Source organism: Arvicola amphibius, chromosome 5, assembly GCF_903992535.2.
Source record: "Arvicola amphibius chromosome 5, mArvAmp1.2, whole genome shotgun sequence".
Lineage (NCBI taxonomy): Eukaryota > Metazoa > Chordata > Mammalia > Rodentia > Cricetidae > Arvicola > Arvicola amphibius.
In genome coordinates this window covers 120176-253205 of record NC_052051.1, presented here as the reverse complement: position 1 = coordinate 253205, position 133030 = coordinate 120176, and the positions used below count along the sequence as shown (strand labels likewise).

General features: G+C 42.5%; 4 protein-coding genes across 16 annotated transcripts; 3 read left to right on the top strand and 1 right to left on the bottom strand.

Moving 5' to 3' along the window:
• The first annotated feature begins 21167 nt into the window (after window positions 1-21167).
• Myt1 (myelin transcription factor 1) lies at window positions 21168-63396 on the top strand. Of its 2 annotated transcripts, XM_038330562.1 has the most exons (22): window positions 21168-21263; window positions 29848-29902; window positions 31114-31144; window positions 34665-34727; window positions 35434-35681; window positions 36802-37689; window positions 39138-39272; window positions 39730-39820; window positions 40872-40985; window positions 42818-43032; window positions 44212-44336; window positions 45004-45276; window positions 47711-47865; window positions 49031-49093; window positions 49218-49286; window positions 53016-53078; window positions 53498-53581; window positions 57626-57847; window positions 59476-59567; window positions 60290-60393; window positions 62757-62900; window positions 63256-63396. In XM_038330562.1, exons 2-22 carry the CDS (start codon window positions 29848-29850, stop codon window positions 63394-63396), a joined length of 3375 nt encoding a protein of 1124 aa, XP_038186490.1. In that variant the 5' UTR covers window positions 21168-21263. The 2 variants fall into 2 exon arrangements, with proteins under 2 accessions (XP_038186490.1, XP_038186489.1); XM_038330561.1 differs by lacking the exons at window positions 21168-21263; window positions 40872-40985.
• A 9981-nt stretch (window positions 63397-73377) lies between these two features.
• On the top strand, window positions 73378-91436 carry Pcmtd2 (protein-L-isoaspartate (D-aspartate) O-methyltransferase domain containing 2). Of its 2 annotated transcripts, none has more exons than XM_038330489.2 (6): window positions 73378-73489; window positions 78208-78522; window positions 80009-80111; window positions 81685-81856; window positions 85539-85662; window positions 88842-91436. In XM_038330489.2, the coding sequence occupies exons 2-6, from the start codon at window positions 78216-78218 to the stop codon at window positions 89213-89215; spliced, it is 1080 nt and encodes a 359-aa protein (XP_038186417.1). In that variant the 5' UTR covers window positions 73378-73489; window positions 78208-78215; the 3' UTR covers window positions 89216-91436. The 2 variants fall into 2 exon arrangements, with proteins under 2 accessions (XP_038186417.1, XP_038186418.1); XM_038330490.1 differs by having other exon boundaries at window positions 85535-85662; window positions 88842-89096.
• A 3143-nt stretch (window positions 91437-94579) lies between these two features.
• Window positions 94580-111131, top strand: LOC119814462 (DNA-directed RNA polymerase III subunit RPC10). 2 transcript variants are annotated; one of them, XR_005285412.1, is made up of 4 exons: window positions 94580-94760; window positions 96520-96607; window positions 98647-98886; window positions 110498-111131. XR_005285412.1 is itself a non-coding variant. In XM_038330209.1 (3 exons), the coding sequence occupies exons 1-3, from the start codon at window positions 94650-94652 to the stop codon at window positions 98772-98774; spliced, it is 327 nt and encodes a 108-aa protein (XP_038186137.1). In that variant the 5' UTR covers window positions 94580-94649; the 3' UTR covers window positions 98775-98957. The 2 variants fall into 2 exon arrangements, 1 of the variants encoding a protein (XP_038186137.1); XM_038330209.1 differs by lacking the exon at window positions 110498-111131 and having other exon boundaries at window positions 98647-98957.
• LOC119814461 (zinc finger protein 514-like) lies at window positions 99200-126316 on the bottom strand. Of its 10 annotated transcripts, XR_005285405.2 has the most exons (6): window positions 126206-126220; window positions 121346-121394; window positions 116637-116736; window positions 107302-107428; window positions 103833-103982; window positions 99200-101325 (listed from the first exon to the last, which is right to left on the bottom strand). XR_005285405.2 is itself a non-coding variant. In XM_038330207.2 (5 exons), the coding sequence occupies exons 1-5, from the start codon at window positions 126206-126208 to the stop codon at window positions 101238-101240; spliced, it is 366 nt and encodes a 121-aa protein (XP_038186135.1). In that variant the 5' UTR covers window positions 126209-126316; the 3' UTR covers window positions 99200-101237. The 10 variants fall into 10 exon arrangements, 1 of the variants encoding a protein (XP_038186135.1); XR_005285403.2 differs by lacking the exon at window positions 121346-121394 and having other exon boundaries at window positions 116637-116763; window positions 126206-126313; XR_005285404.2 differs by lacking the exon at window positions 121346-121394 and having other exon boundaries at window positions 126206-126310.
• Window positions 126317-133030: the final 6714 nt, after the last annotated feature.

Sequence of the window (133030 nt, the reverse complement as noted above, 5' to 3'; positions counted from 1 at the left end):
AGGGAAGGCAGATGTTGTAGCTGGCCAGAGTCCAGAGTAAAGCTGGGGTAACAGCTGCTGTCAACAACCAGAGCTGTGTTTTAAACATAGGACTGTGACCTGGGCAAATAAAGGCTCCTAAACTCTCTTGGGCATACAGGCTGTCTAGTGGGATATGACATAGTGTTGGCAAGTAATGCTCACCTTCAGCTGCTGTGCTTGAGAGCCTCCTAAGTCAGCCAATTTTCAGAGTTATGGTTGATTTGTCTTGGCAATTCAAAACATACCCAAGTTTTCAGCCTGGAGTCTATTAAAAGGAAGCAGCACCCCAGAAGTGTCTCCTTGATTTCTACCAATGTCCTCCAGGGTAGGTGTTCCAGTCAGGTGGAGCAAATGGGACTAGATAACTCAGGCATGAGGGATCATGGTGCAGGAGGGGCTGCTGGGCTAGGGAATCTTAGAGATGGGAAGGGGGAAAGTGGCTGTGGTTATTTGTAATGAAGCAGTGGCGACATGTTCTGGCCCTGTATATTGGTCCGTGGCCTTCCTTTGATTCATAAGGAATCTGATTTACAGAAGCATTGATAACCTGTTCAAGATCACTTCATCTAAGAAGATATGAAACCATGGCTAGGGGCAGACAGAAGGAGGCGGTCTGACTGTCCATTGCAGCACCGGTAGCCACCACTTCCCCTACTCCCAATTCAAGCTCTGCTTCAAGTCCCTATTAGCCATCAGCTGCTTCTGCTCCCCACTCTCCCCAATTTTACTTTTGCTCCTCACTCCCTTTCTGTTCCCTATACCCCTAATTCTGATTCCTCCATGCTCTCTATTCTCCCCTTGGCCCTACTTCTCCTTCTATTATCCTTCCTGGCACTTCAGCATGCTTCGGGACTCCTCCTCACTCACTCTCTTCTCTGAGCAACACGACATACCTTTGTTTACAGACCCATCCCTCCTCTAGGCTTAGACCTGCAGCCTATGCATAGTTTGTCATCATCCCACTGTGAGTAACAGACATTTAGACATCCATAGAAAGCCATAAATTTCTGCCATGTTAAATCCATGGCACCACCCAGATCCCATGTGGCCTTATCTTAACCTTAGTACCCTAGAGCCCCTGTCATCTTGGCCCCTTGCCCTGAGCATCCACCAACTTGAGTGGGATCATTACCTCCTGCCTCCCTAAACCACTCCTGACTGTCCATTGCCTGCCCATTTTCCTTTACTTTGGATGTGGGCATTAAGTTTGCTTGAGGTTCCAGGGTGTGAGGGGCAGGCTCAGTCTGCTTCTGCCTCCAGAGCTCTCTTGCTTCACCCTCATTATAGACAGTGTCCCTGAATAGAAGTGACCAGATTGGTCTTAGCCGTAAGCTAGGAGAGAATGCTTAGGGATGTCACTCTGGTGTCTCCCTGGGTAGTTGCTTCCTCAGTGTTGGGGAGCCTAGAGAGTACCGGTTGTGTACTAGAGAGCCCGAGTGGATCATTCCAATGTGGGATATTCTGTACACAGGGTAACGTAGAGGACTCATTCCTGAAAAGGCCTGCTCTTCTTCCCACTTTCTGACTTGTTCTCTCTAGGCTGCAGGCTTGATCTAGTCTGACAGCCCAATTCTAGCCACATCTCCTCCCTGGCTGTTGGTCTTTAGTATAGGGAGGGGCTATCTTTGCCTCTCCTACTCCCCTGCTCTGGCCCTGCAGGCGGGGTCCATTGTCTGGGCCTGAAGCCCATTGTGTGTGGAAGGGCGCCTCATTGGCAGGCAGCCGGCATCAATTTGTGATTATGTGCTCTCTCTCTTGATTGGTTGGTTGTGGTCTGTGCTCCCAGGGTCCTGGGACACAGAAGTTTGTGCAGCAACTTTTTCCAGCATGAAGTGACTTGTATCCAGGCTCCAGAGAAGAGGTTCATCCATCTGGCCAGGATGACACTCTGCGGGAGCTTCCTGGGTGCGTACCATCCCCAGTCCCTTGTACCCCTTTCCAGGTTGTTCATAGTTCTGCCAGGATGCCCTGCCAGTCCTCAGTGCTCTTTTCTGGGCAGCTGAGAAAGTGATAGACATGCAGTCCTCTTGAATGCCAGCCAGGGACCCTGGGGACATCTTGGGTAGCTTTCAGCAGAAGTGCTGACAGCACAGACCCCTGTGAAAGCCACACAGCTTACCCATGGTTGGAAGTGGGGTGAATGGTGGGTAGAGGGCCTTCTTTTACTTAAGTTTCTCTTTAGGTCTGCTGGCTGGCCAAATGAGGGAGAGGTATTAGCAGCCCAGGAGGTGGGAAAGTGGTGGTGGAGTGTGACTTCTTACGTCTTTGTGAGTGGTGACATCTATACCTGTCTTCTTGTGTTTTCTTCTGCTAGGCACATCCTAATCGTACTCACGATTTCAGTGCATGAGTGAGTGTGTGTGTGTGTGTGTGTGTGTGTGTGTGAGTCTCATAAACTGGTTGTCAAATGTTTGTGAGTGTGAGACAAGCACACAAAGTCAGCCTGGAGTATGGGTAAAGTGGCTCCCAGTTTTGTTTGCTCCATCTGCCAGGGCCTGCCTGGGGCAGCGCCCCCCAGCCCTCAGCTGTTCTATACAATATTAATGCTGACCATCTCGGCTGCACACACAACGCCCTAATTGTCGCCGGCAGCATTAAGGCAGGCGCCCATCTGCGGGAAGCTTTCAGAAGGAAACAAGAAAACCTCACCCCCAGCTGGTCTCTGGAGAAGGTGGTGCCAATTACAGATGCAGAAAGTTTAGAACAAAATTACTTGAAAGAGTTTTTATGAAGCAAATGAACTGACACTTGGAATGTCTGTGTGCAGATTTGCACAAGTAATTACACCTTATTTGAAATGATCCTACCAGTTAAGCAACAATTAAGTCTGCTCTCCCGGTGCACACAAAGCACTTTCCGAGTGAGCCTGCAGCGGTCACAGTTTAGCTTTTTGAATCTCCTCTTTTCTTCCTGGGAGAAGTCCATGGACATACCAACCAGTAGAAAATGTTTACCTGTCGATCTTCCCAAACTTAAGAAGGCACGTGCAACCTGCCTGCAGACTTTTATGAAATAAAGTTTAAGGTGCAGTGTGCGATTGAAAAAAAAAATGTTTCAGGATTCTTAAAATTTCTGACAAAATTTAACCCTATGTAACGAAGAAAAGGTTTTAGATTATATCTTGATGTTGTCACGAGCAGGAACGGTTTGCGTTAGGAGCAGATTTTTGGAATTGCTTAGTAGCACTGGCCACCGGGGATCTAGTGCGTACACCAACCAGGCTTTGGCGAGGGAACAAAGGACTGCTCCGTGGGTGGGGGGGGTGGGGGCGCTGTCCAGAGTGCTGATCAGCCTGCGGCACGCCTCCACCTTCATTCAGTTTATTTTAGGGCCGAAAAAAAGGTAATCAAACCCAAGACTTGGCGAAATTCTCCACGTTGCTTCTTTTCTTGGACTAACCCCCCCCAATACCTTGTTCTTCCAACACTGTCAGACAAAGATCTTGAACCTTTACTCCTCAAAACAACTTGAAAACCCTCTACAACTCTAACTTACCAGCTGGACTGCCAGCCCTGAGCTCTGACTGGCTACTGATCTGAGATTTCCTTGCATATTCAAAGTACAGACCCAGGCAGCGTCTGGAGCATATTCTACTCTACTGAGCTAAAACCCTTGAAACTTATGGCTGCTCAAAGGGATAGGTGATGTTAACAAACCGAGGTTTGTGCAAAAACACTTTCTATTCCCTCAGAAAATAATGAAGCTCCACAAGGACTTTTTGTTGCACACATTGGCTTCCTCTTTTGTCTTCTCTGTTTTGTGTTGTTTCTTAAGTTTGACTATCACATATCTGAATTAAATGGCTTTGCTGGAGTCTTCAATACTACTGGGTAGTAAGGTTAATTCAACATGGGCCCTCCCTTCTATCCCACCTTCCCCTTGGAACAATGGCACGTAGTGCCACCCTGAGCCTGTATTCTGCCGATAAGACTTTAATAGAATTTCTGAATGCCAAAGGTTTGGGATGTAAAATATCCGGCTCTGACAGCGTGTTCAGAGGAGATAGAGGTGGCTTTTCAGGCTCTCAGCTGAATGTGTCCTTTTATGCTAATGGGTATGAGTTCATGAAAAAATAGGAAAATGGTAGGCAATCACTGTAGAAGTCTCAAATGTTCTCCCTGGGCTAATAAATATTTCATCTTGTTTGACCACTGCGGGCTTTCATTTGTTTCCTTTTTGCTTGATCTAAAGAGATGCCCTGCATGCATTTTGTATTTTATTTGTATATAAAAGAAATAACATATTTACTTGACTTTTGGAATGAAGCTCTCTGGTTTGTGTATAATACATAGAGAATGAACTACATGTTAAAACGGATTGTTCATAAAAGAGAGGCTTCTGCTAACATTCCCCAAGGTCCTTACAACCTGCTGTCCTTGAGAAAGCTAATATTCTTACTCTATCTTATTCACACTTCTGGTGCCCCAAGCCTATCTACGATAATCAAGCAGATCACTGTGTTCCTGCACAACTTGCCAGGAAACAATATTTGTTTTCTATTAAAACCTGAAAAAACTTCTGATCTGTGCATGTACTGTTTTCTAGTTGTAGTGGTGGCATCTTCTCAGGGTCTTAATCTAGTTTTTATTCTTGTGTTTACCAGTGCAATTTCCAACACTGTGTTTCTGATTTATCAGTGCAAGGAAGAGTTTGGGGGAACAAACAAGAGCACCCTGGATGTCTCTTGAGGTTGCTCCTGTCTTCATCCCCAAATGTGAGAAAAACTAAGAACTGACAGATTAGGAAGTTGACAGGCCATTTGTATTCTTAGGGTGTGTATTCCAGAGGCTTCTCTTTTTGGTGATTTAGGATAGCTCCATGCAGAGAGTAAATTTATATTTTTAGGGTGAGGATAGCAGTGCTTAGGGATTTCTTAGTGTTCTCTGGGAGATCTTTAGAATGTAAAACATTGAAACAAAAAGGGAAAGTGCAACAGTAGAAAGATACATTTTCTGCTCTGTTCCTTGTTGGTATACTTTACTTTGTAAAATCTTTGGCCTTTGGTATCATTCATAAAAAAAAAAATCCACCTAAGTTCCTGGTACTCCTGTATGCAGATGAGCCCATGTAACACTCTTAGTTTATTTGAGAAATAAATTCTGCTATCTGGTTTTTTTTTTTTTATGATGGGAGGTTGTATTCTTAACTACCAATAAATATTGTAAAGCACTTTCGCCAGAGCCATGCTAACCCAGGGCATCTGTCATTCCGGTCGCTGCTATTAGGAATTATTGGACTGAACCACTGGCAGAGAAAGAAGAGGGGAGTGAACATGGTAGGCATAATGCTTCATGATCTTTTGTGTGTTTTACATTTGAGAAAACCCAGTCTTGTTGTATACTGATTATAGATTTATTTAAGCAGATATGGGCACCTTCTATTGGTGAGGCTCAGAACAGTGTACAAAAAAATCTACTGGTGTGGAACACCTCTCACCTTCAATTTGGCAGATCCATCTTTCTGATGTTATACTGTAAATTTATTTCACCTCAGAGAGTAAACAGATATATTGGAGCCCCAAGGGTTCATGGGTAGCGTATTTACAAAGGAGCCTCCTCCGCCAGCCCGTGCCACCGCTGCTAATGAGAGCGGTCATTAAGTAAATGAGACATCGCCTTTAGCTGGCTTAGGAGTTCGCACACTGAGGGGAGAAGATATTTAATTGAAACCCACACACAGGCTTCCCCACACGTGACTGCGGTGAGGGAGGCAGCTGCCTTCCCCTCCCCCGTCCTCCCCCCACACCCCCCCATGTAAATTTCATGATTGCTTTCCGTGATGTCATTTTGAAAGAGGACAGACAATAGCTGTGGGGAAAGGTAAGTCAATGTTATGTTCTTTCGCTGACAAAGGCAGATACTCAGGGTTTAGCTTTTCCCCTTGGACAGAGACGGGGAGGGTTAGAGCAGAGAGGATTTCTAAGAAGGCTCTCTTTGCAGAAAAAGCAGGTTGGGGGATGTCTTTTTAAACTGTTCTGAAGGACAGGGCTTTCTTCTCCCGGTCTGCCTGAGCTCTGTGTTCCTCCTCTTTCTCTGTCCTTCCTGCATTTCTGAGATTCTCATGGACATGTATGTCATACAGAAAAGGCATTAGGGAAGGAGGACGTTGTGGATCAAGACAAGAAACTTTATCTGTATTTCTGGAAAAGGAACACAGATGTGCCTGGGCCATAGGACCCAGAAGCTCTGTGTCCAGGAAAGATGCTGACCCAATAAGCAGATCTATCTGAAGCAGAGACTTGGAGCTCGGCTGTTTCTTGTGGGACACACACCCCAGGTACCCAGCAGAGATGATCCTGGGAGCATTTTGTCTTCCTGTCACGTACTTCCAAACTTTAGGAGCAATGAGCAGGATACATGTGTCTGTGGGATCCATGAGTAGCATTTAGTGTTACTGTTCTTCTCAGTTCTTCCTTATGTGTATTTGTTTGTTTGGGGTATATGATTGTTTGTGGTGCCAATGTAACTGGATTTTCATATGTAAAAACAGGAAGTCAGTTTGAGCTTTGAACACAGTGATGGCATTATACACAAGTGTGCTTTGGAAGTGTGGACTTAGTTCTGTTCACGAGATTTATATTCTTTATGAATCAGGAAAATAAACAAGTATAGGGAAGTTTGTATGTGGCTGTTCATTGCCTGCTCCTTTCAGTCACAGAGGCTTTCTTGTCCAACATCACCTTTGAACCATTGTCTGGCAAAGTTGGTTGTTTAATTTCTGAAAAAAAGCTTCTGAGAAGTGGCTTAAAGATTACATATGTTTGGTCTTTCATCAAATTGTGTAGCTGTAACAACAACAACAACAACAACAACAATAATAATAATAAACAATAATGACTGTAATGATTTTAATTGTCCTTTTGAGGGAGGGAAAGGATGAATTTTATCCCAATGTCTTAAAAAAGAAATCTTAGTCCTGAGGCTATCTCTGAGGTTAGTGGTCAAACAGGAAGGTGTTGAGGCAAACTTGAGAGGGGAATATTTTTAATTGACTCTAAGGGGATGTGCTGGTTCCTGAGGGGCCAATAGTGTGGGGGACTCCCCTCAGCCTCAGGTTCCTTGCCACTAGGATTTCTTCCTATTGGCTTTTGACTGTGACTGTCACCTTAGTTCCTATGGCTGTGCTAACTAACAATAAACAAAAGAGTGGAGAGCCAAGATTAGTGTTATACACCCAGTGGGATGCTGCTGTCAGCCGAGGCATGACCCTACCCCTCCTCAAGTCGTGTTCCTTGTGAAGAAGAGGGCAGGTTGAGACAGTTTGCCTTAAAAAAGAAAGAAGTAACTTCATGGAATTTTTTGTCAGAGGGAAGGCTACCTGATTCCCGGGCACTTTGGTGGTGCTGGACTTCAAGGAATTTGTTGAACCAGAAGGTGGAGCAATAATATCCTTCAAGAGTTCAAGAATATGTAAGCCTTTTCATCCTGGATCAACATGCTTTTTATAATCTTTGGAGTATAGAACCTAAATTTAGTCCTAGGAGTTACTCCAGGACAGGAAACTGCTTCTGACTGAAGAGCAACTAAGGGTATTGCCTGTAGGCCTTGGGGTAACCCCAGATCTTGTGCTATTGTCTTAAACTCTCAGGGGCTGCATGAGAAGACCTTTCTCACTTTTAGAGCTGCAAAGTTTTCCTGCGTTGATATTGTGGCATCTTCTGTTTGAACACTTGTGAATGTTCATGGGTGTCATGAAGGACTGGCAGGGCGTGCTGTCATGGAAATGTAGGATTGACTGCTGTGGACCACTGGTTTGCACCAAGCTGGTGGCGGGGTTGATCTGGTGTTGCCTGGATCTCTCACTGCCTTTATCTGGAAGCTCGATCCTCCTGTATTCCTTGTTAGCAAATATGCAGGTGACGGTAAGGGTGAGATTGTATGTGTGAGCATGTGGCACGAGGTAGAGGAGGCCAAAGCCAGCCATGCAGAAAGACTGACTCAGAACTCAGCAGGTCACATCTGGCATGGCCGCCCAGCAGTAGCGGGACTGCTTGAAATGCTGGTTTTTATTTCCCAGCCCTGGGTGAGCACAATAGGCAAGGTGCCTAAAAAACGGTCATAGTGCCAGGAAGCTATTAGGCCTCCAATAGCTGCTCACTGGAAGCAAGAAGATTGTTAGAGAATGAGCCCTTCCTGTATAAACTCATGTGAAGGGCACTTCTGCTTTAGAAAAATAGGTTGTTTATAATAGAGCAGTCCTACTGCCTGGGCTAGAGGTAGGGGGTGGGTTCAAGAGCAGCGGGGACAACTTGGTCCACGGTGACTCCGAGTGGCTTGAGGGCAGGGAGTTGAGAGTGGCAGAGGAGGCTGTGTCTGTTGGTCCTGACTCACGGGTACTCAGGTATATTGTGCTCTGTTAGAATAATATTGCAGAGCCTTTGTTGTTGGTTTTTCTCTATGGAGCCCTGAGGAGATCCTTCTTTCTTCTCTCTGTTGCTGGAAACCTTCTTGTCTTAGGACTGCTTTCCTGCTTTTCACTGAACTATTCACAAATAATCAAAAGTTCATTGGTTACATATATAATTTTAACTGGAATTTTGTGATCTAAGTTGATAGGAAAAACATTTTTGGGGGGGCAAAATTTAGAAGGTTTTTGAAGGGAAGATTTAGTTCAGAGGAAGAACACTTGCCTACCGAGCATAATGTTCTGGGTTTGGTGCCCAGCTCAGGGGTGAGGGAAGCCAAGAGACTAAAGGGTTAGGGGTGTGGCTCAATTGTGAATGCTTGTCCAGTTCATATGAAGTCCTGTGTTTGATCCTCAGTACTGCGTAAACTGGGTATGGTGGCATACACCTGTGATCCTCGCACTTGGGAACTAGAAACAGGAAAATCAGAAGTTCATGGCCATCCTTGACTTTATAGTAAATTTGAGTATAGGCTATATGAGACACTGTTTCAAAAGAGGAAAAACATAGGAAAAAAAGAAAAAAAATGCTGACTTTCTGAAAGGAAGAGAGTAGCTGCTGTTGCTATGCATCCAGACTTTTTGCTTTCTGAAGACTCCACAGAATGTTCATTGCTCAGTGGAGAGCAGGTAGAAGGTGCTGTGAGAGTCACTTTAGGTTCTTGAATATTTTGTGTTCTCTACAGATGCTAAATTTCCCCCAAATACCACTTAGAAACCCAAACAAAACTGTATGAGAGGAGTTTTCACTTGAATTAAAATGTTTGATTTCAGTCTTCTGCCAAGCTAGTGTTCTTAGAACCCACTCGATGCAGTTTTAACTCTCCTCTCCTCTTAGTTAATGCCTTTAGGAGTGAGTGTGCTTTTCTTTTTCTTCCTTCCTTCCTTCCTTCCTTCCTTCCTTCCTTCCTTCCTTCCTTCCTCCCTTGGACTGTGAAAATCTGATTATTTAATTTTTTTATTTTTAAAACAATCTTATCTTACATACCAATCCCAGTTCCTTCTCCCTCCTGCCTTCCCACCCCATCCCCATCCACTTCTCAGAGAGGGTGAAGCCTCCCATGTGGAGTCAACAAAATCTGTCACATCACTTGAGGCCCTCCCTCCCTGTATGTAGAGTGTGCTTTTCTTTTAAGGAGACCAACTTCATTTATTGCTTCATCTTTTTTTTTATTTAGAAAAATTAATGCTATTTTAATAAGAAGTAATGAATACAACCCAGAAGACATTTTATTTTTTATTTTATTTACTATTATATTTTTAATGTTTTATGTGTATGGATGTTTTTCCTACTACATTCATGTCTAGTCTGGGAGTCCAGAAGGATGCATCAGATCCTCTAGTCCTGGAGCTACAGACAGTTGTGAGCTGCCATATGGGTACAGGGAATTAAATCCCGGTCTTCTAGAGGAACAACCAGTGCTCTTATCTGCTGAGCCATCTCTCCAGCTCCTTATTTTTGGTTTGGTAAAACATGGTCTCTCTATGTATCCCTAACCTGACCTGGAAATCACTATGTAGACACCTTGAACTCACAGAGATTTGTCTACCTACCTCTGCCTCCTGAGTGCTGGGATTAAAGGCATACACCACCACGCCTGGCCCAGAAGACATTTTAATCTTTAGCCAGAACATCTGCTTGGTCTGTATTAGGTTCTCTTTTAGAAAGAAGAGAATTTGTCAGATATAGTGTTGGGGTCTTATGACACCCCTGATTTTCTGAGAGCCTCTGTCCAGTAGCTTGTCTTATCCTCAGGAATATGTTTTTGTGAACAGGCAATGAAGAGCTAGGTTTGGGTTTGTATAGCTGCATCCAGGGAGAATTGGGTCTAGGTGGGACTGTGGCCTGGGAACATTGCCTGTGCCAGGAGAGCGCAGGTAGACAGGTTCGTGAGGGGTTGCTGTGAATATGCAGAGGCTACCTAGGGTCCCATTGAGCAAGATGGTTGGGCAGGTGGGAATGATGTCATATGATCCAGATGTGTGGAGAAGGAATGTGGGTGCTATGTAGTTTGAGCTGTTGTCAGGTTGATTGTGTGCCTGGCCCTAGCATGGTGGTATTTAGTACTGTTTAGAATGGATATGAACCCAAATCGGTATTGAACAATGGTTAGAGCTCAACTTTTCCTATAGAACCCCTGAAGATTTTGGGAGCTGTGAGTTAGTGCAGAGGTCTATGATTTGGGGGCCTGGTAACTTATTGTTAACCCTCATACTGGACATCATTCTTTCTGCCAGTCAGTTGCTTAAGAGACAAGGCTTATAGAAGGTTTAACATATTGTGTTTTCTCCAAAACTTTCTGTTGGCATCTATATTGAGCACTGTGTATATGGTGTGGAAAATGAGTACTCACTTTTCATAATGCTAAGCCTGAAAATTTGCAGTGGGCTCTTGCTGAATAGAGATGTAATTTTAGGGCACGATAGTAAGGTTATGGGTAGGATGTAGCTGTCTGGGCTTGTACTTCTTTAGCCAAATTTGAATTTGAGTAGGGGTCTTAGAATTAAAGGAACTGGGATGGAAGGAAGAAAATGGGGCTATTTTAAAAGCTATCATCTCCCAGGTATTCAAGACAAGGGAGAGAAGAGATAGAGTCTGCTCCTTTCTGAGCTAGACTGCTTTATCAGGAGAGTTTCTGGAATTCATGGGTAACAATACCAGTATAGATACAGCTGTCTATTTGGTCTTAGCACTGGTATATCCTCTGAGATATCGCTAGTACGTGTAATTCTGAACTCAACCTCTTCTGTCCTGTAGAGAAGAGCAGGGCCTGTACTTGGCCTCAGAGTTCATATAGCAAGTCCATTTTTTGCTCGGTTTGAAAAGGTGTTTCTGGTCACGACTCAGTGAGGCCAGCTATTAGCCTGGCCATCTACCACCTGCTTTCCTAACGTAACCAACTCTTCAGGGGAAACTGCAGGTATTATCCCTGGAGTTCACAGGTGGGCCTGGCCTGAACAAGGTGTCAATCAGGAATGAGCCCTGAAGTGACTCTGAACAAATTGGTTGTGCTTATTTCTTTCTCCTAGCATCTTCTTTAGCCCATTTCTGCTGCTTTAGCGGCTTTTGGGAACCACTTCTTTCTAGAATCTCTACCTTTACTGTTCTGGGTGGGTTTTGCATGGTGACTGTTGTTGTCCCAAGAGCATCTTGAGTTCTCCCCATCCCAGTGCAGGCTAGGGCTGAGTGTGGAGTTCCACTTGGGACTGAATGGGTCAGAGTAGTCCTACTGGTGTCTAGACACTTTGTTGGGGCTGAGACCTGGCCATGTGGCAGTGCCACTATCGCAGCTACTGATGGGTAAAAGCAATGTGACGCTGTGTATTTGGGATACTGCTGCCTGGGTTGGACATCTTTTTTCTCTGCTGGCAGCCTCTGTGACAGGCCGCCTGAAGAGCCAGTCCTGTGATTTGGTTTGAAAAGTCATTATTACTGCAGAGCAGTTTAGCTGCTGTTTTTGCAGCACTGGTAAGGTTAAAAGAAATAATGATAATAATATAAGAAAGACTCAACCATAGTAACTGCCTGCAACATGCTATTTGCATTTTTAAGGAAACACTTCTTTGAGGCGGCCTGGGTGAAAGGTCACTATTTGCATATAAATGAAAAAGAAAGTGTGTGATGTTGGAAGTTACATCTGTATTATTTTCTCAGCAGTGAGCTGCTGTTGGAAAGATTAGGGACATGGCTTGCATTTGGCTTTTATTGAAAAGAGAAAGTACCAGAGAGACCAGAGAGGCTGATTTAGAAGCAAAATAATGAGAGAAATGTGCAAAGCTATAGAATTCCCAACTCCCCTACCCCCACCTCTCTCTTCTCTCATTTTCACCTAAACTCAGCCAAAGGAGGTCTGTCCGCTCCACACAGCAAGTCTTCGCTCTACTCTTTCCATTCTAGAGAGAGAGAGAGAGAGAGAGAGAGAGAGAGAGAGAGAGAAGAAAAAATCAGAAAGAAAAGAGCAAACCCTACATGGGTTTCCCTCTCAGCCCTGTTTTTCCCCCTAAAAGCTATTTTGTCCCTGAATCTGCCCACTCCTACCTACCAAGGCTAGGACTAGAAACACCTATTGTAACTATATTCTCCCAGCGTTGGAAGGGTTGGGAGGAGGAAAGGGTTGCAGTTTTGGAGCTTCAGGGACTCCAGCAGGGATGGCAGGGAGACAAGGGTCCAAAAGGTTTTGTATGGGTGGAATCCCCAGTTTCTAGGATCCTACCCTTCCCTTCACTTTTAGGCTGCCATACTTTCTGGTCTAGGGATGATTTCTGGATTTTCACTAGGCCAGAAGCAGAGTTCCAAGCAGCAATTCAAAAAAGATTTTAAATTTTTTCAAATTTTGAAGGAGTTGGGCCTGTGCAGCAGATCTGTGAGTTGGAGGTCAATGTATTGGGTGGGGGTGGGAGGGGAAGGGCAAAGAAGAACCTCCTTAGAGGGCAGGTGCTTAGGGGTTGGGTTGTACCTAAAGACCCCCTCTTGGTTTGCTTCAATCTTACCTTTTCACGGAGGACTCTACTGATCCTGGTAATTTAAATTATTTTTCTTATCCATGTTATTTAAAATTTTGTTTGTTTTTGGAAACAGTTTCAAACCCACAGAAACGTTTCAAGTAGAGAACAAAACCCTTTCTTCTGACCCCTTTGAGAGTATGCTGCTAGGGATGCTGGCAGGTGTATCTTTCAGGGAAGACCCCTTTTACCTTTGCTGGCTTAGTTTTCAGACCCTTGAGGGGTGTGCTGGATCCTAGTGTCTTATCTTGGTCAGTCTGAAATAGGAATGACTTCCACACTAGGTGAAGAGCACTGAAGAATGCCCTTCAATTTAGGGTTGTTGACATTGGCTGTGATTGAACTTAGGTTACATAGGAAGAACACCAAAGTGAAATTTCTCTCTCTTTGCCGTTCTCGTATTCCTTGTTCTGACATGCCAGTTTTTCACTCATTCAGATGTACCATTCCAGTGTGTTCCCAATGCCACTCTTTTCCTTCTTCAATTAATTAGTCTTTAGAAGGAAATATTTAGACATTGTGGAGGCATCCTCTTCCTTTAGACTGTCACTTCATTTTTTTGTCTTTTTGTTTTTAAAGTTTTATTATTTTATATATTTTATGAATATGAGTGTTTTATCTGTATGCACCTTTGCACACTAGGAGAGGGCACCAGATCCTATGGGATTATAGTTATAGATGGTTGTGAACAAACATGTGAGTTATGGGAGTTGAACTCAGGATGTCTGGAAGAGCAACCAGTGCTCTTAACTACTAACCCACCTCTTCAGCCACCTATCCAGACCCCTCAGTTTGTTATTTTTTTAAGGATATCTGTATAATTTCATTAGTCTTCCTTTGATGTACAGGTCATTCCTGATTGGCCAGTGTATGCTCCTTACCTCCCCACTGTTTTCCTTGTTCTCTTTTCTTGCTCCATGCCAAGAATATTATGCTAGAGATTAGAGGCTAGCCTGTGGCCCCAGAATTGGGTTCATCTTAGTAGCACACGGTAAAATGTTAGGGTTAGGTCATTGTCTCTAGGGACTTGTCTTCCTAGTCCCCAGGGAGTTGTTTCCAAGAGTCTACAATGAGCTGTGGCTGGCTTTGTGGCCTTTATATTATTTTGCTTGATTTTTCCTTCTTTTTTTTCTTGGCTTTGCCTTAACCCTGGACAGTAGCAAGGAGAAGAAGATGAAGGTTTGAGATAAAAGGTAGGAAGTTTTTCATGTTTAGAATAGCAAGGTATAAGCTTATACCTAATTGTAGGGCTCAGCTAGCTGCCCAGTCTTGCTCTGCAGAACAATTTAAGAATGGCTTGGGATTCTACCTCTTCAGGCAGGGGACTATAGAGGTAGCCTACAAGTTGCTGGTATGCCTTCAAGACCTGGAACTCACACACCTATGGAAGGAAGATTATCTCTTCTGGACAGTTCCTAATTGTCACAATGTTATTTTATTTAAAAAAAGATTTATTTATTTTTATTTTATGTATAAGTTTGTATGTATGTGTCTCATGTACATGTCTGGTGCCTGCAGGCCAGAAGAGGATTTTGGACCCACCTGGAACAGGAGTTAGGGATGACTATGAGTTTCCATATGGGCACTGGGAACAGAACCTGGGTCCTTTGCAAGATCAACAAGTGATCTTAACCACTGAAATGTCTTTCCAGCACACAGAATATTATTTTTTGATGTAAACATCCATTCGACAACTCTATTGAAGAGAATCTAGAATCTTCTCTCTAGGCAGCCTCATACTGAAGTTTGAGTCTTTATCTTTTATTTCACTCTGTAAGATGCTGGCATGCGTTCTTTTCATATCTTTTATTCTCAGAGGTTTGGGGGCACACAAAACTCTGTAAATGGTGTCTTCCTCTCTGACTATGTAGAAAGTCAGTGTTTATGAACCTGTCTCCTGTTGTGGGTCTACCTCTGAGATTGTTCATGTGTGTGCAAGTCCTGCATGGCACTCTTGTAAGCACCACTGACTTTTTTAAGTGTAATAAAAGCAATTTTATTGAAATATATTGTTATTTTTGTTTTTCAAGACAGGGTTTCTTTGTGTTGTTCTGACTGTCCTGGAACTTACTCTGTAGACCAGGCCGAACTCAGATGTGGAGATCTGCCTCCCTCTGCCTCCTGAGGGCAGGGATCAAAGGCGTGTGCCATCATGTTGGCTTGAAATACAATTTTCATGTAACTTCAGTTCACTTATTACTTATTTAAGGCAGTGATATTAACATATTTATAGTGTTGTGCATCCATCAATCACCACAATCTAATTTTATAGCACTTTTATTATTCCAAAGAGAAACCTTTTACCATAAACAGTTATTCCTGTTTGCATCTCTCCTTTTAGTCCAAGGCAACTACGGGTCTATTTTCTTAATCTAAAGACTTGCCTGTTCTGCACATATGATTTGTGTGTGTGTGTGTGTGTGTGTGTGTGTGTCTGACTTCTTTTACTGATCATTTTTTGAAGATTTGCCCACATGTAGAGTATATGAGCACACTATTATTTTTTATTGACAAATGCCATGTGTTCATGTTTTGCATTATTCATGCCTCTTGGGTAGATATTCTGTTTGTCACTGTTTTGTTGCTGTGAGGAGACACCATGAGGGCTGGGGAGATGGCTCAGTGGTTAAGGGCATTGCCTGCTCTTCCAAAGGTCCTGAGTTCAGTTCCCAGGAACCACATGGTGGCTCGCAACCATCTGTAAAGAGGTCTGGTGCCCTCTTCTGGCCTTCAGACATGCACACAGACAGAATATTGTATGCATAATAAATAAATAAATAAATATTTTTTTTTTTTAAAAAGAGACACCATGATCAAGGCAACTCTTAGGAAAGAAAGCATTTAATTTGGGGCTTGCTTGCAGGTTTAGGAGTTAAGCCCATTATCATTATGGTAAGGAGTAAGGTGACCCACGGCAGACACTGGAGTAGTAGCTGAGAGCTAAATCCCGATCTGTAGGCAAAGAGGGAGGGCCTAGGCCGGTTTTGGGCTTTTGAAACCTCAAAGCCCAACCCCATGACACATTTCCTTCAACAATGCCTTATCTCTTAATCTTTCCAGTCACTCCCTGGTGACTAAGCATTCAAACATATGAGCCTATAGTGGCTATTCTTACTCAAACCACCACAGAAAATCTAGGAACAGAACTGTCACGTGTCAGGTGGTAACTACATTTTACATCTTTATAATTGGGGCTGGAGAGCTGGTGGGGTGATTCAGAGCACTTGTTACTCTTGCAAAGGACCTGGGTTAGGCTCCTAGAACCCACATGGTAGTCCACAGCCATTCCTAACACAAGTTCCAGAAAATCTGACGCTCTCTTCTGAACTCTGTGGGCACCAGGCATGTACAAGGTGCACAGACATACATGCAGGTAAAACACGCATACACATAAAAAAATCTTAAAAAATAAACACCTTAAAGTTGCCAGAATGTTTTCAAAGTGACTGCTATTTTACATTTCCATCAGCAACAATGGAGATTCTAGTCTTACAGATCATAACTTGTACTTGTTTGGTTTTAAATTTGTTCTAACCATCTTAGTGGGAGTGAAGTGATACTCTCACAGTTGATCTGCGTTTAACTCATGACAAGATGTTGAGGTCCATTGTAATAATGCATGTTATCCATTAATATATTGTCTTTGGAGAAATGTCTTTTAAAATTCTTTGAATTTTTAAGTGATTCATTTGTCTTATTTAAGAGTTGTAAGAGTTTTTTATTCTCAGCATAAATCCTTTATCAAACATGAGATTTGCAGGTATCTTCTTGTAGTCTAGGAAAATTTCATTGACAATAATATTTGAAGACAAATGTTTTAAGCATTGATGAAACCTGTCTTAGTAAATTTTTATTTTTGTGATAAAACAACATGACCAAAAGCAGCTTGAGAAGCAAAGGGTTTGTTCCATCTTACAGCTCTTCATGTTACATCACATCACTGACAGAAGTCAGGGCAGAAACCAGACAGGAACCAGGAGGCAAGAACTGAAACAGAGGCCATGGAAGAGTGCCACTTACTGCCTTGCTCTCCATGGTTTGTTCAGTTTGCTTTTCTGTACATCCCAGGACCACCTGCCCAGAAGTGGCCCCATCCACAATGGACTGGGCCCTTCTACATCAATCACTAATTAAGAAGATGCTCCACAGGTTGCCTACAGGTTAGTCTTATGGAGGCATCCTCTCAGTTGTGGTTCCCTCCTCTCAGATAACACTAACAAACAAAACTAGCCAGGAAAAAGTCTAATATATCTCAATTAAAATTTTGTTTATTTTTATTTTATATGCATGAATGTTTTGTCTGCATGTATCTGTGTAGCTGGTGCATGCAGTGCTTTCAGAGGCCAGAAGAGGACCTTAGATCCTCTGGAACTGGAGTTACATACAGATAATTGTTAACTGCCATGTGGACATGGGCAATGGAACCCAGATGCTTTGTAAGAATACCAAGCAATCTTAATCCCTGAGCCATCTCTCCAGACCTATACTTTTTTTTTTTATTTTGAGATTTGGTTTTCCTTTGTAGCCCAGATGACCTTGAACTTGTGATTCTTCTGTCTCGGCCTTCATAGTCTTGGGATATAAGTATGTGCCACCATGCATGGCTTTGGTTTATTACTTTAGTGTTGTATGCAATAAATAAATAGTTGTCTAATCCAAAGTCAAGAGGGTTTTCTCTTAGGGTTTCTAAAACTTTAGTCTTTTAAGTAGACCTGTGACATATTGTGAGCTGCAGCTATTTTTCAGTGTATGAGGTCTGGCTTCATTCTTTTGGATGCTATTAGTCTTGGTACATTTGTTAAAAAGACTTTTCTTTCCACTAAACTATTCAAGTGCCACTGTTGAATATCTACTGATAAAAATGTAAAGTTTACTTTTTTACCTTTGAGTCTATCTCACTTATCTACATGTTTATTCTGTGGGGATACTATATTATCTTGTTAATTCTAGTCTTATGGTAAGTTTTGAAGCAGGGAAGTGTGAGGTCTCCAACTTTGTTCTTTAAAAATGTGTTTTGGTTATTCTATATTTCTTAAATTACCATGTGGATTTTATATTCATTTTGTCAATTTTTACAAACAAACTAACAAAAACAAACATACATAAAATACATTTGGAGAGATCAGAAGCAGTCCTAGTGAGATTCAGAAGGCTTTGGTCACATGCGCAACAGTGAATTTTTTGGAAAGGGTGGGAAGGGGAAAGAAAAGGGTTCTGAGGTCTGCCTGGGAGACCAGGAGAGGCTGACTATGCATGCAGGAGCACCACACGCCTTTGGAGGCACACAATCTCTGGGAAGGCTGTGACAGGAAGAAGAGAGAAGTGTTTTACATGTTCTCCTGCCTCAGCCTGATGAGGAGTGGAAAAAAGGTTTGATGCTTTAGAGGAATCGGCGGCATCCACAGTCAGATGGGTTGATGTGCTCAGCTGGGAGCCAAGCTCTCCAATAGGAGATGAGAGGGCCAAAGAGGTTTCCTTAAAGAGAGGATTTCCTTAGAAGGTTCCCCCAGTGAATCTGTTGTGGTCCCCAGAGGAACAAGTTCACAGGTGACTTGTCTTGAGTCAAGGTGGTCCAGGAAAAATTAAGGAGGTTCTGTCTTCCCTAAGGTTGTACAGTGGGTACCAGGGTCCAAAACAGAGACAGGAACCAGCAGGCCAGTTGTTGAGCTCTTCCCAGTGCTGCTCCCAGGCCTGGGTCTACAACTGAACACAAGGATGTGGGCCTATCATCCAGAGGACAATGGCTATGTTTGAGTTCTCACCTTCTCCTCACTTGTATCTGATATCTTCGTCTTGTGAAGGATAACTGCCATCCCTGTGGCTCAGGCTAAGTAGGCCCCGGTTGCTTTGCTGAGTTTATTTATTTCACAGAGTCCTGTAACTGTGGACCTAGGACCTTTGTTGGACAAACACAGAGGGTCATGGTCAGTATTGAGGGTTCAAGGGCTTCAACAGAGATTACAATGAACACCCTACCCTGGCTGCAGGGTGTTGTTTTCTCAGCAGTGTATTCTCTGTAGTGAGGAGCTGCGGGCCACTTCCCGCCACCCGGCTCCTGGCCACCTGGCTAGCTTATGCCCCGAAATAACAACACACAAATTGTATTCTTTTAAACACTGCCTGGCCCATTAGTTTCAGCCTCTTACTGGCTAATTCTCTCTTGCTTTAACCCATATTTAGTAATCTGTGTAGCACCACAAGGTGGTGGCTTACAGGGAAAGATTCAGCATGTCTGACCTGGTGGCTGGCTTCATGGCTTCTGTCCCAGAGAGGAGAGGCAGGGCAATTTTCTGAGCCATCTACCTCACTTCCTTCTTCCTGTTCTGTCTACTCCACCCACCTAAGGGCTGGCCTATTAATTGGGCCAAGGCAGTTTCTTTATTAACGAATGAAATCAACACAAACCAAAGGCTGTCCACATCATTTCCCCTTTTTCTGTTTAAACAAAAAAAGAAGGCTTTAACTTTAACATAGCAAAATTACATATAACAAAACAGTTATCAAATAAGAATTACAGTTACAATATTTATATCTACTTTATCTTTTATCATAACTAAGGAAAACTATAACTATCTATCTATTCTTCAACTCCATCAAAGACTCCAGAAGGACACAATATTACCTAGGTGAACAAGAAGTAAGCTACTTCCAAAACTCTAGAAATGACAGAGACATCTTGTTGCCTGGACAGTCACCCAAAGTTCTTTTGTACTGTTGGGGCATCCATCTTTGGCCTACAGGCCCATAGTATCCAGCAGACTTTTCCATGAAGCAGGAAATTTCAAAGGCAGTTCAGTCACTATCTGCTGTGTCCTGAAGAATGTCTCGTAGACTCTTTCATGAGTTAGTTAGATTTTCTAGATATATAGAGATATATTTCAGTTAGATAGGCATTCCCAATATCTTTCAAAGACTACAGAATATGGTATTTAATGTTTTAATAACTTAGGACTTTTCATGACAATGAGACATGTCTGCTCCTGGCAGCACCAAGCTACTTCAAGAGGAAGATGGGCATCAAAGAGGCTCCTTATGGAGTTTGATAGCCATTTGGGCAGGAAACTGCTCTTGCCTGGACTGTTGCAGAAACTGGACACAAAGAACCTGCAGAGAGAGGACTGCTGAACTTGCCTAAAGATGACATGATTCTTTGGGATTCCTGACTCATGAAAGAGTCCTGAAGGGAACCTGTACTCTTTAAGGGGATGAAGCTATTTACAAGGAAGAAGAGGATGCTCTGGTTAAGACAGTGTTACTAGGGCCAAGAGGTAGAATTCTGGATGAAAACAGCTTTGGGTATGCACCCTCCAAAATATGGGATAATGATGGGGGATATAATGTTTATAATAACGTACTTGATCTGCCTTTAGCAAAATTTAAACATAATTCCAAGGAGAAGGAGATGAGTGTAGAAATATTCATTTCCTGTTTTTATTGTTGGTTACTAATGACCTTCCTTTGAAACTCTGCAGCATAGAAAGCAGGTTGTCATGGAGACAGGGAATGACGTTCAGGGAATAGGTACACAATACATTCTTTGTCATGTCCAGCTGATGTGTTCAGCTTCTGCTTAGATGTGTGAATTTATAAGAATTATGAGAATTAAATAATAACTATAGTCCTTGCCTTGGAGAGAAATAAAAACCAAGAGAAAAGACACCAAAAACAAGCAATGAGGGCTGATGGGGCCCAGGGCTCATTGTGAGTGGTAGTGTTATCAGAGCTGATCAGGCCCACTGGATGGACTTCACTTTCCTCAGTCAGCATACTCTTGAGAAGTTGAATGGTATAATGTGTGTTTATTAAGCAAATGAATCTGAGTTGCACATTCTTTTGGGATAATAATGGATGCAATTATGGTTGAGTAATTACTCATTCATTGATCATCTAATTTTCAAAATTCCTCAATGCCAGCTTTTTTTTTCAAGGTAGGTCTCATATGAGTTACACTAGTGCCCTTGCTTGAAATAGCCATGTATATGGATGTCTACACTTGGTTACATATGTGTAAAGTAGCCACCAGAGGTGAGGCTATGGTGTAGAACCTCTGCTTTCAGAGCATTTCACCCCAGAACAACCATAAGCCATTAATTTGTCTGTCGGACAGATTTCAGAGACTGTATAAATGCTATGTTAAAAAGTATCTTTCATTTTTTCTCTTTCTCTTCTTGAGTCTGCCTGGCTGATATTTGTCAGAGTTCCCTTTTCTGAACCTCTGTTCTTTTAAACCCTCAGAAAATGAGTTCCGGGGCAAACTTCTGACCCAGAGGTGGACACAGGAAGACAAGACCAGCAGCTGCAGAACTGAGAAACATTTCCTGTGCAGATACAGCAAAGTAAGAGCTTGGCCATGGGACCAGGACCACCTGGTCAGTTTTTTAGTTAGACTAAAAAGAATGACTGAATAAATAAAATTTCTTGTGATGGTAGATCCCCACACCTTTCAGTCATCTCCCCAACTTTAGAGTTCATACTTGGGCTCAGTCATGTATTTTGGCACCTGTTATTCATTTTCCCTGTTTGGCCCAGGTGAGATCAGAGTCTGGTAGTGAATTCTGATGCAGGGGTCTATGAGGTCTGCTGACATTTTATTTTATCTTCATAAATGTAGAAGATGATGCCCCTTTCCTAATGCCTGCCCAGAAAGCATGATAAATGTGACTGCTTCCCAGGGACACTCCTGAGCTTGGGGATAGTGCATACATTTATGATCATGGTTTTGGTTACCAACCTCCTAATTCTACAGCTTCCCACTGACTTGCTTTGTCTGAGACCAGCTCTCCAGAGCAGGTGGCATCAGAGCTGGGAGTCAAGGTAGAGAGAAGCATGGGGCATCCATACCTGGAGGTCAGATGCTAACCTCTTTGAAAAAATATATTTTAGAGGTACTTATTTTATGTCTATGAAGGTTTTGCCTGCATGTAGGCATGTATACCATGTGCATGCCTGGTATTTGCAGAGGTTAGAAGAGGGCATTAGATCCCCTAGAAATGGAGTTACAGATGGTTGGGAGCTACTCAGTGAGTGCTGGAAACTGAACCTGGGTCCTCTGCAAGAGCAAAAAGTACTATTAACTACCTTTCTAGTGTCTAGATATCAACTTCCATTTTATTTTATTTTATTTTTTATGTTTTTGAGTATTTTATCCTGCATGCATATATATATGTACATCATGTGCATACCTGGTACCATGGATCCCCTGAAACAGATAGTTGTAACCCACAACTGCCATGTGGGTGCTGGAATTAAACCTGGGTCCTCTAGAGGAGCAACCAGTACTCTTAACTACTAAGCCATTTTTCCAGTCCCCAGATGTCAACTTCTTATCTGCCATGTTGAGGTTTTGCATTGAGTGTCTCAACCAACACCTAGGCATGACAGATATAGTTCAGGTGAAGGGGCGTGGTCGATCGGCAGTTATGATTAACCAGACTAGCTTTAATATATAATATTCAGCTTTAATAAAGGAAAGAAAAGGGAACTTACAAAAGCCAAGGTTCCAGCAAGGAGTGCAGGAAAACAAAGAAAAGGCGGACCGCACACCTGCAAGATTTTATAAGTAAATTTTAGCCTAAGGAGGACACGCCTTACAAACAAGGTGATTGGCTGGGTTTCCCCTTCATCTCCCCCTTTTGTCTAAATAAGACAGAACCAAACCAAATACAACTATATACAATAGGAACAAATAATAAATATAAAATTACAAACAATAAACAATATTAAGCAAGAAACATATAACAAAAGTTTTACTAATCATTCTATAATGTGGAGGGTAACTACAATTATCTAATCTTCAACCCCATCAAAGATCTGAGAAGGGAAGTAATATTACTTAAGCAACCAGGAAGTGCAAATGAGAAACTTCCAAAATGTGCAACAGATGACAGAGACAACTGACTACCTGGGCAATCACCCAAAGTCTCGTTTTGCAATGTTGAGGCAACCAACTTTGGCTAAGGCCTAACACAACTGAATAACATTTTTCAAAGGCAAGGAACCTTTTGTAGTACTATCCTACCTTGTCTTGGCAAGATAAGACAATCCTGTTTTATCCTTTTATGGATATTCTGTATCTTTGTCAGTAGTCGAGGTATTGGCTTTTCTTTGCCCAAAGGCCAGTTCTGCCAAGAAGAGAAGCTCCCAGTGGAGTGTCTTTGGTGCTCAACGTTCTCTTGGGAGTAGAGCGGTGTTGCCAGAGTGATTGTGTCTCATAAGTACAAAACTCTAGGTTAGATTAAAGGCCATTTTCTACAGCTCTTCAAAGAGGTCGAAGATTATACTATCTATATTAAATATAATCTCTATGTACCTAAAAAATTGAATATCCTAAATATAAATAAGACAAACATATATGACTATTGATATATAATTCTTGATACCTATCTAACTTGGAGACATAAACATTGAAGAGAATAAACAACTGTGCAATAAATGAGGACAATGATCTCCAAATATAAACAATGTCATTACATAAATAATATCAGAGGTAGAAATGTACATTGCAATATGGTAAATATCTCAATATAAGAATTGTTTTAAACAGAGGTAGAAGCATACTCTCATACAACAAAAAGAGGTAGAAGCATACTCACATACAATGTTCAATATGCAAGAATCAACACCAATGCAATTTTCTAAAAACAATAATTCACAATACCAAACATCCCATCAAACCAGTTAATCCCCCCCTTTTTTTTCAATAAACATCCTTGAGTCCATATAATACCTACCTCAGTTAGTAGAGCATGGGACTCTTAATCCCAGGGTCATGGTTTCGAGCCCCACCTTGGGTGCCAAAACGAAGGGGCATGATCAATCGGCAGTTATGATTAACCAGACTAGCTTAATATATAATATTAAGCTTTAATAAAGGAAAGAAAAGGGAACTTACAAAAGCCAAGGTTCCAGTGAGGAGTGCAGGAAAACAAAGAGCAGGCGGGCCGCACACCTGCAAGATTTTATAACTAAATTTTAGCCTAAGGGGGACATGCCTTACAGACAAGGTGATTGGCTGGGCTTCCCCTTCATCCAGGTACAGATACCAAAGGCTATGCAGTTCAAGGCAGGATAGCATCTGAGGGCGCTTGTATTTTACAGTTAGAATATACTACTTTTCCTTTGTGTCTGGTGGTGGAAATAGGCATTTTAAAAGGTCTTTTATAGTCACTTTGCTAAGTACTCCCACTAATTTTGGTTTTGTCGTAAGTGTGTTGAAGACCCGTATTAAATATGTATCTTTTCTCTATATTTAATTGTGACATTTTGTCTGTTCTGGATCTTTTATATCGTTGGTGTCTTAAATATTATGGAAAATATTATTTATCTCATCTTACTTCACTCTACTCTAGCCCAAAGGACTCCCCTAGTGACACAGGTGTCGGATCATGTGACCATGCAACTGGCCTGACCTAGGCTCTGAACAAAGTAGTTTCAGTGATTGCTCGGTCAGAGTAGGGTAGGAGAACTCTGGTTTCCCCACAGCCCAGGCACAACACGCTCAGAGGGTTTGAGCCTGCCATAAACTGCATGTGACTGTTCAAAATGCAGGTGCTGGTAATGGGCTTGGGACTGACACTCCTGCCCTCAGCAGCACTAAGGCTTCAAACTGTATCACCCTTGCTTTGGACACATCTTTGTGAGCTCAAGGCCAGTCAGGCAGAAGTACACAGTGAGCTCCAAGATAGCCATTACAGGGTGAGACTCTGTCTCAAAAAGAAAGAAATAACAACAACAAATTAAAATGAGGAATAGGCCAGTAGAGGAGGGAGAATGAAGAAGGGATGATGGCCCAGAACTGAGGAGACTAAAGGGGCAGCTGGGGCTATGATCTAAGATGGCATGTGAGTTAAAACGAGGAACCAACTGGGAGGACCAAGGAGTGGCCCACATAGTAAGACCAGTGGTGTGCTCACCCTGAGTTCAGCATACTTCAGGACCATGTAGGGCTGTCAGAGAAGGCCTGTATTGGCATGTTAGAGGATACCATGTGTTGGTATATTAGGCACAGATGGTGATCCTTGAACTACTTCTGAATCTGAGAGCAAAACCTGTGGTCTCAAGGCACACACTACTTAGTAGACAGCTATGGAACAAGGGGCTCTGGTAAGGACAATTTAAAAGAAGTACCTTCAGTGAGGGAGGTGACTCTCCTTTCTAGCTGTCTGACTTGATGTTGTTGTATTATACCCTGGAGAGATACAAGTTCCATTTATAACTAGGTACTATGATGACTCTTAGTGGGATACAGGTGTTTTGGCACATGGTTTAGTCACAGATATTCAGATAAGACAAAAAAGAATATATATTATGCGTCTAAGGAACATCTGCATTGTTCTGTGGCTGTGAGCTGACGTGGAGGCTTAGAACTCGTATATAAAGGGGCGGGCAAATATGATGAGGGCAGTAAATGGGATCTGGACTCTGAGGGTCCCTACTGGAGTTTTTATGGAGGAGGAGTAAGACTAATGCTTGAAGGATGTTTATAAATCCCAAGCGGGGTGCCCCTTCCCTGCCCCAGTGGTGGATCCAGATTTGGGCCTGCACAGGGAACATTACTATCAGGGAATAAGACAGTATCCCTTTTGGCTGGAGAGTAAAAAACAAAGCAAACCACTGTATTTTATTTTACCCTCAATGGAGTGAATAAGATACTGCCAAGTGAAGCAGGATGTGAGATGGCCAATTTATGCTACCTTTTAACCCCGTATCTGCTCCAGTCCCTTTATCTGGGCAGGGATGAAGCAAACATTCTCTGCCAGGGCTCCAGAAGAAGTATGTTGTACAAAAACCTTAGTCCTTTATTTTATTTTTAAGTCCACATGATGGACTTAAAAAGTGTCCTAAGTCTGTTTTTATTTTTCAGCTTATCAGAACATATTTCTTTTCCTGATATAGGGTTTCACTAAGTAGCCTTGGCTGGCCTGGAACTTGCTATGTAGACCAGACTAGTCTTGAACTCACAGAAATCTACCTGCTTTCTTCCTCTCTTTAATTCTTCTGGGATGCCACCCACTCCTTGCTAGAGTACATTTTAAGTAAAATAAAGCACTAAAATATCTTCTCCCAGTCCAGGGCTAGAATGAATTGTCCATGGTGTCAAGAGGCCCAGAATCTCCTACCAAGGCTCAGCAGCTGTCTGTTCAACTTTCTCTGACATACCCCTCCTCCACCAGCACCAGCTTCTAAGAAAGTTTTGACTGCCCCACATATTCACTTTTTCTTCCATCTGCCCTTGTGTGTCCTGGGCAGCTTTCTGTAGGAGACAGTGAATGACCTCGCATTTGTAAAGGAAGAAACTCTCCTCAGCATGAGGTAGGGACCTTTTGGGAGATAAGCTAGTTAAGAACAGAGAGATGTGATTGGTGGTCAGACAGATGGCAGACGTCTGACCATTGAATTTGAGTTGGCTATCCAAAGGTGCTCGTGGTTTCTGGGGTTAACTCACTCCAACCCTGAGGTGTTGTCCTGGACATTCTTAGGTATTCGCATGTCAGCTCACTGTCCCTGTCCCTGCTCAGGCTCTCAGGGCTCAGCAGCTCCCTCATCTTTGTGTTCACCCCTGTACATCCTCAGCACCTTCCTAGAATTGTATGCAAACCTCCTTTAGCTGGGTCACCTTCATCTAGGGTTAGATTTCAGCACGTATTTTGCCCTTGGATATCAGTGTGAAAAGGCAAGGTGTGGGTAGGGAGACCTGGAGGGTGTGGACAGCTGTCCTCAGAGGTCAAAGTGAAGGTTAACAAAAAGTAATTGGCTTAGAGAATCCCTGAACATCTAGAAATCTAAACTATATTTATTATTTTCTCTTCCCTCCTTTTCTTCTTCTTCTTCTTCTTCTTCTTCTTCTTCTTCTTCTTCTTCTTCTTCTTCTTCTTCTTCTTCTTCTTCTTCTTCTTCTTCTTCTTCTTCTTCTTCTTCTTCTTCTTCTTCTTGCTTCTCCTTCTCCTTCTCCTCTTCCTCCTTCTCCTCCTTTTCTTCTTTTTGAGACAAGGTCTCATTATATAGCCCTGGATAGCCTTGGAATTGCTATATAGACCAGGCTGGCCTTGAACTCACAGAGCTCTGCCTGTCTCTCCCTCTCCAGTGCTGGAATTAAAACTGTATGCCTTCATACCTGGTCCCAAGATTTCTTCTTAAAGACCAAATATTTGTTGTTGTTTTAGCTGTGTTGAGTTCTGAGTTTATTCCTCAGACAACCAGAACAGAGCCAGGAGTAATCTGTAGGTTTGGAGGCTGCTTGCTGCATTTGCTATTTTGGTACTTGACTTTGAAAAGGTTCAACATAGGGAGCTCAGTTTGGCAACTGAGTATGAAAAGGGGCTAGTCATTGTGTTTAAAAAGAACTCGCATGACCGGTTTTGCCTTTATTAAAGTGATACAGAACAGATCAAAACAAAAAACACCCTCCAGTGAGACTGCTTTTAAGAATAGTACCAAGCAATCAAGTTTAGTGCCTGGACGGTGACACAGTTCTCTCAGGCTAATGTAATAGCTATGACTGAATACAATGTGTTTGCATTTGGAAATTATTTTCTCCAATTTTCCTATACAAGGCAAAACTAATAAAATGTCAGAACTAAGATGTAGTATATCAGCAGTATGAAATTGATGTTAGAGAAACAGAGCAGATGTTGCTTGTGGAAAAGATACTAGGTTTCACAGTGTGGCAAGATTATCTATCTCAACAAAGGGACCCTTTTACCCTCAAAGCAAGAGTCCATTGAGTCATGTGTGGGTTGTGCAAAAACAGGAGGTACTGTTTGTTTGTGTCTGGAAGAAATAAATTTTTTTTTTTAAAAAAAAATAAAGCATGGGAAAATGAGAAGCACCTCACTACCTTCATATCAGTGATTTGCCCCCATAGGCAGGGACCATCCCTGTATGGAGCAGGCAGGAGGTCTAGGGATCTGCTGCCAGGCCAAATATCAGTGAGTCTGGGCAGTGCTGGACACAGTGCTTCCCTGAGCATGATAGCCTAATGGGTAAGGGTAAGCCTCTAGGTAAGAGGTTTGTCTTCTGCAGTGCTTTGTAAATGAAAGCATGTGAATTTCCCACATATTTTGCCAGATGCCTCTACAGCAGCTACCACTGTCAGTTTCAAAAATGAGAGGACAATCATCCCTTGGCATTGCATTCACAAGTCATCCAGAGTCTGTAAACACATTCTCATCATATTAAAGAGCTTGGATTTCTCTCCTACAAGTTCAGGAGTTTCCCTCCTAAAATCGAAACTATACACACTGAAGAGAACTTCTTATACATTGAATATTTGATGCATGTAAATTGCAAAGAGAAGGTGCTCAGGACAATGAATGCCACAGCTGTTAGCTTCATCAATGGGAGCTCACAGTTTGCAAGCAATGCCCATTACACATCCCTGTAACCCTCTCTATTCTTTGCTCTTTGAATAATTTATCCGCAGGAAATCCAAATTGCCAAGGCATACTTTAATCTAGCAGAATGCCTGCCAATTTCCTTGGGAAAACTGACACAAAAAGCTATAGATTACATTTCAGCTGAACACAGGCACGGGGCAATCAGATGCATTGTGTGCCCTGCCTCAGAAGGCATTGTGCACAGGCTCAGTGCAATCGACATTTGAGGGCTCATACATGTAATGTTGTCCCTTTGACACCTGCTCCTCTCTTTACTTTAAATGTAAGCAATTGGTCCATAGGGAACCTCTGCTTTAAAAATAGAAATTAAAGAAATTGTTTCTGTTCTATGGGAAGACTATAATAAACACATGACTTATAGCATTGTGCTCCACAGCCTGGAGCTGACAGGTTGCATAAATTACCCTGGTTTTAATTTTTATTCTTGTGACTTTCATCTGCCAACTGAGAAATTCTATTTTCTTTCTTTCTAGTTGGTAAGGTAGAGGTTTGTCTTTTGCTATTCCCTTCCTTCTGCACTCCCATTGTATGTATCTCATTCACTTGCTTCCCCCTTTTCTAAACCTCACACAGAGTTTTGTTGTCCTGGTGCTATCTATGGTCTGGGACGGATATTGATTTCCCTTTTATCTTTCCTGACCGTGGGGACAGGTAGAGAAGCCTGGACGGGCCACTCTTCTGCTTGGGTGCACACCTGCCCCTCCCAGTCCTGCTGTCTGTGAGAAGATTGTTTCCCAAATCACAGAGCTTGCCAGTATTTTATCTGTTCTTTCAGATTTGTTATGGTGACACAGATGAGGATTCACCTGGGGATCCTCATCCTCAGTATGATCTATCTATGGCTGTCACCTTCATAGTGACTCTTCTCTAGTTTTCTCAAAGGACCATGTTGTGGGAAGCAGCCCTATAGAGGCTTCTCTAGGCGAGTGAGGGTTTTAATGAACTTGGAAGTCCTTAGCAGGCCAGAGGATGTGTGGACTAGTGTTGCTCAGGCTACCAGTATCTACCCATATGACCCTAGTATATTAGGAACATGAAAACCTATGCCCAGTAAGAAGGAAATGTCCATAAAAGCCAGGCCCTGTACTATGCTAATTTCACCCAGTTCTGTCTCCAGAAGTTGACTCTATGATTGGCAACATGCTCTGTACCTCAATACTTGCCTGACAAGGTGAGCAGTGGATGTTACTCCCTGTGCCAGGAGCCCCTTGTATTACAAAAAAGCTATATACACAAGGCTGTGGCTTTTGTGGGCAGATAGAAACCTGAAACAGTGTGGATGGAATACTATGAGGTACTAGGATATATGGATGAAATATCATTAAGCCTGATGGTCTCTACCCAGAAGAACCACCAACATTATCCCAACTTGCTTCTTTTGGTCCCTTTCTTGTCATTCACAGATAATCTTCCTGCCATCATCAAAGCTTGAGTCAGAAAACGGCCAGATGTCCCTGATGGTTCTAGACATGGCAGGTGCCGGCTCTGGCTGCTTCTTAACATTGTGGTTGTTTTTTCTTTGCAGATGAGCTTAGAAAGTGATGACAAGCGAGCCCGCACACGGTCCAAGACCCTCCGAGGTAAGTGCCAACTCAGTCTGGCCTGGTCCCCATCCTTGGCAGCTGCCCTCTCTGAAACTGTTGATATCATTGTACAACAGTTTTCTTCAGTAGTGCACATCCCACCATAAATGCTCAGCTTCCTGGTGGCCTTTGGTCCACTCTGGGCACCTGGGACTTTAGGGCTCTTCAGCTGTTTCCGGTGCAGTATTTAAGGGTTTTCTGAAGTCCCTTTCAGTGCATACAGACTTTCCTCAGGCACAAATGTGAGGACAAGTACAGTTCTATGGGAGTGGGAATAGCAGAGTTTAGTCAGGAGCCTGCTTAGTTTGGAAAGGAAAGGCCTCTGGTCTTTGATCAGTATCCTCTTCCCCAGAGATCACTATTGGTGCTATTGGGGATTTGAAGGCTGTTGGGTGGACTTGACAGTGGGTGGAGGGGAGGGCCAAGGACTTGTTTATTCTATTAAGACTGAGCCTTGTCAGGTGGCGGTGGCGCATACCTTAATCCCGGCACTTGGGAGGTAGAGGCAGAGGCAGGATCTCTGTGAGTTCAAGGTCAGCCAGGTCTTCAAAGCAAGTTCCAGGACATCAAGAGCTGTTACACAGAGAAACCCTGCCTTCAAAAAAGCTGAAACAAGCCAAAACAGACAAACAAATAAACAAACAACAACAACAAAAGAGACTGAGCCTTGCTGTTTGGTCATCCTCCCAACCCCAACTCTCTCAATTGGAACTTCCTGTTGAGCCCAACAGGATTATATCACAGAGTATCCAGAATCTTTGAGTATATAGAGCTGCCTATTCTGTTTGGATCCATGCACATCTTGTAGCTAGTGCCCATCATTGTGGCCAGCCATGTTTCTAATGGTCCTGGTCTTTATCCAACTTGATCTGGTAGTTAAAATATCCTGCTAGAAACTGACATCTATCTTCAATTAAAGAGCGATAACACCCTGGGCCCGAGGGTAGAGAGACAGAGAGATTATCAGGTCTTCTCTGATTGTGTGTGTGTGTGTGTGTGTGTGTGTGTGTGTGTGTAGGGGTCCTAGAGCAAGCACTTTGCTGAGGGGGCAGCTCTTTCCACTGACCTCAGGGCATCTTCTTGTAGGTCAGAAAAGTGTGGGCATCTTGTCCTTGGGAAGATCTCAGTTTTTCAATCAGTTTATATGTTTAGAAAAACATGCTTCTAAAAATCTCTTACATATGTGCATTTCTGTTTCTCTTACCCAGGACCCCCAGAAACTACAGGGGCAGACCTCAGGTAAGAAAGTAGTTCTGTGTGCAAGAGCATTACACACCACCTGCTGGCATGTAACCTTGGAGTTGTTATAAATTTTCCCACAAACTCCTGTTTTCTCTGAGGAAACAGCTTCTCTCTGTGATATATCTTGTTATCTGCATCCAGCTGTGCTCTTCTTCAGCTCCACCTTGGACCTACCATAGGTGACCCTCACACTGTTCTCCACTAGAATTTTGACTATCAACATGGTCCTCAAAACCAGCAACAAGGTGCTTTTGCTGATTTTTGCAGACAGTGTCATTTATTTATCTACATGTTTGCTGTCCACAGTGCCATGTGAGGATGATCTACAGTATGAATGGCTTACATTGGTTGATGGCATACAGGCTGTGGCAGCAACATTTTATTTTTTGAGACAGAGTCTCATTATGTAGTCCTCGATGGCCTGAAGCTTGAGGTATAGATCAGGATTGCCTCAAACTTACAAAAATAGGTTTGCCTGTGTTTCCCAGTACTGTGATTAAATGTGTGTGACACAATTTCTGGATATGGGAGTGTTTATATCTTAGTAGTACATATTATTTTCCTTATCCAAGGGCCTGTTCACCAGGACAGCATAGTTCTAATCTGATAAGCAGATAAGTCTTCTGTTTGGGTGGGAGCTCATTCTGTGGAGTGTCAGACTAGAGACTGTGTCTCACAAAGGTCTTGCTGTTATGGTTTGAGAGAAAAACTCGTTTGAATGCAGTCCTGTATGAGGATGTATCTATGCCTCTTTGGCTCAGAATTCCTAAGCTTTCAGCACTCCCATCCCTGGCCTACCCCATAGTTTAGGCAGAATTCCTAGAAGGACATTTGTTCTCTGGGAGGCTTAAGGATGGTTGTTATGAGGTTTTCTGAGGAACTTGGACTAGAATGAACAAGATCCAGAGAGGTCTCTTTCCCTCTATAAGTTTTCCTGTGTCCTGAATTTAACACTAGTTCTTAGGATAAGAACTATATTTAATGGTTTTCCGTCAGCATTCTTGGAGGAAATGACATATATCCCAGCTTGTATTTTTGTGGAGTCCAGCATCCATTACAGGGCATCATAGAGGTTCTCCTGAGGAGGGAGTTGGAAGAGGGCTGGGATCAATATCTTAGAGACAGATCAGTGGGCTTGTTAGGGTTGCACTGATGTACCCTGTAACTCAACCTTTATTTATGTGGGGACCTTCCTCTTTGAACCAGTTCTTGCCCAGAGGACAGGTGAGTATAAGACTCCTAACCCTCATGGTTGGGGAGGGAGTCAATTCCTTTAAAAGGGGAGTAGTTAGAGCATGGTGCTCCAATCTGGGATTTAGATTGTCTCCAAAATTGGGTTCCTAGATGTCTGTGACTTGTGTTTGGACCCTTTAGAGCTGCATCTAAAATACCTATTGAAAGGTAGCCATCAGTCAGCCCTTGGCTCCTCACCTTTTCCATCTCCTTGTGTCTCTGATCCTGGCTTTATTTACATAGGATCCAAGACCAGACTTTGGGGTTTAGGGACTTTGCCTTTGAGTGCTTATGAGCATACACAAGCATCTATGTCTGCCTATGAACTGGACGATTGCCTAAGAGCACTGTGAGCCCTCACTACTGTGTAAGCACACATGGCATTAAGTATCAGAGGAAGGATCACTTTGACTTTAGCTTTTCTCCTACTGTGTAGAGGACTCAGGAGGCCTGGAGTCCTTATCAATAACTTAACTTTTGCTCAGCCTTAGGAGTTAAAATGCATTAGTAGAGGATAGTGTACATGAATCCTCAGTGTGCTCTAAGTACTCATCCGTGCTCATAGATGGTCAAAGATTCTCACATATTCTTATAAAGGGGCATTAATGCTAATGTATACTCCTGGGTGCTCTTGCATGCTCACAGATTACCCTGGGAGGCTCAAGACTGATGTATGCTTCCATTACAGTGTTTGGAGGTCCTGGCTGGATCTCATTTGCTTGATGTTTCCTGTTTCTATGCCTAAGGAGTTTCTAGTTCTGTCTAGATGGCCTTGCCAGCTTCATGTACTTGGGCTCAGAGCTGGGTGGGAAGGTGCAGGCCCACCTGGTTGGGGACCTTTTCTGTACTATTCTGAGTTGGTTACCAGAGTACCTTAGAGCAAGTGGGACAGGGACAGTTCCAGTGTCTCACAGGCCTACACAGCAGCTCTTGCCTAATTACCTGTTTAACTAAGTGATTAATTGCCTAATTGGGACCTCAGCTTCAAATCCCAGCACAAGAAATTGTTTGTGAAAATTCTTAAAGATAGTTATTAAGAAAGCAAAAGTAAAGATGAGCTGGTTTTTACAATAGGTTGGTCAGGTGCAGCAATAATTTCCCATCTGGAAAATAAAATACCTTCTGCTTTTTCCTCCTGGAAACTATCAGGGCCATCCAGACAGAGGTGGATACCCTTCCATAGGTTCCAAGAGCCACTCCCTATCTGCCTCCTTTTGAAGACTTTGGGAAGATGTGCCATATTTTAGGAGAACCAACACTGATTCTAGATAAGAACTCTGGTCCACAATAGCAATTCTGTTAGAAATGTGTAGTCTCCACTTTGGGACAGGCTTTGCTCTCCCACAAAGGGCTGAGGTCTTAAACATTCCCCCACATGGCCTCACAGACCATCTTGCTGGTCTACAGTACCATGAATTAGTAGCGGCTTCTTGTACCCACAGAACTCTGAGCTGTGGTGGACCCTCACCTCTCCTACCACATGGGGTATTTGCCCCTACAGCTGTTCTAACCTGACTATTGCTGTGGGCCTCTTGGCTGGGTTGTGTGGTCTGTGTTAATGCTCATGTTTAGAAGTTTTCACTGGCTTGGTAATGTGGATGGCTGGAGGTGAGGAACTCCAGAGTTCTTACTTCTGTCCTCTTGTACTTACCATTCTGGAATGGGGCAGGGCCTGTCCTTCTCAGTACAGACAACAAGTTTTCTACCACGTAGGATGGGCATCTATTAGAACATTTCCCCCCCCCCCCCGACTTCCTTTCCTATGTGGAGACAAAGACCTACACCAGGCAGTGAATACTAGAGCAGGGTCACTCCTACAAGTTGTGGTTCTGCTTTGGGCCACACAGTCTCCTTTCTCACTGGTAGCCCCAGTCCTGCTTGGTAAAAAGGAAATACAAACTATAGGTCTGGATGCCAAGGTATGAGCACCAGTGATGAACATGGAGAAGTCCAAATTCCATGCTGTGAACTTGGGCCAGACAAGCCATGAGAGAGGGGTACTTGTATCCCAAGTCTCCTGAATGCCAGTGAAAGTTGGTGGAATGTCTACGATGGGAAAATGAACTCAGCCAATAGATACTTGAATCTTATATGTACAAATCTTTAATTAAACACATTCATAAAGTTCTAACTAACTATTCATTTGTTCAAGTGGGCTGAGTTATTTCATTAATTTTTACTAAACTGCCATCTTGAGATGAACCATTTGGAGAGCCTTTCTTGCTCTTCAGGGTGAGACCCAGGTTTTAATACCTAAGGTGATCTCTCCTACTTTTCCCTCCAGCTGTCCTACCCCAGGATGTACTGGTTCAGGACATGTTCGGGGAAAGTACTCCAGACATCGAAGGTAAGAGATCCACCAGTAGCCTCAAAGGTCCCCAGGAAGGAGGTTTGGGGTTCTCTTTCCAAATCTGGGTTCTTTTGTGGATTAAAAACTTTCTGTTTTGTCTGTGACTGCTGAGGCCAGGCTGATCTGACCCTTCTAAGCTCTAGTGTCCTCCCCCTGGTCTGTGTTCCTGTGGTGCCTTCACTGAGGTGAGCCTGGCCAGGAGTGTGCCATGAGGGGTGGTAGATTACCTGTCCTTGGCACCTTTGTTTTTCCAGAGGGTCTATTTCAGGACTTGGGTATATCTGTATGGCAGAGCTGAAAGCAGGACTTGTGCACATAAGAGAGATAGCATAAGCAACATCTGTCAGTATAGCCATTCCCTGTGATCAGCTAGGTTTCCAAGGGAACATTCGAGGTGGGTAGAAGTGTGGAGGGCTGAAGGTGGAAGCTTGGGGGTACGTGTGGAATGGTGGTTTAGTCTAAGGAATGGAATAGAGAGTAGCAGTCTAGGCCAGTGGGGCCTAAGTCCTCATTTCATTTGTGGACTTGGCTCACTGTAATATAATTTAAAACACAAACACTTTATTAGATGTAAAAATTTATATACATTAGCATTTGAGGCTTCCATATGAGAATGGCTATAGAAAGAGGGACCCTTAGAATGTTTCCCTGAATGTCTCAGGGAACTGGCCTGGCTCTTGGCATCACCAATTTTCTCTTTCAGCTTACAGAGTTGCCCTCTGGCCAAGAAGAGAAAACTGGAGGATGCTGAGGCTGAGCACCTGGTATCCAAAAGGAAGTCACACCCTCTGAGGCTGGCTCTGGATGAAGGCTACCGAATGGACAGTGATGGCAGTGAGGATGCCGAGGTGAAGGACGCCTCTGTTTCGGATGAATCAGAAGGACCCCTGGAGGAGGCGGAGGCTGAGATGTCAGGACAGGAGGAGATTCATCACCCCCAGCCAGCTGAAGGTACTATGTTGCTGCTCTTTCTCTTTTGAATAAAGGCTGCTTAGTGTGGCCCTGGAGAATTGCAGCCTGAGGCGGGAGGGGGTAGGGGGAGCTCAACTCAGTGCAGAAAGCTGTCTTGAGAACAAGGAATGTCTTGTCCTGACATGTGCAGCTTCCTGGAAAAGGGGCCTGCCCAGGATGGGTGTGTGGGTGTGGGGCAGTGTGGTGTGTGTGAACACTGTGAGCAGGGGAGAGAGGGGAAGGTGGATCTGGCACTCCCATGAACTCTCAAAAGTTTAATTCTGAGGCATGTCTCCTTGTGTGTGAGAAATAAAGACAGATAATACATGCTGTGTCTCTGTCTGTGAGAGGCTCTTAGACAGAGCCCACACTGCCTGGCCCCTGAGAGCTGACTGACTGGGTTAGATTTAGTTTGGATTTGCAAGGGCAGGTACTAAGGAAATACTTCAGCTTAAGATAAATCAGGCCTCTGAAGGTGGTTTCTCTTAGAAGCCAAGAGAGCAAAGGAGGCAGCCGAGGGTCCTGTGTCTTTCCAAGCTGCTAGAACCAATTGTCTTTGAACCACTGATACAGAGTATTACCATATTTTTGAAGCAATCCATGGTAAGCCCTCATTGGCTTCCTTTTTGGGACTCAAGTGAGTGCATGGCTCATGGAATCAAATGAGTTTGTGTTCCAGGCAGAAAAGACCCCAGCATACCTGCTTCTTGGGATACTATATGACAGTGCTGGCTCTTATTGTTGCTAAGAATGCTGGTTCACGAGTTCCACAGGACCAGCATGTAGAGATCTGTTACTATGTCCAAAAGATTTAAATTCATTTCCTTTAAAAATATGAGATTTTTCAATTAGGAAATGACTTTTCATCTGATTTAACTCTTTAAGTTCCATTATATAAAATGAAGATCTATCTGATTTAAGAAAATAAATGATAGAAGAGGAACATGAATTAAAAAATATCAAAATAATCTTAAGCTAAATTGATTCTCCATTATTTTTGGATCCAGGTGGAAGGCTGGCAGGTGGGATAGGTGGAAGGATAGCTAGTGTTGGGAGCAGAAACCTGGAAACATCCCCCATGCTCCCTTCTGGCCCTCATGGTGTTTCTTAATTTATGCAGGAAAAAGCCTCATCAAATCCCATTTTGGATCCAACACCACAAGCAGCTCTTCTGGCTTCTCCAAAGGAAGCTACAGCAGCTACCAGGGAATCATCGCAACTTCCCTTCTAAATCTGGGCCGAATTGCTGAAGAGACCCTTGTGCAGGAGGATTCAGTCCCAGTAGCTAAGTTGGGCCCCACTGTTGTTCATCAGCTTCAGGATGAGGCTGCAATGGGGGCCAGCAATGATGAAGCTGAAAAGGACCTCTTTATACAGCCAGAGGATGTGGAAGAGGTCATTGAAGTCACCAGTGAACGTTCCCAAGAGCCATGCCCCCAGTCTCTGGAGGATATGGTTAGTGAAGAGTCAAACAAGCAGAAAGTTGTCCTAGGTCATGAGGAGGAGGGAGAGGATGATGAGGAGGATGAAGAAGAGGAGGAGGAGGAAGAGGAGGAAGGAGAAGAGGTAGAGGAGGAAGAGGAAGAGGAAGAAGAGGAGGAAGAAGAGGAGGAGGAAGAGGAAGAGGAAGAAGCAACTCCAAATGTGATCTTTGGGGAAAACACTCCCCCTACCTCTGCCCAGAAGTCTTCCCCTGAATTCCGAGGCCCAGAGCTATCCAGTCCCAAGCCTGAGTATTCAGTCATTGTGGAGGTCCGTTCTGATGATGACAAGGATGACGACTCACATTCCCAGAAGTCAGCAGTCACAGATGAATCAGAGATGTATGACATGATGACCCGTGGGAATCTGGGCCTTCTGGAGCAGGCCATTGCCCTGAAGGCTGAGCAGGTGCATGCTGTCTGTGAGCCAGGCTGCCTGCCTGCTGAGCAGGGCCATCTGGGCCCAGGAGAGCCAGGGAAGGTGGCAAAGCCCCTGGATGTGGTGAGGAAGAGCTGCTACAGCAAAGGTAGGCTAAAGTCCCCTGCTCTGATCACCTGTCCTGTCATCCCATTACAAGGGACACAACCTTGACTGAGGGTGAAGATGAAGGCTGGGGAGAAACATAGCTTGAAGCCCTTGTAGGCTAGGGTGGGTGGAAAATTGAAAAATATTTGAGGGCAAATAACCTCAGAACTTGGGTCAAAGATTGAGGATATGGGCTTATACTGTTTCATGTATGGTGACCTGGAGAGACACATGAGCTGAGATGCACGGGAGGTGCTAAATGAGAGAGAGAAAGGAAGGCAGGAGGGCTGATAACCCAACTACTGTGCCACTTAGCCATAATCCTGCCACTCTGATTGTCCAGTGATAGAACCTGATACTTGATGACTTCAAACCTTGAAAGCTGTTGCTTGAAGCCATATTTGATCATCCTGATCACGTTCTCCATGGAGTTAGGACCTTCAAGCTGACTTGAGACACATCTCCCCTGTTCCTCTGAGGTCACAGCCTGTTGCTAGTTCTGCACTGTATTTGGATTTCTCTCTAAAGTCTGGATTTAGGGGCAGAATCACCTAGCTTCACTGAGTAGTTGATGTTTAGGAGAGGGTAGTCAGGCTGAGCTAGTGGAAGTGATTTTGTCTGGATTGATATAAAGGAGAGGCTGGAACCTGAAGTCAGATCTAAGGATGGACTTTGAACAAGTGATATAGCATAGTTACCAGATCTGTAGGGTAGGATGGCCATGTGCTTCTTGCTACCTACTTATCTCAAGTGCCTCCTTGGCCCAGAGCAGGTGTGTGGAGCTTCTCCCCAGGCACTTTTAGACTACGGAAATATACACATGTCGACATGTGGAGAAATAGACATTAAAATTGTTGGAGTAAGACAGGTATTGGGTGCAGAGTTATGTCCCTCGGGATATCATCACTTCCCTGGATTGGTAGAAACATGACTTCCTACCCATTTGAACTTGGAGAGACTGAGCAGGCCTTCTTTCTTCTGCTGGATTTCTGAGCTTGGTTCTGGCATCTATCAAAAGGATACTTCTCTGAGACATCATGAGGACCCTCCATTTCCTTCTGATCTCCACACTTAGTAGCCAACACAGGCCTGTAGGGGTGAGGTTGGCAGCTGAAATCTGGAGTTTAAATTTCTGATCAGATATTTATTAGCGATACAGCTTTGGATAATTTGTGACCTGTGTCATCTTCATCTTGTCAAGCCTCAAGTAGTCCTTTTCTCTGGGGTGTTGATAGATACTTTACCTTCAAGGCTTACACAGGGCCTACACTCCAGCTATTGTCTCTCCTGCTATATGGGGTGGGAAGGACACTTTTGGAACAGTTTTTCTAGCACTACCTCCCTGTCAGCCTCTGTCTTTCTTCAATCAGTAAAAGGGGAGACAGGAATTGTCCCTACCTCTCCTTTTCCAGTTTCTTGGCTTTGCATAATATGTCCTATGTGTTTTAGATCCTTCCAGGGTGGAGAAGCGTGAGATCAAGTGTCCGACACCTGGCTGTGATGGCACTGGGCATGTTACTGGGTTGTATCCTCATCACCGTAGCCTGTCTGGCTGTCCCCACAAGGACAGAATCCCTCCAGAGAGTGAGTAGCTCCATGCAGAGTTATCCCAAGGATTAAAGCTCAGGGTCCTGTGATATAAGACAGGGGACAGTCTGCTCAAATGTTCACCTTCAGATACCAGCCTGACTCAGAAGACTAAATAAATACATCCTGTGGGAGGGATTGTCGGTATTGCTTGAGCTGGGAAGGGGGAGGCTTAGGATTAGGATGTGGATGTCTGTCCTTATTCTTAGGCTGGAAGTAGAATTTATGAAAATTAAGTTCAGAGTTGTGGATCAGAAATTAGAGTCTAGTTTCTTCTATGGGAGGCAGGGTCCAAGCGGGAAGGGCATGCTTGACTGCGTTTTATTAGGCTCAGAGTGCTATGTCTCCCTGTTTACACAGCTGCAGTCTTTGTACAGAACCTCTGCATCTTCCTTGAGCTGTTCTCTATTACAGTCATGCCTGCTCTCATTTGTTCTCCCTGGTTCTCTTACAGTCTTGGCCATGCATGAAAATGTGCTGAAGTGCCCCACGCCTGGCTGCACGGGCCAAGGCCATGTGAACAGCAACCGCAATACCCACAGAAGGTAGTGGATTGAGCTGGGACATGGTAGGGAATTAGAGATGGGCCCGCAGCATATGTCCCTGCCTGGGCCTCAAGCCCTTGTCTGGGAAGGGCTCTCCCTGCTTTGGCAGGTGGCCATTCACTTGTGTTGCTGCAAGTGCCCTGCGGATGGAGGTGATCCTATGAGAAGTCTGATACTGTTGTGATGAGAGAAAGTGGAGACCATGTCTTGCCCATTTTCAGAAAACCTCTGCATACTAGCTCTTGCTCATGGGTGAAAGGAAAAGCTTGAACATCAATAGGAATGTCAGTGCCCAGAGTTATTTTGAGGGAGTGGTGAGATCAGGTGGATGCGGGGCTTCCAGACTACTGTCCAGATCTATCTGTTGTCTTGTCTTATTCAGGGGGGGACTAGCCATGCCACACCAAGAGTGTTTTCAGGCTTGGTAAAGTCTGTCTGGGCCCAAGCAGTTATGTACTTAGTTGGGAGGAATACCTGGGCTTTAGAGGTCACTTTGTTGGAAAAAAGTCTGTTCCTTAGAGATGTGCTGGCTCAGAAGCTGGTAGCTGAGCTCACAGTAGATCCTGGGGAGGGTGAGCATACATACTCCAGGGCAGTACCTAGGTTGTGGTCTGAGTATAGCCTTTGGCTTCCCTGAGATACCCTACAGAATATGTAGGCATGATTCTAGAATCCAGTCCAGGCACTGGAAAGAGCAGAGGACAGAGATGAGGAAGAAGAGGGAGAAGAAGGAGAAGAGGGCTACATTTGTCACATATGCATGTAGAGGAATCCTTTGCCTACAGTTTGTGGAACTTTAGGGTATATTTCATTTTCTGTGAATTATCCCAAAAGAAATGGCCCGAGAAGTTTGTCCTTTGTGGGTTCAGGACAGATCTGGACAGATAATCTGTCCTGTAGAAATGACAGGTGTGTTACTGGCTCTGGGCTTTATGTGCCTAGAGATCTTATATCTGAATGGTGTTGCTTCCAGAATCACATATTTGGCAACCTGGCACAAGCATGTCTTGGAGGAAAAAGGCTCAGATGTCTCTCCTTTTCCTTCCTCTAGTTTGTCTGGGTGTCCCATTGCTGCTGCTGAAAAATTAGCCAAATCTCATGAGAAGCAGCAACTGCAGACAGGAGATCCTCCCAAAAATAACTCCAATTCAGATCGGATCCTCAGGTGGGTGAGATAAGCTACTAAACTGAAGGAGTGTCAGCAGGGACTTCAATGTTAGGGCTTTGTGGTATGTGTGTGCCTCTTGGCTCACAGGGCACATCTTTTGCACTTAAAGAGCCTTGTTCAAGGTGCAAACAGCTGCCTGACCTTAGCTATTCTAAGACAGCTGATATAGTCAGTGAAATTATTCAGGGTTAGTATGTGAAGATAGCAGAGTGCACCAGTTGAGGGCCTCACTATAGGGGGAGCACCTAGTTGTCCTTATGTCTCCCCACTTCAGAATGGATCCTATCCTAGGACAGGGGGAAGGAGGGCACAGGACTTGCTCCCCTGAGTGCTGCCTCCTGTGGGTACTAAGCATCTGAGACAACAGCAGACATTGGTGCATGTAGGTGTGTGCATGTCTTTATATATGTACACCCGTATGAAAAAGTTTACACATGGATTCAAATGCATGTGTGTGCATGCTATCATTAGGTGCCTCCTGAGAGAGCAATCAGAACAAATCTGCTTAGTGACTCTCCATATAGTTAACCTTGGAAATAAGGTTACAAATAAGGCCAGAGGCTTGGGGTCATGTCCAAGACACCATTCCTGGATTGCTTGTCTTCAGAGACTTCTTTGAAATCAACTATAGTCCCCTGCTGGGGCTGGAGGCTCATTGGAGTCACTGAGAGTACACTGTTATCTTTGGTCCTCACTAGCAAGATACACAACTCTCCATTTTCCTTAAAATGTAGAACTCACAACTCCTTCTTTCTGTTCTATGTTTTTCTTTTCATACATAGTGTGGGAGACAGGACCATGTACTCAGCAAAGCCTGACTTGGTACTATTACCACCTTGCAGGACCCCTGACCACAGGCTTCCTTCTTGGCTGCTTTCCTTGGCAGTGCCATGCCCTGGTCATTCCCTGGCCCATTTCTGAGGGACCTTCAGTCACAAACCACAGCTTAGTGGGGATAGGGACTTACTTTCCTACTTTGTGGAGTATCTGTGTCCCATCCATAGACACCTTTGACATGGTAGGTTCAAGGTAGCATAGGTGTCTATCTTATTTGTTCTTCCTTCCAGTTTCTTGCCAGTTGCCAGCTAATCCTTTCCCCAAAGAGTGACACCAATGTAGAGGTCAAATTAAATGTCTCCTTGCTGGTATCAGATGGTCTTGCTCTTGCAACTTCACCAAGAGTTGCTGAGCCCAGTGTCCAGCCTAGGATTCACTCCCCAACAGGGCCCGTCCCACCAGTGCTCCAGTGTGATCACCACAGGAACATAAGAGTGGTCTTACAGTGTCAACCTGCTGGCTCTCTCCTTATGCCACATTTAAGTGTTTGAGGTCCTCACCGTCATTCCCAAGTACCACAGATCACTGGAGTCATTGCTTATTTTCTACAGGAACAAGGAGAGATAGGGCACTTGCTGGAGCTCTCTTCCCCCTTCCATTTCTCCTCCATTCTAAGCTTCCTGTTCAGAAACTCACTTATTGTGTGGTTGAGCTCTTGGAACCTGTTCTTTTACAGTTTGAGGAAAGTTTAGACTTGCTACTTTGGCATACTGTTAGCATGAAAACACTATTTCTTTTGGGTTCTATTGTTTCCTCCTTGTAGGCAATTATTAACACTGATTATAAGCCTAATTCTGGGGCCCTTTACCCTGGGAGGCAGAATTCTAGCCAAAAATTAGGGGCAGGGTGTTGGGTGTGTGTGTCTCCCTGTGTTTTCCTTATCACCTGGCTGCATGAAGTCCTGGCTTGGGCACTGGAGGGTGGGGGGAGAGGTGGCATGGGGTCTCTGGGTCTCAACCTCACAGGCTCTGCATCTCTGTCTCACACTGCAGGCCCATGTGCTTTGTGAAGCAGCTTGAGGTTCCTCCTTATGGGAGCTACCGACCCAATGTGGCTCCCGCCACGCCCAGGGCCAACTTGGCCAAGGAGCTGGAGAAGTTCTCCAAAGTCACCTTTGACTACGCAAGTTTTGATGCTCAGGTTTTTGGCAAACGTATGCTTGCCCCAAAGATTCAGACCAACGAAACCTCACCCAAAGCCTTCCAATGTAAGTTGAGGAGAATTGTTTAATGTCTCTCCTCTCACATTACTCCTGAGTGGGGGAGGAATTCTCTTGGGAGTTCGGAGGGACAGGGTGTGGGCCTGAGCCCTCACCACTTCTTTACCTGCCCCAATGGGCCAGTTGTGGCATCCTTAGGGCCTGCATCTTACTTATCCATGTTTACAATGAACCTTTATGTGTTTCCTAATTATTTATGAAGAAAATCATGGGTCTGTTATGGGCGTGTGTGGCCGGAGGCTTGAGAATTACTTCACTAATGTGATCTGCCCTAGGGTGTCCACTTCCAGCAATACCTCTAAGGAGGGCCCAACAGAATAGGGTGGTAATGTGACAAGAGGCTTCTTGGTTTCCTGAATAGGGACCATCTTACTGGAAATGGTATTGTCTGTGACATTAGCCACACATTTCAAGGTCAGTTATATTGGAAAAAGTAGTTTCTGGCAATATTCTAGAACAATCATCCCTGCCTTTTCTTGCCACTTACCTCACTTCTTTGTGGTTAACCTTGGAAATGCATGAAAGATAGAAAAGTACCCTGTGCCCTAGAGGGATCCTGACTTTTCCCAGTTGATCTTGTCAAATCCACAGACAGCAGGAACAAGTTTCCAAGTTATTGGGATTATAGTTTTTAGGGTTAGTGGCCCTTGGGATGCGTTTTTTCTAGACTCCAGCAGACTGCTGGCCATGCTCAAGTGTCTCAAAGCACATTCACTTGCTTAGAAGCTGTGATGGCATTGCTGGGGAGGGGCTCAAAATGAGTTTTCCACTTGTCTGAATCTTTCTGGAAATACCAGTGATTTCTTGGTTACTCACAATATCACTTCTGAGAATGATTTTAAAGCTACAGCATAATGTATTATTAAGAAAGATAATACTATACCTTCATTTATGGTATCCTACTTATGCCTTGTTGCTTTATTAAGGTAGCAAAAATTATTAAGAACATAAAGTCACCAAAAGTGTAGCAACAGCTTATGATATGATGGGACAAATTGTCCGTGTGTGTGGTATTACAAATATGTATCCTATCTACAGAATTATTTAGCCTCTAAGTATTTGTTGATGGACAAGATATTTGCTTGTTTGAAATTACCAAGTCTGTTGAGTATATTTCTAGAATTTTATTATTTCTGCCCAAACTTTCTTTTATCATATCTTCTCTAGGCTTCGATTACTCTCATGATGCTGAGGCTGCACACATGGCTGCCACTGCCATTCTGAACCTCTCCACTCGATGCTGGGAGATGCCAGAGAACCTCAGCACAAAGCCACAGGACCTCCCCAGCAAGGTGAGCATACCATTCTGAAGTCCTTAGGGTAGAGAAGAATAGGCAGAGTTTATACTGAGAAATTTACAGCAAGGAAGAGGCTGGTGCCAAGGGCAATGGGAACTAGTTGATGTTTATTTTAAAATATTATGCACGTATGTGTGTGCTGTTGTGAGCTGCTTCATATAGGTGCTGGGAATTGAACTAAACCTGGTTCTCTGCAAAAGTAATACATGCTTTTAATCACTGATACATCTCTCTATCCCTTAGTTGGTATTTTTTATTATCTTTATCATGGCTCAGATAATCCAAGAGAGTAGATGAGTGACCATGGAAAGAGTTGGAGTGCTATGCAACTCAAGGTCAGGCTAATGCCATGTTCCCGTGTTCTCTTCCGGAAGCTGGTAGAAACTGACATATCTTGGAGTAAGGGACCTGTTCTCACTCAAGCTTGTGGTGGTTTCAAGGGGTTGACTTCTTTTTTTTTTTTTTTTTTCGAGACAGGATTTCTCTGCAGCTTTAGAGCCTGTCCTGGAGCTAGGGGGTTGACTTCTTAATCTGCAGAGGAGAGTGGGACTGTAGGGCTTCTTCACGTGAAGTGACGATGTGGTTCTTTCCTCTCAGCAGATCACATTCTTAGGAAGGGGCTCAGTTCGCCAACCCATATTCTTAACCTTCGTATTTACAGGCTGTGGACATTGAGGTAGATGAAAATGGAACTCTGGACTTGAGCATGCATAAACATCGCAAGCGGGAAAGCAACACTTTTCCCAGCAGTGGCAGCTGCGGTAGCAGCCCTGGTGTCAAGTCTCCTGATGTCTCTCAGCGCCAGAGCACTACCAGTGCCCCCAGCAGCTCCATGACCTCACCCCAGTCCAGCCAGGCATCCCGCCAGGATGAGTGGGACCGTCCTCTAGACTACACCAAACCCAGTCGCCTTCGAGAGGAAGAGCCTGAGGAGGTTGGTGCCAGGGCCCTGTGTGTAGCCTGAGTGTAGGCTTGCAGTTGCTTTCAGGGTTACTGTGAACACTGTTTTTTTTCCTAGATATTTTTTCCTTGTGAGGTTCACATAGAGACCCCTAGGTCTGTCTCTTTTCACACAGGATTCTTCATCTGCAGAGCATCTGAAATTCAGGTTACAGTCTCCACCAAAGGTTTCACCTGCATTGTTCAGTCTTGTTCCATAAAGAGGGTGGGTTGTCTCACCTCTGTAGAATTTAGTGGCTAGCAACAATGTAGACTTTACAAAGAGGAGAGGGATGTCTCATATTTCTTGGAGATGATTTGGGAAAATATTGTTTCCTTCATTTTGTGAGCTTTTCCTCAAAAGCTAAGCTCTGGTCTCCCCAGGCTGCATTGCTTCACTTCCCCAGCATATCCCATCCAACACAGTCGCTGTCCAGAGTTATTTGATGCCTGGTTCCGTGGACTAGGGCAGTGAGGAATTCCTGACACAGGGCATTGGGCATGGGAGTCCTTGTGGTGGGCAATGGCCTGAATCCCCAAGAGCATGACTGACTGGTGAGACAGGCAGTAACTTGAATCAGAGTCTAAGTTGGAGTATTCCCTTTCCTATTGTTCTACACCTGAGTATAAAATGTGTGGTCTAAGGTGTGAGTTTCTCCACCCTACTAGGATGCTTCCTAAGAAACACTCTGGACAAACAGTGTGAGATAAGCAATCTCCACTTTCTGGAGGGACTATCTGGAGGGAGTAGGACCATATAACTCTAGGATGTTGGTGAGGTAGTCTCCTCCTGCCCCTGGCGATCTACTTGCCTGTAAGTTAGTCCCCATTTCAAACCCTTTCCACCTTGGGTATAACTCAGGATTGCTCCATTTTGGGTGAGATAGACTGGGCTCCTGGTCTAGGTAACAAGATATAGTTAACAGCCCCCTTGGGTCTCACTAATGGAGTCCTGCAGTGAGCACTTACGGTAGGGAAGTACACATCTATCTGCCTCTGTGGAAACCAAATCATTCTTGCACTAGACAGGAGCCCTAGTATAAGCAGGGGTGCCCTCTATGTAGTATCTTCATTGTCTTCTCTCTTTCTTGGGCCTATATCTTTGCAAGATTCATGCTTTATGTCCAGGGTTAAGTTGTTCCATGGTCTGCTAAACATGACTTCTCAGCTTCTTTATTAGGTTGTGGGTTGGTGGATGTCTTGGTACCCCTACCTGCCTTTTCCTTAGCTCTAGTTCAGCTCTGGTCTTTTTATTATATCAGCATATCCTCTTGAAACATCATTGTCTTCCCTGGAATGAGATGCCATTTGTAGTGGGATCTCCGAGGTCCTAAGATCCACCTGTTGAGGCCTGTCCCATACCCCATGGGCAGCCTTTGCCAACTGTTCACAAACCCTTCCTCTCCCAACCTTTCCTAGTCATATTTAACCCCCAAAAGCTCTTAGGGTAGGCCTTCCCATCCCCCTCCCTCTGCCCTGGATTCCTTACTTAGACCCTCCTCCTTACTTCAGTCCTGCCCAATGGCTCACCAATTTTGATAGCAACTGTCCTGATATCATGGGTACTCTGAGCCCCTTTTCTCCAGGGCCTCTACTTCCTGGCATCACTGACCTTGAAGACTTGTCTTAAGTGTGTCCTTCTGGGGACCTTTGTCCAGTTGCTCAGGCAAACAAATCACTATCTTAGAGCTTTGTTTAGTGACAAGAATCATAATAGCTACTGCAGGTTGGCTTCCCAGAGCTGCTTTGTGGACTGTGGTTTCACAGGTTTTGCTTATTTGAGGGTTGCCTCATTTTAGATATAGTGCCTGAATAGCCTGTTAAAATCTATAGTAAGATGGTACATTCCTAGAATGTAAAATCTGGTGTACTTGTTTTGCTAAAAGCAGTTATTCTAAGGCTGTAGGACCCCTGACTTTCAATGGAAGAGTTGTTGTTTCTAACTCCCTGTGCCACACCCATGAGGCTTCGGGTAGTCAGAAGATACCCACAGACCCACAGTTGAATTAGTGGTGTTTGTCAAGTGTCTGATCTGGCCAAGGCCATCAGAGCGATCACAAGCTTATTATGATTATCATTAAGCTACGAGTATGTTATCTAGCTCAGCTTTGGGATACATCAGCAACCCTATTTAGTGCTTGCTGATAGTTGAGCTTTAAAAATACTGCATTCAGGTGTTCATTCAGTGGTAATTTGGCGGAGGTTGACCCAAATCAAGTGTCCTGGCCTTCCTAGTGTGATCTTCTGTCTTGAAGTAGGTAGGTTTTCCTCCCTCTTTCATAAGGCAAAACATTTTATGGATACTACTGAAGGGTACCTCTTTGTTGCCCACTGTGTTGGACATCTGGCTTCCTTGCCAGTTGTTAAAATATTCCCTGCTGGTTTGTTTTTGTTTTTTTTGTTTTTTTTTTTTGTTTTTGTTTTTTCAGTCAGAGCCAGCAGCACATTCTTTTGCTTCTTCTGAAGCAGATGATCAGGAGGTGTCAGAAGAGAACTTTGAGGAGCGGAAGTACCCAGGGGAAGTCACCCTGACCAACTTTAAGCTGAAATTTCTTTCCAAGGACATAAAGAAGGAGCTTCTCACGTAAGTGCTACTTTGGTAGATTGCCTTCCCAGGAATCTTGGGAAAGCAGGTCTGGTCCCAGAACTCAGCAACCACCTAGTTCCGGGTAGTTCACAGTGTCGTGTTTTCTGTCAGCTCTGCCATGAGCTGACTATGAACATGAACCTCTAAAAGCAATTAAGAATCAGGAAGCTCCTCTGGTCCAGCCCACAATACAGAACAGAATAGGGCAAGATGAGGATTGTAGTCACAGGCTGAGAGGTTCATAAACACCAGCTCTTAGCTCTGACTGCTGCTGGACCTCAGACTGGAACAAGCAGAACTTTTTTAAAAAATAGGGAAAGCTGCAGAGAAACCCTGTCTCGAAAAACCAAAAAAAAAAAAAAAAATTATTTATTTATTTATTTATTATGTATACAATACTCTGTCTGTGTGTATGTCTGCAGGCCAGAAGAGGGCACCAGACCCCATTACAGATGGTTGTGAGCCACCATGTGGTTGCTGGGAATTGAACTCAGGACCTTTGGAAGAGCAGGCAATGCTCTTAACCTCTGAGCCATCTCTCCAGCCCCCCAAGCAGAACTTTTTAATTAATCTCTAATGCCACATGTCCTTAAAAGACTATGAAGGGTTGGGGGAGGGTTGAAGGGGAGGGGAGAGGCAGGGAGGGAAGCAGAGAAAAAATGTAGAGCTCAATAAAAATCAATAAAAAAAGACTATGAAATGTTATGCCTAGAACTTTTTCCACTAGTGATCTAACCCTTACCTGTGCTCATAGCTAGTTTTATGGAGGATATAGGGATCCTCCTCTCCTTAAACTGCACCCCACTAGTTTCTTCCTACCTTGGTATCTGACCTTTCCAGAGTGGCTGGATCTATGTTTTCACTCTCAGAGAAGAGTGTGCTGTTTAGGAGCTGGAGAAGGGAGGAGTGCCCCCCCCCACATGTTCATGAGTACACATTTGTACACACAGCATGCATATGTAAACACAGCACTCCTGCTTCAGAGGCATCCTTACCTCAAGTTCCCTTTCCTTCTTGAGTTAAGTCGTATAGGAGAAATTTCCAGTCCCAGAGTGAGGGCTGTGATCTGAGGATGTCCACCTGCCTTTAGTTGACTTGTTCTGGGGGAAGGCCTGCAGGTATGTATGGCCCTCTGTTCTGATGCTCTTTTTCCTTTGTCCAGCTGTCCCACCCCTGGCTGTGATGGCAGTGGTCATATCACCGGGAACTATGCCTCCCATCGCAGGTTCGTGCCCTGCTCCTCTGGCCTGACTCCAGTGCTCTGTGTGTGTGTGTGGGGGGGTGTCTTTCTCCTCATCTCCTTTGCTCCTCTCTATGGCTCACCCCATATCCCATCTCTTCTCTTTCAGCCTCTCTGGTTGCCCTCTTGCTGACAAGAGCCTCAGAAACCTCATGGCTGCCCACTCTGCTGACCTCAAGTATGTTTGCGCTCACTGACTGCCTATTTCTTGGGCAGCTCCCTGGCTTTGCTCTCTCTTTAATGAGGCTCCTACCAAGTCAGCCTTCTCTCAGATACCATCCCAGGCTGGTCCTGCTTTCCTGGGATGGGGAAGAGGAGCAGGGCTTGAAAGGGATGACTCTGCTTGGCTGGGCTGTTGTCCTTGCCCCTGTGACCCTGCTTTGAGCAATCTGACCTCTAAGCACTGTCCATCTCTCTCACTTGCCGGGCCAGAGCTCCTGTGCACTCCCGAGAACTCTGACAGGGCTGCCGGGCCTGCTTTTCCTACTACCATTCTAAATACCGAGAAAAGCTGGAACTTAACTGTGCCTTAGTGGCTACAGGCTACGGGCTCTTGTCAAAAAAAAGCTATCACTAAAAGTGCCAGAGAATGCTCCTTGCTTTCCTTCTCCCCATGCCTTGGCTGCTCTGTTTCTCCCTGGTGCCCTGCCAGCCCTACTCAATGTTCTTGCCTTCTCTTTGCTGTCTCTCCATGCTTCTGTGCCTCTCTGCCTTAACACTTAGGCAGAGCAGGTTCTGTGGAAACCCACAACTGTCAATTTGCCTGATAGTCCTCAGAAGTGAGGAGCAGTACCCAGAGGTTTCCAGGCATCTGTTTTCTTGGAGCTGGAGCTGGGGCGTCCATTGTTTTTGGTTTTCATTTTCTCTGTTGACCTGTGACATTATAGCCTTCATGACCCTGAGCTGTGATTACCTTGTCCAGGAGACCAGAGCTGAGGAGAAACCTTGATACTGGGAGATACTGTCCTGTTCTTCTGTTCCTCACAGCAGGACCAGCCCCCCCCCCCACAAGTCCTTTTGGATAGGTGTTCCGAATCCAGGCCAAGACCCACTGCGTCTGTTTGGGGAACAGACAGGTGATGGATACTGGAGCTAGAATGCTGACAGCAAAAGGGACTTGCGCTGATTTATGCTAGGACAGAAATTCTTGGGTTTTTAGTACCCACTCTGTGTTTCACTCGAACTAGCTCCATTCCTTCTGTTAGTGAATGTCATGTTCATACCTTGTAGACTCACATACTTTCTCATTTACGTACAACACTGTAGTCTAGTCCTGAAACTCAGAGTTGGAGGAGTCCTGTAGGCTCAGTGAACACCTCCCCACACTTTTTTTTATTATCTTTGTATTTATTATATTTGTATTCTTACCTACCCTCACACGCATTTTTATATCCAATTCTGCTTCGTTTTCCAATTATGATTAGGGTTCATGGATTTCTAACACAGGGCCTAGAGAACTCTCTGTTTCAGGATCACCGAACATTGTACTGAGGGCTAACAGGAGGAGACTTGACCGATCCAGCCCTGGGAGGCTCTGCACCATAAATCTGTGAAAAACTTCAACACAAACCTTCTGTGGGCACAGCAGAGGAAAGTCTCCTTGCATGGGTGGGCGTCTCAGGTGTCCCCACTGCCTCCAAAGCTTTTATTGTCTCAGAGCTCTTTCTGGGTCCATTGCCTCATGGCTCAAGACTCCAGGAGACTCTTAGAAGAAGGTGACCATGACCTATCCCACAATTCCTGATACCCCAGTGTTCCTGGGATCCTTGTCCTGTCTGGGTGGCCATCAGGCTGGCCAAAACAGTGCAAATGGAGTTCTTTTTGTGGCCTCCGTATATATGGAAAAACAAAGACATGCTCGGGCATGTTCTCTGTTTTTAAACAAGTTCCAGGGTCATTTACTCTCCTTCTCTGTATGAACAGGGGCTGCCTTGAGCTTCTCAGTTCACATGGTAGGAGTATACATATACATATACATATACATATACATATACATATACGTACTACCCTACACTGTGGAGGCATGTCAGGCTATAGTGAGGGTGGACAACACCTCTGCAGCATAGGAATGAGGCACCGAGGGAGATCTGAGATGTCACCAATCATTACTTAGGTGTAGATTGTTCCTTTGTTCCTTCTTTACAAGCAAGACAGAAGCAGATGATAGACAGGGTGAAGGCAGTTCTAGCTCTTGTGACAGCTTCCATAACGAGCATATGGAAAATACCTAGTCCTCTTACCTCATGGACACTGTCCTCTTTGAGCATAACTTACAGGAAAGCCATCAAATAACACATTAGCAAGGAATACAGAGCATTCTCCTGTGTGCTAGGCACTTGCCTGTTCTCTGGGAGCCATAGACCCTCTCAAGACTCACTGGTGATATTAGGTATATCTGCATCTTACCCTGATGCCACTCATAACTCAGAGGCCTGGGTTGCTATGTGGTCACTGGGTGACCACTGCTTTTTGTTCTAAACCTCTGCTGGATACTTCCTTGATATGAAGACAAGGAGCAGGAGCCCTGGTCCTCAGACTGGGCTTTTTCCCACTAAAAGGAGAAAGAAACTATTTTCATTTCCCTGTACTTGTACTTATGGAAAGGAGGGCCACCATGGTGGTAATGTAGCAGCTATACCATTATATGGCCTCATGAAGACTAGAGAAAGATTTGGGTGGGTCAACTGCCTGATCACCAAAGAAGCACTGTGAGGGACACAAAAGTCTGGGCAGACACACAGAGGAAGATCTGAGGGGTCAGAAAAAAAAAAATCACAAGAACTGGTGTCAGCTGTTCCATCCTCTGGAATGCCAGACTCCTAGCTTTTGTCCTTCTTATAAAAAATACTACGTTCCAAAGGTCAGACACTGGGGACAGAAAGTTAGACACTTTCCAAGGCTAGGGTGCCATAGAGCAGCACTTTGGATAACCAACACCAAATGCTGTTTCCCACAAGATGGCACTGTAATTAGGAGCAAGATGCAAAGCAGCAGAGCTATGGGTCCACCTCCAAATCAACCCCATTCAATCAGCACCTGCTGTCTATTTCCATTTGGGAGAAAATAACTCAAGAAGAGTTCATCATGTTCATAATATTAAAGTTTATGGAATAACTTTATGGAATATGTTCATGAATTTTGTATTTCATGTTTCTGATTTTACCCTTGCTGGGGTCCATCAACCTATAAAAGTCACTGGCTGAGTTCTACATTCACCACGCAGGAATCAGTGGCCATACAGTGGGTACTCATGGGTACCTCTCTCAGTTCTTATGATTAGACCTAAAGCTTAGATGTGTTCTGGATAACCAGATGTGACTGGAACCCAATAGAAGTCTAAGCTGGGAGCCCACAACCTCCTTTGGATGCAATGAACACAACAGACGGTACCCAGTGCCCTGTCTTGGTGTCCGATGTAAAGCTGATCTCATTCAGCTACATTTCTCTTGACTTCCTGGGCTCCACTAGGAGTGGCTGGGCTTCATACTGAGTCTGTGATATGACCTTATTGATACTGAAAACCTGTTGAACGTTGGGGCGGCTGACCAATCCCTTGTCTGGGGGCGTGGCCGCTCCAGGGGCAAAACATACCTTTAAAAGAACTGGGTTTGGGTAGGTCCCTCCCTTCTTCTGCTTGGTTCTCTGCTCTTCGCTGGAACCTTGGCTCTGTAAGTGTACCCCACTTGCTCTCTTTATTAAAGCTGATTTATTCGAACAAGGCTATTTTTGGTTATTTCCAATCTCCGCCGACAGCCATGCTTCAGTTGCTGGCAATGGCAGGCTAAGGTATGTGGTGTTCTTTTGCAAAGAGGTGCAAAATTGGGGGATGGTTGTTTGATTTTGAGAGCTGAGTCCAAAGAGGCAAATATCTTTATGGGCTCTGGTCTCATCTTATGTTTCTCTGCAGGTGCCCCACACCTGGCTGCGATGGCTCTGGCCACATAACAGGGAACTATGCCTCACACCGGAGGTGAGTGGGGCCAAGGGTAGTGATGAAGGTTCTGACTTAGACAAAGTTCTAATGTTCTAAATAAGATATTAAAGTTGCCAGCAACTAGAGTCCACTTGCATCTCTTTTGATTTGTTGGTGCTTCCAGAATTGTTCAGGTATCCATATGCAGTAAAATCAAAAGTCAAAGTATCAGATTAGAGGCTCCTGAAGATGTTTCCCACTTCTGATGGTTCTGTTGCCTTGTTTGAAGGTCGTGTATGAGCCAACTCTGTTCCATAAGAAGGCATAACTGACGAGTCAGCTGACTGATTGATCCTTTCTTCCCTCCTTCCCACCCCCACAGGGGGCCACAGAACTTGAGGGAGTAGCGTGAGGCAGACAGTGAGGGAGCTGCTGTTCTGGGACTGAGGTGGCATATTTTCCTCTTTCAAAACCAGTTTGTCAGGCTGCCCACGTGCCAAGAAGAGTGGACTCAAGGTGGCGCCTACCAAGGATGACAAGGAGGACCCCGAGTTGATGAAGTATGTAGGTTTATACTGGCTCCTTCATTGTTTTAAAAAAAATCGAGGGTTTTTTTGTATGTTATAACTAAACAACAAAAAAATCAAAATAATGCCTTTTGAATACAAATCTGGGACCCCAGAATTTGGGAGGTTAGAAGCAGGATCATTGAGTTTAAGCCTTCCTGAGCTACTTAATAAGAACCTGTCTCAAAACCAAAACAAAATGAAACAACTTATTCTAGACTTTTCCTTATATCTGGCCATTAAATTGATTGATGATAATATTCATTTTTACAGAAGAACTGGAACCTGACACATTGTTTCCTGGATATTGAACCCAGAGCATGTTATCTGGGTTCAGGTCAGAGGTATTTTGGTGGGATTTTGGGAAGTTAAGTGCCCTACTGCCCTGACGTGGTTCTGGGATCCCCTATATTTTGTCTGACAAGAAGGCTCAGGTGTTTTAGAGGGCACTACATTAGGAAGATATTGTATCTTTGAATATCATGGGTTTGATCACCAGCATATCTGTCTAAAGCAGTGGTTCTCAACCTTCCTAATGCCTTGACCCTTTAAATATACAGTTCTTCATGTTGTGGTGATACCAAATCACAAAATTATTTTTGTTACTACTTCATAACTATAATTTTGCTACTGTTATTAATTATAATGCAAATCTCTGTGTTTTCTGATGGTCTTAGGAAAATCTTGTGGGTCATTCAAATCACAGGTTGAGAGCCCTTTGTCTAGAGCTAGTTAAGCAGAGAGTCTGGAGGAGCTAAAACTGGAAACTGGACCCAGCATAGGGACTAAAGAGGATATACTTGGTCTTTATTTTCAGGGAAGGTTGTTCAGGGAAGTAAACACTCATAGCTAGTATTTTGACCTTAGCTTGTGCTAAAGTATGGTCTATCTGATGCTGGGGGAGTTTTGTTTTTTGAGACAGGGTTTCTTTGTGGAGCCTTGGTTGTCCTGGAACTAACTCTGTAGACCAGGCTAGCCTCGAACTCACAGACATATGCCTGCCTCTGCCTCCCAAGTGCTGGGATTAAAGTGTAAGCCACCACCGTTTACCTAGGGTAATTTTTTAAAAAGTAGTTTTTTAAAAGCTGGGCCACTTTTAATCCTAGTACTTTGAAAGCAGAGACAGCAGATTTCTGTCATTTCAAGTCTAGCCTGGCCTGGTCTTCAGTGGGGGGAACAGAAAATAGATCATAGCAATGTGCTATTACCTTACCAGGGGTTCCAGAAAGTTCCCACATCTTTTGTGGTTCTTTTTTCTTTTTCTTTTATTTTTTTAAAATTTATTTATTATGTATTCAACATTTTGTCTGCATGCATGCCTGCATTCCAGAAGAGGGCATCAGATCTTATTATAGATGGTTGTGAGCCACCATGTTGTTGCTGGGAATTGAGCTCAGGACCTCTGGAAAAACAGTCAGTGCTCTCAACCTCTGAGCCATCTCTCCAGCCACCAAGATTTATTTAGTTTATGTATATGAAAGGTTTGTCTGCATATCTGTTTGCATATCAGAAGAGATCACCTAAGACTACAGTTATAGATGGTTGGGAGCAACCATATGGGTGCTGGGAATTGAACTTGGGACCTCTGAAAGAACAGCCAGTGCTCTTAACCACTGAGCCATCTCTCTGGCTCTTGTTTTTGTGTGGGTCTTAAGTGATACAAGTCCCTGAAGCAAAAATACAGTTGACTACTTCTATTCTCCTGTGGCAAGGTGGCCGGGGGTGGGGAATGATATGTCTTCTGGAGGCTTATGGACAAGTGCTTACCATCTGTGATGCAGTCTGTGGGTGCTTGTATCATTGTAAGAGTATTCTTCCTGTAGAGAGCAAGTTTCCTGCAGTACTCACCTGCAGGTGGGGGTATGCAATGTCACAGGCTCAAACAGGGGTGAGTCCCTAACCAATTTACCCAGGATATGGGAGTTTCAGAACTGACCATTAGTAAAGCGAACAGAGGGTTCTCCCAGGAGGTAAACAGTGGAAATGATGGCTCTGGTTTGGGGAGGTTGATCAGGATTTAGGTGCCTATTGAGGCTAGACCCAGTGGGTTTTCAAGAAGCAGTCCTTCCCTGACTATGTTGTTTGCTGAGCCAACAACAGCCAGACACTCACTCAGCAGAAACAACTTGACTGGAATCACTTTTCTTCTCAGAGCTTGTTCAAGCTGTGGTCAAAATCTAGTTGGACACAGAAGAGAAGCTTACACAGTATTACATCATTCAGAAGGGGTTGCCATCACCAACTGTTTTATTTAGTCTAATAAACTTTATATTTGGGTGTTAAATCAACAATGCAAAACACATGCTGGTTAAATCTTGGTGTGAAAAAATTATTTTTCTTCTTGAGAATCCAGGAATTTGCTTGGGATTATATGGATACCTTTATCAAGCATATCAGCAAGGACCCTGTGGGATGTGATACAGTTGGTGAATTTGAAAATGATTAAGGTTAAAATCGGTATTTTTCAAATTAGCTGGGGAAATAGTTTTCCTCTTTCTAAAGTACTGTCAAGTTTGCGTTTTAAAAACAAAAATTCTGCAACTAGGAAGAGACTGTGATCTTGATATTATGTAGACTAGATATCATGCAGCACTTACAGAATGGATTTCCTAACGTCATTATGACAAGAATGGGGTTCCTGCAAGTATTTACATTGTATAGAGCCTCCTCTCACTCAATAAAATATGTATAACTGACCATCATCTTTAAACAAGTGCACACTAAAGCAGAAACTTTAATGAATATAATAAGTCCTACAGAAGGATGGGATTTTGTTAGCAGGTATGAGTTGTAGTTTTGCAAGGGTTGTGGTAGAATTCCCATTCTTAATGGGTCATATAAGCACTGGTTGAGACTAAGTCATATCAACACTTTGAAGTCATAGAAGCCAACAGAAGTCTAGTGTGGAGGTCAGGTGTTGGTGCTTCCCTCACTCTATTTACCACTCCTGGAGGTCCATGTTGCCCCACCAACCCAGCGTCTGACAGTTATTCCTCTGTTCTGTGCTATCTTGGATCCATGTCTCATGTCACAGCACACATGACTTCTGTGCCCCACCGTGCGTTCTGGGAAAGATAAGCTTATCCGAAGATCATGGAAGCCTGTTAGCTCATGCTCTATTCATGTCCCAATGTGACGTCAAAGTCAATTATTTTTGAAGATTTGACACCATGGTTAAGAGAAAGGAATCATTCCTGAATACTGCTTACGCATGAGATTCCAGTGAACAGTAATGACTCCTCCTTGCAAGGGGGTTAGTAGTTTTTCAAGTGGTTAGGAAATGTCACCTGTCTGAAATGGCTGAAGAACCTATTTCAGCTGGGTATTCCAGTTTGTAATATTGAGGACTCAGTAGGGGTTCTATCCCAACCCTAAGATTGGCTGTCTTTGCATCCAGATTTGAGGAGCTAGACAATTGAATGTGAGCTATCTAGAGCCCGTGTGTGTGTGTGTGTGTGTGTGTGTGTGTGTGTGTGTACTCTTGGTGTGTCCTTATTTTAGGCTGCAGGCTGAGATCAACTTGTACTTGTGTACATTCTATGTTGTCTGAGGTCTACGTGGGCTGGAGGAGCAAGAAGGGAAGGAGAGGCAAGAGAGAGGGCCCTGGAAAAGATGGATAGGAAACTATCTCCAAGGGCTTCCTGGAGATGAGGTAGGGTACCACTTTGCTGCCGTTGCCTTGCTACTCTCTGACTGGGCATTGTACCCTATGCTCCAGGAACAGGATACAGTAGGAGACTATCTGGCAGCAGGAGACTGCTTCTGGTCCTCTGTCTTCCTGAAGATGTCCTGCCCTGACTTCTTTGTATCCAAAGAGAACTCTGTAAGGAAGGGCAACAGTATCCTTGGGCCATAAGTATTTTCCAGGTGCTTAGCATATAGTGAACATGTGACGAATGATGACTTAACAGTGTTTCATTTGTTGAAGAGGACTGAAAGTTTTTAGATTGAAAATCTTGTTCTGGGCACTGGGTTGAAGGATTTGAGAACCCTGCAAAGCCAGGTCCCCTGTGATCACCTCAGTCTTTCTGTGTCTAGGTGCCCAGTTCCAGGCTGTGTGGGGCTCGGCCATATCAGTGGCAAATATGCCTCTCACAGGAGTGCTTCTGGCTGCCCGCTGGCTGCTCGGAGGCAGAAAGAGGGTACTCTCAATGGTTCATCTTTCTCCTGGAAGTCGCTGAAGAATGAGGGCCCTACTTGCCCAACCCCAGGCTGTGACGGCTCTGGCCATGCAAATGGCAGTTTCCTCACCCACCGAAGGTACCTGACCCACATGTCAGCAATCAGGGACATAACCCCTGGGTAGGGGAAGCAATCCAGTACTCAGTGGGACCAGCAGTTCTGCAAGGGAAAGTAAGACCCAAGTAGCTGAATGAGAGAAGTCATGGAAGCTGTTGGTACCAGATGGTGTTTGTTTTGCTTTCAGAATGTGTTTGTTCTAATAAGTATTCCTCTGTGCATTAATGTTTATTGTCCCTATGAGCAGTGCTATGTTACACACGGAGACCATAATGAATAGACTCCTATCTCTGCTCATATTTGACTTCTCATCTCCTATACCTTGTGTCCTGGCCCTTACATTGGGACCTGTTTTATTGGGGTGGGAGGGAAGGCTTGCTTTGCAAGGGACCTGGTAGCTAACCCTCTTCTTGCCCAGACAGTGCGCATTCTGTCCACAATACCTATCATGGCTGAGTTGGCTTTGCTTCACCAGACCCCCTTCTACTCTGTTCTAAGAAGTTACTAGCCTTACCCAGTAACCGTTGTCTGGAGTGAAAACCAGTACCTACTCCCTTCTTTTTTCTCTCCCTTTCTTCTTTTTTCTTCCTTCTCTCCATTATTTCTTATTCCACCTACAGAGTCAGTTAATGCATCCATTCAACAAAAACATTTACAGAGAGTCCACCTAACATCAAGGAGTAGAGACAGAGAAGAAAACAAAAGAACACCAACCCTTTGCATTTTTGAGTGTGTTTTGGGTAGGGTGAATGGTAATCAGGGTTCAGGGGGAAACAGCAGAGTAGCGGGCAAAAAAGTACTCTGAAGAAAAAAAACAGAAAATTACTCTCCCTGAGATGTATGTAGAACAAGCCCTCAGACACCTGGAACTGGAGGGAGCCTGGAACACCTCCTTGGTGAGGTGACAAAGGAAAGGAGGCATAACTTTGTGAACAAGTATCTAGCCAATTGCCTCTGAGAGTGAGGCACCTACTTGGGAGCACATAAAAAAGGGGGTCTCATTTAGGCAGCTAGGATGGCCACAGCATATAGACCATAAGGAAAATGACAAGAAGGCCAAAGAAGAGGCTGCAAGAGCCTGGGCCATGTGGGCCCAGCCGAACTCTGTGCTCCATTTTGATTTATGATGTGGATGAAATCATTGCAAAAACATGAAGTAATGTGTGATAATCCACATGCTTTTATATGTTTTTCTGTTTGAATAGCTATATTCAAGGAATCATCTGTGAATGCTGGTACAACCATATCCTGAAAGATCTCTCAGGGGGGTGCTGACTCTGAAGACCCCTCTCAGAGTTCAGTGCTACAGAGTGACAGCAAGTAGGGGCATGCAGGCCTCAACCCTTGTCCAGAGAGGAATAACACCTGGAGGCAGCAATGCCCTGGTTCCTTTACAACCTATGGAGAGCCATGACTGTGCCAAACAGGAAGAGATCTGAGGGGGCACCTTCCTGGGCCCCTTTCCTGGAGTGCAGCCTTGCTCACCAGGCAGGGAAGGCAGCTGAGGTAAAGCAGTGCCACCATAGGGAGGCATCCAGTGTCATCTAGGAGAGGTAGAATATGCTTGGTGTGGCCCTAATGTAGGATCCTGGACCTGCTTATGCACTATGTCCCTGAACTGGTCAGTGATGTGTAACTTCTGTTTCTAGTTTGTCTGGCTGTCCCAGAGCAACCTTTGCTGGAAAGAAAGGAAAACTCTCAGGTGATGAGATTCTCAGCCCAAAGTTCAAGACAAGTGATGGTGAGGATGCCTTTCTGGGATGTCCCTTCTTATAATTCTCTCTGTACTGTGGAAAGGGTATGGGATGCTGAGCTCCCCTGAGAATGATCCATGGTAGAGATAGTTCTTTCCCTGAGCCAACTGGCCTATTAACTTAGCCCTGAAGTTCTCAATGCCTGGGCCCAGGACTTCTGGTTTCACTTGATGGTCATGTTCACTCTGATCTTGGGTTTTGTGACTGTATGGATCAGAATCTGATAGGAGGGCACCAAAAGCCATGCCCATGAGTTTGTGGACAGCGTGGCTCCTCCAATTTAGGCAAGGGGATTCTCTTTGAATACATCTACCTTTGGTCATGCCACTTAATGTCTCATAAGAGACCATTGCATTCTGCAAAGGTTAAGTCTTGAGGAAAATAATACTGTTCTCAGTTTCCAAGATTTCCCAGTATCTATGCCCAAGAGCTAACTTCTGCATAAAGACACCCCCTTGTCTCCAAAGCAGCAGTTGAACAGAGCTGCATCTGGTTTTCTCCTTCCTTCCTTCCTTCCTTCCTTCCTTCCTTCCTTCCTTCCTTCCTTTCTTTCTTTTTTTCTTTCTTTCTTCCTTTCTTTCCCTTTCTTTCTTTCTTTCTTTCTTTCTTTCTTTCTTTCTTTCTTTCTTTCTTTCTCTCTCTCTCTCCCTCCCTCCCTCCCTCCCTCCCTCCCCCCCTTTCTCTCTTTCTTTCATTTATTTTTTGACAGTGCTGGAGAATGATGAGGAGATCAAGCAGCTAAATCAGGAGATACGAGACCTGAATGAGTCCAATTCGGAGATGGAGGCTGCCATGGTACAGCTGCAGTCCCAGGTAGGTGGAACACCTCTACTTGACTCTTCCCTGTCATCCAGAACCAGCCTGTAGGTTGCTGTTTCCATCAATATCACTGGTGATGAACTGATGGAAGCCAAGCTCACAGCACATAGTGCACTGGTTAGCTGCCCACTCATTGCATTGCTTGGGAGTCTTACTTCTAGGTGGCTAGTGTTAGTCATTGTCTTGGATCATTCCACTGGCAAGAGCAATCTGTTAATGTTCTGACTTTGCTAGTACTGGTTGTCCAGTTCATGTTTCCAGTCTCATTAGCACTAGCAGATCCTCTGTTCTGTTCTTGCCTGGACCCGCAGAGCCACACACCAGTGGCAGGGCTTGCCTATCCCCACCTAAAGAGCTCCTTGCTTTCCTCAATAGAATTTTGGTTCGATTAGAACCTTTCCACTTCCTTGTTCTTGGAGGAAAGCTTTTAGTGTTGAGTGCTGGTGAGCATGGCTGTTGCTTGGTAACAGGGTACTGCTGGCTGCTCAGTGGGTCTAGGGCAGAGCTGGTGTTATGTGAGTGTCCCCTAATGTGTGGAGAGAGAAAGGACAGGAAATGTACACAGAACACATCAAGGGCAGAAAGACAAACAGGAAAACAGCAGGCCCTTTTCTGGAGGCAGCAGTCATGATATATTCCATTCCACATGTCTTGATCTAGTTTCTCCATGGGCTAATGCCATTTTGAGAGCTTGTGTATATATAGCACCAATCATGGAGTCAGGAAGAGCTTGTACTATATGTCCTATACATAATGATGTGCTCTCCCCCAGGATCACTGGACGTGACAACGGCAGGGAAAGAGTCTTTTCTCTGGGACCATCACTGTTTTCTACCTATGTCTTTGGATGAGATACGGTATAGTGTAGGTCATCTCTCAGAGTCCCCAGAGCCTTCATCCTGTGATAGCACATCTTATTCTCTATTTGCCAAAACCCCTGTTTTTAGACTTATTTTGTTAAAGATTTAATTTTTGTTTTTAGTTGCATACATTTGATATGTCTGTATACGGGTTTGTGCACATTTGTGCCTTGCCCAGATGAGAGCTTTGAATCCCCAGGAGCTGAAGTTATAAGAGATTATGAACTGCTTGATATGGGTGCTGGGAACTGAATCTGGATCCTCTCCAAGAGCAATACATACTCTTAACTTCCGAGTCATCTCTCCAGCTCTTTAAATTTTTATTTATTTATTTATTTATTTATTTATTTATTTATTTATTTATTTGTGTGTGTGCATGTGTATGTGTGTGTGAGTGTGTGTGTGTAAATGCCTAGGGAGGTCAGAGATAACAGATATCCCTGGAACTAGTTACAGACAGTATTGAGTCACATTATATAGGTGCCAGGATCCAAACTCAGGTCCTCTGAAAGAGTAGTAGCACTCTTTAGCTACTTAGCATCTCTCTTGCCTCAAAACTCATTTTTAAAGAGCCTGGTGTGTTGGTACTTAGCTACATAGAAGGTTGAAGCAGGAGGACTGTTTGAGCTCATAGATTTAAGAGCAGCCTGGACAATACAGAAAGATGACACCACCTTTAAACTACAAAAAAAGCCTATCTTTGAAAGACTGATTACTTCTTTTTACTGGCATTTCTTTGGAATTTTTAACTTTCAATTTCAGTGGAATGGCTAAAAGGAAAGGAGTAAGTCTCTGGAACTAACCTTAGTCCCACTGGCAGAGTAGAGCCCTCAGCCTTGCTCACTGTCCCTGTCTTCCCATGAGTTCAGTCTTTTATTCCTTGAAGACATACAGTTAAAGTTGGGGCTGTCTTTTAACACTAGGAAACCCAGAAATAATCCTATGTAAGTTCACTGCCAGGGTGTGAATGATGGAGAAATTTGTCTATATAAAGCCTGAAGATGTGCCTGGAGCCTAGGCAGTCAGCTCACTGGTCTTTTGTGGGAGGAAAAGACTCAGAGGTAGGGGCAACCTAACACCCAGAAGTTGAATGCAATTATTCTTATCATACAAAAACAAACAGAAAGCCTGACAAAGTAAGAGCACAGCTGGAATGGGCAGAGATTGAGTTCAGGGTGCCTTGGAATCTGTGTTTTTCACCCCACCACTAGGAGGGACAAGGCAGAGAAAGCCAGATGTAGTCTTAGATCATACTTGGCATACCAGCTCCTTTCTCTGTTGGACAGAGACTACTTCCAGAGGACCTTTTCTCTCTCCTTTTAGGGATCAGGGCTCTACCATCTCTTTCCCTGGATGGGGTACCTCACAGCGAGCAGGACCAAGCCTCTTTCCCACTAATGAGCTTTATCTTTTCCCAGAATATTGTGAGGCATGGCCAGTGGTTTCACAGCAATCCAGGGCCAAGGGAAGGTAGTATTTTCTATGTCTCTGCAACAGATCTCTTCCATGGAGAAGAACTTGAAGAACATTGAGGAGGAGAACAAGCTCATTGAGGAGCAGAATGAGGCCCTATTTCTGGAATTGTCCGGGCTGAGCCAGGCCCTCATCCAAAGTCTTGCCAATATCCGCCTTCCACACATGGTAGGCAGCAAATCACCTGTGGGTATTACAGATGAGCTGGCAGCTACCCTAGGGACAGTTCAAGGGTAGGAAAAGTGGGTATACCTCACTGCTCTGTTTATGAGTCCTGAGGGAAGGATCCTGTGGGAATAGTGCCATCCCCTTGGTAGTGTTCTCAGTGCTCTGGTAGGGTAGGTGTAGGTCCTGAGTAGCTCGTGAATTGGGGTATAAAGGGGTTTCAATGATGGTGAGTCTTGTTGTTATGATTTTTGGTTTTGGCAGGGGTGTATTAGACCTGGGATTGAGGCTTTCCAACTAGTTTCTACTATGTGGGGTCCACTCTAGTAAGGCCTGCTAACCTGGTTCTATTCTCTAGGAGCCAATATGTGAACAGAATTTTGACGCCTATGTGAACACCCTCACTGACATGTACTCCAATCAGGATTGCTACCAGAACCCGGAGAACAAAGGCCTTCTGGAAACGATCAAGCAAGCTGTGAGGGGCATTCAGGTTTAGGCTGCACTGCGCAGAGGAGTCTCCGCTCTGCTCCTCACAGTGGGACTTCTGACTTATAGCTACTTCTAACTGGCACCGCCTGGGTGAAGCCTTGGGCAGCTTACCCAAAGGGGAGCCTGGAAATCAGTGTCTCCTATGATGTCCTCATTAGGCCCAGGCATGAAGACCTCTCTACATGGATGTCTGGTGACACTGAAGTATTACAAAGTGATTTATTTTTGCTTTTTGAAAGAAATCTGAAGAGCAGCTCAAAGTCTCCAGTGGAAGCTCATGGACAAGGTTCTCAGGGAAGTTTTGGAGTTTGCAGCCACAGTATTCCATTGTCTGTCGAGATGGGGAGGGCAACCATGGACTTGGTGGGTGTTAGTCTCAGCAGGAGGGCATGCCTAGGCTTCTGGAAATGCTCACTGAGGCCCATGTGGCAAGTATGTTTTGTGTTTTCATTTAACTCAGCTTTGTGTTAAAGGTGCACAATGATCTGCTTCAGAGGTGAATCTAGGGACAGGCCTTCCAGATGGCAGTCTACACAATTGATGGGCATCATAGAAAGTCAGCTGAAGGTATTTTTCACTTGGAGGCCCTGAAAATCAGCCACTTGCCTGGGAAGCAGATGCCTGTAAACCATGTAGACCAGCTTCCTCCTGGCTCCAGTCTTTAAACCCCTGGCCTGGGCTCTAAGTCCAGGACCACTGGGCCAGGCCTCTTCTATCTGTATTTCCACCCAGGTGCTAGACCAACCATTGTTATCTTTTCCTGTGTAGGCTTGCTCTCTGTATCCAAGGCGACTAAAGTGGGGACAGTATGATCAGAGGTTAATTGCTAATGGGAGACCACCAAGATTTCACTTCTTTTTAGATCCATTCAAGATGTGAAAAGGGTAACTTTTAATTTAATGTGTTTAAAAACACAATGTTCTTACTGTGTAAATAGAGTCCAAGTCAATTGTGACTGCAATTCCAAATTAGTATTTAAAAGTAGAGAAATTGCACTTCCTGGAAGACACTGAAAGTAGCTAGTTTATTCTGTAAATTATTTAATTTTGTCATGATATAAGTATTTATATTCATACCCTCTTATGTTAAATGTTTGGTATTTATTATTTTTATTTATTAATTTTATACTATTTCAACTAGACTACACACTTGGGCACCATAAGAGTTACATAAGTTAAATCAAAACAAAAACATTTATTTGACTATAAGATAGGCCACAAAGAATCTTGATATAACTCCTAGTTATAATTTTGATGCAACTGAGTTATTTTATATATATTTTGTTATTTATTCTTTTAATAATGGAATTTTTTAAAAAAAAGTATTTTGTAACTGAGGAATTTTGATAATTTGGGTTTTTCTCCCCATTGGTCCAGCAGAGAGAAAGGTGTTCTGGTTTTCTTTTTACCTTTGAGTTCCTTTTGTCAGGCCAATAACAGCAAATGGAATTCTGTATTTATTATTATTTACGTGTAGTGCAGATGTGTGTGTTCTGGTGTTTCTTGTGTTGCATTTGTGGAGGTTCTTATGGATGATTCATGTTGCTGTGAGGGAGTGCTGGCCATGATCAGTTCTAGGTAGCTGCCTGGACTCACTGGCCAAGCTGCCCAGGACTTTGATACCCCAATACTGTGACCCTCCTTCCTCAGGAAACACGTTGGACCCACAGTACTTCGTGGTGTGTTTGGAGGGTGATTTCTAATAAAAGTCTCACTGTGCATAGGTGCTATGGTCTGTGAGGAGGCTGCTACTCTGCTCCTTGTGCTTCAGGGAGGGCTTTGTGGGTGGTCATGGTAAGAAGGCTCTTTTTAAGTCTTTCTATGGTACTAATGTGAATCAGCCAACACTTCTGCTGAACCTGCCTTCCCCGAAGTGTGGTTCTTCAAGGTCTAACTCACTGTATCTTACCTTTTCCCACAAGCCAGGCATGTCCAAATCATGGTCCCCCCCCCCCCAGAAGTTTTCTATTATATTGAGGAAGAAACAGTCATCCTGTCTGAGTTGCTAGATTAGAGGTGTGCAGTGTCCCTGTGCTTCCACACCGTCTTTCTTAGCCATGAGTGGATGAGAGCTTAGACATTCTGGAGGGAGGCAGAGGTAAGAACTGAGTTAGAAGGTGGAGGAAGAGAGCTCTATGATGACCTCAGAGCTATTAGATCTATCCATTCCTGAACACAGTCTACTCTTGGACTTCCTGTATGTGAGGCAATGGGTTCCTTTTATTTGTTTTAGCTCATGTGTTTTGACTTTTTTTGCCCTTCAGAGTCATTTTTCCACTGTTGCACTTCGGTGACAGGTGGATTTCTAGTTTTCCCAAGTTCAGATTTCCATTTAAGGCAAGTCAGATTCAACCAGACCTCTCTAGGAATGTTGCCTAGAGGTCTTATGACAGATAGGCAGAACCCATCTTCCCTGACAAATTCTTAGAAACTCTAGGATTTATTTCCAGCTTCTGTTCCAGTCAGGTAAGGCCCTAGGTGCTGGGGCCATACATCAGTGGACCATGCAGAATCTGCATAACTGTGAGGAAGAATTCCTGGGGATTTCTTTTGCCAAGGCTATACCATGGATAGTAGTGGTCTGGAGTTGCAACCCTTCATGTGGACATAGGTGTTATGGCATGGGCCAGGGTGTGGACAAGCAGAGCATCTCTGATGCAAACTGAGCTCATCCTAGGTTCTGAAAACTGGGGACAGTAATGGTCATTGATGGAGTAAAAAATGAGAGAGTGTTGCCAGAACTCCGACATGGCTGCCCACAGAGGTAAGTAGCTGAGACTAGAACCATGGAAGAATGAGATGCCATAGCAGGAACGGCCCACATCTGCCCTCATGTGAGAATGACAACCTTGTGTTTGGGTCATTATCCCTGTTCTATCATTGCCCACAATTTTCTTCCTTTTGATTTTGAAGGATTGTTTAGCCTGTCACACACCATTGAAAAACTGCATGTCAGGGGAACTGCCCACCCCATTATCCAACCTAGAACCTCTTCTTAATCATACACAGCATAAACAACTGGCCCAGGAAACACAAAAGGTTTACTTAAAGAACTTCCAAATAATTCCAAAGAGCTGGAATGCCAAAAATCACCACCAAGGTGTGTAAAAGCAGTTTGTGAAGGACAAGAGTTCATCCTTAGTGAGTTTTGTTAAGATCTTATGACACATCTATCTGTTTTTGGTCTTTTTGGATCTTTCAAGCACTATATATAACTAAGAACACAATGTAGGGGGTGGAAGACTCCAGAGTTACTATCACAGCTGTAGTGGGTATGAGTGCATGGGTCACAGAGGACTTTAGAAGTAGGAGACTTGTGAACAACTGAGGAAAGAACAGTACCTAGTCTCAGACTCTAAATAGAGTCATGGTCTGTCTGATGCACAACTATCTTTAGCAGCAGCTCCAGCCCAGGGCCGATCAGTTGGCTGCCATGATAGTATGATCAAATTTTCCTTTGACTTCCCTAAGATGGGTGGTTGTTAAGACTTCTAATGGAGGCCATGTTTGAGATCTGGCTAGTGGTTTGTCATACAGGGAGTTCTTAGAAAGGGAAATCCTAGGGAAGAGAACTCTTTCTTTTTAAAGAGGTTCAAGTGTTTGGAGAATTGTTTTGATCCTATAGATCTTTTGGAGTTTTCCACACCCTGTTCTTCTAGTTCCAGGATTTGGGAGGAACTGGGAGCCTCACTTTGGGGCTCCCAATCCTTTGTGTCTTCTAGATTAAAGTGCTCAGCTTTGGACACTGCAATATTCTGGTATCTTGATGGTTAAGCCCACTGGACTCAGCATGCCTGGACCTGGACAGGGTTCTACAGGGCAAACAGTTCTTCCAACCTCAGGAATGTGGGACCATGGGTATTTCCAGGGTGTTAAAAAGATGCACAACCCCACAGTTGGTAGTGGCACACTTGGAGGACACTGTCTCTTGCTTAGAGGGACTGACCAGTCCACTAGTCTGCTGGGTGCTGGGAGGGAGATGTCTTGAAGTCACAGCAGATGTCCTCTAGAATTCATTTTGGTGATTTCTTCCCATAGTGAAGCCTTTCCTCCCAACATGTAAATATCCTCTTACCCTTTCAAGAGAATAAATGTTTAGTTTCTCTAGGGGGGAGGAATCTTTCTGCAGTTGTGGTTGGGGCCTGGGGGTCTGCAACTTCTAAAAACATTTGCCAATATCATCTTTCTTTGAACACTTGCACATCTCTGGAAGAGCCTAGTGCTGCCAGTTCTTGGAGTGGGGGATTTAAAGGCTAGATTGTGTTGGTTCTGAGCTTCCTATACCATGGCTAGAATTCAGCATTTTGAGCCATTTGACTCCCATTGAAAAGTTTTCTGGCCTCTGAATACATTATTGCCTCTTCTCCCACATCCCCATCCCTGAAAAATTGTGCCCTAAAATTGTTATTTAAGCTGGGTGATAATGGCATATGCCTTTAATTCAAGCACTTGGGAGGCAGAGGCAGGTGAATTTCAGGCCAACTTGATCTGTAGAATGAGTTCTAGGGCAAACAAACAAAGCTGTTAGTATGAGTTTTGAGAGGGACTGGAAAAAGCACATTTGAACATCTGCACTCTCTGACTCTCCAACTGGGTGCTGTGCTCAAGGACACCAGCAGGAGACTGCTCCCTACACAGAGAGAAATCATCTCAGTATGAGATCAGCACCTGCATGACTGACTGGAGCCTCAGGCTTAGGAGAACTTGCCAATTAACAACTCATAAGTGTCCCATTGAGGGCCGATATAGCACAGGAGTTAAAGGGTTCCTAGTAATTGTGGGCCTTATAATGAAGATGGAGTCTACTACACGGGGGTTTCAATCTCCATGTGCTTCCCTTTGCTATGCCTAAAAGGAGGTAGAGTATGGACTTTGTCAATAAGAGCTTCAGAATAAGTTAAAGATAGTAGAACCCATAGGACCCCTTATTCATGATTGTGGATGTCTCAGCCAGTCCGAGGCTGCTAACTTGACAAAGCCGTGCTCCAGGCTGTCCTTCCTGGATTCTTTTGTAGTCCCTGTCACAACTGCTTTCTCTGTGTCTGTAATAAGCAGACAAGCCAGAGTGCTGACTTATCTGAAGCCTGACTGCTCTTTCTTCCCCACCCATACCCTAGCTGCCCTTTAACGCTGCTCCTTGGGGGCTTCCCTCAGCCCACATTTGGGCCTTCTCCTCATCCCTGTGGTTGATGTCTGCAGCTGAGTGGAGAACTCAATATATCTCCCAAGGCTACCTATCTCAGTTCTGACACCTTTTGGAGTTCTATTTGGATATTTCATATCCCCAGTGACTAGAGCAGCCCACTAGCTGCTCCAAGTCTGAACCTCCCTGGACTCAACAAGTCACCTGTTTATCAGCTCCTAATCCCCACCCATTAAAGATCTCATGGCCACATCAGAGTTGCCAAAATGGATCATCACTGTGTCTCCTTGAAACACCTATCTAGTAGCATTGCTATCTATATTGCCAACCATCAAATGGTCCCAAAGAGAGCAACTGTATAGAGGGGAGGAAGAATGGATAGTTATTTGGGCCCTTCGTTAGGCAACACATGAACATGTGTACTAGGGTATGAGCTGTGCCCTGCACACATTGTGGACAGAGTAACCCTCTCCCTATAACAGTTATGATAGTTGGTCAAAGTATCTATTTGTGATGGTTTGGGCTTCTGAAGGCTGGCTGTAGTTGTAGCCCTGCAAACCATTGCAGGTCTCAAAGGATATACCCAGAACCCACAAAGTTGAGCATGTAGTACAACTGCACTCCCTATGAAGTCACTCCAGAACACCCATTAACGTCAAGATAAGAGGCTTTACAGTGGCAGTGGAGTGGGGCATGTGTAGCCTTGCTTTCTTTACAAGAGTCCAGGAAGAAAAGACTGAGCGGGATAGTGTTACTCAAAGACCTGGCTGTTACCCATAGGTGTCCACTGTGGGACTCATCTATTGCTGCCACTTCTCCTAACTTTGCTGGGGCTACTGTTTCCAGCAGAGCTTTTTACTTCCAGGGACCCTCCTCTTGAGTTTCTCTCTTGAGTTCATAAGAGACAATGAGGAGTGAATACTGACAGAGGCTGGTTCAGGAGAAGCAGAATCTTGAGCTGACAGTATCAGTAATGCCAGAGACCTTGGGTTCCACCTACTAAAAGTGTCCCTCCTCAGGGTAGTTCCACCCAGGAGTTTTTGTAGATGGCGTTTGTAAGGGCCCCATGTCAGCAGGGTTTCAGGTATGAACATATAGTCCTTATATAGGCCCAGCCATGATGACACCAAACTGATACTTTCAGACATTTCCCAGGGCCCATGTAAGACTAATTATTAGAAAAAAAATAGTTTTAGGATGAGAAATTATTTTGAAGTCCTTTCTTTCACAACCATTCCACACATATATTTCTAGATATGCATCTTCATGTAGTAGCTGTGTAGTGAACAGCAGAGAGACTTTGGTACCTGTCTGAAGACTTCATTTCATTTAAAGAAACAAAACAAAACAAAAACCGAGGAAGAAATGCCTTCCTTCTTCCCTCCAATTCAGTTGTACAATGGTGACACCTTGTGGCAGATTTTGTGTCTTGTTATATTTCTGGTCCCAGCTTTGACTCTCCCTAGTAAGATTCTTAGGATTCTGCTACCTACCTCCAGGGTGGCACCGATAAAGCCAAGCAATATTTGATGCAAGTAGGTAAGCATCCAGAGGACAAAACACTAAGCCTAAGGCAAAAGAACTCAGAAGAGACATCAGAAGGGTGGGTAGGCAAGAAGCTGAGGACAGAGGGGCTGCCACAGGGATGAGACTTTAGGCAGTATGAGGCATATCACCTATTGGGTTTCCTGTAGTCAGCACCAAAACTGCCTCCCCGTTACCAAGTACTGAGAAGGGCAAAACCATACAGATACTGACTGATGTTCAGATACAGAACACCTCAATAGCAGGGTTTCTGGTTGTGAAATTCCCATTGAATCAAAACCGTTTACCAATATTGTAATTGCTAAAGCAATACTTGATCATTATAAAAAAAACACAACAGAGAGAAGTAAGTAAGAAGTAGTATCCCTAGCTAGTTCTGAGTTGCAAGAAAAGAACTGTCTCTCAAATTTAACCCTGGGGTTCCTATATCTGTCCTTTTTTGTGTACATCTTTAGTTTCATCTGGATCAGTGGGTTTCATGCCTGAAAAAAAACTTTATTTCACGTTTTATAGATCTGCTATGAGTTCTTTTTATGTTTTTAAATGAGTTTTCTATTCTAACAGGTATATATTTATATATTATGAGATTTTAGGTATCTAGAAATTTTCTAATTAAAAAACAATAAATTTCAAATTTGAGAGTTTTATATTTGTAGATAATTTCAGCAGAAAATAGTTTCATGGACCTCCACCTTCTGCACAGATTCTTTTGATCTTAATAGCTTACATTATTATACGATGTTAAAATTGATATCAATATATATTACTATGAACTAAAGCCTATAGTTTACCCTAAGTTTCACACTTGAGACTGAACATTATGTGTTTTTTATGGTGCTGGGGTCTTGATTAAGTTAGGTAAGTACTTGCCCTACCACTGAGATGTATCCATAACCTCCTGGGTTTTAACAAATGTTAATTACATGTTCCTACTATTATAATACAGCATCATTCACAGTCCTAAAAGTCTTTCACGCTCTACCCTGTCCCTTGCCATCACTGAACTTTGTAGTATTTCTACAATTTCTACTTTTTCACAGTGTCATATCATTGGGATCCTACAATACATAATATAGCTTTCCATAAGCATTTCTTTCATTTAGAAGTAAGTACTTGGGTGTTGGACATACAGCTCAGTTGATAAAGTGCCTGCCATGTAAACATGAGGACCTCAGGTCAGATTTCCCAGAATTCACATAGAAAGTTGGGCATGGTACAGAGCTGGAAATCGGAGACAGGAGGATCCCTGGGACTTGTTAGGTTATGCTCCACGTTTAGGGGGAAACACTTCACTTGTCTCAAAAAATAAGGTAGAGAGAAATAAAATAAGACATTAGACATTGATCTATTGTCTCTACATGTATGTAAACATATGCTCATGTGTACCTATTTACATATATGTTGACACACAAAGCACATATACATGAAAACACCAAGCACATACACACACACACACACACACACACACCAAATTATAAAAAAATATTTGGTTGCTTCCAACGTTTGGGGATTACACATGAGGCTGTTATACTTCCTACATATTGTTTTTTGTGTATAGTGGTAAATATCTAGGAACTCAAATGCTGATTTTTTTAGTCTTATGTAGCCTTGAATAGTCTTATATAGTTCTAGCTAGTCTTCAAATTATTACATAGCCAAAGTATAACCTTGAACTCCTGATCCTCCTTTCTCTACCACCAAGCGCTGGGATTACAGTTGTATGCCATCACATAAGACTTTGTTTAGTTCATTAAGAAACTGTCAAAGTATTCTCCAAAGTTGCTTTATTATTGTTCATTCCCACCAGCAATGAAGGAGATGTGCTGTTGCTCTATGTCTTCACCAGCAGCTGGTGAATTTAAGTTTTATAAATTTTGGCTTTTCTAATAGGCATGTATTGATATCACATTATTTTATAAGCCTGCAATTACAGAATTACACATGATGTTAAGCATCTATTCATAATGCTCATTTGTCATCTCTATATTTTCTTTGCTGAAGCATATGTTCATAGTTTTCACCTATTTCTATTTGTGCTGTTTGTTTTCTTATTGTTGATTTTTAAGGATTCTTTAAAATCCTTTATCAGACATGTTTTGAGACTACTGTTTTTCAGTCTGTCTTATCTTCTTATTCTCTTAACAGTATATTTTACATAGAAATGATACCAGTTTTTAAAATATTTATTTTACTTTTAAGTGTGCGTGTATGTGTGTGCACACCTTACTGCAGCTGATGGCAGAGGCCAGATGCATTGGATCCCTGTTGAAGTGGTGTTACAAGCTGACTTGGGTAATGGGAGCCAAAGTAGGTGAGATCTGTTTCTATTAGCTTTATATGTGAATGTGTAATAATTCCAGCATCTTTTGTTGAAAAGACCATTCTTTCTCCATTGAATTGTGCTTGTTCTTTTATCAAGGGTGAATTTACTATATTTGTGTGGGTCTATCCTGGGCTTTGTATTTGATACCATTAATTTACCTGGTCCCCATATGACATTTGATTACTGTAATTTTAATAGTAAGTCATGAAACCAGATGGTGTCTGGTCTATGCTTTTGTTCTTTTCCCTTATTATTGTGTTATCTATTTTGGAACTTTTGTCTTTCTACACAAACTTTAAATAGTATAATCATTTATTTTTCATTCGTAATACAACCCACGACAGGTTGAGTGACTCTCTTACAGATGCTGACTTAAAAATCCACGCTCCTTCTGTCTTGACGCCACTTTCTTCAACATGTGCCCTCCAAGCTGTGCAGAGGAGGTGCGCAATCATGATGATACAGAACAGGTTTCTGCTTCTCACTCAAAACTGGAACAAGCCTCAGAACAATCTTGACAGGTAGCCCTCAAGGGTCACTTAGACTGTGGTCTATTTTGTCTATTTCTCTGAAGTGGTCAGGAGAACTGCTCAAGGATTGCAAAGTGCAAGTGTGCAGATGGCCTTCCCTTTGGCTCGGTGGTCTGGCAGCAGCAGGGCCGACAGTCATTTGTGTTGTAATGCCTGCAGACATGGGCACCCAATCTATCACTGTTTCTTTACTCCGGCCTTTTCTGCTGTGGGGGAGGTGTCCTTGAGTAGTCATAGCAGACAAAAGAGTCCCCACCGCCAACACGCCCGCATCCCCTCATATCACTAGGCCGGGGGCCTACTCTGAGACTACGTAGTAGCCACTGACTCAGGGACCCACTAAGGCATTCAAACCAGGATGTGAGAAAAAGCCGGGTTCTGGGGCAGCGCTGTTACCCCTTTAAGAGCTCCTCCAACTGCACATGCTCAGTTCCGCTATAGCGCGCGCAGGCGCAGAGGCAGCAGCGGATGTTTACAGCGGCCGAGGTTGGTGCGAAAGCGAACGAGGCGTCCAAAGAACTGCTGTGGGAGTCTAAACCCGAGAGCCGCTAAGCGCCGAGGTAGAGCTGTTGCTGCCCCTCGGCCCTTCCCTCTGTACTGGTTCTCCACCTCTGGTTACCGGTCCACTAGCGTCCGCGTCTCTTAGCATCTTCTGAGAGTTTCTAGCCCCAGCGCCTGCCTCCCCCGCCCCCATCTCCCTCCCAGCACCCCCCCCACACCAAATCTTCCTCCAGCGCCTCCCCTCCAGCGTATCCCCCCTCCCACTGCCTGTTGCTAACTCTAGGATATGTTTGCTCTAGATCTACAGCCTATTTCTGATTAAGTAGAAAACGTTTGCAATTAGCTCAAGGGCAAGTCGGGCATTGACAAGGTTTGAAACAAATTCCACCTTGGATGATTATTTGAAAGAAGGCAGAGTGTCCTGCAGAGGAGAAAAGAATAGACCCGTCTGGGGAAAGGTCTAAAATAGCTGGAGAAAATTTGCAGGGGCCTGGTTCCTTTGTTTGGTTTTTATTAGGCCTGTGCCTCAGTCACCAACTCAGTCATCTGCCTGCACTGTTGTTCTCTGTTCTCGTTAGTGAAGACATGGCTAAAGTAGGCTCCATTCCGGTGTTTGTAGGCTGTCTTTGTAGAACGAGGTGTTTAAAGAGGCGCAGCACTGATTGTATCTAGAGAGAATTGAAGTGGGCCCTCTGAAGTGGTGGGGTTTGGCCTCTCCCTTGGCCCTGGCTTTTCTCCATCCTCCACTGAGACCTTTCTGGTGGTTCCAAAGATTTTTTATGCATAAAACAGTAGGAATTGTCCCCAGTCTGTTCAAGCTTTCATTCACAATCAGACAGCAAATCGTATGCACTTAATGCATACCCTCCATGAGTTCTGGTTTTCAAGGTAAGAAGCCTCAGTTATTCCCATCATTCTCTTGGCAGGGTGATGGTTTGGGTCTCATTTGCCCAGCAAGATATCCGCTTAAGAAATGACATCCTGCTAGGTGGTGGTGGTGCACGCCTTTAATCCCAGTACTGGGGTGGGGAGCAGCAGTGGCACAGAGGCAGGTGGATCTCTGTGAGTTTGAGGCCAGCCTGGTCTACAGAGCGAGTTCCAGGACAGCCAAGGCTACACTGAGAAACCCTGTCTTAAAAAACAAAACAAAAAACAAAAACAAACAAAAGAAGTGACACAGAACCCCCTTAGTCCACCTTCTCTTGTATTGTGAATATCCATTTTGACTCCTTCTGTGCTGCTGCTGATCAATGTTTTCCGGTTTTTCTGTTCTGTTGGCCTGCGCTAATCGCTTCTGAGTAAGAAGCATTACAGCAAGTTGTAAAGTATGTAGTGTAGTGAAGGAAGGACAGCCTCCTAAAAATGATTCTTTACTTTCAATAAGAGTCAATGTATTGCATTCTGTTGCAACAATACTATTTGGTTTGGTGAGGGTGCGTCAAAGTTGTGGGGTTTTTTTTTTTTTTTTGACATTGATGCTTCCATGCAAAGCAACTTTAGATTGTCAGACATCAGACTCTATCATTGTTTACCTGCTCCCCAACAATAGTGACAGATAGGGCTACCTTGGTGTCCTGTGTAGTCTAGAGAATTATCTGATCTGGAACATGGTCTACAATAGCTCCAGACAGCTTTCTGTTTTAAATGAGTAAATTTAGTAAGTATTTAGCAAGCAAAAGTAAGAGAAGTAGTGAGTGGTGATAGAAGTAGAAGATAAATAGCAAAACATCATCAGATTTAGTACTCACATTTAGTAGAGATGACTCAAGTAGCCATTGGGGGAACAAACAAAAGATAATGGCAGAAATCATCTGGAAAAGTCCTAATTGAAGCAGCCATTTAGAATTCTTGATTGAGAGACCCAGGTGAGACTTTCCAGTTTTTTTGGTTTTTTGTTTTTAAAAAGAATAGCAAGAAGCAGATAACATTATCAAGTTGGGCACTACAGTCATCTAGTAGAAATTGACTGGAGAAGTTGAAGCAGTCATCTGAATTCTCAATCCAACTTTCACTCTGTGGGTGAGGTTTCCATGGCTGAATTTCTGGCTTCCTGTTCCTACTGAGGTGTTTTTATACCATCTGATAAACAATAGTCTTGGAAATGGTTAACATTTTAGTCATTCTTAAGGACAGTATTTTATTCCTGGGCTGTTTTGCTCTTTCTTTCCTCCATTCATAGAATTAGGTGCCCACCCAGCCCCAGAAAAGGGTATTTTGGAGAACATTTGGAGACCACTGGAAACAAATATGCTAGAGTTGGTACGAGAGAGACCTTGCTTTCATCATCCACTTTCAACAAGCTTAAACAGCACAGAACAGTTTACCAGTATAATGTGCATTATACTTGATTATGAAAACATTAACAAGAAATTAACAAAGAATGTTGTTCTCTTGTGAGTCTTTAACATCTGTACCCCTTGATGTGCACAAAACAAAATCCTTTAGCCAAACAGTGCTGGGTTTCACCACACTCCTCTTATACCAGCTAGCTTACTCCACCTTTAGATGTTTAGTGCAGTGCTGACCGGATGGGTACTGTTAGAAAGATGGCTGCTGTTCTTACTGAAATTGTTTGTTATTATTTGTTTGTTTTTTGTTTTTTTGAGACAGTTTCTCTGTAACTTTGGAGTCTGTCCTAGAACTCACTCTGTATACCAGACTGGTCTCGAACTTAGAGAGATTCACCTGTCTCTGCCTCCCAAGTGCTGGGATTAAAGGCATGCACCACCACTGCCTGGCAAAATTCTGTTCTTTTAATATGGAATAAGCTTTCATGTGAGGAAAAATTCAGTGAGATAAACATCTAGTACTAAATTAAACATATCTAACATGGTTTGTGGTACCTGCTAGAAACTGTTAAATATTGGAACTGTGACAGAGTGACTTACTCTGGGTGAAGAGGATGGCTTTCTTGATTCAGTAGGCTATGTGGTTTTTAAAGGTTCTTTCCTAGATTGGCTTGTAAGCATATAAATACGTTACTCTATTTTCAACTGGTGTCCCAATTTTAAGGTGACCCTGTTAGATTGATAGTGTAGCAGTAGAACTAAGTGACTTATCCAAGATTAAGCCCAGCCGTATTAGCATTAAGGACTAGTTACAACTGGGGGAAAGGTCTCCGAATCTACTTTAGAAGTAGATGAAATTTCAATAGTTGAATCATGATTTGAAAAATTTTATTTGTCTTGATTATGAAGGTGAAATATTTTGTCATAAAATAGAAACAAATATGTATGAAGACATAGTTTTTCACCTGTTTTAAGATGTCAGAGTGGTATCTTTTCATTCCTAGGCTTAGTTTTCCAAGCAGTGCTGTTACCAGTTGTGCACATGGATGTGTATAGTGGTTGTCTAATGTTCCAGAAAAAAGACTGAGAGGGGAGAGGGACCATAGTAGTTTTGTTGTTAGTGAGGTTCTTTTTTTTTTCTTTTCCTTTTTCTAGATAGGGCTTCTCTGTGTAGCCTTGGCTGTCCTGGAACTCATTGTTGGCCAGGCTGGCCTCAAACTCACAGAGCTCCTCCTGTCTCTGCCTCTTGAGTGATGTGATTAAAGGCATATGCAACCACCTGGTCTGAGACAGGTTCTTATGTGTCCATGCTGGCCTGGACCTCACTGAAGATGACCTTGAACTCCTGAACAGGAGGCTGTTTTGGTTCAGAAAGTCTACAGATCTTCCTGTGACTCCATAGTCTTCAGCAGTTTATACCAGTATCACCACCTTGTAAGAAATAAAGTCATTAGTTTGGAAAAGTCACCCAAGGTCAGTATAAAACTGGGGAGGATATTATTTTTCTACGAAGAAAAAGACTTCTTCAGGGTAAAAAATATTCTCTGTGCACTTACCAGGGCATATTGTTTTTTAGTAGTTGGACCTAAAAGGAATGCTTTCTTCAGCAAGACTCTGTGGGAAAAGATAAGAGGTATATTTCTTAGAGGCGAGGGGAAGCTGTGTTAGGGATGTAGGACACAGTGCTGGCAGGGACGACTTCTACTACTAAACTTTAGCCTTGAAACTGATTTTATGTTTGTTACAATAAGGTATTTGTCACAGTGTGTTCTATTTGGAAAGAAAGTTTTGTGGATATTTTTACCTACAATTTAAACATCAGAGTAACCAAGTCAGGTTGAATGGATTGCTTGTTGTGGATGAGTTTGTGTGTACGTTGAGATGTAATGTCCTAGTTAGCATTGGGATACCATCAAATTTGAATTTCAGGATGGCTCAAAGGGTAAAGGCACCCTAGGATCCCTAGGGATCACTCCTGCAAATTGTTCTCTGACCTCCACTTGTGTTTTTGTGGTGCACATAGACTACTATACATACCCTCCAAATAATAAATGTAAATTTTTTTTAAAAAATTGAGTCAGTCAAACATCAAATGGCTTATTTGCTTTTGACTTAACTTTCTAGTGGTACTAGAATTTTTTTCCTAATTAAAAAGTATGGTGTGTGTGGGCTCACACATGCCATTGTGTGGATGAGGAGATCAGAGGACAACCCAGTGGTGTTGGATTCTTTCATCTTTATGCAGGTTCTGAGGAATGAACTAATGTTATTGGCTCTGTGTCAAGTGCTTTACCCACTGAACCATTCCTTTGGCCCTGTAATCCCCACTCCCAATACCAGCATCCTTGGAGGGTGAAGCAGTTATTGACCAAAGATACTTCTGTCTTTATTACATTCAGAATTCAATATTTGGAAATAACATGTGTTTAGAGGTTTTATTGTTTTGCTCTTGACTTTAATGTAGATAGTTATTAACATTTTCATTGTAGCCTTGGACATGGGCGGTGCTGTGAGTGCCGGCGAGGACAACGATGAGCTCATTGACAACTTGAAGGAAGCCCAGTACATCCGGACGGACTTAGTAGAGCAGGCTTTCCGAGCTATCGATCGAGCAGATTATTACCTTGAAGAATTTAAAGAAAATGCATACAAAGACTTGGCATGGAAGCATGGAAACATTCATCTCTCAGCCCCTTGCATCTACTCAGAGGTGATGGAGGCTCTGGATCTGCAGCCTGGGCTCTCATTTCTCAATTTGGGCAGTGGTACTGGCTACCTCAGCTCCATGGTGGGCCTCATTCTAGGTGAGTGTGGATATAGAACTTGAGTCCCCTCTGCATTAGAACAATGTGTATCATTTGAGATAGAAAATGCAGTAGGCTGGTTGCATCCCCTGGTGAAGACCATGAACTTCTTATCAGTTGCCTGAAGCTTAGCTACTAGGTGGTGGATGACTGAATGAGTTGTAAGGGGGGGGGGGTCCATTTCTCTGTCTCCTCTTACCTGTGCTGCTGCATTCTGCTTGAATGATGGAAAACAGCAAAAGTGTATAAATCTTGACTTTATGTGATTTCTTAATTTAATCTAATCATTCTTTTCCTCTTTTTTCCACTGTCATTAAAATCCTTTGGTAGTTGAAATTCATTGTAGCTATTTCTGTTTAGTTTGCTACTAAAGGAGTAATAAGTTTATGTATTTTTAAGGCATTTTCAGAGATGGAAGGGATTTCTTAGGAGTCATTTAGGCTGTATTCTCTACAAGTTATAGAATGTATGTATGAATATGGCCATTTCTGATATTATTATCAGGATTATCAACCAAAGAGCTATTGAATTCCTGCCTTGTGTAAAATATATATTGGGGCAAAGACTTCAGATGTTGCTTGTTTTTCTTCTCAATTGAAATGATTTTTAATCTTAATTTGTCTTTGATTGAGATGTAGTTTCCATGTTTTAAGAAAAGTACACAGGCCCAGATTACTTATCATTCCTGTGACTTGCTTGATTTTACCTGAAAAATTTTACCTTGACTAAGGTAGTGTTTTTTTGCTGGGGGGGAATAGATAATAAAGCCACATGGATTAGAAATGCTAATGAAAAGATCCTGGGGAGCTTAGGAGATGCTGTAGAACCATGAACACTTGAGTTTAAATCCCCAGAATACATAAAAAGCCAAGTGCAATGGTGTGTGCCTGTAATCTTAGTGCTGTGAAACAGAGAGAGGCTCTAGGGTCTTATTGGCCAGCCAGTTGAGTGGGAATCTGTCTCAAACAGTAACTTTGGGAGTGGAGATACCTGATGTTGATCTCTGTGCTATGGATACACACACAGAGTGAGCCTTAATGCCTATGAAGAGAGTAAGTCTGGAGACACTGCCACTCGATACCACCAGTATGTGGTGTGATGTGAGATGATGTGAGTGATGTGAGATATAGATAAAGCCTAATATAAGTTTTATTTGTAAATATAGATTTCTTCTTAAATTTGTCAGTAAAATTTCTTCTTCTCTTGCTTTTTTTTCAATTTGCAAATTTTTAAAAATTGTTCTTTTAATGTTTGAAAAGTCCAGACATCAAAGCAAATACTGTGTTAATAAATAGAAACTACACTATACATTTACAGACTCCCTTGAGTGGTTTAGAGCCACAATGTGCTGAGACCTTAAAACCTCGTGAATTTCTGTAATTATACATTACATAATTATCTGTGTTATAATTAGTAAAGTACAGAAAACAAATGAACAAGGGTTCTTTTCCTATTCTAAGAGCTTTGTTATTCTCAATATTTTCAGGTCCTTTTGGTGTGAACCATGGGGTGGAGCTTCATTCAGATGTGACTGAGTATGCCAAGCAGAAATTGGATGTCTTCATCAGAACAAGTGATAGTTTTGACAAGTATGGTCAGATACAACCCATTGGTTCAACTAAGGGTGTTAATGATAGAAAAAAACCTGTTTAATATGCATTAGTCAGTAAACATAAAGTATGGTGAGATGATCCCAGGTTTTATGTGTATTTACCCTAGTTACTGTACTATTTTAATATTCTCTAGTCTTAAGGGCCTTATGGTTTTTATTTTATTTTATTTCTTCGTTTTTTTGAGACAAAGTATCCTTACATAGTCCTGGCTATCTTGGAACTCACTACGTAGACCAGGCTGGCCTTAAATTTACATAAACCCACCTGCCTCTGTCTCTTGAGTTCTGGGATTAAAGGCATGTACCACCACACCTGGGCAGCTTTTTGTTTGTTTGTTTTTTTGTTTTTTGAGACATGGTTTTTCTGTTTTACAGCTCTGACTACACTGGAACTCAGACCAGGCTGGTTTCGGATTTACAGAGATCCTCCTGCCTCTGCCTCCCAAGTGCTGGGATTAACGGTGTGGGCCACCATCTCCCAGCCAGCTTTGTGTTTTATGACTTATGACACTTTATATTAATTTTTCATCAGTATAGTAAGCAAAGAAAACAAAAACTTTATTCAGTTTTTATGTTCCAGTATAGAAAACTTTTATCACCTAATTGTTTCTGCAATAGAATAGTTATGTTTGTTTTTGAACAGTTTATGTAAGTAGCTCTTGGTGTTTAAAACATGCACTAAAGTTCTTAAAGAATGGGAGTTTCAGAGAATAAAAAGTGCTTTTTTTGCTGGTAGTTGTGGACAGAGGCAGGCAGATCTTTGTGAGTTTGAGCAAGTTGGTCTACATGTCAGTTTCTAGGCTAGACAGTAGAGAGTGCCTGTCCAAAAAGAGAAAGTGCTCTTTAAAACCTCCTGTTGGGGTTGGCAAAATGTCTCTGGGTAGGTAATGGAACTTGCTGCCCAGAGTGATGATCTGAATTTGATCTCTGGGAACCACCTGTTGTAAGGAGAACTGACTTCTACAAGTTGTCCTCTGAAGTTTTCATGCATGCATGCGGTACATGTGTGCACACGCACACACACACACACACAAATAATCAAAATTTTGTAAAATCTCCAGTTGCTTGTCATGCAACTGAATGTGGTGCTGCACATTGTAGAAACAGTGTAAACTGGTGGCTGGTGTTGCTTTATATTTAGATTATGTTGGAACACTCACTTTCATTTTATTTTGTTTGTAATTTCTTTTTTTTTATATTTATTTATTATGTATACAGTATTCTGTCTGTGTGCATGACTGCAGGCCAGAAGAGGGCACCAGACCCCATTACAGATGGTTGTGAGCCACCATGTGGTTGCTGGGAATTGAACTCAGGACCTTTGGAAGAGCAGGCAATGCTCTTAGCCACTGAGCCATCTCTCCAGCCCCTTTGTTTGTAATTTCTAAGGATCTATTTATATAGTAATATAGCTTCTAGCTCCTGGATCCAGAAAATGTTTCCTTGTTCTGTGATTTTGTAATTAAAACATAACCTATGGTAAGCACAAGTTTGTTTTATGCACTTGTTGCAATGACACACATAGTTACGGAAAACTTCTTTCTTTGCAGATTTGACTTCTGTGAACCTTTGTTTGTAACTGGCAATTGCCTAGAGATTGCTCCAGATTGTTGTCAGTATGATCGTGTGTATTGTGGAGCAGGTGTGCAGAAAGAACACGAAGAGTACATGAAGAATCTTCTTAAAGTTGGAGGGATCCTTGTCATGCCCTTGGAAGAGAAGGTCAGGTTCTCTACACAGCTGATGTTGTGTATACTCTCCTTCACAGTCAGTTTATCTGTACTCCTTTTGCAGTAGCTTCTGCCGTTCCAAACCCTAGGTGCTATGTCTGAACCTTCCCTTACCTCCTTTTTCTCTTAGATTTGTTCTTTGTTCTTTTTTCCTTCCCGCCTCTTCTTCCTTCTCTTCATCTTCACCCTAGCTCCCTTTGTTGTTTTTGTTGTCTTATAATGGTCTACTTGCTCAATACTTGATGGAAAGTATTTTACACGTATTTCCCTTTTCCAAAATTTTCTTGTATAGATTGTCTTGTAACTTACAATGCTTTACTTAAAAGAGGTCATGAATGCAATTTTAAGTCATTTAATTTTGAATCTATATCATTTTGGTATTTAAAAGTTGCATTTGGTTGATGCATGTCTTAGGTGTGTGTTTATGTTTATGTGTTTATGTTTATGTGTGTGGCCACGTATATCTGCCAGTGTGCAGGTATGCATGTCATGTGCATGTGGAGGCCAGAGAATTGACATCTGGTATCTTCTTTGATTGCTTTCCACCTTATGTATGAAGGCAGGATTTCTCACTTCAACTCAGAGTTCACCAGTTTGCCTAATCTAGCTAGCCAGCTTGCTCTGTCTCCACCTTCTGACTGTTGGGATTACAGGTGAACCACATCATCTGCCTAATGTTTAATTGAGTGCTGGGGGTTGGAACTCTGGTTCTCCTGTTTGCATGTCAAACACTTTACCAACTGAGCTATTTTCCTAGCTCAGTTTTCCTAGCTATTTTCCTTCTTATTTTCTAATCTATTGGTTTTCTTTTTCATATTTTCTTTATAACTGATTTATTCGGCAGAGTAGATTATTGGTATCATAGTGTTTCCTTCACTCTGGACTTTTTAGTCCATAGATGCATGTTCTTCTGTCCTTTGTATTTTCTACCTATTGGTAATTGTATCTAGAGGCTTGGTAGAGTTTACCTTTGTCATATTTTGATGGAAGAGAACAAAAGAATATAAACCATGTATTAAAAATAGACATTTGCCCTCAGTATGCAAAGGATTCATTCTGAGATCACTTTCTTCCACTCATGATGACAAAATATGGAGATGCCTCAGATCCTTTTATAAAATCATGTAGTATGATAGTGGCATATGACCTGCACACATCCTCCTGTGTGCTTCAGAATCCCTCTAGATTACTTGATAGAGTATCAGTACTATATAAATAGTTATTGTGTTCCTTAGGGAATAATGACAAGCAGAAAATCTGTACATGTTCAGTAGTACACAATTATTTCTGAATATTTTTAGTATATAGTTGCTTGGATGTTAAAAACCTTGGATCTCGAGGATAAGTTCTACTAATATGTAGGCACAAGCAGCTTCTCTGTTTACTCATCCTTGTAGAATGATAGTAGCCTGATCCATTGTTTCATTAAGAACTATAGAATAATACATTTAAATTCCTTCATTTTTTCTGTATTTAGGTGCTGGTTAACTTTGATAAAGAGAAAACTGCTTATTACTGATTTGGTCCCCCTGAAGTATACATTATGTAAGACATACAGGATAAATTTTGGTTCTTAATGTTTGCTTATTAATTTTCTAAGTAATTTGGCTTTTTTATCAAAGGGAGGTGACTAATAAGGCTTTGTTTGTCTTTTAGTATCACTAATTTTGATTGAGATCATTTTAGCTCTAGTTAAGTTGAAAAGGATGGGCGTCCTCATACTATCTCCATCTGTTCATCTAGATTATGAAATACAGGCTTATAGTTTTATTTAAGGTCTTACATATCATTCATGTGTTATGTTTAAATGTTTGATGTTCATTCTAGTTAGAAACTATCCTTTAAAAAGAAAGTTTCTGGGTAGTTGGGTGGTGGTGGTGCATGCCTTTTATCAGGTGGAACTCTGAGTTGGAGGCCAGCCTGGTCTATAGAGTGAGTTCCAGGATAGCCAGGACAATACAAAAAACAAAAACAAAAACAAACAAAAAAACCTCTGTCTTAAACAAAACAAACAAACAAAACAAAACAAAATCTAGGTGATGAAGAGATGGCCCAGCGGTTAAGAACATACTGTTCTTATAAAGAAACTGAGCTCATGAAGGTCTGTAACTCCAGCTTTAGGGATTCTGATGATCTGTACTGGACTCTGAGAGCACTGGCACTCATGCACAGACTCATGCACACACACACACACACACACACACACACGCACGCACGCTTTTTTAATCTTCAAAACTTTCTGAAAGAATGTTTTTGCTGTTATCCCTGAATATGATTTTTTTTTAAGATTTATTAATTTATTATGTATACAACATTCCTCTCCATGTATGCCCGCACGCCGGAGGAGGGCGCCAGATCTCATTACAGATGGTTGTGAGCCACCATGTGGTTGCTGGGAACTGAACTCATGACCTCTGGAAGAGCAGCCAGTGCTCTTAACCACTGAGCCATCTCTCCAGCCCCCCGAATATGATTAATCTTTAGATATTTTCCTAGATATTGTGCTGCTTAATCCTTTTAGAGAATCTTAATTGTGGATGATTTTCTGAGTTAGATGTTTTTAGAAAAGATAAGCATATAAACTTATAAGTTCTATGAGTTACTAGGCTACTTACAGACTGTCCTAGTCATGTTAAACAAATGTGACTTTGTTGTTAAATTGGATTCTTTGGTACTAATCGTATAATAAAGTGTTTTGATGGTCTACATTGCTATGTATCCACTAACATATCCCACTGCACCTCTGAAGTGCTGTTAATGAGAGTAAGGACAATTGCTTAGGTATCCAGAATGACACATTTATGTTGAAGAAAGTCACATCAACATGGTGGTAGTGTCTGGCCTCTCCTGCTCCCTTCCTGTTACAAGTGCAGATGGCTTGCACCTTCGATGTTTTGTGCCTTAGATGCCATTGTAGCTGTATTCCTGAAAGCAGCACACTGTAAGCAGAGACTGTACCTTTATAATCACACAGAAACTATATTAATTATAACACTTTTTGGACAGTAGCTTAGGTGTATTCCTAGCTAGCTCTTACATCTTGAATTAACCCATTCCTATTCATGTATGTATCACCATGAGACTGTAGCCTACCCATAAGGTTCTGGTGTCTGTCTCCTATATGGTGTCTCCTTGACTCTGCCTACTCTCTTTTTATACCTCTGTTTGGATATCCTGCCTGGCTTTACTCTGCTAAGCCATTGGTCAAAACAGCTTTATTCATTATCCAGTAAAAGCAACACATACACATAAGGACATCCCATATCAGCACACAGAATTCATGGTTCTTTATGGTTGAAATATTGTGGCTATTGTACATCTTTGGTTATTTTTACTGAGGACAGACCCTTCCCATCATCCCCATCACTCTTTTGAAGAACCCTAGAAAATTGTTTGGTAAGAATTTTTCTTCCTTATCTCATTCTCTTCCAGCCCTTTAACTGGCTTATCATTTGTATTTCTTGTAAACAGAAGGTAGGTTAAGGAGCTTGAGTGTGTTCATGCTAAGCATTTGCATAATAATATATTCCTGTTAGTTGTAATTCATATCACATTAGGTGTTATATAGACAGGCTATTTCATATTTAGATTTCATATATTGAAACAATTATACTTAAATGTAAGTTGTCTAGTAGCCAAATCCTTTGGATATTCTTGTTTTGTCTTTGAGATAGTTGACCAAGATAACACGCACAGGCCCCTCTGCTTGGGAAACAAAAAAGATACTGGCTGTTTCCTTCGCCCCTCTGGTCCAGCCCTGCCGTTCGGAGTCAGGACAACCCAGACTTGTTCAGCTACGTGAGTATAAGCATCTGCCTGTCTTTTATGTCTGATTAAAATCAGAATAGAAAAAAAGGACAAAAAAAACCCTTTGATATTAAAGAGTGTTAACCTCCGTTATTGCAGCCCACAAATTATACAAGATACTTTAGGCATTTAAAGTCTCTCCACTTAACCCATCTTAGATGATTTTAGTCTTCTTTTAAATCTATACAGTGTTGTTGCTGATCATGCTTTTGAAAGTAGCAGATTCACAAAAGAGCTAATTTTGCCATGTGGGAATCTCAGGTAGTTTGCTTTGCCCACTGGGAATGTGTAGTGGCACCTGCACACAGTTTTCTCTTCCTCACAGTACCTGTCTCATGCTACTTTAAGCAATATGTATGAGGAGCCTGTTCTACTGTGTGACTGGGAAATTTGGTGTAGCCTCATATGCTCTAAACCTTTGTGTTTTTATCTCCAAGATGTAGACTCAGAATGGAGCTTAAATAGGGTGATATTCATCCTGATGTTTTATATTTTAAACAGCTCTCCCAAAAATAGGATTTCAAAGTTTTGAAGATTTAGGATTTCCAAGTGAAGACTATTCATCATGCTTTCTGATCACTGAAAACATTTAGAAAATGTGTGTGTGTGTGTGTACAAGAAAGAGAGGGAGAAAAATATAATAGAAATGTGAATAATTATAGATTGAAAACAAATACATTTTGGTGAATTTTTTACAAAACATTTCAATTTGTAATAGTCATTTAACAAATTGTCCTACTTTGTGTGTCATATGAAATTCAGTTAACAGTGAAACATACCAAGGAGTTTATAAGGACTAGGGAAGGCATGTACAATATGTTGTTATGTTGTGCTTGATTTTGAGGGTGAGAAGGAATTCCCTTAAGAGAGGAGGAGTAAGAGGAGAACCAGGGCAATAGAGACACACACTCTGTGGTGTAGTCGTGGGATGTGTTGGGAAAACTTGACTTATGTGTAGTTTGGATTTTAGTTCATTGTATGGCTGTGGAGAGCCTCACATGTTATTGAAGATGCTGCACATGCCATCATTTGGAGGGTGAATTTGTCAGACTAGTGCTCTGAAATTTTATTCTTTCAACAAATGTGGCCTATGATCTTCTGGCATAGTGGCTGGATTTGGTGGAAGACTAGGACTCATGAGAACATTTAGAAGACTTTGAAGATGTGGTTAGAAATGAGTGTTTCTGTATGAGGACTTGTCAAGCCTGGATATGTGTTGCCTTCTGAGATGCTCCCTGTGAATGTTTAGTGATAAACATTCATGAATTTGGTTAGCATTAACCAAAGTTAGGTACGGTATTTGCAATTTCTGTCTTCCCAGATTTTCCTAGATCACTGATTTTTATGAGACCAAGGAACTAAGAGAAACCATATAGCAAAGCCAGTCCACAATGATACCGAACAACGTGGACATGCACTGCCTGGAGCATCCTCCTAAGTGGCCTGTATGCAGGTTGGAGGCAGGCATCAGGTAGGAAGTTGATGGGGTTTTCCCCATCAGGCAAGAGACAAAGATTGAGACTACACCAACCTCGGCAGGAAGGGTTCTGGGATACTTGACCTTTCTGAGGAGAAACAGGAGAGCCCAAGGTATTGATATTATTGTCTATGCTAAGTGTGGGGTAGATTGTCTTGGCTGGGATGAAATTTCAGCTTAGGGAAATGGTCTGTATTTCTTAAAGTCACAGAATAGATATAAAACCAAGGATCATACTGAGAGAGGAGTGGAGTGGATACTGGAGCCTTTGTGGGGTGTCACAAGGCCCAAGGAAGAGAAGTCATAGAGAAGGGGTATGAACTGAACCAGCTATTCCTGGTAGTCCTTAGAGAAAGCTCAGTAGGCCAGAGTTGATGCTTGGGAGCCCAGTAGCCAGTGAGGGACTGTTCTTAGCATCTCAGGGAAACAGCTAAATTGCAGAGGTTCTAGAACTAATCTTTTTTGAATTGAGTTAGTGAGAGCAGGATACACCACAGGTCATTTTTTGAGCTACATTGGAGGATGCAGGCAAGATACTGCAGAACCATCCCAAATAGAGAACACAGCCCCATGTTCTCAGGGACAGAGGACAAGAGAGAAAGGTTGGTGCCTATGAAAGAGGGAGGAGGTACTGTTTGCTGTTAGAACCTGGTCTACAGACTTGCATTTCTGCATGGCAGAGGATACTGGTGGTCTGTAGGCAGGGTTTATGATTTAGGTAGCAAATGCTGCAGATAACATGAGAGTCCTCTTTATAGGGTGGCATCTTGTTTGGAGAAGGTTATGTGTACTGGAGGGAAAAAGGGTTTTAGATTTTCTGTTTAATGTATTTAAACCCTTGGTCTCTAATTCCTTTTACTTTGAGAAAAACCCTTATTACTGCTATGTGTTTATTGTTAGCTTAAAGTTGTGTTTGGTTTCCATTTTTTCCCTTTGGTGTGATTTGGAAATTTTGTTTTTCCTTAAAATGGTTTTAGATTTTCATTTGTCTACTTTAGCAGAAAAATCATATATAAATTACTATGAAACTATTAAAATAGGGGGCTGGAGAGATGGCTCAGTGGTTAAGAGCATTGCCTGCTCTTCCAAAGGTCTTGAGTTCAATTCCCGGCAACCACATGGTGGCTCACAACCATCTGTAATGAGGTCTGGTGCCCTCTTCTGGCCTGCAGACATACACACAGACAGAGTATTGCATACATAATAAATAAATAAATAAATAGATAGATAGATATTTTAAAAAAAACTATTAAAATAGATAAAAGGATGTTCGAAATGTAGATTACTGTATTGCTGAGTGGATGTTATGTCATTGAGCAGAGTAAATTGAGGTATAAACTAGTCTGCAAGAACAAACCCTAAGGTTCCAAATTCTGCCGCTGATGGATGGCTAGACAGTATTTCTTTCCTTTTCAGAGTTAAGAATTAGTATATGTGGATATGTCTGAGAAACACGCGTGCAGAGTAGACCGCTAGTTAAGAATTAGTATATGTGGATATGTCTGAGAAACACGCGTGCAGAGTAGACCGCTAGTTAAGAATTAGTATATGTGGATATGTCTGAGAAACACGCGTGCAGAGTAGACCACTAGTTCCTGTTTTGTTAGAATTCTCCCCTTCTTTGAAGTTCTTCCAGCAAGTTAGGTGTGGGGTTGACCCTGCCCGTGCCCATAGGCTCTACCCCTGTCCACAGCACCACTGGCCGTGCGCAGCCTGCAGGACCTGGCCAGGCTTGCTATCCGTGGCAGCATCAAGAGGGCTATGCACCAGGAAGCCACCAGAGGAGGTGGACTGAAGAGCACACCTATGTTTAAAAGAAGGCGACTTCGACGCCGGCGAATGGAGACCATTGTCTTTTTGGACAAAGAAGTCTTTGCCAGTCGAATTTCCAACCCCTCTGATGACACCAGCTGTGAGGATGCAGAGGAGGATCGGCGGGAAGTGGCAGAGAGGACCTTACGGGAGGCTAAGTCTGAGCCACCAGTAAACTTCCTTCGCCAGAGGGTACTGCGCCTCCCATTGCCCGACCCCCTGAAGTACTACCTGCTGTATTACAGGGAAAAGTGAGCTTGTGGGAGAGTGGGACCAGGATACCCAGAGCAAACCGCTGGCCAGGTACACGTGTGTTTTCCCTTTATTGGTTCCCGACTATCCTCTAAAACTTTCATGCAATGGTGTGATTTATTTAAGCACAATCCAACAAGAAACTTCATTGAATTATTTTCCTCAGTGGTGGGGTTGGGGTGGGGTGTGCATCTTGTTGGCTTTGCTTTAATTTGAACTCATTGGGACTTGCATGATGTCTGCTCCTTATGCAGGCAAACTTATACATTGAGGCTGGAACTGAATTGTATTGGATCCTGTGTGAAGCAAGGGGCATGTCTGGAAAGGTGTGAGGACATCTTTGGGTGTGACATACCACTATTCAGCTTGAATTTATGTCGTGATTCTATTGCTGGCACTGAGTTCATCTGACTTTTATTGTTTTCTAGGTTGGGAAATGTTGGAAAGCCTCTCTTATTTTAATCAAATCTTATGTGAAATATCAACTTTAAATTTTTAAAAGGAAAAGAAAATGAGATGCAGGAGGAAGAGGAATAAAATATAAAACTGCCAGACGTCTTTCTGAAATTTCCAAAGGCTCCTAAGTAGTTGACCCTCTCTTCCTCATGCCCTCTGTTACTTTATAGGAACCACCATCAAGTAATCTCTTACAGGATAGTCTAAAAAGAAAACAAGTTTTTCTTACTTTAAAAAAAAAAATGTGTGAGTGATAAGCTAGTCACTGAATTGCAAAGACCAGAACAGGCTTCTAAGGTATTTAAATGGGAATTTTCAGAGCAAGTAGAGAGACTGCAGGGTGTTACAGACAGCCCTCCACCCCCGCATACTTCTTGACTTTAGTTTGCTATCTTTCTGTGATCATACTAGAGTATCAATTCATAGATTTTTATCTTTTATATATAATTCTGGAGAAAAAAATTGTTAGTTTTGTAAATTTTCTTAAGAACAGATATATGTATTTTACTAGCTCCATTGCATTAGAGCAGTTTAACCCAGTGAGTTGTGAAATTTATTATCTCCAGGCTATTGGTGTTGAGAACTATCAATTTTTTTTTTAAAGCAACCTTTCTGGCTGTCAGAGGGCAGGACTTGAAGTTACATTGCTGATTCCAAAAGCTGGCTCTTAAAAAAAAATTTTTTTAACCCAAAGAAAAGAATAGTGTAAATTGTTAACAATAAACCCAATTTAGAGTTTTAATTTAGGATTTAAGTACTGAGATTTTATGATTTATTTTCAGGTTAGCCTCACATGACTTGCAGGGAGAGGCTGGATTTGTGATTTCTCCAGCTTAAATGGATATTTTGGATCTTTTTTTCTTTTTCTTTTCTAAGTTGTTGAATCATTTTACCACACAGTATAGTCTGCATGTATAGTTGGTAAAACATATATTGCCCTATATTATAAATATAATGTACACTTACATTACTTTAAATGTAAGCTATTTAAAGGAAGTTCATAGTTGTTTTTACCTGCCTTTTAACTCCAAGTCAGGCTTCTTTTCTTTCAGAGAGAAATGCATGCTCTAACTTGGCTTGCAAATGTTTGTAGTTTGCAGATCTTAGTTGATGTTAACTCTAATTGTTAGGTAGACTTTTGTTACCTGGAATTTTGAACATAAATTTAAATAAATCTGTAAAGTCTGTATATTAGGTGGCTTGACTGAATTTTTTTCCTGTGATTGAATGTGGGCTGCATTTTGAAAAACCACATTTGCCTTTATGCTGGATTTAAAAAATTATAATGCATGAGACATTTTCCTTTATATGTTAAACTTTTCTTAGCATTTTGTATTTATACGTTATCACTCTGCATTTTAAATCATAATTCATTTAGATAGAGTTATAACATGTGAGAAATAGATTGGTCTTTATAAAACCAGGGAAGAATTGGAATTTTCTTGTGAATAAACACACTTTGTTGCCAGAATTTAGTATAATGTACCGCATTCTTTTTCAGACTACTAAATCTTAATGTAATCAAATGTCTTCAGGATCTGTATTGTAAACAACATTGACAACTGCTTTTGTTTTAAGGAGTGGCTATTTTTAAACATGTGACTTCTGTTTTCATGTAAGAATCAAAGGTATACATAAAAATAGATTTGCCAATGTGCAACTTAAAGTCGAAAACCCAAGAACTTAGAAACACTGTTTTGTTTTGTTTTTTCAATGAGATGAAACACATGGGGAACTCAAGTGAATCAATAAAAAAGTAGTTAAGACATTTTATTCTCAGCATTGCTTCTGTGTTGAGTATTGGTTACACTTATGTCTTGCTAAAATTCCATTCTGTTCAGTGGTATTGCAGTTTGTATACGTTTAAAATGTCAGTTCCTTTTCTTTTACATTGTGTGATTATTCCACACCTGCAAACACCCTAGTGTTGGCATATCCAGCCTATGTAGAAGTGAGTTTATCAGATGCCATCCCAAAGCTAGACACAAATTGGCCATCAAAATCCATCACCCATCAAATTACCTTCAAAACAGTACATAATTCTAAGAGTCTGTGAAAGAGCCTGTTTTCATTTAATTAACAAAAACAATATTAAGAGCCTTTAAAATATCCAGACTGATGGAAAAATCAAGTTGACACTCTGACCACTCCATAATATTGAAAAATTTTAATGATTAATATGGATACTTTTTATATAGATACTTGTTATTTTTGCTTGATTCAGAGGAAATATTATTATTTATATGGTGATTCTCTTAAAGCATCTCAGCAGGCTGATATCTGTCCAGTCATCCAAAGAGATTTCTTCTTAACCCTGTTTTCACACTTCTACTGTTGGTCAAGAATCCTTGCATGAGATAATGATGGGTCTCCCGCCTGACTGAGCTGCTTCTCAGTCCTAGTAGCATGAAGAATAGGAAGTGATATCACTAGTGGGAGAGGTCCAGCAGGCATTAGAACTTAGTTCTGGACCCTGTCCTTACTGTCAAGTTAAGGAACAGATCTAGTATGTGACTCTTCCAAGCTGTTACTGGGAGCAAGCCAGGTATCCCACTATGAAATCACATCATTGCCTATATTTTCCACATGTAGACTTGATCAGAACCCACAAATCCATCATCCCTTCAAGAATCCCTCAAAGAAACAGGCTTAGCCTCTGCAGTTACCAGTAGAGACCTTATCTGGAAGCTCCACTCTTTAGCCTCCTCATCTGTAAGTACTTGGGTACCAGGAGGATACTTGTGCAGTGCTGAGCACTGGCCTCCAGTGTCTCCATGGTAGATTCACCTGATGCTGCCCAGGCTGTCACTGTATGTGACTCTCTACCATCCAGCCGTATTTTAGGTCAGTTCTTCATAACTAAAGTTGGAAGCGAGATGGTAGAACTTCAGGTTCATGACAGCTCCTCATCATGCCCATGTCAGTTTCCAACCTGTCAAAGAATCTGAGCGACACTTTTTTTGTGTCCTAGAGGATGTGACTTGGAGCTCACCATTGGGCTGATGAGAGAACATATACAGCTATGTCTGATGAATCATTCTTTCCCAGGGGATAATGTTAGGAGTCGGCTCGGAAACACTACTATAACATTTAGATTCATCTTTATTAAAATAATAATAAAAATAATAAAATAAGAGCTCTGTCTGCTCTTCTATTTAGCGGACCTAGGTTCCATTTCTAGTACCTGCATAGTAGTTCACAACTGACTAACTCCAGTTCCAGGATATCTGATGCCCTTGTCTGGCCTCTGCATTCACTGTGTGCACAAGGTACTTAGACATACATGCAGGCAAAATAAAAATAAAACATCAAAAATAAAAAAAAGTAAAATTTAACCTTTATATATTTAAGACAGTGTACTTCATACACACCTAGTAAGATGATTTTCACAATTGCTATGATTGTGCCATATCAGAAACATAGACAAGCATATTTATGTCTTTACAATGTCAGAGTTTATTTAATAACAGTAAATTCACAAGATATAACAGTTTCAATGAAAGCAACTGTGAAGTATTCCTGTTTTCCTTGGTAATCGTGGCTGACAAGAAGTTTTTAAAAATTTTAAAGAACTTACTGTTCTCAAATCACACATTAGAAGCCACACAGTATGTATATTTGTTTAGGTTTCTGTTGCTGTGATAAAACACCATGAGCAAAAAGCAACTTGGGGAAAAAAGGGTTTGTTTGGCTTACAGATGACAGTTCATTGTTTATTGAAGCCAGTGCAAAAACTGAAACAGTGACCATGGAGAAATGCTGCTTACTTGCTTGCTCATGGCTTGCTTATATTGCTTTCTTTTTTCGTTTTGTGTACAGGTGTTTTTCTCGAGTGTATGTTTTTGTACCACAGGAGTGCATGGAGGTCAGAAGGGGCTTTGAATCCTGTGATACTGGAGTTTTTATGGACGCTTATGACGCCACCCTATGGGTGCTGGGAATCGAATCTCTGTCCTCTGCAAGAACAAGTTCTCCGCCCCGCAACCCCCAAAAGGATTTCTCTGTGTATCCCTGGCTGTCCTGGAACTCACTCTGTAGACCAGGCTGGCTTCAAGAGATCCACCTGCCTCTGCCTCCCAAGTGCTGGGATTAAAAGCGCGTGCCACTACCGCAGGGCAGAACAAGTGCTCTTAAAAGCTAAACCATCCAGCTCCATCGTCTTGCCTTCCTATCTCACTCATGAACACTGGTTTAGTGGTAACACTGCCCACAATGGGCTAGGACCTCTTCTATCAATTTGCGTTCAAGAAAATGCCCACAGACTTACCTACTGGTCAGTCTGATAGAGACATTTTCCCAGTTGGGGTTCCTCTTCCCAGATAACTAACTTGTGTAAAGTTAACAAAAAAAACAACAAAACAAAGCAACTAGGACTCACCCTCCCCTCCCCCTGGTAGGATGACTGTAGAGGATTAACGAAGAAAGGCATTTATTTCAAAGAGGTCTAAGAAACCAGAGCTGGGAAATGTAAAGAAGTCCATAGGAACGAGTAAAAGAACCAGCTGGAGGTCTGTGGAGAGGAACTGCTGGTATTGCAGGTCAGAGTTGATCTGTAGTGCTGAATCCAGCTAAGTGAAACGGCAGAATTGAGACCAAGTGAAGAAAAGGTTAAACGGATCCATGCGTTAGGCAGACAGCAGTTGATAGTATCAAGTCCCTGAGACATTTGGGGCTCTGCCTGTCAGTCCCGGCTCAGAGACCCTCCTGGAACCCTTCCACCGCTCGGAGTGTGCCAGTACCTTCTCATCACCCGGTACCGCCCTCCGATCCTCAGTCCCAGGGTACTTCAGGGCCGCCCGCCGCCCGCCTTCTGCCATCAGCCTGCGTTCCTGGCAGAGAGCCCCGTGCGCACGCGCAGGCCCTGTACGGAAAGCTGGGGAACCGCAGTGCCTTCTGGGAACGTGCCCGTGACAGCTTCCTTTGGGCGTCTGCGGCCGCGGAAGCTCCAGACAGTAAGAACCTTTACGTTGAAGCAGGAGCAATGCTGCTCTTCTGTCCGAGCTGCGGAAACGGACTGATTGTGGAGGAAGGACAGCGTTGCCATCGCTTCGCCTGCAACACTTGCCCCTACGTGCATAATATCACACGCAAGGTGAGTTCCAGAGGCGAGCGCCTCCTCGGCTGTCTGCGCTCAGACCTTCCTACGGCCGGTAGGTTTTATGTCTCTCGCAGCGGCGGTTCCCCAAGTCCAGCAGTTGCTAATCCAGTGGCGTCGCTCCGACCAAATCGAAGCCTTTATTTTGGTTCCCACAGAGATTTCTGCCTCCGGCTCTGTGCTGCTCGTTTTGTGACGCTCCAAAAAGTTGCTAGAATTTCCGTTCATACCTCCAGGCTGAACCACGCTTTTAAAACCTTCAGTCCCCACATGCTGTTCCCGGCGTGCCAGACTCCAGTCTGCTTATCACTTCTGATCTCAAATATTCATGTTCGTTTTGTAGCTCTTTTCTCTCTCTCTCTCTCTCTCTCTCTCTCTCTCTCTCTCTCTCTCTCTCTCTCTCTCTCTCTCTCTCTCTCTCTCTCTCTCTCTCTCTCCCTCCCTCCCTCTCTCCCCCTCTCTCTCCCTCTCTTGTGATTCTCACGGGGAACTGCGGGCAGCAGAGGCAAGAAACTACGTCTCCCAGAAGGCCCCTGTGCGCAAGCGCAGATCACAGTTTCACACCGCCCCCCCCCCCCCCCCCCCCCCCCCGCCGGACCAGAAAACTACATTTCCCAGGAGCACCGCAACATGCGATAGCGCCTGTGCAAACCCCCTTTAAAAGTTAAAACCCCGCCACTCTCGTTTCTTACCCCCTTTTCCTTCTGCCCCTTCACCCCCACTGTCGAACACCCCCCTCCCCTAATAAACAGCCTTTCCACGCACGTGGTCGTGTCCCGGGTCTCTCCCTCTGACTCCTCGGTAAACACCGCAAAAAACCACAACACCCCTCCCCCTCCCCCTCTCCCTCCTTCGCCCCTTTCTCTCTTTGTGGGTGTGTGTATGTCTCGCTGTTTTTCTCTTCCTTTTCCTTTATCTCCTTCTCTTTTAAAATAATGACTACCCTATTTAAATTCCAGCCTTTTTGGCTGTTGCCGTTGGTACGTGCCTATAATCCTATCACTTGGGGAGGCTGCGGCTGGAGAATAATACAAGGCTCACCTGGGCTGCGTGGCGTATATATGAAAATTAAGTAAACAAACCACAATCCTGTTCTCCCAGTTTATCCTCATTCCTGTTATCTTTCCCCAGGATTTACTCTCGTCTAATATATGTCATTGTTGCTGCTTTGTGTGTGTGGTGCTTGTGTAGGAACCCAGAAAGCTGCTTTTTCAGACCTTGGTGTTTTGTTTACCTTTCGGCTCTTGTTCCTCCTTCCCTTGGTGTCCTGAGTTCTGTGACTGCAGATGCGCATCACCAGACCTCGGTGACACTTTAGAGCTATGTGCAGTTTAGAGTCTGGATCTGTGATAATATGGATGGTGACGTAGTTTCGAAGTTTGAGAGATGACTGACAAACTTAGGAAAGCAGCCAAACGTGTCCCCGGGAAACGCTGGGATACCCAGATAAATGATACTGCTAGGCTTAGGTGTTTTAGGGGTGTGAGAAAAGAGTAGGGTTTAACTCAACTCTTCTTCCTGCTCTGCCTGGTGTTTTCTCCAGTCTCTAGAGGTCTCTGACATTGAACCTCTGGGTTGTTTTGGGAACATCTCAGTCACAAAACCCCAACATTTTAATGGCTCTTGGTGCTCTTTGAAGAAGATAAATTTTGTATTCATTTACCAAGTAGAGGAAATGCTGCAGGTGGGTTATGGTTTGGTGTCCCACTTTTAAAACTGTATGATTACTTGAAATCTGATGGCTTGTTTTTGTTAGGTAACAAACCGAAAGTATCCAAAACTGAAAGAAGTGGATGATGTGCTTGGTGGAGCAGCTGCCTGGGAGAACGTGGACTCTACTGCAGGTGGGAAGTTTTCCATTACAACGCCAGTGACTCAACCCTGCTTATTATTACTTATTATATTTAATAATAATAATTCATTTATTATAATACAGCCCTGTATATTATTAGGACCAATGACATGGTTTAGCAGGTAAAAGCTCTTGTATTTGATCCTTGAAGCTCAGATAGCTGACTCAAGGAAAGTTGTTTTCCACCCTCCCCCAGTAAGTATGAAAGAACTAAGGAAATATAAATAATGACAAATATCAGTAATTACAAATATCTTGTGTTAGCAAATACAGGAAGTATTTTTTTTTTTTTTTTTTTTTGGTTTTTCGAGACAGGGTTTCTCTGTAGCTTTGGAGCCTGTCCTGGAACTAGCTCTTGTAGACCAGGCTGGTCTCGAACTCACAGAGATCTGCCTACCTCTGCCTCCCACGTGCTGGGATTAAAGGTGTGTGCCACCACCACCACCCAGCTCAAATTCTAGGTTTAAAGGCATGTGCACCACCACCTGGCTGTATTAAAAAATTTAAAGCAGGTTCTTTCAAGGAAAGATATTCTGAAAGGGAAATCACCATACTGATACCCGCTCCATTGTTTCATTTAGATTCTCCAGGTCAGATTGGACCAGTATAAAAATCTGGTATACTCTTTTTGAAGCAGGTTTGGAGTTTATTACAAAAAAGTTTCAATGTTGGTTTAAACTTAAATATTGATGGTTGTTGAAAGGGGAGAGATACATAGAGGGCAGTCATCCATGCTTTTTATTCTGTATGGATTTAAAAGTTTTGTGGCTCAAGCTTGTAAGCCAGTACTCTCAACTCTATCTCAATCAGTCAATCAGTCAATAGTTTTGGGGAAGCTGGGTGGTGCCAGCACTCAAGAGACAGAGACAAGCAGATCTCTGTGAGTTTGAGGCCAGCCTGGTCTACAGGCTCCAAACTATATAGAGAAATCCTGTCTTGGAAAACAAACAAAAAAAGTGGGGCTGGAGAGATGACTCAGTGGTTTAGCACCCAGAGGACCTGGGTTTCCATCCCAGCACCCATTTGGCACCTCCGACCTTCTGTACTTCTAATTCAGGTGATCCAGTGTCCTCTACTGGCATCTATGGTTCATAGAATACTTACCAACAAGACATACACATAAAATTACTTTTAAAAATAAAAGATTTATGTCTGATAGACTTAAATGTGATAATGGAAAGAAAGGATAAGGCTCTAAATATCTGTTTGAGAAGGAAGAGCACATGTGTGATCAGCAGTCTTTTTTTCTATAGAGGAAATACACAAATCTATGTTAAAAGTTAGAATTAGCTAGGTGTGGTAGTACAGTTTGAGAGGTGGAGACAGGAAAATCAGGAGCTGAAGGTCATCTTGGCTACCTAGTGACCTTGAGGCCAACTCCAAGAACTTGTTTTTATAAAAGCAAACAACAAAAACCTTGAAAATGGAAAATGAGTAGGGGCTTAATTTTTTTTAAAATCTATTTTTATTTATTTATTTATTTTTTTTTGGTTTTTCGAGACAGGGTTTCTCTGCAGCTTTAGAGCCTGTCCTGGAACTAGCTCTTGTAGACCAGGCCGGTCCCGAACTCACAGAGATCCGCCTGCCTCTGCCTCCCGAGTGCTGGGATTAAAGGCGTGCGCCACCACCGCCTGGCTATTTGTTTATTTTTGAGATAGACTCTTATTATATAGCCCAGGCTGGCCTTGTGGCAAGCCTCTTGTCTCAGTCTCTTACGTCCTGGAATATAGCTGTGTACTACCACCCTGGGCAGGTATTTTTGTTTATAGCCTCTCAAAACAGACTACAAGAGACCCTTCCCATGCTATGCTTCCATCCAGTCTTCAGTAAAATTTGAGAAAGTGATACTAGGAAGGTGCTTTCAAAGTCACAGTCTCTCCAGTCCCCTTAGTATTGGTGTGCTGTGGGTCGGATGTTGCTATTGGCAAATTTACCATTGGCAGCATAGTCTGGATGAACGTGGGAATGAGATATTTACCCATACTTAATAGTATTTGTGTAATGTGGATGACTGGTTTTTCTCTTTGTCAGAGCCATGTCCCAAATGTGAACATCCGCGTGCCTATTTCATGCAGCTTCAGACCCGTTCTGCAGATGAGCCAATGACCACCTTCTACAAGTGCTGCAATGCTCAGTGTGGACATCGCTGGAGAGACTAGGGGCAGGGCTTCCCAGCTGCAGCCCTGACTTTGTGTGCTGAAGGTCTTTGCTGTGTGATAGGAAGCTAACTCTTCTGTGGTGGAGGACGAGGGTGAAACAGGTCCTCTGCAGGTCAGCAGATAAAAACCTTAATGCACAGGGGCCTCGGGTCCTTGGGAAATACACATGGTTTTGTTCCTTTATTCTTTGTGTTTATATAGTGGGTAGTTGATATTTCCTTACTACCATTAGAACTAGAAACTTGGTTTATAGCCAAAGATAATCTTGAACCTCCTATTCCTCTTGCCTCTGTCTCAGAAGTATTAAGATGATAGGCATGTAAACTATGTTCATTCTATGCAGTGCTGGGCATTGAACTCTGAGCCTCATGCATGCAGACAAGTACAGACAATTAACTCAGTCAACTGAGCTATATCTCCAGCCATTTAATTTTTAAGATAATTTGTATTTTTTCTCTCTAGAACAATTATAAAAATATCCACAAAATCATTGAAAAGCACTTTAAAATTCAGGACTGACACGATACAGCTTGTATGATTAATAACTAAACAAACTTCTGTTATTTGGATTTTCTGAATGATGTTGATAGGAATTTAAAAGTAACCAAAAATATTTTCTATTTTCAGCTAGGGAGAAAGGGCCACAATAGAGCCTATGCCTAGCACTTACAAAAGTCTGTGTTTGAGCCACATTCAAAAGCCTATTAAAACTTCAATAAATTTAGAAAAGTTACTTATTTGCTAGAATTACTAGTGAGATTACTCTATATAGTGGGCATATTTTTCTATGATGGAAGCTCTGGTCCTTTCCATGCAACTGGACAGTCATATACATGATAAAGAATGCAGATAGTAAGGAAATCTAAAATATCAGTATCCTCTTATGAACATAACACATCTAATGTTTTCAGAGTCCTTAAATAGTGCGGATGAGTAATTCACAAACAAAAGCTGACTTTGAAATCTTTGATCTGTGGTTATTTTCAAGCCTTTAGAACTCTGTTGACTATCTCCTTTCACTGATTTTATTACAAAGGAGAGCCACATAGTCTTCTTTGAATGAAGATGTATTTGGGTATTAGATCACTTGCCTAGCATATGACAAGTTCTGGGCTCAATCCTTGGTACTGAATGACAGAGGTGTGGGGGAGAATGATAATTTTTACTGTTGGTAAGGGTTAAGACATTCTCACATTGCTGGTGAGAGTAGAAGATTCTATTCCTGAGAATAGTTTCTCAGGACAGTGAGGTAATATCTATCAGTAATTTAAAATGCTTCCCAAGGCTGACAGACATGCAATGTTACCACCTGAGAGGCCGGAGCAGGAGTATTGGGAGGTCCAGGCTATCCTGTCAGTGGCAGCAGGATTTGGAAGAGAAGATAAGGCTCTGTGCTGCTGCCTGTCTCAGCCCCAGTTCTTTCAGGGAATTTTTGTCACTGATGCTGGGATTCTGAACCATGCCACAAAAGATTCTCAGGACAACTAGGTATAAAGTAAGTCAAGTGTCTTAATAATAGCCATGTTTATGATTTGGGTGGCTTTTTAAGAGAATTGTTCAGTGAAGTTTTACCCCCACTTATCCTGTTTTGTATTTGTTAAATGAGATCATTGGATAAGTCCATAGATGGCAAGGGTTCAAGCTGTTCTTAATATACCAGGTTACAAGGGGTTAAGACATAACTTTTGACTGTCAACAAAGAAAACTTACTATCTCTTTGATTTTTTTAGGTTTACAACTGGGAAAAGTCAAATTAAGGTCATCTGGTTAGTGAGGCTCATCAGTGCTGACGTTCTCAATTGAAATCTCTATATAAGATGACTATAGACTGCAGTCAACCTTTATTGCTTTAGAATTCATAGTCCTTAGCTGGAGTTTTCACAACCAGACTTAATTTGCTTATTTAAAAAAATTATTATTGCATATGTATATGGTAGAGGGTGTCGTTCACATTCACATGGAGGACAGAAGGCGACTTTGTGAAGTTGGCTATCTTTATTTTTATATTGGTTTTGCCCCACTTATTTCATTTTCCAAGCACTCCCCTGACTTTTTAATCTATCTTAAGCCTTGGCTACATTATGAGATTTTGTCTCAAAAATCAAAACTAACAAAAATTAGGACAGGCTCCAAAGCCACAGAGAAACTCTGTCTCGAAAAAAAAAAAAAAAAAAAAAAAAACCTAACAAAAATTATCATCAAATTATCACCAAAAAATAATATTGGAAACAGAAAAGAAAAATGACCTTTTATCATACAAGGATCCATAATAAAGACTACCAACAGATTTTATAGAAGAAAAGCTTTGGACACTAAAGGTCAGTGAGCTGGCACATTGAAAGTACTGACTGAAAACAAGCTGGAAAACCCCACAAGTGAGAGAGAGAATATAAAACAACATAGAAGCGGGAGAGATGATCCAGTGGGCAATAGCAGCATACTTCTCTCGTACAGGATCTGGATTCAGTTCGCAGCACCCACTGGGAATCTTGCCACTTTATATCCCTCCAGTTTAAATGGATCTGGTCCTTTCTTCTTACTTGCATAGGCACTAGGTACATAATTAAATCCAAGAAAAACACATGTAAGGAGAAATTTCTTTTTAAGAAAATCTATTGGAGCAGTAAATGCTCTTATGAGACATCTCTCCAGCACCTGCATTTGACTTCTGTCCTTCCAGGACCATGTGCTGTATTTGTTGGACTGGACCAATACCAGCCAGAAAGAGAGGTTTTTGGAGGTCGGTAGGGACAGGTACATGAGGTAGGCATGCTAACTCTTTAGATACCAGGTATCTATACAGGGATCTGGTGTACCCACTTCTCTCTGTGAGGTGGGATTCCCCTCTGTATGCTGTGAATATCATTGGTTAAGGAAGGAACTGCTTTTGGCCTATAGCAGAGCTATAGGGGAACAGAGCTAGGCAGGGAAAACTAAGCAGAATTCTGGGAGAAAGGAGGTAGAGTCAGGGAGAAGCCATGTAGCCCTGCTGGAACAGGATGGAACTTTACCCAGTAAGCTGCTGCCACATGACAATATACAGATTAATGGAGATGGGTTAAATTAATATGTAAAAGTTAGCTAATAAGCAGCTCGAGCTAATGGGCCAAGCAGTGATTTAAATAATATAGTTTCTGTGTGATTATTTCAGGGCCCTTCTTACTGCATCTCTGTGAGTTCAGGATCATGCCCCAGCTTCATTTATTATCAGAGTTGGAGCAGATCTGTCACCTCTCTTCTAGGATGATAGTGTAGATTAGGCCCACCTCATGATGGAAAGCAGAGTTGAGATGACCCTTCTGGGGACTGGGAGTGGAGTAAGAAATGCTTCTTGATACTAAGAAAAAGCTCCAGGTAAGCAGTGTAAGTAGGAAGCCCCCGAGGAGCCACAGTGGATGTGGTCTGCAGCAGAGCCCACATGCTTTCCGTGAGGACTTTTCCTGTGGAAGCCTGGACATAAGAGGGGCAGTTGAAGCTACCCTTTTACCATGGCAGATCTCAAGTATATTGTGGAAGTGACTTCATCCAGATGACTGACTGTTCTGTTATTGTAAAGCTGTCCCTGGAAGTGATCTGACTTCTGAGACTGGAGGTGAGTCAGATAATACAAGTGTGGAGGAAGTAATTCTGTGAGTCCACAGACAGGTGCTGACAAACCAGGGCTTCTAAAAGCTCGGCAGCCAGAGATGTAGGGTAGAGGCTTTGGTTACTCTCTGCTGTAAGTCATTTTCTCTTTCTGAGATGACCCTGACTCAGAAAGGCCATCTGTAGACTGTAGACAGAGACTGCTTTAGTTTCCTGGTCACCCAGACCCGGATAATTTCACAGAAACTATATTAATTACAACATTGTTTGGCCAATGGCTTAGGCATATTCCTAGCTAGATCTTAGATTAAACCATTTCTATTTATCTATGTATTGCTGTGAGTCTATGACTTACTGGTAATGTTCTGGCATCTTTCTCCTTCAGTGGCTACATGGCATCCCTTGACTCTGCCCATTCTCTTTTTCTCTGTTCAATTTCCCGCCTGGCTTTACTCTGCTAAGCCATTGGCCATAACAGCTTTATTCATCAACTAATAAAAACCACATATGTACAGAAGGACATCCCACATCAGTAGACATGAAACTAGACAAGAATTTGTAATAGTTTAAGTAAAATGCTATAGGTCCCCGAATGGCAGCAGTGGGCAGTGGGTCCTGAGACTACGGCAGGCCGTGAAGGCAGCCGGGTCCCAGGAAGGAAGCCATGTGGTGGGTGAGAGACAGAGATGGACAGGCACGCTATGCAGAGTGAAGTTGGATAATTATTTAGTGGGTTAGGGAAGGGAAGTTTAGAAGGAGGAAGAGCAGAGAGAGAGAAAGAGAGAAATGGGGGGAGAAGTGGGGAGAAGTGAGACAGAAGCTGCCTCTTAGAAAGGAAGGGACCCAGACTGGAAGCTGAAGATCAGCTTGCCTCAGCAGATGGAGGTGGGGGAATGGGAGTGGCTTGTCTCTTAAAGGGACAGGACAGACCATTACAGAATTGGTTTAGGCCGCACTAATAAGTTACTACTATACTGAATGGGTCGCTGTGTTCATCTCAGTATCTGGAATGAGCCAGGGACTATACCTTATTCACCTTTAGGTCCTCTGCATACTACTTGTTCAGTTTTAAAATGCTACCAGATGGGTCGATTAACCTGGCTTTTTCTGGCATTTGTACAGGTAAATAGTAGTTTGACTTCAGCCTTTCTCAGGTGAAACTCTCTTAAAGCCTTTCCTCTTTTCTCTCAGATAGCTAAACATTCCCAGTCTTGAAAGAATTCTGTCAGTCATCCTCAAGGATCAGCCTTGTGGCGGCCAAATGGACAGCTGATTATCTTCTTGCAGCCTGTCTTGGGCTTGTTCTAGCAGATGAATGATATTATAGACTTGAAATGTAACTCGGTGGTCTTAGGTTCAATACTAACATTAGGAGGTAGGAGGGTTGTCTTAGGGTTTCTATTGCTGTGAAGAGACCCCATAACCACAGAAACTTTTATAAATGAAAACATTTAATTGGTGTGGCTTGCTTACAGTTCAGAGATTCAGTCCGTTGTCATCATGGTGGTGACATGGCAATATATAGGCACACATGGTACTGGATAAGTAACTGAGAGTCTTACATCTTGCAGGCAACGGGAAGTTGTTGTGGGATACCTCTTGTTTGTTTCCAGCTGCTCAGCCCTGAAATGATCACACAGAAATCATATTATTTGCAATACTGTTCGGCCAATAGCTTAAGCGTATTTCTAGCTAACTCAAATCTTAAATTAAGCCATCTCCATTAATCTGTGTATCGCCACAAGGCTGTGACTTACTGGGTAAAGTTCTGGCATCTGTCTCCAGGAGGGCTACATGGCTTCTCTCTGACTCTGCCTCCTTTTCCCCAACATTTAGTTTAGTTTTCCCTGCCTAACTAAGTTCTACCTTGCTAAAGGCTAAGCCAGTTTCTTTATTCATTAACCAATAAAAGCTACACATAGATAGAAGGACCTCTCACACCAGGAATTGATCTGAGAAACTGGGTGGTATCTTAAGCATATATGAGACCTTAAAGCATGCCTCCACAGCAACATACTTCCTCCCACAAGGTCACACCTACACCAACAAAGCCACATTTCCTAATAGTGCCTCCCTTTGGGGACGACTCTTTTCAAACCACTACAAAGGGGGAGAAAAATTAATGACACAGTTACATCCAGAACTGTGTCATAGAACATAAAGGAAGGCTCCATAGGAGCGTGTAGGTCCTCCCATGGCTAGTCTCCACATAGCTTATTTGTTGAATGTGTATTTTAAATAACGCAAAAATCATTCTTGGCAGAGGGATCTGCTCTTTATGAATAAAGCAGGTGCAGAGAGCTGTTAGTCATATTTGGTCACTAGATGAGATAAAGGGTCAGAGAGAGGAAGGGCCATGATAGTGATAATGAGACAAGCTTTCTGTTCTTACCTAAGATGAAGCCACTTGTCTGAGGTTTATGTTCCCAAGGACAAGATTTCCTCTTCTAGGGCTGGAGAGATGGCTCAGTGGGTAAGAGCACTGACTGCTGTTCCAGAGGTCCTGAGTTCAATTCCCAGCAACCACTTGGTGGCTCACAACCACCTGTAATGAGATCTGGTGCCCTCTTCTGGCCTAGAGGCAGGATACTAAATAAATAAATAAATCTTTAAAAAAAAGATTTCCTCTTCTAATGATGCTTTATGTCTAACACCTGTCCCTGATAATATGCTTTTCTTATAAATCGCTGATGTGACTAAAACAGGCTTTCATACTGTGCCAACTAATGATACATGACCTTCTGATTTGTTCTTTGTGTGAATACTATATAATGAAAACATGAATTCAGTAAAATCGCAGTAGATTCCAACCGCTCTCTTGTGTGTTGTGTCTGTCTGTTGTCACCGACCTCATGACTTCCTGAGTACCAAGACCCTGCTTCGCCCACCGTCTGAGTGGCTCCCCTAAGCCGATCCGTGGCACCTCCCTTTATCCTCCCATTTCTTGTTTTTGAATTTTCTGTTCTGGGATTTGGCTTGAGAACTTCACACAGGTGAAGGAAGCACTCCAATACTGAGCCATACCACTACCATTTATTTGTGTATTTGATGTAGGATATTACACTCAGGCCAGTCTCAAAATCCTCCTGCCTCAGCTTCCTGAGTTAACTAGTTTAGGAGCACGCACCACCATACATAATAAAATGTATTTCTTAAACTGGATTTCAGATCTGTGTAATTTGCATTTATAAGGTATATATATATATATATATATATATATATATATATATATAGTTTAAATTTATATAACTACTGTAAGGTTGCCCTCTCTAGAAGCAACTGCAGGAGCTTAAAATGAAACATAGGTCTATTTTCCAATTTCCTCTCAAACCTTGCACTTGTATCTTTCATTGTACTGTGCTGATATTGAATGGAGGTTTGCAAGAACAAAGCTCTGGATGAGATATTTTGATGAAGATGACACTTGCCTCCTCCATTCAGAATTATCCTCAGTCCAAAATAATTTCTCCATTTTAGCAACTGATTCACCAACACCTTCAGTCCCAAAAGTGACCCTGAGGGAAGACAGAGGAGGCACAACTTGCCAGAGGCAAAGCTAAAGCCACTAGAGGTAATAGTGATACACAACTTTAATCCCAGGATTTGGGAGATAGAAGCAGATGGATCTCTGTGAGTTCAAGGCCACCCTGATCGATGCAGAAATAAATCCAGGTGGTGGTGGCCTACACCTTTAATTCCATCACTAGAGGGAATATAAAATGAGAGGAGAGAGGCTGCCTGCTTATTTGTGGTCACCCAGCCTTGGTAGAGGCAAGACTTCTCTAGTCGCTTGGCTACACTTATTTTCTGATTTTTGGGTTGAACCCCAATTTCTGTCTCTGAGTTTTTATTATTCATGCAACATTTGGTGCCCAATGTTTGGGGTACAAATACACACACACACACACACACACACACACACAAAAATTTGCCTGAGGCTTTATAGCTGTCAGTACAGGCCATGGTTGCATGTGAGGCTTCCATCTGAGCTGCACCTGGGGCTCCAGCCCCACCCACTAGGCTTTCTTTTCTTCTTCCCTCTCCACCATCAGTTGCAGGCTCTCCTTGAACCCCCTTCTCGGGCTGCTGCCAAACTAGGTAGCTCCTTGAAATCCAGCCAGACTTGCTGTTTTATGCAGCAGCAATCAGCCTCACATCTTCATCAACATCATCAGTAGATTTGGTAAGACAAATGGGAATTCTTAAAGGGAGGGATTATTTAAAAGAAAGTTTTTCCTCCACATTAAAATTTAGAAACTCTGATAATATTCCTCAATTCTATGGTCTTCCCAACTGTATCCTAAAATATATTACAAGAAAGTGTATGGTTTATTATTTAAAATTGTGTAAAATTTAAGTTACCATCTTCAGTGAACCCTAGATCCATGCCTGATTTATTCACCTCTATAGTAATATTTTGTTTATGATCTAACAAAGTTTGCCTGAAGATCAGAGTACAAAGCTAGACACAGTCATAGAGGCCAGTCAGTGGTGGTATACACCTTTAATCCCAGCACTTGGGAGACAGAAGCAAATGGATCTCTGTTAGTTCAAGGCCACCCTGAACTACACAAAACTGATCCAGTCTAAAAGGGAAACAGAGCTCATAAAAGATGATCTCAGCACTTGGGATCACAAGCCTTTAATCCCAGCACTAGAGAGGAATATAAAGGGGAGGAGACAGGAGCTCAATGCAGTCTGCAGTCATTCTGAGGACAGGATTACCTATTCAGTCTGAGTATTGAGAGAGGTGAGAACTCTCTTGCTACTTCTCTGATCTTCAGCTTTAACCCCAATATGTCTCTGGGTTATTATTAAGAACAATTAGAATTCCTGTTACATACCTCATTCGTCCTCTTTCTCAATCAAATTACAGAAGAACATTAATAACCAAGGAACAGTTGTTCCCTTATTTGGAAACATAAAGGAAAATCAGCCTTACCTATAGTAGCAAGATTCCTGTAGGTCTCCAGCATCACATCTTTGTAGAGATTTTTCTGGGAAGGATTCAGCAAAGCCCACTCTTTCCAAGTGAAGTCGATATGTAAATCATCATAGGTCACTGTATTCTAAAATATCCCACACATGTAAACAACAAAACTGACAATGTTGTGATACTGACAACATTGTAAATGTATAATTCTTTGACAATATAGTCATATAATTCTGGTGCTCCCCATGCTTATTCTATGACAAGGATATTATAATGTGTTTACCAAGTTTAGAAGGAAACTAAATAGGAGGTTAACCTCTGACATTTCTGTACTGTTTGAATGGGCTATCACCTTGCAAGAGAAATGACTATTAACAAACATAAAGAGACAATTAAACAATCAGCAGTATAAAGTACATATTAGAGAAATTATTTAAACAATTACTAACTACAAAAAATGAAAAATAAGATGGGCAATCTGAGTGTATTGATTCATGCCTTTAACCCCAGCACTCAGAAGGCAGAGGCAGGTTTATCTGCCCCTGAGTTGTGTTCCAACCTAGTCTATGCATCAGTTCAGAAGTACATGTTAAGACCTGGACTCCTGGGTAAAAATCATTCATAGAAACAAAATAGATCTCAGAGCTCACATTTATTTATTTATCTATCTATCTATCTATCTATCTATCTATCTATCTATCTATCTATCTATCTATGCTGAAATTCTTGCAAAGTGTTAGGGATTCATCTTTCCAAAACCTGAAATGCCCCAGTTTAAAGTGTAATGTCACTAAGATCTTACTAAAAAGCACTGCATGTTTAAACAGTTACAAATGGACAATGAAATATAAATATTGATTACAGCAGGGCTGTGGTGGCGCACGCCTTTAATCCCAGCACTCGGGAGGCAGAGGCAGTCGGATCTCTGAGTTCGAGGCCAGCCTGGTCTACAAGAGCTAGTTCCAGGACAGGCTCTAGAAACTACAGGGAAACCCTGTCTTGAAAAACCAAAAATAAATAAATAAATAAATAAATAAATAAATAAATAAATAAATATTGATTACAAACAATCAACACAGAGCAGAGATGACTCAATAATAAAGAGCTCTTCTGGTCTTGCATATAGGGCTTAATTGCCAGTATTTACATGGGGTATCACATTTATCCATTATTCCATGTTCAAGGTTTCTAAGACAATCTTTTGGCCACTACGAGGATGAGGTACCCACGCGGTGCATATCCATGAATACAGGAAAAATACTCATATCCATTAAAAGTATCAAAAAACAAACAAAACAGGCAGAAAGAAGGTCATACACATGCAATCCAATGACTCAGAAGGCTCAGGAAGTACTAATATCATGAACACATGCCATCCTGGGAAAAACAATGATAGAGTCTACCAAATTTCCAAATTCAAAATATGCATGAAGCTCAGCACAGCAGAATATGAAGCACAAATAATAAAAACCCAGAGCCAGATATTATGAAGCTGAAGATCAGAAAAGCAAAACAGCCATAGCCAAGTCACTAGAGAGTGCTCACCTCTAGCAAGGTTCTGACAAACAAAGGGATGATCCTGTCCTTGGCATGACTGCAGACTGCAATGATTTCCATCAAACCTCAGACTGCAAGGAAGTCTTGTCTCCTCCTGCCTTATATACTTCTTTCTGCCCAGCCATATCACTCTTGATCCACCTTCCTAGTGCTAGGGTGAAGACCTGTGATTCCTGAGTGCTGGGAGCACCTTTGTGTGAGTTCTGTTTCTCTTTTTAGAAAGATTCAATCTCACATAGGCCAGGGTGGCTTGAGTTCTAGGATTAAAGGTGTGTGCCACCACTTCCTGACCTCTAGTGGCTTAACTCTGCACTCTGATCTTTAGGCAAGCTTTATTTTTTTAATATTTATTTAATTATTATGTATACAATATTCTGTCTGTGTGTATGCCTGCAGGCCAGGAGAGGGCACCAGACCTCATTACAGATGGTTGTGAGCCACCATGTGGTTGCTGGAAATTGAACTCAGGATCTTTGGAAGAGCAGACAATGCTCTTAACCATTGAGCAATCTCTCCAGCCCCTAGGCAAGCTTTATTTACTAAAATACAAATAAAATATCACTACAAGTATATGCTTGACATGTACAAAAACCTGCATTCCAGGACCATCACCCAATAATATAAAAACAAAGTCGAGAATGTTGGCCCATTTTTAATCTTAGCAATTGGGAGCCAGAGTCCAGGGGGATCTCTGAGGTCAAGGCAAGCCTGGTGTACAGAGCTACTGTGAGGACAGCCAGGCTTACACAGAATAGCAAGTTTTTCTACTATATCTTATGTAACTTAGGAATAGAATCTGTAATGGTGGTGAAGGCATGACAGCACAGGAAGGATACTGCAACACACTATACACAAAGAACATGAAATGGGTTATAAGCACTCATATCATACCCCCAATGAAGAATTTCATCCAGAAAGGCTTCTCCTACCAAAGGTTTTATAAGCAACACAAAGCAACACATCAAAGAGAAACACATGTTCAAATACATCATCCTATCTGGGAGATTTTTTACTTTAGCATTCTGACCCATGTCACTATAGGTTCATGGTCATCCGTGAAGAAAATGCATTTAGTCACTTCAAAGATTTTCATATTCTGCAACAGCCCCTACACTGTTGAAATGTCCAAAGTATCTTCTAACACTCAAGGCAATCTCTTGTGTGTGAGATGTTGTAAAATCAGAAAACAAGTTACATCTTTCCAATTTACAATGGCAAAGAATATCCATTTGCACTCCAAAAGAGAGGAATGGGAACATAGTGAAGGAAGATTGGACCAAGGCAAGATTGAAGCACAACAGGACAGAACATCAAATCCTGTAGCTCTGTCTCAGATGGATGGGGCTTCAGTTTCCAAGGGCTTAGATAGCCCTACCCCTGAAACTTCTCATACATCTCTTTTTGTGTACTGCTATTCCATATATACAGCTACCCCTCCATGGCAGATATCTTACAGCTTTGGTATTTCAACATCTTGTGGTCTCAAAATGCAACCCAGGCTTTATCCTCACAGCTTCATGCAATGGACTCTCACAGTCTCCATACTGGGTTTCTGTCACTCCTAAACATAGATGCCTGCAACAATGCTGAACTGAAACCACAGACTGAGAATCCATAACCTTAAATTTTGATTCTTTCTTGTTTCCAGGGCTGCCACATCAAGGGTGATCTTGTAAAATTTGACTTCTTAATTGGGATGGACATTAACATACCTGGACCACACGTGCAGCAGGTTTTGTAAGAAATTGCTTCCTGGGAGTAGGAATCACTATGCTTAATCCTTATATAAATTAAAGGTGAGTGGAGTCTTACCCTTAGGGCACCTTGATAGGTTTCCATTCCAGAGCAACAAGGTCAGAGTTGCAGGTGTCCAAACCAAGGTTGCTAACACAAAACACCTAAGAAAAGCTTGCCAATTCTTCACGTGCTAAGTCTAGCTGGAAATAGACACCCACGTCTCAAAGTTTGTCACTGTGCACTGTGTCCCTGCTTTCTCTGATCACAGCCTTACTCCTAAGACCTTGTTGCCATGGTCATTGGCTCAATTCCTTATCACTTACTCTAAGAATGTGCTTTTGACCAATGAGACGTAACTTTTTCTTTAGCTTCAAACCTCCTGAAGGAGAAGAAATCTCAGGCGAGAGGAGAAGAAGCTAGGAGGTATTAGAATTAGGAAATAATTGGAATAGAGGCAGAAGAATAGAGACATGTTTGGAACAGCATGTTATCCCTCAGATATTTTAAGTCCTTTCGCTTGCTGTAGCATTTCATCTGAACCCTGAAGAGGGTCTTGGGGCTGGACCTCAAAGGCCCTTAATAAGTAACCCCCATACACTATCCCTCATTATTGTGAGCTAGCCCCCAACTTGGACACAGACCCCTGCTTGAACAAAGGAAACACCGTCTGCCAGAAGTTCATGAAGGCCACCTGCCTGCAGACCTCCCACACTCTCTCAGTGTCCCTTCAACACTATCCTCAAGACCCTTCCCCTCTTTGCTTTTTTCAACCCCTAACTTGGACAGAGACACTCATATGGAACGATAGCCATGCCTACTGCCAGATTTCTGGCCCCTCCCTATCTTGGGAGGGGGAACACATGTCTAATCATAGGCCACACAAACCAGAAGATCAGAGAGCAGATAGAAACTGAGGAACAAAACAACCAACCAACAAAGACAAATTGAGAAATCAGCACCTAGACCCAAAAACACCTCAAACCCAGATACCTAGACACCAGAGTAAGAGCACAATCAACAACAGCCAGGGCAATATGTCACTACCAGATTCTCGCTATCCTATGACAGCAAGCCCTGAATATTTCACAACTAAAGCACAAGCAAAAGACAATAAGACCAACTTTATGAAGATGATAGAGGTCCTTAAAGAGGAAATGAATACATTAAAGAAAGCTAAGGAAAAAAAGTTGATACAAATGAATGAATCTGTTCTAGTCCTGAAAATGGAAATAGAAACAATAAAAAAAAAAACACAACCTGAAGGAATTCTAGAAATGAAAATCTAGGTAAGTGAATGGGAATTATAAAGGCAAGCTTCAAAAAAAAGAATACAAGACATGGACCAGAGAAATTCAAGCAGTACAGATACAATAGAAGAAATGGAAATTTCAGTCAAAGAAAATGTTAAATATAAAGTTTCCTGAAATATAACATTCAGGAAGTCTGGAACACTATGAAAAGATCAAAGCTAAGAATAATAGAAACGAAGGGGAAGAATTCCAGCTCAAAAGCCCAGAAAATATTTTCAAATGCATCTTAGTCAAAGATTTTCCTAAAAGACACCAGGAAAATAAACCCCATAGAATCACCTTAACAGGGCTTGTGGGGTGCACAGAGACTAATGCAGCAATCATGTGGACTTCAAGGGTCTTAGCTAGGTCCACTGCATATACATTAAGGTTGTGTAGCTTGGTGTATCTGTGAGACTTCTAACAGTGAGAGTGGGGGAGGGTGTCTCTGACTCTTTTGTCTGCTCGTAAGACCCTTTTTCTCCTCCTGGTTTGCCTAGTCCAGGCTTGATATGGGGTTTGGTGTAGGATTTCCCTCTGTATGCTATGAATATGTTTTATTACCACTGGTTAATAAAAAAGTCTTTGGCCTATGGCAGGGCAGAATATAGCAAGTAGGAAAGAAGGAGTCAAAGAGATGTCATGTAATTGCTGAAGCAGAAGGATGCTAGAACCTTACTGGTAAGTCACAGCCTCGTGGCAATATACAGATTAATAAAAATGTGTTAATTTAAGATATAAGATCTGGCTAGGAATACACCAGTGTTGTAATTAATATAGTTTTTGAGTGGTTATTTGGATCTAGGTGGCCAGGAAATGAGTAAGTAGTCTCCATTTACAGGTGTTTATGCCTAGTCTTGCTGTAACTTGTTACGCCATGTTTGGCTGATATTCTTATGAAATCTGCTCTGTTCTGAAGGGAAATGGAGGAGGAGGAGATCTGGGGCCAGGGGAGTGGGGAGGGCACTGGAAGGAGTGGAGGTAGGGGAAACTGTAGTCAGTTTACATGAGAAGTTGTATGCCTATTCCTCCCATAAATTGAAGGCTTAGGTACCCTTGGGTACCTTCCTTGGCTTCCAATGCAGAGCGAGGGCCTTCTCGTCAATGGCGCCAAACACTTTAATTCCTCCCTCTGTCTCACTACTGGGCTGTCATCTCCAACTACCTAGTGCTGTTTTTCTCTATAAAACACAGACTTTTCATTTCTTTCTTCCCCACTTGTTTCTTTTTTCACTATAGACCTAAATGAGTTATATTAGTAATAACCATCCAACGGAATTAATACTTCGTCTAAGAAATCAGCCCAGTTAGCTTTTAATTTTTCCTTACTCAATCTCTCAGGGAATAGAGAAAATAAGAACAACGTTGACACAAAATTTATACAAATGACCACTAGCTAAATTTTCCATGGAGTCTATTTCCCACTGAAAACCTACTGTCTGCATTACTCAAAACACTCCCAAGTTTCAAGTCCTACAAGTACATATGATTAAGCTCTATGTGAAGCTTTCTGATTTTTGCCATCTAAAGTCTTGATCTATTCAACATTCTTCAGAAGTCAACATTCCCAGGTTGGTTGCAATAAGAAAAACACCTTTGATGCACCATTTTTTTTTTTCCTAACTTGCTGGTTTCTTGCAGTGATTAAGTTCTCTGACCAAAAGAGTTTCAGGTAAAGAACAGGTTTATTGGGCTGATTCTGCCAGATCACAATCTACCATTGTGGGAGTTTAGAATGGAAACTCAAGCTCATGGCTGAAGGTAAAAAACATGGGCTAACTTTGCTAACATTTTTCTTGTTTGGTCACTTGCCTCATTCTCAACTTATTCATCTCAGGCCCACTTGTTTAGAGCATTGCAGCCTCGGTGGAAGAGCTTTCATCCCTCATCCATCAACACACTTCCTAACAGAAAGCAAGCAGCCATTCTGACGGGGCATGACTTCAATTGATGTTACTTCAGATGAGGCCATACTGACAGATGAAGCAAATTAATATGAAGAAATAATAACACATGAGGTTTTAAAAACCCAAAACCAATGTATTAACCATATCAATTATTTAAGCAGCAAATACCCAAACATAAAAGAGCAACAACTTGAAAACAAATATATGCCAAGAAATGAGGAAAGGCAAGCCTCTAAGATCAAGAAAACTATCTCTCCACAGAAAGTTCCCAAACTAACAAAAACTCAAGGAACTCATAATATATATAATGTAGTAAATTTTCTGAATACAAAAGCTGGTGAAGGCCCATCATTTTCCAGAGAAACAACAATATGGTTAGATGATAATTAATAAAATCAGAAACATAGATGGCACTACAGACAAAACAGAAAGGCACACCTGCAAATACATACCATGGTCCTTTAACCAATAACTGCAAGATTCTACTTAAAATCCAAATCCAAGAAATCACTGGCTAGCACTCATCTTGTGAACTCCAGTTCTCTCCTTTGCTAATAGTAGAAAATGGGGTGTTCAAAGAGGGATGTTCAACCAAAACTAGAAAAATTCAATCGAAGTCGTCTGATGTTTTAACTTTGTAGAAAATAGATTTGTGTACTAAAAGGACCTTCTTTTTTTTAAAAAATATTTATTTATTATGTATACAATATTCTGTCTGTGTGCATGACTGCAGGCCAGAAGAGGGCACCAGTCCTCATTACAGATGGTTTTGAGCCACCATGTGGTTGCCGGGAATTGAACTCAGGACCTTTGGAAGAGCAGGCAATGCTCTTAACCTCTGAGCCATCTCTCCAGCCCAGGATATTTGTTAGGACCACTTGAAAACCATTTTGTTTCCCAAGATAGATGAATGGATGCAAGTCTGTATCAGATGAGGAAATGGAAAGTCTTCCAAACCAAAAGCACGATAACAGATTTTTAAAGAAACAGTGTATGACTTGTACATCCAAAGCAACTTGTTTTATTCTAATTGTTTTGTAAGTCACAAGAAATTCTGAAAATGAGTTTATCCCCATTTTTTGTGTCTGTTTGTATGCGAGAGACCAATTTTTCATGTGCCTGCAGGTAACCACTAAAGAAGGTGTCAGATCCCCTGGATTTGGAGTAGCAGGTGGTTATAAGCCTCCCAACTTAGGTGTTGGGATATGAACTCAGGTCATCCCCAAGAAGAATTTTTGCTGAGCAACCTACTCAGCACCATAGTATTTTTATCCAGTAAACTAAACATCTTTCATAAATTAACAACAATAAAAAACCCAAATAAATAAAGAAGTAAATTAATGGCCCTTGGAAATACAATGCAACAATATTAATATGTTGTCTATGGTAAATTTGCAGCATGAATTGTATATGATCCAAGGAAGATTCCCAACAATGTATAACAGGAAAGCTGATTACAAAGCTACATGCAAAGTGGAAACACAAAGAATCCTCAATGAAAAATACTATGCACATTGACACAATGTGACTTCTATACTTACAACAAAGTTACAACAATTAAAAATGTGTACAATATTTGTGAAAGAATAAAAGGATGGTGAGAAAAAGCCAAGAAGAAAAGCAGAAAGATATGGTCAACTTTTAATCAAAAGACTAAAGGAAGCTCAGCCAGAAAAAGTGTGATGTTGACCAATGTTATCCAACTACCTACGATTCTATGCATATAAAAATTAAATAAACAGACTTCATAACACCTACCAAATGAACTCAAACAGACACTAAAATTGTTATGTTTCTGACCCTCCAGCTACAGATACTTCTTCCAAAGAGAAGCCCCATGTTCTAGAGACCACTCTACAAATGGAGGTAATCTCCTGCTATAGCTCTGAAAACTCTCATGCCCCCTTGAGCTTTCAGATAAACCCAGTCTCAAAGATGCCTACACACTAAACAATGTCAAAGAACAATCTAATGTCTATTTTCTGCAACATAGATTTGTGGCACAAGATGTTGAATCTATTTTATCCACCCACCTAACACCAAGCATACTAGAAAAATCTCTGCAGCTCAGAAACTCCTTTTCTCCCCTGCCTAGACCCAGACAGGGCCATGGTCTAGGAAACGTGTAATTTAGTAGAAATTCTTCCAGTTTTGTACACCTTCCATTATATACTCAATGTCCAGTGCAGTCAAACACAAGTCACACTCTAACAGTAACTGTTGTTACTGTGTAACTATTGTTAAAGCAAAAGGGGCCATGAATTAGAAAACAATGAGGGTCATGGTAGGGCTTAGAGGCAGGAAAGAGACTATATACGATGTAGTTATAATCTCAAAGAATTCTTTTGAAAAGTTGAAACAGGCTTCATGACCATGTTCTCCAGAGACTAGGGATTTGTATGAGAGCACATGAAGGGATACTTATACCTTTTCTCCCAGGATGTGCACCTTAAATCATAAAAATAACAGTCTTGTTAGGCAAAGCCACATAATTTAGCCAGATCTTGTAGTCTACTTGAACAAGTGTAACTATAGTAATTGGGTTTCGTGATAGGGTCAGATTTTATCCTGATTCTTGATTGCCCTCCTCTGTGAACACCAGTAAATGGTCAGTCAGGATATTTGTTGATCATCTAAACCTGACTACCTGATCCACATTGCTAACCTCAACTACTGCAAAGCAGGAAAGCTTTCAACCTCCATCCTATCCCTCCCTTTCTGCACTGTGACTACATCAGCTTCAAAGTTGGTCATTGAACTCAATTCTTGAACAGGTCACTCTTCATTTTCCCAAATAAAAGCCAGAGATGTTGCAGGACACTCATTAACTGGTCTATGTTTCTTTCTTACTTACCAGTCAAGGCCCAGCCTAGAAGGTGCTGCAGAACTGTCTTCCCAGCACTGGACAGCAGAGGAAGGAGTAGGTATTCAATTATCGACTTGATAGTGTGGTGCTAGCGTGGGATAGAGAAGGCATTGCTCTAAACAGAAATAAATCAATAGTACTTGATAAAAAGAAATGAAATTCCTAACGACTGAGAAACACTGGAGAACAGAAACAAATAGAGATTAGCGCAGTAATGCAATTAAAGAAAATGAAATTTTCAAACGTGATACCAGTAATTGGCATTTTTAAATGGCGAAAATGATTTATTTTTAAGATAAAAAAACTTAGCTGTATTGACTTAGAAAAAGAGTAGTCCCTTCCCTAGTAGAGGGAATGCCATTAATAAGAGACTGATAGATGTTGACTGCTGAAATCTGTAACCTGACATAGTAATAGTCAAAGTTCTGTTTACCAATCTTTGTGTCAAGCAGGACTGAACATATTGGCACAGAAAAGTTCCCTAATTGGAAGATCTTTATTTGGCTCAGGCTAACCTTCTCAACGTGGAAAAACTACCAATCTGGTCTGCCTTCATTCACAGGACATGAATTAATACACCATTGGAAATTACAAAACTACTCCCCCTGCCACAATCAAGTCCTTTTTCATACTTGTGACTCCAGCAGCTAATTGTGGACCTTGTTTCCCCTCTGCAGTGTAGACCATGAACTATTCCTCATATTCTAGTCTGAAGGCAGGGAAGTCATGCTCCTCATGGAAATCTTTTTCTATGACTGCAATAGATAGCTGATAATTTAATTTTTTTTTAAATTCCAAAGTTGTACAGTCATTTAACAATTTAGGAAGTGTACTATGGAGGATAGCAAGGTCAATGACCTGGAGAGCAACAGACTGGGATCAAGGCTACTGGAGTCAACAACATAGGAGAGCCTGTTTTAGAAATATTCTTCTAAAAGGCTGGAAGTGCAGATGTTCTAGAATTAATATGCCTTCCCAAGAAGAAATCACTCTACACACTTAAGAGTTTAATAAAGAAAAATCGCTTTAGTACTAGTATGCTTCACCTTACTCTAATGCTCAAAGAGGAGCCAGCCTAGAACAGACTTTGCATTACACACTTCCTGTCATCCTTATTTTAGGTTCAGGCTCCAGGTTACACTTTGAACAATTAAATAAGCACATGGGAGATTTACACAGTAAAGATATTCCCAGAATTATTTCTTAAGTATAACAGCAACATAAAATAGCAGGTCATTCTCCAGTGACAGGGTCCTGAGGTGGAGGTGCCAGGAGAAAGATAGGAAATGGAGAAGGTAGAAAAGATAGAGGCTGGGGTGAGGTGGTCCTGCACAAGCTATGCCTCTTACCAAGTAAGCTTCTTAAAAAGAATAGCATCGTGTATACTACGAGGAGGGAAATGGAAAGAAATGGGAGATGTTTATGAAGTCAGCAGAAACTGTCATGAACTATTGCGGGCCAGGATGCAAATGCAGCAGATAGCAATTGATAAATCTGATGTCAACCCACCAGATGAATAATTCTCTGATGGAGGAAAACCTTGTTCAAGCAAGGCTTATGGAACTACTGACTCTGGAAACTGTTGCTTCTCTCTGTAATTCCACATGTGCAGAAACAACTGTAGTATCTCCCCAATATCTGCACTGTAATGTGTATCTCATGTGATATGTATATGTAATCTCATGATTATATCTCAATCTTATGAACACATATATCCATGGGTAGTCAGGAAGATGACTTCTCATTTATCTGTATAATTTTAAAGAACAGAATATGCTAGGATATGCTTCATAACTAGATCTATTGTCCCATGAGGACTGTAAGACACTTAAAAGTCTGTTTTGTTTTTCTTTTCACTCAGAATAACATAAGAAAACAACAATTTCCCCCAGTCTAAGACAGGCTACACACATTTAGCTGATTTGAAACCTCAGAACAATTTCAAACTAGACTGAATGGTTTTGTATACACATCTTAATTTAAAACTTTACAGATATGAAAAATGACAGTCGCAGATGTCTATCCAAGGCTATTAATACAAAGCAATGTAAAATACTATGCCGATTGTTTGCTTACTGAAAGTCTAGCTGATAAAGGCCACAATCACTCCCTGTATAAATTCCTCAGCAGTGTGTCTCACAAGGCAATGTGGCCCCAGGTTCAGGATGGGAACTAGGTTCCTTGAGCTCAGGCACTGTCATGGTTACTCATTCCCTCAGTTTTGTAATTTTTTATTGCAGAAAGGTTGTTGTTGAAATAAGCTGTGGAGAATTGGAGCAGAATGGAATAAAGAGAAAAAGGAGAATAAAACTATGAAGAGAATTAGAGCTGAAGAAGAATAAAAGGGAATGATCCTCAGATTGTATGAAGCCCTGCTACTCTAAAAAGCATTTCCTTAGTGACCCTGGGTGCAGCCCCGAGAGCTGAACTCTCCCAGGCTGCCTAAAAAAAAGCTACAGAGAAACCTTGTCTCGAAAAACCAAAAAGTGGAAAAAAAAAAAAAAAAAAAAAAAAAAAAAAAAAAAAAGAAACTACCATACAGTGGGACAAGTTCAGGGAGGACTAATAAAATAAGTGGAACAGTGTATCTTAAGACCAAGCCCACAGAGGCCTTGGACTGATAACCATAGCTCCATGTGATGGGAAGAGTTGGATTCTCAGGAACTGAATCAACCCCTCCCCCAAAGCCCTGGCCCCAGATCACTACCAGTGAGAAAGCTTGGGGGGGGGGGAGGGTAGACCAGAGCCAAGACAGGCTCTCCTTGCAGCCCTAATAGAGATCAGGCCTTAGTTTCGGTTCACTAAAATAGGACAGAGCTAAACAGTCATCCGAAAAACCACAACTTAGGAGCAGACATCCCAGTCTTCTGCTAGCTCAGCAGTCACCCCATGGCCCCTTCTGCTGGCTCAGCACATGACCCCCAGTCTCCTGATAACTAAAGATAGGTTTACATACCCTGCTGCTAGAAGGTCCCTAAGCATTAGGACCTCCCTCTAACCAATCAGGCCCCAGACTAATCTTTCCTCCACCAATCAGTCACAGAGTAGTCTCTCCTCCCTGGAATTTCCCTAACTCTGCTTAAAAGGAGCTTGTGACCTTCTTTAGGGGTTGCCAACTGCTACCCCAACGTTGGAATCAATAAAGCACTCTTGTTATCGCATACATGGCTGTTGGTCTTTCCTTGGAGGCTTCTCTCAGACCCTAACAATTGGGGCATTGTCCGTAAAGTTCCCCAGAGAACCCCACCATGCTGAGCGTCTGATAACCTGGCTGGCTGGTAAGTGAGTGAGCCCTTTTTGTCTGGATCTGTTCTGTTCCTTGTTTTATGGTCTGTGTTTTCTTCCCCCTCTGGGTGGCTCAAAATAACTGAATCTGTAGCCTGGGGTTTTGACCGATGGATGCATTAGAGGCCATGTGGGCTGGGAGATGTCCTGGGCCCACCTGGATGGGACAGAGGGTCCCTTTGGTTGAACAGGGAACACAGGTCACACTTGTTTCAAAACGGAACTCCCCAGGGAGATATGCCATCAGCCTGTTTTGGTTCATGGTTTCTTTTTAAAGTGCTGTGTTGATATAATTCTGTCAGTGTTATTTTTGTGTTTTCCTGTTGTTTGTAATGTTACCTCATTTACTTCTTTTAGGAGTGGGTCAGTCAAACCCAACTTCTTCCTTGGAGTCTTATTTTGGACCATTCCAAGGACTTTCAAACCCAAGTCAATGACTTGGGGCTCATTATCTGGAGGGGGTGAAGGCATTCTTGATAAGGACATGGTAGGATTTTGGGTGCCTAACAGAGAACCAATGGTTGATCACTGTGGTGGCTGGGAAAGCTGATTATCATTGGTTAGGGTGAAAAAAAAAAACCCTACTGCTAGTCTTAGATGTTTCTCATGGTACAAGTTTTTCTGTGATGATGCAAATTTAGAGTTATTTCTGCTTTGGTATATGTATGTTTCTGTTCTTGTTTAAATATTAAAGGCATACAATATTCTAGACTGCTAAAAGAAGCCACAGAAAGGACTTTGATAAAAAGTTTTCGTGTATAGAAAGTAAGAGAAAAGGCAGGAGACTAAAATAATAAGGAGAAGAGAAATAAAAGAGAAGGCTGTCTGAGCAGAGACAGGAACCTGAGGATGTATAGAAAGTTGTAAAAGGCCAGAGGAGGTATGAGATTTGGCCATGTTATGTTAATTCTCATTTGTTTTATTTAAAAAAACAAAGCTGATGATTCACTACAAAATGTTTGTGTTAGGAATGGGGTTATTCTCTTTAAAGGAGAGAGGGGAACAGACCACTGCCTACTGCACCCCTGCACCCTTCCTTCCTTCCTTCCTTCCTTCCTTCCTTCCTTCCTTCCTTCCTTTCTTTCTCCAGGCAACAGGGAGAAAGGGTGCTTTTTTATCCCACCTTTACCCCCAGGTACCCCAGGATGAGAGGTATGGGAAGGCAGAGGGGGAGGGATGAAGGAGCTCCCCACATACACACCCATTCTCAAAGGGAGGAGTCACCAGCTGGGGATAATTCCATGGCCCTTCCATTGCATGCTGTGGACCAACCTGATGCTTAAGGGCAGGCAACATCTAGTCCATTGGCCCTCTGTCACCAGCAACCTTTATAACTGGAAATTATAAAATCCTGTTTTCTGAGAAGCCAGCAAGGCTCAATGAACCTGTTGGATTCAGTTCTTTTCACTCACCAACCAACTTGGGATGATTGTTTTCAACTGCTCCAAGTCCTCTTCACTACTGAGGAGAGGGACAGGATTAGGATAGAAGATTAGAAATAGGTTCCAGGCCCAGATGGAAGACTGGCCACCAAATCAGATCTCATAAATGTTGGGTTTTCTGTGATGTGTCTCAGTTGGGATTCTACACAGACAAATTTAGGGAGAGGCTGAAAGTCTACCTCAAGACTCTAAGGGGGGGGGGGGTCCTGTCCAAAGTTAGTCAGGTATGCCAGGGGTCTGAGGAAACACCAGGAGCATTCCTAGAGAGGTGGACAGAAGTTTATAAGACCTATACACCCTTGGATCTGGAAGCACCAGAGAATTGATCTGTAGTCAGCCTGGCTTTTGTCAACCAGTCAGCACCAGATATCCACTATAAGTTGCAAAGACTAGAAGGTTTTAAAGGTAAGAGGTTGGCTGAACTCATTGTGGCTGCTGAGAAATACTAGGGAAATCCCAGAGGAAAGGCAGACAAAGGGGCTTATGAAAGCTTTATAAAGACAGAGTTGGAGTCTCATTCTGAGATTTCTGGAGGCAGGATTGCTATTTTTGGAGGTCAAGACTACATTGGGGACCTCTGCCAGATCCACCCCGGCAAGGAAATCCCACTAGCCTGTCCACACCCGACCTCTGGTAGAGCCAGCAGACAAGAAAGGCCCACCTGCCATGTCCAACCTTAGCCAGATCTAGCAGACAAGGAAGGCCCGTCTGCCCATGACTAACCACCACCTGAGTCAGCAAGCAAAGAAGGCCCAGTCGCCTGCACATGCCAGACCTCCACCAGTGCCAGCAGACAAGGCAGGCCCGCCCATCCCAACCACTGCTAGAGTCAGCAGGCAAGGAAGGCCCACCCACTTCTGACCTCCACCAAAGCCAGCACACAAAGAAGGCCTTCCTGCTCCCAATCTCTGCTCTGCCATTGAGCAACATCTGTTGTGACTGGAACCATGGCCCTTACTCCACCACAAGGAGAGACCATCTGAGCCTAGGATTCACTGGCACGTGGAAGGCTAACCACCAGAGACACAACCCCAACTACACCAATTGCAGGAAAAGATGGGTAGACAACAAGGTAAGAACACACTGAACAACACAAAGGGGAACACAGCACCATGAAAAAAAACAGTGGCTCTACAGTAGCAAGACTTGAACACCTCAACACAGATGAAGCAGAAGATGCCCGAAAAATAACTTTAGGAAAATGTTTCAGGCCCTTAAAGAGGAAATGAAAAATTCCCTCAAAGAAGTGGGGGGAAAAAACAAACAAAAAATTGGAAGAAATCAACAAATTCCTTAGAGAAAACCAAGAAAAAGCAATCAAGCAGATGAAAAAAAAAATGATTGAAGACTTGAAAACCACAATAGAAACAATAAAGAAAACAGAAACCAAGGGAATTCTGGATATGAAAAATATGGGTAAATGGTCAGGAACCACAAATGCAAGCATAAACAGCAGAATACAAGAGATGGAAGAAAGAATCTAAGGTACTGAAGACACAATAGAGGAAATAGATTCATAGGTCAAAGAAAATCTGGGACACCAAACTTAATAATAGGGATAAAAGGAGGAAAAAGTCCAACTTAAAGGCCCAGAAAATATACTCAACAAAAACCATAGAAGAAAAATTTTCCCAATGCCTATGAAGGTAGAAGAAGTTTACAGAACACCAAATAGACTGGACCAAAATAATGTCCCCTTGTCACATAATAATCAAAACACTAAACATACATAATAAAGAATATTAAGAACTGAAAATGAAAATGTCCAAGTAGCATATAAAGGCAAACTTATTAGAATTACACCTGACTTCTCAGTGGAAACAATGAAAGCTAGAAGGTCCTGGTCAAGTGTTATGTAGACACAGAGACCACGGATGATGTGTTCTTGGATTCAGTTTGCCAGTATTTTATTGAATACATTTGCATTTATGTTCATGAGGGAGATTGGTCTGTAATTCTCTTTCTTGGTTGAGTCTTTGTGTGGTTTCAGTATCTGGGTAACTAATCTCAAAAAGGAGTTTGGCAATGTTCCTCCTGTTTCTATTATGTGGAACATCTTGAGGAGTATAGGTATTTACTAACTAGGCACAGCTACAGGTGGACCAGTGTGTCCAGTTGGCAACATTTGCAGTTACATCAAGATGCAAACTAAAAGAGAATTTCAGCTCTAATCAAATCTAAAATCAACTCAGTCAAGGCTGAATAACTTCAGTCTATATTTTATACTACTCTATGTCCTATAGGGGGTATACCAGGCTTCTTCCTATCATCCTGTAAGCTACATAACTAAAAAGTTTGCTCTTCATAGTTGGCACTGCTGCTATTCCTCACACTGCCTCCTGCAGTATTGACACAGTTAGAGAAATGAGGGCATTGTGGGTTTCTATGATTCTACTTCATTCCCTGTTCTTAAATTCTTCCTATTAACTCTTGATATCATCTATTCTTTTGTATTACTCTTAGACTCCTGTGGTTAGAATCATTCTCTCCAGGTCTATCATGCAAAAATATCATGTCTTGAACTACTGTGACTCTTTCAGACTACTCACAAGGTGCTTTGGAAAGGCAACATCCTGTTCTTGAGAATCCTGAATTCAAGGTCACACTTGAAACAACAAAGGCTTTAAAAGCTCAATCAGATCCACTGTATATTTTTAACAACATCCCCTCTGGCTCACCCAGAGGAGAATCATCAGGGGATAGTTTTCCTAATAAAATATTTATTTCATCTATCGCTCTGAGAAAGTGAAACTAAAGGCAATCAACAATAATTTTTGTAAGGAAAGCAAGGAGAGCAGGTAGCAATATGCTCCTGGAGTCATGCCCAGAATTATACAGCAAACTATCTATTGGCCTTACCAAAAATGTTTTAAATTCCCCTAGGCCTTGCCAAAAGGAAAACTTATTCAAGTTATTCTCAGGCCTTGTCCCCCAATGAAGTCATATGGTTCCCAGCATCAATGGATGCCATTAATTAGAGACTGTATGACTGTCCCATGTAAATTGTTAGTTGCTGAATGCTGTAAGCTGACACAGATTTCCAGCCAATGGCCTGTGTCTCAAACCTCTTAGCTAACTTACTGTGTCAACCAGGATTGCACACATCTGCATAGGAGAGCTCCACAATTGGAAACTGAACACTCAATAGTTCAAGCTACCTCCCTAAATTGTACACCCATCAATTTCGTCTGTCTTCATTCACATGCAAGAAATTAATGTATGCTGGGAAATTACACAGAATGTCATTCACCCTGCCCTATCAGGTCATTCTTTATGATAAAGACCCCTGCAGCTTCAGTCTGTGATCTAGCTATTGTCTAGTCTGTTTCCCCCTGCAGCGTACACAGCACACTGATCTTTCATTCTACAGGGAGAAGCTATGCTCCACGTGCAAATCCTTTTCCTGTTATTGCAATGGATAGCCCACTATGTGACTCAAACTGCTAACTTTAGAAATGTGGTGCTGCATACCTGTAAACTAAGAATTGAGGGTAGTCTGTTGGGAAGGAGAGCCAAGGGCCATGCCCTGGAGGACTACAGACAGGGTTCGAGTCCACCTCAATCAATATGGAAGACTTTGACTCAAAATGATTTTCAAAAAGACTAGAGATGCAGCTGTTCTAGAATTATATACCTTCATGGCACACCAGGACTTAATGTTGACTGTACCTGGAATGGCCCCTTGACAGCATTTAGAGGCCTGCCTTTTAATGAAGGGATGGGCCTTTCATGCTGGCTGTAAATCAGGCTTGTCTCCCTTGTTATGGGAATTCAGCTCTAAAGGTGGTTAATACCGTTTAACAAACTTTCCATCTTCCCATACCATTCTCTAACAGGCATGGTTAGTGTACGACTTATCGTAGGGGTATTTGGGATGGAACCCGCCCTTACCTAAATTCTACTTTGTGACTTAAGTTCTCCTAAGAAAGGAAATCCTTATACCATCAATTCTATTAAAATTAATTCTACTCTTCTACATCACAGTTTAGCAGTGGAGTGCTACTCTATGTGATGTTAAATTGGGAGAGTCACCAGGGCCCTTGGCCTCCATCCCAGCCCCTTGGCCTAGGAGTTGCATTGGTCTGGACTCCAAATCCCAGCATTCCAGGGAGGGTTCAGGGCCACTCCCACAGGGTGTTTACATGGGCGCCCAGAGGAAGAACACGTGGTCCCGGATTTTGCACTTGCTCCTCGGTTTTCTTTCTCTCCTGCTGTGCTCTCGGCCACCCGAGAGTGTGCATTTAATAAAACATGGGCATTTTAATTTGGTTTGATTTGACCTGATTGGATTTCTTTGCGCCGGCGGAGGTGCTCCTCTTAGGACTGTTCCTAACACTCTACACAGGAGATAATCGTTTACAAGCCCCATAAAATTAACTCCAGGCTGATATGAAACCTAAATGTTAAATGTTAAAACTACAGAACTTTTGGAAGATGCTAGAGACCAGGGTTCTCCAAGTGTGGCACACAGACAATACAAGGACTACAGGCGCCCGCCTTTCATAGTGACTTCAACAACAAGGATATTTCTAAGTACAGTCCTGCTCCCAATGCTGTGTGCCGATGCAGCCGGCGGAGTGAGGTTATTCAGGGGCTGCCTCCCTGGGCCAGGGAGTTGCAAGGATCATTCAGGACCACACAGAACCAGCAGTAACACGCCCAACTCAGTGTCTAGCCCCCAGACTCCCACCAAACCAGGGGAGGGCTCGCCACACCACCTCTCGCAGCTCAGTCAGCCGCGCGGCGCCACACAGTCTAGAGACAGCAGCCTCTTTCTCACCAAAGCCAGCCGTTTCTCCCTATCTGTGGAGAACAGACTCTTTTACTCACCATGGTGCAGTTGCCAAGCTAACCCGCTTTCTCCCCACGTTGGAGCCCAAGGCACAACACACAGGACAACTTCCGACTTCCACAGGAAACAAGCTGAGCCAGAAGCCTGGCTCCAGAAGTACCCTCCCATTTAGCTGACTGGGTCCGCAAGAGGCTCTGATTGGAGAGTGAGGCCCTGAATGACAGGACCGGTGAGCTTAAGGCACATGCACAGTAGTTCCTAGCCCTGGCTTCCAATCTTAGGACAGACCTATCCAGGTTGGCTGGAGATTTGTGCCAAATTCAACACCAATGGGTTCAGTTTTACAAATTCAGAAGGAGGCTACTCAGACAATTTGCCACAAGAGGAACACAGGGTAACTCAAGGCCATTATAAACAAAATCCACAGCGGCCTTGGGATGGATAACCGCAGCCCCCAACTGTAGAAAAATGTGGGTTCTCAGGATCTGATGCCAGTCCTCTGCCAAAGACCCTACCGTACAATTTCCCTGTTTTAGAGAAGGCGTTCTCTTACTTTCTCAATACATCGGGACCTTAGATAAAAATTCCAAATTTGAAGTGGAGAACTTCTAGACGACATTTGAAACTAGGCCCCTTTGAGTTTGGCAACCTATGTAGTCCTTTGGGTGGACAAAGAGTGTTATATATACTTTTAATTTTATGAATAGGCTTGCTAGATCCTGACCCCCATGGTGTCTGCTGCATAAGAAGGTACAAAAAAGTATATTTTGGCAGGTGAAGAGAGCTGTCAGGCATATTTGGTCACTAGATGAGATAAAGAAAGGGTTAGAAAGAGGAGGTTGGGGGGGCATGAAAGCGGCAATGAGACAGAAACTTTCTATTCCTAGATAAGATGAAACCACTTGTCTGAGGTTTATTTAATTCCCAGGGACAAGATTTTCCTCTTCTAAGGATGCTTTTATGTCTAACACCTCTTCCTGATAATATGCTTTTCTTAGAAATCGCTGATTTGACTAAAAGAAGCTTTCATACTGTGCCAACTGATGATACACGACCTTCTGATTTGTTCCTTGTTTGAATACTATATAATGAAGACTTGAAATCAGTAAAATTGTAGGCAGATTCAAACTACTCTCTTGTGTTTTGTCTGTCTGCCATTGCTGACCTCGTGCCTTCCTGAGTACCAAGATCCTGCTTCTCCCACAGTCGAAGTGACTTCACTGAGCCGGTCCGTGGCACTCAGTGGTGGAACAGCCTTTTAATTTAAAGAACTTAGTTTAATCAAGAGGACAGCAAGGTAACTGCCCTGGGAAGGAACACACTGGAATCAAGCTCACCTGAGTCAATATGAGAGAGTTTTGTCTCAGAAACATTTTCTTAATGACTGGAGGTACAGCTGTTTTGGAATTAGTATCTTTTTCCCAGGAAGAAATTACTTCATATATTTAAATGATTAATAAACAAAAATCTCATTAGTAATTGCCAGGAGCCATGTGACTTCTTCAGGGGACAGGCCTGAGGATAGCACAAACAAGTTATCCTTTTTGCAAGGCCTAGGAGAATTTAAACCCATTTTTGACAAGACCAATGGATAGTTTGATGAATATTCTGGGCATGACTCCAGGAGCATATTGCTACCTGCGCTCCTTAGTTTGTCTTACACAAATTTTTGTTGATTGCCTTTAGTTCACTTTCTTAGAGCCATAGATGAAATGGTTATTGTATTAAAAAAACTTGCCCCTGATGATTTTCCTCTGGGTGAACCAGAGGGGATGTTATTAAAAATATACAGTGGATCTGATTTAATCCCTTTTTTTTTGTTTCAAGTGTGACCATGAATTCCAGGATTCTCAAGAACAGGATGTTGCCTTTCCAATGCATCTTGTGATTAGTCTGAATAGTCACAGAAGCTTGCTACGCCCACGGCTGTCACGCCTGTCACGCCTGTGTAGCAGAAAATGCCGCTGAGGTGGAAAGACGCTGAAGGGTTGGGGTCTGCGCTCCCAGGAGCTGAGCCCCAGGCGGTTCCCTGGCAATCAGCCACAGTCATGATTCCGGATCAGCAAAACTCGCCCTCGCTAGCCCTGGCGCTGTACGGAGGCTTTCTGTTCTTTGTTTCTGTATTCTGTGTAGGTTCTTTTACCCTTGCCAAGCAGATCAAGATGTTCTAGGACATTACCAATAATAATAATAATCAAACTACTGAGGCATATTGGACTCTGGCTCGCTCTCTGGGAAAAACTTATGGACACCCTAGAACAAAAGGAGCTCATGATAGGAGAGGCTAGCCAGAATGAGAAACTGGTGCTACAGAAGCTGTTTAGCTACCAGATAGTTTCTGGGAATGGAACCTGTGTACTCTGTAACAGCATCCAATGCTCTGAACTTCTAAGCTATGTCTCTAGTTGCTTTTTTAGTTTAAAATTTATTTTCATACATTTTAATTAAAATGTATTACATTACTTTCCCTCTTCCTTGTCATCTCCCCCACTCCTTCCCAAATTCTTTCCCTTTCAATTTTTTCCTTGTTAAGTATGTGTGATTAAATATGCACAAATATATGAATGAAATCTGCTGAATCTAATTCTTTTGGTTTGTGTACATGGTTTTCAAAGCTGAACACACAACACTGGATAAAGCAATTAGGGAAATCATCCATTTCCTGAGGCTAATTCTCTCACCTGCAGGAGAATTCTTTTTTTGTTTGTTGTTGGCTTGTTTTGTTTTTCAGCACAGGGTTTCTCTGTGTTTGCTTTGGAGACTGACCTGGAACTTACTCTGTACAACCAGGGTAGTCTCAAACTCACAGAGATCTACTTGCCTCTCTGCCTTCCAAGTGCTGGGATTAAAGGTGTGCAACCATGACTTCTGACCAGGAATTCTACTCTTTTAATGAGCATCAGTAATCTGACCCCAAAGTGACGTAGGCTGCCTAGTCAGGAACATTAATAATAATAGAGAACCTGGAGTGTTAATACCTCAGTCGACCACATGCTGGAGCTATGGTTCTGAGTTCGGGACTTGCAGGGAAGACTGTGGACACTGTCCTGAACCAGTCAGAGTCTCCCTTGGTGCTATGGTCTCACACCATATCCCGCTGATCATGTTTACCTTGGATGACTTTGAAATACTGAAATTTCTTCCTTGACTTTCTAAATACCATAATTGCAGGTCTGTACTTCCATGCCTTGCCTATGTGGCTTCAACTTCATTTAGTGAGGCCTTAGATGACAGGATAAATAATAATGGAACCGTTACAACTAAATCATATTGAAAAACCAAATATCTTTGTGAGGTTTGAGTATCATCATCTTCAGAGTAAGGACAGGACTCTACCCTACTCACATGATGAGTTACAATAGAATCATTATAAAGAAAAACAATATTGCTCATAGTTGGAAGACAGTGGACTTTAAGGTAGGAGGACTGTACTGGACAGGAACCTTTTTCTGTTACTGAGTTGGACCCAGAGCCTATGTCTTGGCTGTCTTACCAGCCAGCTCACCCATTCATCTTATTAAGCCATTTAAATGAAATAAGCTATCCAGTTGTGACATACCACCTATATGTAGGCAGTCCTAGAAGCAAGGTGAGCAGAACTCTCTGATGTCCAAGGATCAGCTGAATCTATAGAGTGAGTCCCAAGGACAGTCCAGGATTCCTAGTAATACTGTTATTTAAAAAAAGAAAGGAAGGAATGAAGAAGAAAGAAAGAAAGAAGAAAAGAATTGAAAAGGATAAAAACAACGTTCTTAATAAACACTGAAAAAATAATATTTATTCAGTTTTACTAATTTGGTACAGTGATGAAAGCATAAGGTAACTAATCCATTCTTGGTGTCCTTAGAGGTTTAGATAGAAGGCAAAAGATAAACAAAAATAAGTAATCAATAAAATAATGAATTTTTTTCCAGCTTCCCATTTTTAGCTCCTGTTGTCTCCTGCCACATGGTCAGACGAGAGGAGTTAATGTTTCTTCAGTAAGAGACATACTCATCCTGAGGACTCAGACTGTTCTCAAAGGAGATTCCCAGGGAAATTAGAATTTCATGGAGTCTACTGTTGTGTTTGGGATGTTAGCCAAAGCAAGATATGTCTTTTAAGAATATGTTTATTCATGACTTGAAGGCAGGTTACAGGGGTGTCAGAGTGGGGACTGAGAAGCTTTAGGTCCAAGTGGGGATGCAAAGGTGGGAGCTGTAGGATATTGTTACTGACCAGGTACATATAGCTGCCAAAAAAGGGAAATAGTGGAGACCTAGAGGTGGCTATCCCACCATAAGTATGTGAGTACAGAGAGCACAATAGGAGCCAACTTGTCCTTAGTTACACCCCCAGCTTTGCTCTCTGAGCATTTGATCTTTTGGCTTTTACAACCCAAAGCTCCACTCCATAACAGTTCCTTCAGACTCCACAGACCTTTGTAAATGCCTGAGTGCTCCATCCTTAGAGTGACTTCTGTTTAAAGTCTCGGATCTCCTAACCAACTTGCATGTCATCTGGAGCCACCACCATTCAGGGCTCCTAATGGAAAGTTTTACAGGCATCAAGGAAGCAGATTACCATTCTATTTAGACAACGGGGTCCATCTTCATACCTGCAAGTTCTGTTCTCTCCTTACAGGGAGGCATAAACTTCCGCAGGGTACACCTGACAGTGTTCTTGTAGCCTCCCATTGCTGCCTATTTAGCACACTTAAGGTATCCGCAGTCTTGTGGCTTTGGTAAAGTCGTGACCCACACTTTCACAGATGAGCACAGTCCAGTTTCACTCTTGACCGTTTCTGTACTCGTCTCCCTCATTTTGTGGAGATTTAGGCTTAGAAACTTATTTAAGCACGTGTCAAGTGAGTTAATGATTCTATCAATCCTGTATTTCTTCTGGATCATCGGGGCTGAGGTAAAGATGAAATCAGATCATCCATTTACACCTTATAGCTGTAATTAAATGTTTGTGTGAATGAATAGATGGTTCAACACCTATGAGCATTGACTGCTTATCTACAGTGCCTGCCCTTTGATTCACAACACCCAGAGACAGCTGACAAACCGTCTGTAACTTCAAGCACTGGGGATCAGACATGCTTCCTCCTGACTTTCATGGCATGTACTTGATCTACACAATGGCAAAAACTTTTACACTTAAATTAAATTTCATTCAGTTTAAAAGTAACATATCCAAGAAGAGAACTTTTTAAAAATATGGAATTACATATATATCTGTCTTTTCACTATCTGCATGTCTGGTGCCCTCGGAGACCAGAAGAATTATTATATATCTCCTGGACCCTGGAAATACAAGTAGTTTTGAGCCATTGATGTAAGTGCTAGGAACCAACCTAGGTACCTCAGAGTATCAGTACTATTGAACAACCTCTCCAGCTCCTAATGTTATTATAATGTCAAAGAGAAAATGCCCCATTATTATCCTGTCTCCTATTATTGATGGTGATGAAAGTTCCTCCTAGATGGTGACAAAGGATTCAATGCCTTCTACACCTCTGTGAATGGACTCTCTATATTGCTTTATAGTTTTTTATTGTTACACAGTTCTCTTAATGCGAGTGAAGACAACAAAAGGTTTGGTTGAAACCGGTCAGAGTCTGGCCAGATTATATTAGGATATTTTATAATTTGAGATTACCTTTTTCATTCTGGAATTTTTGGAGATAGAATATCTCCACATAACCTATGGCTGTTCTGGAACTCTCTATGTGGACCAAGATAACCTCAAACTAAGAGAGAGTGGCATGCCCACTATCTCCCAAATGCTCAATTTACAGGCATGCCAACTCTAAGACCAGCTGAGATTTTTTTCTAGAATGACTTATCTTTGAATTAGATAATTAAATTTTAAAATAAGATTTTAAAATGGAAACCATCAATGTTTTTATGAACAGTAATACTTCCTAAAATTCTATAACAATGTAAACTGGCAAATTATTTCATATGTTTCTCAATATTGGGTTATTTTCTTTGCCTTCTTAATTTTATCCATTTAAAAATTGTTTGAGCTATGCTTGTGTATATATACCTTTGTGATGGAGGAGAGTCATCTGTCTATGTGTTACTTTTTCATTGGTTAATAAAGAAACTGCCTTGGCTCTTTAATAGGGCAGAAAATTAGGTAGGCAAAGTAAACAGAACAGGATGCTTGGTAGAAGGTAGTGAGGCAGATGCCTCAGGCAGTTGCCATGCCTCTCCTCTCTGAGACGGACGCAAGTTAAGATCTCTCCTGGTAAGCGACCACCTCCTGGTGCTACACAGATTACTAAATATGGGTTAAAGCAAGATGTGAGAATTAGCCAATAAGAGGCTGAAACTAATGGGCCAGGCAGTGTTTAAATGTATACAGTTTCCATGTAATTATTTTGGGTAAAGCTAGCCGGGTGGCAGGAAGAGGTCCTCCACCCTTCCTTCAACACCTTTGCTATGATGTTTGTGTGCCAATGAGAGGATAGGTATCTATTATCTATCCTATGTGAGTTCTAGAGATGAAAGCCAGGGAATCATTTGGCTGCAAGTAACTTCAATGACACTTGTTTGGGTTTTAAAATTATTTATGTATGTCTTGGCTGTTATGTGAGTGTGCAGATGCCAGCAACACAAGTGTAGAAATAAAAGGTTCATAGGTGTAATATGGGTTTCCTAGAGATTGAACTCAGGACATCAAATTAGCAGCAACCACCTTTACTCATAGACACTATTCTCTGTCATTCATTTGTAGTTCTGAGAAAGTGTTATGAATAAGTGTTTAGTGCTCAGAATAAACTTAAACATTCCACACACAAAATAGGAAAAACAAAAGAGATAGCAGTATATCGTTTTCATTTGCAAATAGGATTTATTATTCAATCCTCCTGT

What these genes read in the sequence shown, in the direction of transcription:
- Myt1 (XM_038330562.1), top strand. Translation starts at nt 29,848, where the DNA reads ATGAGCTTAGAAAGTGATGACAAGCGAGCCCGCACACGGTCCAAGACC. An exon ending in AATTCAGATCGGATCCTCAG is followed by an intron (nt 40,986 to 42,817) that starts GTGGGTGAGATA and finishes CTCACACTGCAG; the next exon opens with GCCCATGTGCTTTGTGAAGC. An exon ending in AACTATGCCTCACACCGGAG is followed by an intron (nt 53,079 to 53,497) that starts GTGAGTGGGGCC and finishes TTTCAAAACCAG; the next exon opens with TTTGTCAGGCTGCCCACGTG.
- Pcmtd2 (XM_038330489.2), top strand. Translation starts at nt 78,216, where the DNA reads ATGGGCGGTGCTGTGAGTGCCGGCGAGGACAACGATGAGCTCATTGAC. An exon ending in CATGGTGGGCCTCATTCTAG is followed by an intron (nt 78,523 to 80,008) that starts GTGAGTGTGGAT and finishes CAATATTTTCAG; the next exon opens with GTCCTTTTGGTGTGAACCAT. An exon ending in ACAAGTGATAGTTTTGACAA is followed by an intron (nt 80,112 to 81,684) that starts GTATGGTCAGAT and finishes CTTTCTTTGCAG; the next exon opens with ATTTGACTTCTGTGAACCTT.
- LOC119814462 (XM_038330209.1), top strand. Translation starts at nt 94,650, where the DNA reads ATGCTGCTCTTCTGTCCGAGCTGCGGAAACGGACTGATTGTGGAGGAA. An exon ending in TGCATAATATCACACGCAAG is followed by an intron (nt 94,761 to 96,519) that starts GTGAGTTCCAGA and finishes TGTTTTTGTTAG; the next exon opens with GTAACAAACCGAAAGTATCC. An exon ending in GAACGTGGACTCTACTGCAG is followed by an intron (nt 96,608 to 98,646) that starts GTGGGAAGTTTT and finishes TCTCTTTGTCAG; the next exon opens with AGCCATGTCCCAAATGTGAA.
- LOC119814461 (XM_038330207.2), bottom strand. An exon ending in GATAATTCTGAATGGAGGAG is followed by an intron (nt 103,983 to 105,787) that starts GCAAGTGTCATC and finishes TGATCATTTCAG; the next exon opens with GGCTGAGCAGCTGGAAACAA. An exon ending in CTTCCCGTTGCCTGCAAGAT is followed by an intron (nt 101,326 to 103,921) that starts GTAAGACTCTCA and finishes TTATGTACCTAG; the next exon opens with TGCCTATGCAAGTAAGAAGA.